Source organism: Prionailurus bengalensis, chromosome D2 (assembly GCF_016509475.1).
Source record: "Prionailurus bengalensis isolate Pbe53 chromosome D2, Fcat_Pben_1.1_paternal_pri, whole genome shotgun sequence".
Taxonomy (NCBI): Eukaryota; Metazoa; Chordata; class Mammalia; order Carnivora; family Felidae; genus Prionailurus; species Prionailurus bengalensis.
Window position 1 is genome coordinate 8,054,020 of NC_057351.1, and position 112,870 is coordinate 8,166,889.

The window sequence follows — 112,870 nt, forward strand, 5'->3', positions numbered from 1 at the left end:
AAATTTTTTTTAACATTTATTTATTTTTGAGACAGAGCATGAATGGGGGAGGGTCAGAGAGAGGGAGACACAGAATCTGAAACAGGCTCCAGGCTCTGAGCTTTCAGCACAGAGCCTGACGCGGGGCTCGAACCCACGGACCGTGAGATCATGACCTGAGCCGAAGTCGGCCGCTTAACCAACTGAGCCACCCAGGCGCCCCAAGAAACTTTAAATGATATGTGTAGTTTGCATCATGTTTCTATCGGAAAGTGCTGGCTTAGAGACAAGAGGTTATTATGGCCTAAGAAATCTGGTTATTCGTAGGAAAAAACTTGAATAATTCTGCATTTATAAGGTTGAGAAGAGAGATTGCGTGAAAGATACCAGACTGTGCACTAATGGGTAGATTTAAGGAGAAATTGGAGGCAGAAAAAGGAATATCAGTAGCAGTTTTTTACTGTGTCAGTATGTGCAGCAATCTATAACTAATGGTGGCATTATTCCAACTTAGTACAAAAACAAAGCAAGATTGACTTTCCCTATGAGCTTGCTCTCTTATGAAATTTACCATATAATAATATTAAGAAAAATGTCCTTTGCAGCATACTGTAATACGCTTTTAAAGCAAAGAGATCCAGCAGAATTTACAGCCAGGCTGGTAGAGTAACAAGGTAAGATGCCTGATGCGAAGTAAATATTCAATAAATAATCAAGAGTTCACTCTTTTTATGGATAACAATAATATTAGTTTTCCTGGGTAACTAAGCAATGTTCTCTGGACTTCCAGATTCATCCATCCATTCATTAATTCACTCGCCCGGAGACTATGTTTGATGCTGGTGGTGATGAGGGGAGGGATGAAATCAAGATCCTGTGATGCTAAAAGCCATCAACCCATTCTCAGGGGTGCTGGGGAGATTTGAAGGTGATTCGACAGCAGTTTAAAGCAATAAAAAGCTAACTCAGAAAAGAAATAGGACCATGTATCAAAACAACCAACGTTACGCTTACTGCACATTCCATTCGTTCACCTCCACAAACTGATGAGACTGTATCTCAAACTAGAGTCAGCTTGAATTTTTTGGCCAAGTGCTGTGTGTGTGTGTGTGTGTGTGTGTGTGTTTAAAAAAGCACCTCCGCTGGGACATACCTCCTACAAGAATTCAAGTACAAAATGACCTGTAGAGAATACCATACATAAGTTCTGCACATTAAGTAAGCAGCTAGCTGGGCAGGTAAACCTACTTGGAGGATCAGATGCTATAAATCTCCTCCTATTAGATGGCATGGCCCCTCCTCTCCATCCTCACAAAGCTTTGACCTTTGCCACGAACACAGTCCTGATCCTGCCTCTCTGGGGACGGGGATGTCATCCCAGACCTGCGCTTTTGGTAATAATGTCTCTTTAAATGGAAGCGGTCTTTCCTTTGCGCATTTTAGATTTTATTTGCCTTTTCTCTCTTCTGTATCTTTACTGTCACCACGCGGTGTGTGAAGGTGGGTGTAGTCTAGTGGAGGTGACATGGAGATTCACGGACAGCAGCATTTACGACAACCTGCTTTAGTCTCACAGACGATCTCAGAAACAGCATTGTATCTTACAGATGTTATGAGCATGGCCCACTTTGCTTTCTGGGTGAAGAAATAAAATTGCTACACGTAATTTAAAGTGCCTTTCCTAAAGCCAAAGTGTACTAATCAATCACACTGTGTGTGTGTGTGCAGCTTTATTGAGCCTTATTTGAATTTTAAGATGTATAATGAATTAGATAAATTATCCAGTGAGCAAGCAATAAATTCTGTGTTCCTGTTCATGAAAAGTCTTTTGGAAAAGAAATTTAAGTTTTTTTTGTTTTGTTTTGTTTTGTTTGGTTTGAGAGAGAGAGAGAGAGAGAGAGAGAGAGAGAGAGAGCAATCGGGGTAGGGGCAGAGAGAGGGGAGAAAGAGAATCCCAAGCAGGTTCCACACTGTCAGTGCAGAGCCCTACGTGGGGCTCAGATTCACAAACCATGAGATCATGACCTGAGCTGAAACCAAAATTCAGAGGCTTAATCAACTGAGCCACCCAGGTGCCCCATGCATAGTTTTTTATTCCTGGGCAAAAGTTTCAAATCATTTATTTTTCCAAAATTCTCATTAGCTTCTATTTTGTATCTTGTTAGTTACAACCTAATATTTTTAACCTCCAGTTGTTTTCAGGGGAAAACTATACCCCTTTGATACAAATTTATGTATTATGAAAAACCAGCCTTGGGGGAGAAACAAGCAAACAAACAAACAAACAAAAGATGTGACGTAATAGAAAATGTATTTTGAATGAGAACATCGGATGGAAAATAATAATTATTTTCACAAATAGACACCAAGATTCCAGGACCTATGTTCTATGCTCAACAGCATATTTTTAGCTATCTGGATATTTGAACCAGCAGCCATCATTTAAAAAATTGCTCATGGGGCACCTGGATGGCTCAGTTGGTTAAGCGTCCGACTTTGGCTCAGGTCATGATCTCGTGGTTCGTGGATTCGAGCCCCGTGTTGGGCTCTGTGCCGACAGTTCAGAGCCTGGAGCCTGCTTTGGATTCTGGGCTCCCTCTCTCTCTGCCCCTCCTCCACTTGTGCTCTGTCTTTTTCTGTCTCTCTCTATATATATCTCTCTCAAAAAATAAACATTACTTTTTTAATATATAAATAAACGTTAAAGTAATTTTTTTTTAATTTGCTCAGACTGCGATATGATCTTTGGATCAAGATATCAGAAATACCACAGAGCTTCAGAAAGGTTGCCCTCAATCTACATTTTGCCCAAGATCACGTTCCAGTTCTAATAGCATCTAAAATTATGGACAAAAAAAAAAAAAAAGGCAGGGAAAATTTGAGCTTCTAGAGAGTAGGCACTATTATTTTGTATTTGTGCTGGGCTACAACCTGTAAAGGCCTGAGACGTTTAACTCCATCCATGCTATTTCCACATGGAGCCATGACCATGAATCAACATTAACAGTATGAACATTGTGCTTCCTAGGACTCTCCCGAGTCCACTAAAGTTCTGTTAGAAGCGCTTTTCTCAAGTCAGAAGCCCTGAGCGTTTCCCAGCAAGCCCGCACACCTCTGCCATTGGGCCATCAAGAACCGGGAGGCAGGGGAGGGGGGGGAGGGGGGTGTCCTTCCTCAAAGGCGGGAGGAGGTTGAAGGGTCCATAATCCTTCCACCTCTTCCAATAAACTGAGTGCTATCTTTGAATTTACACTCGTGTGGTTGGCATGAAATTTCCCATTCCAGTGGAGAAGATCTTAGGGTTTGGATACACACAAATAATATCTTTGTTTCTGAGATAATTGGAGAATGAGTCCAAACTAAGAACTGAAATTACCGGATTGTGCCAGGGAGGAGGTAGCTTTCTTCCTGCTTCTTGTCCCCGAGAGATTCGGTGGCTGCTAGGGTCCTACAGGCGTACAGAAGACAGAGTGGGACAGAAAATTGATGCACATGGCCTCCACTATTGTTCCAGGTGGGGTGTAGAGCTAAATTCCCTTCCTTCTCCTCTGGCGTCTGCTTCTACTTTTTTTATTTATAATTTTATAAAATTTTATTTGTGTATTTAGAGAGAGAGAGTGGACGGGGGAGGGGCAGAGAGAGAGAGGGAGAGAGAGAGAATCCCAAGCAGGCTCTGCAATGTCAGTGCAAGCCCAGTATGGGGCTCGAACTCACGAACCAGAAGATCACGACCTGAGCGGAAGCCAAGAGTCAGACGCTCAACAGACTGAGCCACCGAGGTGCGCTTCCCCTTTGTTTCAAGTAAAGGGGCGTGGTCTGTGGTTCAGCACCCACGATGGTCAGTTTCCTCTGGCACAGTGCTAGTACTGGGTTCCGCCCGGGGTCCAGGGCCTGGAGTCTGGATGGTCTCACTGCCACAACTTAGCCACAATCAATCGCATCCCTCCACGCTGCATGGTTGACATCAGTGCTTTTACACACATGGCTTCCCGTGACCCCGACAGAAACACTATGGCATTGGAAAGGTAGGCCTTGTTATGCCTGGTTTTGGCCATTAGGATGATCAGTACATCCTACTTCCCCATCTCATGCAAGACTTTGAAACTGTTGCCGAACCCTCCCTGCCGTGGCAGACACTCAGTGGAAACATGAAGGATTCAGTCAAACTGGTTATTTGGCATCGTGCAGACCACTATTTCCCAATCTACAAGCGAATCATGACATTTGGGGCGTGGGGAAGACGCCCTGGGTGGTGCCTTAGTGCAGGGTTTCCTCATTTCCATGGGCTTCCGGTCTCTCCTCTCTCCAGCTTCTAACTGTCACTGCAACTACATCTCATTCTTCAGCCTGATGTCACATGCAGAAGTCCGGAGGTTCCTAATCGGCACGGAGTCTTCGGGAGCAGGGGAAGCTTCCTTAAGTAGGTAAGATCAAGACGAATCACAACCGGGAGGTGGGTCGGGAATGGTTCTCAGATGTAAGGGTGCTACTGGCAGTTGGCCGGCCTTCCTGGTCCCCCTCTGTCACCTGTTGGCTCTGTGACCTTAGACAGATCTAAAATCTCTCTCTAAGCCTTGGTTTCCTTCACTGTTAAGGTGAGGATGATTGAACCTACTTCATGGAGTTTCTTTGAGATTTAAATAACATACATGAGGCATGTAGAGCTATTCTCCACACGAGCTCAGCACTGAGTAGACATTAGCTCCCGCTAGGTTTAAAAACCTTTAAAAATACATAACGTTTGCAGGTGGAAGATTGTCTTCAACCGGACAGCAAATGTATGGAAAGCTATTAACTTCAGAAGGAAGCTCTCAATTTCTAGAAGTCAGTCATTAATTTGTTCCAGTAAAAGCTCTCTGATGTTCCTTTCTGGCTCATGCTCAGATTAGGAAAAATAGTGAAAGGGCTTACACACACTTACTGCACGGTAGGTCACTTAATCCTTCCTGTAACCCTGTGAGGGACGTTACGTCATTATCTTCATTTTGCCCACAAGGAAACCAAGAGAGAAAGCTGTTAAATCAGTTGCCCAAGGTCAGAAATCTTGTCCGTTGTGAGGCTGGATCCCAATCTCGGACCATGGGCTGCAGCTCGTATAGGACGAGCCCTCTGCACCGCAGCGAGGTCGGGCTGCCTTGGAAGAAATGCTTTGAAGCCGTGCCAAGGAAGAGATAACACATTTCAACTCGCTACCTTCCCCTCTGGGTGTCCCCAAGGCAAATAATCCCTTCCCTGGAAACTGACAGTCAGGTTCTCTGCTCATTGCTCTTGTCTGTCTTCTGGGAAGCCGGTTGGGGTAGAGAATAGGGGCACTTTCCACTTGGCTGTGGCTTAGACACCTGTCCTTGGTGTCTTCAGGTATCCGGCAACTGGAAGGTGAGCAGAGACTGAATGACATAATTGAAAAACTTTGAGTAAAAGAAAACCAAGAAATAAGCCTCCATACTAAATTAAATTTCCTTCAAGAACTGGACCGGGTCATAGCAGTGTCCATGTGAGCAATGGATTCACATGCTCAGAGGTAGCTTACTGTGTTGGCTCCCTCCCATGCTTTCTCGGTGTTTCTAGGACGCTCGTCTTTCGGTTTTCACCAGGGCATTGTTTTCATCCCTTCATCAACGTTGATGTATAAGATTAATCTGTGATTATTAAATGTCTTATGTCAGGCATTCCCACGATGTGGCTGTTTTTCACAACAACCTGTTTGCTCTGTGGAACTTTAAATGCTGGTAGCTTCTTTAATTTGGAAAATGAAGCGAATCCTGAAGTGTGGATGAATATTGTAAGTCGTGCGAGGTTCCGAAAGACATCACATAAGGCTGATGCGTGGGTTGTGAGATTAGCAAAGGTCTTGTGATAGCAGAAAAATCTTAGAGAAGGAAACAGATGGAAAAAAAAAAAACCATAGGTGATTTTAACATTTCTCTGAGTCAAGCTAGGCTGATGTTTTCTTCTGACTGAATAAATAATACTCTCTAGTCACGTAAAGCAAACTCATGTTTGTAGGCAACCTCCTCTCTTGAAATTACATTTTTAAAACATTAAGAATTTATATTTTAAGCCATTTGGATAATAGATATGAAAGCCTTCTAGTAGACTGTGGTTTTATTATCTTTAAACCAAGAGGGGTCTGGAGAATCGGCTTGAGAACATAGTTTTGTCAGAAGAATGAGGAGGGCACCTGTTGGGATGAGCACTGGTGTTGTAAGGAAACCAATTTGACAATACATTTCATATTAAAAAAAAAAAAGAAGAATGGGTCGGTACTAAATAATATCTCCACCCAACCACTCACCCCCAGATTTGCCAATAGTAGACCTTTTCTAATAGTCTGCTTATTCGTTATCAAGACTTTACATAGTAAATTAACCCTACAGTTACCCGGGGCTACAGATTTCAGATCACTCACTCCAATAAACACACACCAGATTCTTTGTTCTAGTTTCTTCTGATGACCTCTGGAGAAGATGTTGAGCTAATACCTGTATTTTCACCGGACAGAGCGAGATCATCACCTATAATGGCTACCCCAGTGAAGAGTATGAAGTCACCACTCAAGACGGGTACATCCTCAGCATCAATAGAATCCCCCACGGGCGAAGAGATGATAGAAGCACAGGTATGAGATGTGTCTCTCTTGCAAAGGAGGACAGCAAATGACTAACATTGACTGCTGGCTTTCCTTTAACGGAATGGCTGGTTTGTCAAAACTGGATGAGTCTTGAAATAGTCAACAGGGAGCCTCATTCTTTTTCCCATTCTCTGAAGCCAGGCAAGAAGCTAAAAATACAAAGGGCAAGACTGATCTTGTTGAAGGCGGCCGACTTGGCTTGTGGGCAGGGGTGTAAATGCAAAGGCAAAGCGTGCATTTCGCTGGTTCATTACTGATCTCTCATGCGGAAAATTGTTACATCCCAGGAAAGCAGATTTCCTGGCTGCTGGAAAGAGGTTTGCTGGGCTGTGTGAGGTTGACTGGGTTGCGTGAAGTCTCTCCTGCCCCTGCAAAGATCAACAGGCCTTTCTCTGTAGGCTACAGGGGGGAAAAATCAAGTTAAATGATCGTGACATATCTGCAACTTTTTTTCCAGGAAGGAAAACTGGAACATTCACCTATGTTTTGATTTGAGGGACAGAAGTTTTGTGGAATGAAAGAACATGGTGTTAGGAAGGTCTGAATTCTGCAATAAAGAGCCAGCCGTGCAAAAGCAGAGGAATTATTCTTTAAATAGGGACACATAACTGCAGATCTTGGGATGAGAAAGAGGGAAGACTGAGCAAAGTATCTGGGGAGGCTCCAGGGCAAGGCCGTTTACTCAGATTGCTGCACGGGCTCTCCTGCCAGTCACATTCAGGGGCAACTAACATCACCCTGTTTAACTTCCTCTGCCTCTAACAAAGAAAGGTGTAATTCTAGGGTTTTGGAATGAAAACTGGGAGTGGGGCTAGGTAGGGTTACCAGATAAAATAGGACACACCCTGTGAAAGGTGAGTTTCAGATCAATGACAGATCGGTTTCTCATACAAGTTCCACTTTAGGATGTACTTATACAAAACGTTTTTTTTATCATTCATCTGAAATTCACATTAACACGGCATCCTGCGTCTTCTATTAATCTTCATTTCCTTTCAATACCAGCCCAAGTTGGGGGGGGGGGGGGGACGGGGGGGAGATGGCCAGGAAGCATAAAAGGAGAGGATTTCTCCAGGAAAGGTTTTACTTAAGGAGGGAGGATTTGGGGAAGATTTGGAATTAAGAGCCATCTATTAAGTGTATTATTCTGAAAGCTTTACATTAATTTAGATCAGATAAAGCTCTCAGCATCCGTATGAGGCCAGTACTATTCATGGTTATCATTTTACAGATGATAAGGCAAAGCAGGTTCTCGAGGTCACACAAATAGCAAGTGATGGAATCAGAATTCAAATCCAGCCTGGCTCCAGAGAGCATGTGCTCTTACCCATTGAATGATGGTGCCTTTTTGGAACCTTCCACCCTGAAGATCTTCTCCCTCAGGAATTCGGTTGTTGTCAGAGGGGTGTTGAGCTGGTTGTATTGTATTTGGGTTTTCAAATGCTCTCCAGTAGGCAGAGGCGGGGGGTTTGGCTAGAAGCTTGGCAAGGAGCCAGATGCTTCCCCCTCCTCCCCCGAAGAGGCACAGAACACCATCAAGCATGATCATTTTCACGTCTCCGCCAGCCAGACCCAGGAGATACGCAAAAGTGAGTTCATGGAGCAGTGAGCACCGTTACAAGCACCCACTTGGTTGTGAAACAGAACCGGGCTTGAGTCCTGGCTCTGCACCCCGTTAATTGGGTGGCCCCTTGGGAAAGTCACCTAAGTACCTTCTAAAGCTGCGTCTCCTCCTCTGGAAAATGAGGATCCTTAAAATAGTAGCTATTTTATGGAGTTGTTGTGAGAATTTAACAAGCTCATCCGTGGCCATCTGTCAACATACCACTAGGTGCAATGCATGTGCTCAAGAAACTTACACCATGTTAACCAAACGCTCTATATGAAAGGGAAAGGCGAATGCTGATTAGGTTTTTGCTTTTTTCTGGGCATGTGTGTGTTTCTGTCATGTTCCTGAGATGGTCTACGTATCAGAAGTTATTCTCTCTCTCCTCTCTCTCTCTTCCTGCCTCCTTCCAGGTCCCCGGCCAGTTGTGTACCTGCAACACGCTTTGTTTGCAGACAATGCCTCTTGGCTTGAGAATTATGCCAATGGCAGCCTTGGATTCCTCCTAGCAGATGCAGGTTACGATGTCTGGATGGGAAACAGTCGGGGGAACACTTGGTCAAGAAGACACAAGACGCTCTCAGTGACTGAAGAAAAATTCTGGGCCTTTAGGTAAACGGTATCTAAGAAAAATCATGAAGAGACTTTGGGACCATTGCTTTGAATATAATAGTGTGGGTGATATTAATAATAATCTGTCACATTGGGAGTCACGTGGTTCCGTGTAGCTTCTACTAACATCTCAAAGCAGAGAAATAGCAAGGTGTTTGGTTTCCACTGATTCTCCCACAAGCAAGTTACATCAGTTTCCCAGGATCATTTTAACATCCAGTTCTGTCCAATACTGTACATTATAAGCATGTCTCGAGGGGCAGCTCAGGACATTTCTAGGACTGGTGCACACACTCATTCAACCAATGTTTGCGGAGTGTCTCTGCATAGTTCGGGGCCCTGAGCGCTCAACGGTAAGCAAAGTACTGGCCCTCGAGAAGCTTATGTGCATTCCGACGCTATGAATACAGGTCTTTCCCTTCAGACGGTCACTCAGTTTTGCAGAGATGATGTGTACCAGTACCCGATTTTATTTACAGAAACTCTGGTTGAGACGGTATTAAATACCATTTTCAGGACAGACCCAATAGGAGGTCTTTAAAACCTTGCCAATGGACAATGGAGAACAATGGTCTAATACGCTGCCTGCTTCTTTTAGGGAAAGTGTTCTCTGCGGGCATCAGAGGACAGGTTGATGCCTGCAAGAGACTTCCCAAGGCTAACCTCCCTGCTGGTTTGCAAGCCAGCTGCCAGAACAGAAAGTGCATTCCTAGCACACGAATGAAATGGTCAGCACCCACTGGCAGGGGAAGAATACAGGAAGGAGAGAGTAAATTTGGGGCAGGGGCAAACATCAGGATAATATTTTGTGTCCGTGGCCCTTGGTCGGGAAGGTGGAGCTTGTTTACTACAAGACGACCTTTAGCAGCCTTGCTACATCCCTGGCATTATATTGCTTTCCCAGATGAGGAACCTGAAGCTCAGAGCATTTAAGTAATTCATCAAAAGTTACTCAGCCAGAGTCGTGATTTGCAACCACTTCTGTTTCCAAAGCTGGGCATGAATCTTGCAAGCGCCCTGGGGATGTTTGAAGTAGAGGCAGAAAAACCAGATGGAAAAGGGAAGGGGATGAAGGGGAGAAAGGGCTGACCGTCAGACAGCACACACAAGTCTTGAAATCAGCCCCGTTAAAAGTAACGCATAGAAATGCAGCCAACAAGGCTCCAACAGCCTGCACGTGACTGGATAAATAATGAAATGCAAGGCAAGTGAGTGAACGGCACAGAATTCTGTGTATAAAAACTAAGTGAGCAGGTGCTCTGCGTCTTAAACTTAGGAGCGAGTGTTTATAAGCCCCTGTTTTATTTTGCAGTTTTGATGAAATGGCCAAATACGATCTTCCAGGAATAATAGACTTCATTGTAAATAAAACTGGTCAGGAGAAGCTGTATTTCATTGGACACTCCCTTGGCACGACAATAGGTATGTTTACAAATGTCCGTGTTTTACAAGGTCGGAGCCTTGTGAGAGTTCGCCTTTAAACTGGAACAGAGTAACTGTCATTTATCATGCCTTTAATTCTCTGTCCTGTGCTGGACGTGTTAACCTAGTGCCCTAAGTGGTTGTGAATTTGCCCTTAATTTTCTGTCCTGTGCTGGACGTGAAATCCTAGTGCCCTATGTGGTTGTGAACTTGAATTTCAGAGACTGTGTGTAGGACAAATCTTTCCTCCATGTCTGGTCCCAATAGCACATTTGTAACCGTGATATAATTTCCATGTGCCCCAAATCTAAAGAAGTATTTCCAAAGAGTTAAGCGTCTAGGTCCCCTCTGAGCTGAAAAAGTAAAGCCTGATGCCTTGAAATAACCCTGAAGAATGATAAATATGTATCAATCATACCTGCCTCACAACCCATATGGGATTTTTAAAAAATAGTAAAAGGGTGAGGTTCTATCTCTATATGAACAAACTGAAAACATACGATCACTTTTTTTTTAGTTGAAACACAAAAGCATACGTCAACTGGGCCCATTTAGCATGTGACTTAATGTTTATGGCATCGCAATTAAATGTAAGCACTATGTAGAAAAATTTTGAAAAGCCCAAGATCCTACTCTCTGAAAATGTACTTCTTAATGATTTACTACATCTTTTAGAAAGAAATAAAAAATCCAGTTCCAAGTAAAAATTTAGAGGAAGCCATACTATTAATAATGCCAATTTGTTAGCGATCTTCCATTAATGTTTTCCATTTTCAGAGATTACGTGGAATGCAATATTTTAGCTGGGGTGAAACTATGCAAAAAAGTAATAATAATCTTATAGTCTCCTTATCACCATTACCATCAACAGCAGATGTATATTTATTGGTGCTTTATATTGATGCGTTTGGAACAGCCAGTGAGCATCCCAGGACGTATTCTAAAAGGACATAAAAAATTTTAATGAGACAAAAACAAAACAAAACAAACAAACAAAAAACCTGCCAGTAACTGGCAAATAATTGCACTATCCTAGCGCACACTTAGCGAGCATTGACTATGTTTAGGGTCTTGTGATGAGGACCCTTGGTCAGGGTGTCTTAGCAGAAAGAGCACAGATTCGAAGCAGGTCAGTCTGACAGCCCCCAGTGGGGTGTAGGACATGTGGAAGGACCGGAAGGAGAAGGAATGACTCGAGTGGGGTCTAGAAAAGTGGGCAGGACGTAGGGATGCTCTTCCGTCTGACCCGCAAAGAAAACAAAGGATCCCATCAGCAGGGCTCTGCATTGCATTTAGGGCATGCTCTTTTCCAGGGAGCACTTGCAGCAGAGCAATTTTTGGCCTGTGAGAAGGGCCCGTCCCTGGCAAGGTGTTTAGCAACCCAGGCTCCAGCTCAAGACTAGTGAGTGTGAGCGTGGAAAAACTCCTCTCCGCACATCTCCAAAGATCTGGGGAGAAGTATCCCCCTACCGGCATTCCCGTTTCAGTCTTTGTAGCAGCTGCTCAGCCCATCAATACAAAGTCAGTTCTTTTTTTGGCCAAGATGGTTTCAGTGTTTCAATAAGAATTTCAGGGGAAAAAATTCTCTGCTACGGCTGTGTCCCCATGCGTTTGCGACACGCGTGCGTGCGCACACACACACACACACACACACACTGACAGGGTCCCGGGAGGACTAGAAACAGGTGCTATAGTGTTGCAGGAAAATCAGAGCAGGTGGAGACTGCTGGTCTCCCAGGACCACAGTGGACCGAGGGAAAGCAGGGAAGATTCTGGAGGCTGGTAAGCATCCAGTTAAGCACTGGGAGTAGTGAAATCTGGTTGCACTGTGAGAAAGACAAATTGTGGAATAACTGAATGATACTACATAAAGAACTGATTGTTCCACCTTCCATGAACCAATTATTTGCTCCTGGAAGCTCTGTGACTCATCCTGGCATCTCAGAGCTGGTGGTAAATTGACAGCATTGCCCGCACTTAGCCCATGCGTGTGAGCGAAGACGCCCCCGGCCCCTCGGCAGGGGCGGCTCCAACAGCTTATCCCCTCGCTCTCCCCGACCAAGGTGCATTATTCAGGATCCGAGAAAAATGGACACTTGACAGCAGAGGGACTGAAGGCAGATTATCTTTGCAGAACATCTCAGAAGTTTCCCAATTCATCCGCAAGACTGTTGCAATAGAAAGACAACCCGTCAAAGCAGAGTCCTACTTTTGTTAGTACAGACATTGCCTCGGTATTTCTAATTTTTACAAGATTGTCTTGTCTCCTGTTCTCTTAGGGTTTGTAGCCTTTTGCACCATGCCTGAACTGGCACAAAGAATCAAAATGAATTTTGCCTTGGGTCCTGTGGTCTCATTCAAATATCCCACGGGCATTTTTACCAGTTTTTTTCTACTTCCAAATTCCGTAATCAAGGTAGGCTCGTTTTCACCGAAATGTATCTGAGGATCCCATCTCGGATCGTGTGTTACATAAGCCTGAATAATACGCCCTTTCTCATAGGGGAGGTTTGTTAAGATGCCCAAACCCAAATGTCCTACAGCCCGATTATTCATTCAGACATTTATTGGTTATTTTCCAAGGGCTGAAAAAACAGTTTGGTGCCCAATGTGGATTTGGGACTTTATCCATCCAAAGATTTTTTTTTTCTGTTTGCTTTTCGATTCTCTAAAAAGTTCACACCACAAAAAGCATCACGTTTCGCCAAAATTGGGGTGTCGGCTAAAATGGATTTGGGCCAAAATGAAGTCAAGGAGACCAATTCAGGTTTCATAGTAATTTTTATATAAAATCAAGCCCTGGTTTAGGGCGAAGTGGTGGGAATGGAAAAAAAAACAATTGTGAACTAATACAAGGAAGAATCTCCATAGTCCCTAATGACTGGTTTCATAGTGGTTTTATTGTGTTGTTTACTGTAAGCTCAAGTGATGTAAGTTCCCTTTTGTGTGGTTGACAGGTCTGTTGCAAAGGGTGTTGACCTCAGTTCAGTTTGGGACGTTTTCTACATTTGGGCAGAGTTGAGCAGACAGTCTTCCCTCGAGGGAGATGGATTCATGAGTCGTTTCTTTTCCCGGATGACTTGGTCTCCTTGGCAAAAACAGCAAATACAAACACAAACAGATCTCCCGAGAATCCTCATTCCTGGGGATGGAGGGGAACATCAAGGAGTCTGCAAATGGTTCTTGAAAGGATACTTCTTTCTTCTTTTCACAGCGTTTTTTTGGTACCAAAGGTTTCTTTTTAGAAGATAAGATGGGCAAGGCACCTTCTACCAAAATCTGCAACAATAAGATATTATGGGTGATATGTAGTGAAATTATGTCCTTATGGGCTGGAGCCAACAAGAAAAATATGAACATGGTATGTATGATGATCAGGGGACCATTGGATGCTCTAAGAAATTCCAGCTTTTCTTTGGCTCTCGTTGATGTATCTGTTACATGGCAAAGGTTGATACGATATTCTAAAGCATAAGGGCAAAGATTGGCTAAGCATAGATGAGGTATTCAATGGACCACGACTGTGAAGACGGGGAAAAGAATAGGCAGTGTCATCCTTCCATCCCTGGTCACACACAGGAAAACGATGATGTCCCACCATGAGTAGAGGGTTCACCTGTTTACTCTCAACCACCATTACTATCGTCCATTTCATTTTACAACCACTCCTGGGCCCTAAATAATAATAATAATAATAATCCCAGAAGAGAAAAGAAGTACATCCAAGCATTGAATTTATCTCCTGTGTGCCTTCATTCGCTGGGTGCTGTTGGCCCCGGATAAAACTCCTCACTTCACTTGGAAAGCACAAGACACAATGGGATGGAGGTCGAATCCCTTTCCCACAGAAAAGGAACAGTCCTGTTTCATCAACTCTTTGTTTCCTGGTAGGAGAATTCAAGGAGGAGGAGAAGGAGGAGTTTACATTTGCGGACTGATGTGGTTGAATTCCATATGGCGGCCAGTGAGGCTAGTTCTCAAATAGCTGGTCTCTGCCAGCCCGCTCTACCCCTATTCAAGAGGCTAAGTTGTGCCCAACGGAAATACAATGGGAACCATTGTTCAAACCCTGCTTATTCAAAAGTAGATGTATTTTTTAACTTTTTTAAGTGTTTATTTTTGAGAGAGAGAGCGCAAGTGGGGGAGGGACAGAGAGAGAGAGAGAGGGAGACAGAGCATCCAAAGCAGGCTCCAGACTCCAAGGGGTCAGCACAGGGTCCGAGGTGGGGCTCAAACTCGGGAACTGTGAGATCATGACCTGAGCCAAAGTCGGGCGCTTAACCGACTGAGCCACCCAGGCGCCCCAAAAGTAAATATTTCTGATAGTTCCCTTGATCGCTTTCATTATACGGTATTCTAGGACATAGGATTACAATTACTATTGTAGCTCTATAATTTTCATCTCTCTGTTGTTTTGCAAAGGCCAAAGTACAGCACCTAGGGAAGCGACTGTTTTTTGCTTTTCTTTTGCGATACTTTATTTTTATCCTCACAAAAGGCTGGCACGTAGGATTGTTTAGTACGTTCACTTACTAGGTGAAAATACAGGAACTCGGAAATGTGAAATGACTTGCCCGAAGTCACAAAGCTCCTAATGAACAAAGTTACTTCCTGAAATCCAGGTTTTTTCGGCCTCGTGATCTGTGACCCCTGCACACGCACACAGCACCTTCCTAAAGCACACTGCCCCGTGATGACCATTGTTGCTTCTCCTACTTTAAAACCAGCCAATTAACCCACGGCTTCCAAGCTGATGGCAGTTTGCTCCCAAGCAACCCGGGGTTTACTCACATTCAAGCGCCTGGCATGATTTATTTATCTTACCCGCTTGGTCATTTCCAAAACCGCAGCTTTCATTTGCTAATTCTTAGCACCATTGCTCTCGGCTTCTGGACGGTGTAGTTTATTTCATTGGGTGAGTTTTGCTGTACCGTGTTTTATTTCCCTTCAGAGTCGAATGGACGTGTATATGTCACACGCTCCCACTGGATCATCAATACAGAACATCCTGCATATAAAACAGGTAGCGTCTTTTTCGTGGAAAACTATTCCAAGCTTATTTCACTACATCCGAAAGGACAAGGCTAGCCGGTCTACCCTAAGAAGCTTCAAAGCCGGTGTCTGCTTTGTCCTTGACACTGTCTTTGGTTTGATTTCCCCAGGTTTTAAAAAAAAATTTTTTTTCAATGTTTATTTTTGAGAGGGAGCGAGAGACAAAGTGTGAGCGGGGGAGGGGCAGAGAGAGAGGGAGACACAGAATCCGAAGCAGGCTCCAGGCTCCGAGTTGTCATCACAGAGCCTGACGCGGGGCCCCAACCCACAAACCGTGAGATCGTGACCTGAGCCGAAGTCGGATGCTTAACCGACTGAGCCACCCACGTGCCCCTGAGTCCCCCGATTTTAAAGGACAGGGCAAGGTATGGTGGAGAGCAAGTAGGTGACGTAAGTGAACTCTATCTTAGATCGGAGCTTGTAAAATAGACCCTGAGCTGAAGCGAGAGGTAGCCAGGGAAAGCTTGAGGAGACCGAACCTTCCCCCAGAGATTTGACTGCCCCCCTGAGGGGTGTAGATTTTCCATGAGTTCTTCCTTCAAACCAAGGGAGATCCTTGGTTCCCTTTCTGTTGACCTTGTGCTTGTAGTAGTGAAAATGTATTTATATCCTTCTGGTGCTCCAGGAGCCTTTTTTTTCTAACCAGTGCCTAGTGGTTTCCCAAGACTTGCTGTTAACAGTTGTGGCTCTTACTCGAATTACTTTTCCAAAACACATTTATTTCAGCTTTACCGATCAGATGAATTCAGGGCGTATGACTGGGGAAGCGAAGCTGAGAACATGCATCATTACAATCAGGTGAGCTGCTCGGAACTGCCCCAGAAGCCAGCTTTTGAGAAATTATAATAAATTATCAGAGGGGCGCCCGGGGGGCTCAGTCGGTTAAACCTCCGACTTCAGCTCAGGTCATGATCTTGCGGTTGGTGAGTTGGAGCCCCGCGTTGGGCTCGCTGCTGTCAGCACAGAGCCACTTTGGATCCTCTGCCCCCTCTCTCTCTACCCCTCCTCTGCTCACGCTCTGTCTCTCCCTCTCTCTGCCCCTCCCCTGTTCATGCGCACAGGTACACTCACACATTCTCTCTCTCTCTCAAAAAGAAATAAACACTAAAAAAAAAGAAAGAAATTATCAGAGAGTGAAAAGAATCTTACCTGGCCATTGGTGGCATTCTCGTTGATAGAGCTTTTTAAGAAACGTCTCATTTAAATATGCATTCATCGCAGAAAGTCTAGAAATAAAAAAAGCATATCTTAAGGAATTCAAATAATTTGTAATCCCTCCACCCAGAGAACACTAGACGTGTCAATATTTTACTGCATTTTTTCCGATCTTCTCACTACCGCTGCTTCTAGACCTATTTTTTAAAGTTTTATTTATTTAAGTCATCTCTGCAGCACACATGGGGCTCGAACTCATGACCCCAAGATCAAAAGTCGGGTGCTATTCCAACTGAGCCACCCAGGCACTCCCCCTGACACAATTTTTAATCTTACTTTTTCATTTACAGTAACGGCAAGATCTAGTCAATGTTACTGAGGTGTTTTCTTTAACATAATTTTGTTGACTGTATATTAATGGCAATTGTTTTATAAAAATCTATGAAAATGTACAGAGTAGATGAATACCCAGTTCCTGATACCAACAGGAAAAAAATAGGATCCCACAAGAACATTGAAGGAATATTATCTACCCATGAAGACTTGAGCCTTTGGTATCTTTTTTCCCTCTGACTTTTCACACTACGATTTGTACACCCGCTTAACCCTCCGTACTTGGGATTAATCCTCTTGGCATCATTTCTTTCGCTAAATTAAATGTTTCCAATGTTTTCCCAGACTGATATATAGTTAAGGCTATTTCTTAGACCAGTCAGTTTCTCACTAATGGATTGAATTGTTAGAGAAATTATTCTACCAGACCTTAAGACGACTAAGAGAGGTATGTATGTTTTTACTGTTTTTTAAGCTTGATTAAGGCGTGATTTACATTCAATAAGATTCGCTGATTTTCCAATTCAGTGAGTTTTGACAAATACATTCATTCATGTAACCATGCCACAAGCAAGATACCAAACATTTCTGCTACCCCGGAAGTTTTCCCCTGCCCCTCAGACCATGTATAGTCACAGATGCATATATTTGCAAATTCTTAGAATCGGGCCAGGAAAAAAAAAAAAACCCCACCAACAAATGTTAAAGAGATTACCTTCACAGAGGAGAAGAAAGGTAGAATGAAGGGGAAAAATGTGAAGGAATAAAGGAGGCTCCCATTTGGGATTTTACATATTTCCACTTCCATTATTTTTAATGAGCATGTTATATTTATATATTGTTTCTGTTTGTAAGAGAATGAAACAAAAATCTCACGCACTCCCTTAAGACCATTGTTAGTCACAGTTCTTTCTTTTTCAGCTTTATTGAGGCAAAATTAACAAATAAAATTGTAAGATTGAAGGGTGCAACGTGCTGACTTAAGTATGGGAGAGCGTCAACGTCCTTAGAATTTCTCAGCGGTTCGATAGATGGTCCTACCTTAGTTCAGGCCAATCCTGTTTTATGTGTGTCTGATTTTAGGCCATTTGAAATCAATTTTTATTATATTCTGGTCTCAACACTTTGCCCTCTTAAATTCCCAGCGCAGTCTCTGTGTGCACTGTGTTTGATAGAGAACAAGAGAATTAGCCCGTGTGAGCTCTGTGAGGGCAGAGATTCCCTTCTGTTTTGTTCACCGGTGTTTTCTCACCTGGCAAGATATTGGGCATGTCCTGGGCCCTTAACACTTATTGGCTACATACATGAAATTTCTTTTTTTTTTTTTAATTTTTTTTTTAAATTAAAAAAAAATTTTAATGTTTATTTTTGAGAGGTGGGGGAGGGACAGAGAGAGAGAGAGAGACTCAGAAGCAGACTCCAGGTTCTGAGTTGTCATCACATAACCCGACGTGGGGCTCGAACCCACGAACCGCGAGATCATGACCTGAGCCGAAGTCGGACGCTTAACCGACTGAGCCACCCAGGCGCCCCATAAATGAAATTTCTTAACGCCCCTCTTATCCACCTTAAAATGTCTCTGTCCCCTTGATTCTCTTCTTCCCTCCTCTCTCCCAAAATGGAGGCCCTCTTCTTTCCCGAGTCTGAGGGCTTGTGCCCTTGACCCCATCTCTCCCCACCTCCTCTTCCTCCTGGCTCCTTCTGTCGTCTTCAGTGAACTGCTATTCCTTTTGGAAAATGAACAAACAACCTTCTGTCAACCTACCGATTCTATCGCTCACTAATCCGTCCCTCTGTTTGTAACCAACATTTTTTAATATTTAAAAAGGCTGAGTTTTTCCACTTCCTCCCCTCTTCCACTCGCTCCTGAACCCCGGGATATGTAGTTTGGGCCTTCATCTTTCTATACGGCTACTTTATGTAAAGTGGCCTGTGGCTTTTCATTACCAAATCCAATGGCCCGTTCTTGCCTTCAGGTTACATGGTCTGTCAGTCACGACAGCCTCCTTGCCATTCACTGCCCCAACGTAGACTTCAATAACGTAGTGCTCTTGCGTTTTTCCTCCCCTTTTTAAAAATTAATTTATTTTGACAGACTCCACACTATCAGCAAAGGGCCTGATGCGGGGCTCGAACCCACAAACCACGAGATCATGACCTGAGCCGAAGTCGGCTTCTTAACCCACTGAGCCACCCAGGCGCCCCTTCCTTCCTTTTTTGATTGTTGTCCTCCATCTACACTGGCTACTTGCCATTCCCCGCACTCGCAAACTGTCAACCTCTTCCAAGATTCTTCATACCCCTCTTCCTTTCTCCCTTGGAGAATCTAATCATCCCCGTGGCTTCCATTATCCCTTTCTCTGGACCATCCCTACTGCCTGTCTAGATGGTTTCAGGACCTACCGCCAGCCTATTCCTTCTTCAAGGTCATCCCATACGATGCCCATGCAGTCATCTTAAGACAGAGCTCTGAGAAGTGACCCTGCCTCACTTCCCCCGACTTCTGAAAGATGTCAAGATACCTTAGCCTGGAGTCTGGACCTTGACTGTCTGTCTCCTACCTCATCCACTCACGTATTTTCTTCCTGGGGTTCCCGGGACAGTTTACCATCCTTACCGTGGAGTACGCACTCTTGCCACTTGCTAGAAAGCCCTCCCGCCTTCAACCCTATCTGTCAAAATCCAACGCTCCCTCAAATGTCATTTCAAATGACTCATTTTTCTGTGAAACTCCCAGTCAGAAGTCATTTCTTCTTTACCTTCCCTGCCATTTTTTGGCTTTTGACATACCCTACTTTGTAGGCAAATGCTTATGTACCTATCTTGCCTTGTTCCTTCCCACTCCTTGAAGACAGGGTCCACTGCAGGTAATATTTCTACTTCCCAGAGCCTGAAAGAACTATGATTGTAGCAAATGCTCACTGAGCAGCCTGTCTGCTTATCTGAACCCAGTGGTGGCCATGAGGAGCTTTCTGTCACGAATGCTCTTTCTGTCTCTTCCAGAGCCGCCCCCCACTCTATGACTTGACCACCATGAGAGTGCCTACTGCTATGTGGGTTGGGGGCAATGACGTCCTTGTAACGCCCCAGGATGTGGCCAGGATACTCCCCCAGATCAGGAATCTCCGTTACTTCGACCTGCTGCCCGATTGGAACCACTTTGATTTCATCTGGGGCCTCGACGCTCCTCAGCGTGTGTATAGGAAAATCATAGACTTGATGAAGTCATACTCCTGATGCGTGCACTTCTGGGCTCAAAGTTGCGTGCAAGCCCGTGAGAGGCTCTGGAAAAGAGACTAATCAGCAGGAAAGTCTTCTCCAGGCTCGTTCGCCTCATTGCTGTTGCCGAGATGCTCCCTTAGCTGGCATCCAAGCAAGAATTATTTCAACCGTCCTGTTCTTTCTCTAAGAAATGCGCACACCCTCCAAATCCCTTCCCCTCCATCAAGGGTAGGCCCGATTTTCCATCTCTGCTAACTGTACACTTGGGAGAGTGGTTCAAAGAGGACTTTTTCTTTCTTAAAGTAAAATTTCCCAGAAGGAAAATCTCTGTAAAGGCAGCCACTTGGGAATGTACTTGGGGTGACATAGGGCCATACGTTAGGGCCATACTCATTATGGCCATCTGTAAACAAGCCACGAGATAAGGCCCAGCCCACATCAAGCATGAAAGGAAACAGCGGACTAGGAAAACTAACAAAATTTAAGTATTCCGGGAGCGCATTTTACCGTTCCAAGCAAAGAATGAAAAGAGAGGGAGACAAAACTGGGAATGAGCAGGTAAAATAAGCTGAATTCCTGATTACTCTTAAGTTAGAACACATGAGAAATAATTCTCTCTTCTTTTGCTCTAAAGAGAAGCTAAACCGATCACTACCGGTGACTTCGTTGTCAACGTGGACTTTACACTATTGTCTGCTAACAAGAGACATTTAAAGCATCTTCCGGAAAACCTATTTGAGAAGCCCCAAAGGAGGCACAGGAATATTCTAAGTCTTGCTCTCCTTCGTTCTCTAAATGATGCCAGACATTAATTCTAGGTTTAAGTACAGAGTTCCAAGAGTAGCGTGAAGTTCAGTTGCAAAAGTTCCAGACCTTCTATGATAATGTCGTTAACATAAAACTGTTTACGATCCTCAAGGAATCCTAAATAAATAATACACATGCATACCTCCCACAGTTTATTTAAACTTAAAATGGGTAAATGTAGATTAGGTTACTGATATTTGCACGTAGGATCAGGGTTTTGGGGATGTCAAATGCCACATCATCATTCTTCAATAAATAATACATAATTCATGATTTTTTTTTAATTTTTTTTTCAACGTTTATTTATTTTTGGGACAGAGAGAGACAGAGCATGAACGGGGGTGGGGCAGAGAGAGAGGGAGACACAGAATCGGAAACAGGCTCCAGGCTCTGAGCCATCAGCCCAGAGCCTGACGCGGGGCTCGAACTCACAGACCGCGAGATCGTGACCTGGCTGAAGTCGGACACTTAACCGACTGCGCCACCCAGGTGCCCCCATAATTCATGATTTTTAACCTCAGTTTTAGTGTTTTTAAAAGGAATGACAATTTTAAAACACTTGGGAAGCAATTTTATTTTATTTTAGAGTTTTTTAATGTTTGTTTATTTTTGAGAGACAGAGAGAGAGAGAGAGACAGAGTGTGAGTGGGGGAGGGGAAGAGAGAGGGAGACACAGAATCCGAAGGAGGCTGTAGGCTCTGAGCTATCAGCACAGAGCCCCACGTGGGGCTTGAACTCGTGATCCATGCGATCATAACCTGAGCTGAAGTCAGACACTTAACTGAGCCACCTAGGCACCCCACTTGGGAACCCCAACGTTAAATGCAAATCCTTCCATATTTGTATGATTTTTATTTCCCAAGAGTAGACTATTGAATTTTTATCAGTTGCTAGTGACTTTTATTGAGGTCTTCCAAAGAGTAAAATGTAATCTTCATGCAAACAATACAGTCTTTTGAAGTCACATTTAACCAAATTAATCAAAATGCATTAAACAATTAAACTGTTATAACAAACAGAACAGGCATAAGTAAGTCTGAGAACAAATCTCTAACTCTCAGCAAGCATACAGTTCAACTGGAAAGAGTGGAAAGATGCTATAACAAATCAGCCTACTAGTTATGAGCATTTAGGAGTCATTGGATGTTAGTTCAGGCATCTACGGGAGAAAAGAAGGCATCAGTTGATATAGTAATCTAGTTAAGCAGAGGTTAATTAAGTGAGTTCCTGTATGGGATTTATCTTATTTGGTTGTTGCTATAATGCTGTGTAACAAATAATCGTGAATAGCTGTGCACATTTTTTTTTTTTTTTTTGAGACAGAGAGAGACAGAGCATGATCAGGGGTGGGGCAGAGAGGGAGACACAGAATCCGAAGCAGGCTCCAGGCTCTGAGCTGTCAGCACAGAGCCCGACGCGGGGCTTGAACCATGAACCGTGAGATCATGACCTCAGCCGAAGTCGGACGCTTAACCGACTGAGCCACCCAGGTGCCCCAACAGTGAACATTTATTTTCCGTGCTCACAGTCGTGTGGCCTGGTTGGGTTTTGAGCTGCGATCACTTGGGCTTGGCTCAACTCTGTGGGTTGGATCCTGGTCTGCTCCACAGGCCAGTTCATTCTGGAACTAGCAGCTAAGAACACGGGATCGTGTTCTTCACCTGATAGGTCCCAAGAGCACAAGGGGACCACCACCATCACACCAACACGGTTCAACCTCCACCTGCTGCCCGTCTGCTAACATACCTTTGGCAGCTGCAGATCACACGGCCAAGGCCGACCCCAGCAGGTGGGGTGGTCTGCTTCACCTACAAGGAGAGGCTGCAAATCACATGACAAAGAAAGTGCACACATAATGCAATTATGCAGGGGTGCAGAATTGGGACAGAATCCATTCTACCACATGCAGGCACAAAACTCAAAAGGTGAAAATAAGGAATGCAATACAAAGTAAGTCTCTCCCCTCGCCCCAGCTCCTGGTCGCACGGTCTCACCTTCAAAGACAACCGTCTCTCAGTGGTGGTTTTGACTACCTTCTATGGACCATACATCCCTATCCAAGTAGATCTGTAGATACTCATTTGTTTTTTTCACCTAAATGTACCACATGCTTCCCCATTTTGCTTTGATCGCTTAATATATGTTGGAACATTATTATAGACAACTTGAAAATCCATTACCAACAGACATGAAGACGGAGTAGGATCTTTTGCAATTACCCACATTGCTCCAAAAAATATTGTACAGAAATCATTTCGAGTGTTGATACAAATACCCCTTTATACCTACAGGAAATGTCTTTGAACCATAATTGCTCGTTCAAAGACCACGTAGAATTTTAATGTTGGATGAAAATATTTTTAACTTTGCTGAGTGATCTAAATGGTTTTATTTATTTATTTATTTATTTAAGAGAGAGAGAGCAAGGATGCAAGCTGGGAAGGGGCAGAGAGAGAGAGAGAATCCCAAGCAGGCTCGATGTTCAGCTTGGAGCCCGCTTTGGGGCTCAATCCCACAACCTGGAATCATGACCCGAGCCCAAGTCAAGAATTGGACACTCAACCAATTGGACACCCCCCAGGTGCTCCCTGCCGAGTGGTGGACAAACCCCACTGCCCGGCAGTCTTCCGTCAGAAACACACAACCATCTTAGAAACTGAGCAGATTGATAAACACAGTAATAACATGTCTGTTGACGTTCAAACCATACTAGTGACCACTGATAATAACAACTTTTGTGTAACATTAATCATTAGGTGTCCTAGCAGAAGGGGTCAGAGTTTGCTGCTCTTTTTAAATCAGGCCACAATGTCCACGAGGCCATGTGTCCTGTAGGAGTTGAAGAATGGAATGTTCCTGCTGTGTCCTTCCCCAAATGACAGAGAAGTGATCATTACTCTAGAGAATGCCAGGCAAATGCCTGGTAGTCCTTTAAGACATTCACCCTCTGGCCTTGGCCATGTGTAGTCAACAAGGAAGAACCTTTGGCTTCAGTGTATGTTGCAATCTGTTTTGGGTTTCTATCTGAAGGTCGTAAATATGTCTCTATCGATGTAACACCACCAGAAAGAGAACTCCCTTCATTCACGCTTGGAATCGTTAGACATGTATTACTCCTAGATTAAACTCTCAATAATTTTGCACTCTGATTTTCCAAGAAATCCCCCAACGCCATCATTTCTCATATTCCTCCTATCCCTCTTCCTCCAGTAGAGAAGCTCCCGGACCACGGCTATTATGTCTTAATATATTCTCAGCCCGCACAGAGCTCGTGCCCAGACATAATTTGTTAGAATATAAAATTGAAGGGACGCCTGGGTGGCTGAGTCGGTTAAGCGTCCGACTTCAGCTCAGGTCACGATCTCGCGGTCCATGAGTTCGAGCCCTGCATCGGGCTCTGGGCTGATGGCTCAGAGACTGGAGCCTGCTTCTGATTCTGTGTCTCCCTCTCTCTCTGCCCCTCCCCCGTTCATGCTCTGTCTCTCTCTGTCTCAAAAATAAACATAAAAATAAACGTTAAAAAAAATAAAATTGTTGAGGAACAAAATTAGCTATTAAATACAGTCCTCGTAGTAAAAAGCGTCTTGGCGTAGCAGAAAGAATGACTTGAGCAGCAGAAAAGCTACTATGTTCAACAACTGTTCCAAACACAGTGTCTCAAAGCAGACAGACTATGAAAGTTCAGAGAGAGGATAGTGGATTTTCTTTTCCAAGCTGATTGCTTTAGTCTTTTATTTATGTTGAAAGGCACCTATGCATGGGGCCATCTGCCCGTCTCTGTGCACAATGAGACAGACTGGGCAAAAAGTAAAGAAAGTTGTTACCCTACTTGATATTTCAGTCAAATTCAATGACAGCTTTTAGCATATGGCAAGGTCTGAACCTTCAAAGCCCAGTTGAGATTCCTCTAAAGTCTGGACGTTTCTCTTATCTTTTTAGTCACGTGGGTTTTCAGGGCGATGGGAAGGGTAGGGATTTGGGAGACAGACTTGCAATTTCTCCGTCAAAGTGTCTTGCCTTTGCTGGGCTTGTGCTAGACATTCCTACGCCTCTATTGCATCAGAGATCCAGGAAGTTCTCTGGGGCAACCTCTTCCTGTAATCCCACCCATGGCTACAGGGTAAGTGAGTCCTTGGGCCCATAATAAAATACATGGATAAAACCACCCTCGCTGCAACATAAATGAGTTGTATGCCTCTACCAATCAGTTCCCTTTTATAATCAGAGGGAGGCTGCGTTGTTCAGCAAGCAGTGCCCCCTTTACAGGATTGGGGCTTGGTTTTTTGGGGTTTTTTTTGTTTTTTTTTTTTTTTTTAGTGTTTTAATAGTTCATGAACTGACAAATGGAAGCACAGAGATTGAACTGGGGATGGAAGCAGAGGCTAGGCGAGGTAGCATCTAAATGTTAAAGACTCTCATCCTAAGAGCCATGGCAAGCCACCTAACGGTTCTACCTGAAGGACACTCAGTCCCTGTGTTTTGAAAAGATCACTTGAGCTTCTGGGTAAAGAATGGGTTAGAAGGGACCAACAAAAGATTCCGGGCAAATCCATACATCTGACCAAGTCTCCTGATGCAGGCTGTGCTTGGGTATGGTGTTCTCCAAAGCGGTGATTCCTGGATAATCTGGAGCCATTCTGCCCCCAAACTAACATTCATCAATCTGATGTATATGTCTCGATGGGGGACAGTGATCACCACGAAAGCCATGCAGTAGTGGGGAAAATATCTACCGTATAATGCTATGTGAAGAGAAGAAAAGTAAAAATGGTACAATTCTATGATGTTAAATGTATACACGTATTAATAAATAAATATATATATAAATATTTATAAATATATATATACTTATATATATATATTTATATTTATTAAACCTAAATATATATGTCTCATATATATATTTATTAAACCTAAAAATGAGACAATACAATGTCAGGGTAGAACCTTGATGAGTGACTTATTCTTTTTAATTTTTTATGTTGTAATGATATAATCGTTACAACTGAAAATCTGCTAAGAGGGTATAACTTGTGTTAAGTGTTCTCACCGTAATCAAAATTATCAAGCTCTATATTCGCAATGTGTGCACATTTTCTGTTATGTGTGTTATATTTCAAAAAAAAGGTTTTTTTACTTTTTTAGTATTTTTTTAATGTGAAATTTATTGTCACATTGGCTTCCATACAACAGCCAGTGCTCATCCCAACAGGTGCCCTCCTTAATGCCCGTCACCCACCCTCCCCTCCTTCCAACCCCCCATCAACTCTCAGTTTGTTCTCAGCCTTTAAGAGTCTCATATGGTTTGCCTCCCTCCCTCTCTAACCTTTTTTTTTCCTTCCCCTCCCCCCTGGTCTTCTGTTAAATTTCTCAGGCTCCACATAAGAGTGAAACCATATGGTATCTGTCTTTCTCTGTATGGCTTATTTCACTTAGCATCACACTCTCCAGTTCCATCCACGTTGCTACAAAGGGCCATATTTCATTCTTTCTCATTGCCACGTAGTATTCCATTGTGTATATAAACCACAATTTTTTTTTATCGACTCATCAGTTGATGGACATTTAAGCTCTTTCCATAATTTGGCTATTGTTGAAAGTGCTGTTATAAACATAGGGGTCCATGTGCCCCTATGCATCAGCACTGCTGTATCCCTTGGGTAAATTCCTAGCAGTGCTATTGCAGGGTCATAGGGTAGATCTATTTTTAATTTTTTGAGGAACCTCCATACTGTTTTCCAGAGTGGCTGCACCAATTTGCATTCCCACCAACAGTATAAGAGGGTTCTCGTTTCTCCACATCCTCTCCAGCATCTATAGTCTTCTGTTTTGTTCATTTTAGCCACTCCAACCAGCATGAGGTGGTATCTCAGTGTGTTTTTGATTTGTATTTTCCTATTGAGGAGCGACGTTGAGCATCTTTTCACATGCCTGTTGGCCATCCGGATGTCTTCTTTAGAAGTGTCTATTCATGTTTGCTGCCCATTTCTTCACTGGATTATTTGCCTATCGGGTGTGGAGTTTGATGAGTTCTTTATAGATTTTGGATACTAGCCCTTTGTTTACTATGTCATTTGCAAATATCTTTTCCCATTCTGCAGGTTGCCTAAAACGTATTTTTTAAAAACCCTAAGCTTTTCGGCTTTAAATCGACAAGCTAAAAAGTACAGAAGTATGCCTCACGCTTTTAATATTTTTATATAAATACTTTTTATACCTTAGCACTGCATACGGTAGCAAATATATTGACTATTGTAGTTCTGAGTAACAGTTTATTTTTTGCTAAGAGTTTTACATCAACTATCTCATTTAAAACTTACAAGCTTGTGGGATAGTACCATGGTCATAATCGTTTTATAGGTGAGAAAATTGAGGCACAGAGCCATGAAAGCCAAATTTTCCTCAAATTGCGTAAGTGAAAGAGTCATGATTTTAATCCAGGGAGTCTGACGGCACATATCTGTATAAATGTTCAAATCGCATATAAAAAATTTTAATGCTTATTATTCTTTTGAGAGAGAGAGAGGGGGGGGGGGGGGAAGGGGCAGAGAGAGACAGGGACAGAATCCGAAGCAGGCTCCAGGCTCTGAGCCATCAGCACAGAGCCCCACGTGGGGCTCAAACTCACGAACCTTGAGATCACAACCTGAGCCGAAGTCAGATGCTTAACCGACTGAGCCACCCAGGTGCCCCCGAAGTGGTATATAAATGACAATGGGACCCCATGGAGAAAACCACGTTTGTATTGCCCTAGACCAAAATTACTTGAAAAATTAAGGCAGAAGAGGAGAAAATGTTTTGGGTTTCTTGTTTGTTTGTTTGTTTGTTTGTTTTGGCGGGCGGTGGATTGCTGTGTTTTTTGCGAACCCTAGCCACCAAATTGAGATGAAAAGATAGAACTACCATATGATCCAGCAAACCTACTTTGGAGTCTATATTCAAGGGAATGGAAATTACTCTCTAAAAAAGATATTCCCCTGCGTGTTTGTGGCCTCATTATTCACAGGAGCCGAGACACAAACAACCCAAGTGTCCATTCACAGATGAAGGGATTAACAAAATGTGGTGCGCGCGCACACACACACACACACACACCGGAGTAATATTCAGCCATAAAGAAAGAAGGAAATCCTGCCATTTGCAACAACACGGATGGACCTTGAGAGCATCATGCTAAGTGAAATAAGTCACACAGAGAAAGACAAATATTTCATGATCCCAATTATTTGTGGGACCTACGAACATCAAGCTCATAGAAACAGAGTAGAGTGGTGGTTTCTGGGGAGGGGTCTGAGGTGGGGGGCAGGAGATGTTGTCAAAGGGTATGCACTTGTAACTAAGATGAGTAGATTCTGGGGATTATGACAGCATGGTGACCATAGGTCACGATACCGTATTGTGTACTTAAAAGTTGTTGTGAGAGCTTTAATGTTCTCACCATAACAACAAAATAGCCATTATGTGAGATTAAGGATGTGTTAACCAACCTTATTTGCGGTAAGCATTTCACAATATGCAAGTGTATCAAATCATCACGTTGTATATCTTAAACTTACACAATGTTATATGTCAGTTATATCTCCATAAAGCTGGATGAAAAATTCAGATCAGTGGGAGATTGCCAATCAGGTCAATCATAACACATATGTCATTCCTTTGTCTGAAATACCAGGGTCACTTCTAAGTAAGCACAGAATCTAGCAATCCACTAGCGTATAGACCTTGTAATGTAAAGTTATCGAAAATTCGACAATGTTTCTCCTTTTCTTTGTCTTACCCTTACGTTTACGCAAAGCAAGAAACTCATAACCCCCTAACAGGCTCACTAGGGTGCCATAGTTTCTCAAGCCTAAATATCGCGTTAATGTTTTGTGTAGAACAAGGTAAATAATAACATTAATTTCTAATACAAATCCATGTCAAATGTAAAGCCTTTGGTGAATTTCTTTCAGGAAGTACAATTAGTTTCAGAGAGGTGAAACCAGACTAAAATAATGGCTTTGCCCAAACACCACCATTTATTTGAGGGGGGGGGGGCAGAGGATCTGAAGTGGCTCTGCACTGACAGCAGAGAGCCCAAGGTGGGGCTCTAGCTCACAAACCATGAGATCATGAACTGAGCCAAAGTCGGACGCTTAACCGACGGAGCCACCCAGGTGCCCCAAATCATTTTTTATTATGCTTCTGCGTTATCCCTTTAGTCTATCTCCCTAATGCACTTTAAGTGGCTTGAGAATAGATTCTGTGCCTTTCTAACCTTTTAATCTTTTAAAATCTTTATTTTGCAATAATATAGACTGATGTGAAATTGCAAAAACAGTACAGAAAGTTCCCACGTACTCTTCACTCAGCTTCCCCCAAAGGAGGTATCTTACATAACTCTACTGCACTCTCAAGACCATGAAATTGACCTTGGTACAGTCCACAGAGCTTATTCAGACCTCACAAGGTTTCCAGGCACTCCTGTGTGCGTGTGCGTGCGTGCGTGCGTTGCACGCCATGAAATGTTATCACCTGTGTAGATTGTGTAACCAGCACTACAATCAGCATCTAGAACTGTCCATCGTCACAGAAATTTCCTTCATACTTTCTCTGTATACATAAATACCACTCTTAGTGCTCCCCAACCTTCCTTGAACCTAACCACTGACGACCAGGAATCAGTTCCTTCATCTCTGTGACTTTGTGTGAATGGAATCTGCAGCACGTGACCTTTTAATCCTGGCTTATTTCACTCACTTGAGATCCATCCATACTGTGAACTGTTAACATGTATGAAATTTGTTCCCTTTTGTTGCCAAGTAGCACCCATGATACGGGCCCACCAGTTTATTTAACCATTTACCCACCGAAGGACATCTGGGTTGTTTCCAAGTTCAGGCTTTTACCTGTTTTGTTTTGTTTTTTAATTTTTTTTTCAAAGTTTATTTATTTTTGAGACAGAGAGGGACAGAGCATGAACTGGGGAGGAGCGGAGAGAGAGGGAGACACAGAATCCGAAACAGGCTCCAGGCTCTGAGCTGTCAGCACAGAGCCCGACGCGGGGCTCAAACTCACGGACCGTGAGATCATGACCTGAGCCGAAGTCGGACGCCCAACCGACCAAGCCACCCAGGCGCCCCGGGCTTTTACCTTTTAACTTGTCAGGGCTTAGCAAGGTGACTTGAAGGAAGAAAACGCTCAAGATGGAGTCATTAATTTGAATTAATTGCTAGTCCTACCCAAAGCTGGATCCCATGCTGACACCTGCTGTATACGTTGCCCTAAGGAGAAGTGTCAGTTTCTCTGCGTTTCCATTGACTTGACTGCAGAGTCCTTCACGCCTGTCTTAATCTGATATTTAGAGATCGCAAAACATTGATGTGGTTCTCATTACATTTTAGAGTTCGGATGGGATGTCAGGAATGCTCTGGAGGTGTAGTGAAAACAGATCGCTGGTGTTCACACCTTGACGGTTACGAAACACTCCCCCAGCCAGCGTCGGGGTGCGAGGGGACTTCGGTCTCCTCAAAATCTCCATCAGCATCATCCCGTCTCCCACAGAGCCAAGCCAAATGAAAAGAAGAATGACAATACTACCTAGCAGTCATTAAAAATCTGTGCGAAGCATAAATAAAATAAAAACACCGGTGGTTTTTTTTTTCAGCAACTTGCACCTTTGCCATTTCAAAAAAAGTGTTTTATTCAAACATAGGTGGCACAGCGATCCATTCGTGTCAGCTGCACAACACAATGGTGGGACAGCCCTTAGACAAGGGTCTAGACAACCCTAGACAACCCGCGCTCACAAGCGTAGCCCCCATCTGTCTCCTCGCGACGCTATCGCAATACTGTTGACCCGATTCCCTGTGCTGCGTCTTTTGTTCTCGTGACTTATTCATCCTACTCCTGGAAGCCTGTGTCTCCTGCTCCCCTTCACCCATTTTCCCAACTTCCCACCCCCCTCCCCACGGCAAACTGTCAGCTTGCTCTCTGTATTCGTGGGCCCGTGGCTGGGTCCGTTGGCTCGTTTTTGGTTGGTTTGCTTTGGTTTTTCTTTGTCATTTTAATCTGTGCAGATGGCTTTCCTAACCAAACCTCAGTCCACTGGGCTGAGAAAGCTAACTTATTTGGGACACGATGGGTCTTCATAAGCTTCATCAAAGTAAGCACTTTTAAGTGCTCGCGTGGACAGCCCATAAAGTAAAGTTGGACTCAGAGAAGATTCGCGTCACTTCTGCACAAGGGTGACTTACAAATTCATGAAGCGTTCCATATTTGTTCGATGTTCCCATTGCTAATTTGTATTCTCCCTGAATGAAAGAAGACGTCTCTCCCGATTTCCTGGCCCACCCTCTGTCCATGTAGAGAACACACCGTGAATGAAGCAGAAAGTAAATTGTTTTGTTTTGTTTTTTAAAGATTTTTATTTCTTTTATTTGGAAAAAAAAATTAATATTCTTACCTTTTTTTTTTAAAGTTTATTTATTTATTTTGAATGGGAGAAGGGAGGGAAGGGAGAGGGAGACAGAGCGTTACTCCCCGTGTGGAGCCTGATGCAGGGCTCGAACTCACAACTGTGAGATCATGACTTGAGCCAAAACCAAGAGCCGGCCACTTAACTGACTGAGTCACCCAGGCGCTCCCTGAAGATTTTTATTTTTAAGTAATTTCTACACCCAGTGTGGGGCTTGAATTTATAATCTTGAGAGCAAGAGCGATGTGCTCTACCAACCGAGGCAGCCAGATGCCCAGAAAGTGGAAAGAAATTCACTAGGGAGACTGTAGTAGGATGAATCATGGTCCCCAAACATGTCCTTGGCCTAATCCCAGAAACCTGTGAATGTGTTTGTTACCTTCTAAGCAGAAGAGACTTGGTCCATGTCATTATGTTAGGACACCGGGTTACCTGGGTGGGCCCGATGTAATCACAAAGGTTCCTATAAGAAGAAAGCAAGTGGGGCTCCTGGATGGGTCAGTCAGTTAAGCCTCTCACTCTTGATTTCAGCTCAGGTCCTGATCCCAGGGTGGTGGGATTGAGCCCCACATTGGGCTCCCAGCTGAGCATGAAGCCCGCTTGGGATTCCCTCTCTCCCTCTCTCTGCCCCTCTCTCCACTCTCTTTCTCTCAAAAAGAAGGAGGAGGAGGAGGGGAAGGAGAGGAAGAGGGAGAGAAGAAAAGGCAGCAGCAAGAAGGTCAAAGTCAGACAGAGTACCTTGGAACGACCAGAAGCGGTGCGAGGTTCTCAGAGTCAGGAAATGCAAGGGAAGCAGATTGTCCCCTGAAGTCTTCAGAAAGAGTGCAGCTATCAACACCTTGGTCCTAGCTTTAGCTTTCTGACCCTCAGAACTGCAAGAGAACCAACTTATGTAATTTTATGTCCTTTTTTAATGGTCATTTATTTTTGAGAGAGAGAGACAGAGCACAAGCAGGGGAGGGCACAGAGAGGGAGAGGGAGACACAGAATCCGAAGCAGGCTCCAGGCTCCGAGATGTCCGCACAGAGCCAGATGCGGGCCTCGAACCCACGAACCGCGAGATCATGACCTGGGCCAGAGTCGGACGCTTAACCCACTGAGCCACCCAGGTGCCCCCAAACTTATGTAATTTTAAACCACGAAATTTGTGGTTCTCGGTTACAGTGGCAATAGGAAACTAACATAGAGACGGACTCTCCCATCCTGTGGTTCAATACGACTTAACACCATTATTTATTTAGTAGCCTGTGCAGCAGCTAAAATCATCCATAGTCCCAGTGGAGGATGGCCTACCTTTGGGGAAACAGGGACCTCCACTGGGTCACCAGGGAGAAGGGTAGCCTTAGATTAAAGCAACTGCGGAAGAATTTACGCATGAGGCAGCGAAGCTGGTTGCGGAGATGATGGCTGATTATAGGGGAGGCGCATGTGGTCAGTGCCCTGCCTCCTCCCCTCCTTCAGTATCTGAGCTGAGGCGACAGCATTCCTGAATTAGCCCTCCTTCAGCAAATGCATCCTGCCCTGAGGTAGGTCATCCTATGATTCTTTCTGTTCCTAAATTGCCCTGCCTTTCTCTGGTTTCAAGTAGGTTTGGGAATCGTCTCTTAAATTAAAAGAAAAAGGTTAATTTTGTTTGTGTTCAACCGCAAAAGTAAAATATACTCATCCTAGGTATCTTAGAGAACAGAGACACTAACAAAGAAAATAATAAATAACCAAAATTCTCACCACCCAGAGAAAAACTACTTGGTTAATATTTTGATAGATTTCTTTCTGGTCTTCTTTCTATTCATGTCTGTTTATCACTTAAAAATATTCCGTAAAGATTATTTAGTCGCCTTCATCCTCCCCTTTGAAACTTATTATGGACACGTTAATACGCTGCTATAATGTATATGTAACGACTGGAGAGTATTGTTCTCAGGATGAACTAGAATTTATGTAACCATTTCCCTCACACGGTACTTACGCCGTTTTTGCTCGCCAGGGATGGCCCCTAGAAATAAATTTCCGAACTAAGAATATTTAGTTTTGGAACTAATTGCAAGACTGAATGAGTAAAAGAGAGGGTAATAAGTGGTGACTATCTGGGGGCAAAGAATGAGGAGAACCTTTTCACTTCATGTTACGCGTGTTGAATAAGAGACCATGCTTACCTTCCCCTTGATTTTCTTACTGGAGAAAGAAAAAGGAAGAAAGAGATGTTCTAGAAATGGAGCAATTCCTTAAAAAAAAAAACAAGGGAGACTATTTTTCCCTAGAATATCTAGATGAGCTTATAGACACGTCTCGTGTCGTGTTTTCCCATCACAGAAAGATACGGCGCATGGACAGTTCTCACTGCGGCAAATGGGGAAGTTCTTTTCAAAATCTTCGCCTTTATTAGAAAAGTCTTGTGGGAGGCACCCAGTTGATTTAATCAACGCAATCAGATCAGATCGTATAGCCTTAAAGTGAATTTCTGCTTCAGCTGCCTGTACAGGTTGTTAGACGGAAAACTCCCAGATTTCCTCCTTGCCAAGCGTTGTCGCGGCCAAGCCGGTGGTGAGCAGAGCCTCAGAGCCGGGGCCGGGCGGGTCCGCCTAAACCTGACCTTGCAAACGGGAGCCGCTTAAAAGAGCGCGGTCTGTTGTCAGGATCGCCGGCTTCCAACTCCTCAGATATTTTAACTGAAACGTGAAATAGCACATTTCCCAGTAGTCAGATTTATTGTCAGTCTTCTCCGCCTCAAGCCTACAAATGGTATTCATCCTACAAGAATGGCAACAATAAATACCAACGACATATTAAGTGGCTTCTAGATGCCAGGCACCATGCTGTGCCCTTCGCCCATGATGGTGTTTCCTAGGCTGTACAGCAATCTTGCAAGGAAGGTGTCATTATTCATTTATAGGTAAGAAAAGGGAAAATCAGAAGACCATCCAAGGGCCCGTAGTTGGCGGGAGCAGAGCCGGGATTTGAACCCAGGTCTATCACATTCCACCATTCTCCGTGTCTCTGATAGGTGGGAGTCCGCACTAGGTGAGCCTGTGGCTTGAGTGTTCAGTTGGGATTTCCAGGCTCCACAGCTGAACCTGCACATCCCCGTGCTTACCCCTTAGTGGCCCTGGGAGAAAATTTTGAAGCAACTCGGGGATACCTCGAGTCTTTCAGGATCCCCAATTTTTCCGTCCTTTGCTGGGTATATTACAGGTTTGAAAAAGCAGGAACAAAAATTATTTTGTCTTTATTTTTAAGGACATTTAAGAACTTATTTATAAAGATTCTGGATTTTTTGGGTTTTGTTGTTGTTCGTTTTGATCTATTTGGTGTTTATTGATGTGATTCAGGAGTCTGCGTATTCCCTGTTGGAAAGATAGACTAGGCTTATAACAGACAACCAAATAAACCCTTGGGGAGAATCTTCTAGAATGGAGAGATGTCAACATTAATGACAAGGCCAGGTAGGCTGCTACATCCTGGAAATGGAGAGAATCCCCAAGCAAGAATAAAGAGGAAGGAGAGGCAACTTTTGGACGCAGGGACACTTCCTATTTAGTCCCTTTATAGGGCAACAGGGGATGGTGCTAGGGTGTCCCCTGAAGGCCTGCAGTGTGCCAGGAGGGACCTGGCTCTAGCCTGTTTCCTCTCCCCTCCACCTGTCACCTTTCGTTCCATGTGCGCCTTGCCCGCCTTAGCCCTTATCACGCTGAAGCTGGTCTTAACCATGTGGGCACGCTGTCTCCCTCTTCTGAGCTGATCTGCCGGGACTTTGTCAGCCTCGATATGTTGTATTCCCATAAAGGTGATCACTTTATTTAAAAAATGTTTTTAATGTTTCATTTTCTTTTTGGGAGAGAGACAGAGTGCGAGCAGGGGAGGGGCAGAGAGAGAGGGAGACCCAGAATCCCAAGCAGGCTCCAGGCTCCGAGCCGTCGGCACAGAATCACACGTAATCACAAATGTGTATGTTGTATATCAACTGAGTTATTTCAATGAGTAGAATTATCCAAAAAACAGACTTTTAAAACATGTTATTTTTTCATCCATTTTGACAGGGACAGAGAGAGCAGGGGAGGGGCAGAGAGAATCCCAAGCAGGTTCCGCACTGTCGGCATGGAGCCTGCCGTGGGGCTCGAACTCTCAAACCTTGAAATCATGACCTGATCTGAAATCGAGAATTGGGCTCTTAACCCACTGAGCCACCCAGGTGCCCCCCAAAAATGGACTCAACCATAGAGAATACACTGATGGTCACCAGAGGGGAGGTGGGAGGTGGGAGGTGGGAGGTGGGAGGTGGGAGGTGGGGTGTGTAAGACAGATGATGGAGGTGCACAGGCCTTATGAAAAACAGAGCAATTTCTCATAATTAGGGGAGAAAGGATGTTTGGGGACAAAGGCACTGATTTAGATAGCTCCTGAATTACTTATCTGCCTTCTTGAGTGATTTAATCCCACGTCTGATTGCTACTGGGTTTATTTACCTGTATAGATGTACTCACAAGTCTTAGGTAGTTTTAAGTTCAACATTTACACTTCTTCATCTGCTGATTTCTTTTTAATTTCTTTTTAAGTTTAGTTACTTGTTTTGAGAGAGCGAGAGGGAGAGAGAGAAAGAGAGAGACAGAGGTGCGGGAGGAGGCAGAAAGAGAGGGAGAGAGAGAATCCCAAGCAGACTCTGCACTGTCAGCACAGAGCCCAGTTTGGGACTTGAACCCACCAACCGTGAGATCGTCACCTGAGCCAACATCAAGAGTCAGACGCTCAACCTACTGAGCCACCCAGGCGCCCCTTGCCTGCTGATTTATTACAGACGTGAAAATCCTAAGACCCTCCTTTTTTCGGATGTCATTCTCAAAGTGCCAGACCACCTGCTCCAGTATCCACACACTCTGGATGTGGCTTCAGAGGGAGTCGTGAGTCAGTACTCAGATCAGGGCTATCGGATGCCCTAATTTTCTCGGTAGATGATGTACATGGGAAGAAATAGGCCTTTTTTGCCCACCATCCCGTCTTTAGCCAGATTTCATGTCACCTGGATGACAGATTGACTGTGTATAGATGTCACCAAGTCCCTAGGATTAACAGGGACCTCAGACATGTTCTGGTTTCTACCCTTCACTTTGTTTTGCCAAAATGCTCTCCACCAGGGACCTGGGTCTAGCTAGCTCTCGGATTTTTTTTTTTTTTTTTTTAAATTTTTTTTTTCAACGTTTATTTATTTTTGGGACAGAGAGAGACAGAGCATGAACGGGAGAGGGGCAGAGAGAGAGGGAGACACAGAATCGGAAACAGGCTGCAGGCTCTGAGCCATCAGCCCAGAGCCTGACGTGGGGCTCGAACTCACGGACCGCGAGATCGTGACCTGGCTGAAGTCGGACGCTTAACCGACTGCGCCACCCAGGCGCCCCTCGGATTTTTTTTTTAAATAATTCTTCCACCACAGGTATCTTCCTTTATGAATTGGCAGGCATATATTCAATTTTTGTCAGTTCACTTCGAATTTTTCTTCCTTCTTTGACACACTCCGCAGGAAACCAACTTGATGATAGATAGGACGGATGGGGAATGCTAACATCTAAGGACTTGAAGACAACTGTTGGTTGTTGTTGCTTTCTAACTGCTCAGTGTGCTTGAGAAAATGATTTGGCTATCGCTGGAGCAATTTTGGAAGTTCAAGCCTTTCACCGCTCTGCTCAGACCTCTTTTATCTCTGGGATTGAGTGGCCCCGGACGCTAAACATCTTGATAAACGTCAAAAGGTCCGTTTGTCAGAATATTTTGCAAAATGCCTCCGTGGGTGGCATTAGGTGACTCACGGCACTTTCTTGGCATCGTGCGGACCAAATCCATGTGATCTCATTCTCTAGGCTTAGCTATATTTGTTTGTTAGACGCAACGCAGACTTATGATACTTAATTAATGTTTCAATCCATTTTGAGATGAAAGAAAACTAAACCCACACAAACTATCATTAGCAGCCATAGAAAATGAGCAACCTGCATACTTGTTTCTTTCAACCCCCTTGGTTTTCCCTTATGATATTTTGAAACCTCAAAGAGATCGTGGTTATTATGAGTCATCTTTTTACTACATCTCTTGATGCTGGTGGATACAGGGAAATCTTTAACCCTAAAAGCCCCGGTCCTACTTTATCCTCGGGGTGAAATTCCCTTCAGGGCAAAGAGCCATTCCGGAGCTTCTGTTCCCGCGGGCAGGATGTCTGTGAGCATCGCATGCAGCGGTCCCCAAACCTAGCTCGTCCTCACAACCATCCGGTTCACCTGATAAAAATACAAATCCCCGGGTCCCAAACCTGGACATGCTGCTTCCGTCAGTCCGGGGTGGAAACCCACATCAGCATCACCGCTCAGATGAGCCTCTGTCTGGTTTTCGTAAGGGGGTAAAGTCAGCTTTGAAAACTTGCACCCCACCTGGTCTGCTCACAGCCAGTGCTTTGAAAAGCACACACAATTGGTATATGCGTTTGTCATTCAAAGGAACAAACAATGTCATCGGTGAGAATAAAATATTCCAGTTGTGGAGTGAAGACAGGGAGCATCTCGTAGGATGTCAGTGTGAGGGGCGCCTGGGTGGCTCAGCTGCTTAAGTGTCCGACTTCGGCTCAGGTCATCATCTCACGGCTGGTGGGTTCGAGCCCCACATTGGGCTCTGGGCTGACAGCTCAGAGCCCAGAGCCTACTTCGGATTCTGTGTCTCCCTCTCTCTCCCTGCCCCTCCCCGGCTCACGCTCTGCCTCTCTCTCCTTCAAAAAAAACATTAAAAAAAAAAAGTAAAGAAAAAAAGAATGACAGTGTGAAAAGTCACATCATTCTCACCTGGAAAACAGCCAGCTCCTACGCATCACTACTTTGGGAGGATTTATCAACAGATACGAAAAGCCAGCAATTGTAAATACTGATTTTAAAACATGTTCATGTACCTTTCCCAAGTAGGATTTTTTTTTTCTCAGACCTATAGTCATATGCCGTAATGGCTCTAAGACAAGATTTCACAACCTCGGCATCAATGACATCTTGAATGGGGAAATCCTTTGCAGGGGTGCGGTATGTGAGGGGTGGGGGGGACGGCCTTGTGCCATGTTTATTTAGCGGCATCTCTGACCTCTACCACTAGATGCCAGTAGTATCTCCCCTTGCAGTGACAACCGAAAATGTCTCCAGACATTGCCAAAAGTGGAAACAGAATTGCTCTCAGTTGAGAAGCTTTGCTCTAGGAAAACCCCGTAAGTTCTCTGAGGCTTCGGAAGCTTATAATAGAAGATGATAAAGTAAAGGTCACATGCAGAGCAGTGGAATCCGACAGAAAAGACTACAGGGTAAGTTATACTTGTAAAATGAAATAACTGCTTATTTTTAAAAAAAAATCCAAATTCGACACCCACCCATATAGAACAATGAATGTCAAATGGTCTGCGGTTCTAGATGAAAAACATGGGGCAAATATTGAGAAACATATATAGAATGTATTTATATAACTTTGGGGTAAAGAATATTTGTCTTGGAAAAAATCAGAAAACCTAGAAGCCCAAAATGAAAACCTCAAGAGACTTAACTCCAGAGGATGTTAATGCATCTGTAAAATGAGGTAAGAACTAAAGAGGGGCGCCTGGGTGGCGCAGTCGGTTAAGCGTCTGACTTCAGCCAGGTCACGATCTCGCGGTCCGGGAGTTCGAGCCCCGCGTCGGGCTCTGGGCGGATGGCTCGGAGCCTGGAGCCTCTTTCCGATTCTGTGTCTCCCTCTCTCTCTGCCCCTCCCCCGTTCATGCTCTGTCTCTCTCTGTCCCAAAAATAAATAAACGTTGAAAAAAAATTAAAAAAAAAAAAAGAACTAAAGAAAGGCACCATAAGCAACATTTTAAAAGGGGGAAAAGAGAAAGTATTTGTAGCACGTATAACCAACTAAAGATCAATGCTCAATAAAAATAAAAAGCCTAGAAAATCATTTTTAAAAAGTCAGAGAAAATAGGCTAATAATTTGAAAGGACAATTCGTAAAGGAAAATCAGTTAGCCAAAGCACATGAAAATTTCCCAGGTCCATTGTAACTCAGGAAAATGCAAACAAAAATCACAATATCATCTTGATTTCATCAGACTGGAAAAATTAAAAAGACTTATGAAATGGGTCACCTGGGTGGCTTAGTCAGTTAAGCATCTGACTCTTGATTTCGGCTCAAGTGATGATCTCATGGTTTGTGGGTTCAAGCCCCATGTTGGGCTCTACACCGGCAATGCAGATCCCGCTAGGGATTCTCTCTCTATTCCTCTCTCTCTCTGTCTCAAAACAATAAAAAAACAAATTTAGGAAATGCAGAATTGATAAATGCAGATGTGAAATCAAAAATCATGGTCCTGCCTTATCATGAGAACTTACATTGGGTCTATCTCTTGGACACAATTTAGCAGAAGCTATGACAATGTACAAACTGCATAAACTTTGATCTAGTATTCCCCGTCTTCGGTCTGTCCTACAAAAATACTCTCGTATGTGCACACAGCATGCAGATACGATGATACTCACGATGGTATTGTTTGTGATAAACACTGCAGACAGACGAGAGCCAGCCATCAGCATAGAATGATTGCTGCCTTTTCATATCCTGATCCCCACTGTGTGACTTTTTGCAGTAGTGAAATCGAACGAGGTAGATTTAAAATATTGAAATAAAAAGGCCTTTTCTAGGGCAGACATTTTCAAGGCTATATAGAAACATGGAAACATACACGTATTTCTACAGATAAATGCATTTTTTCATGTAAATAAAGCTGCATGTGTTTGTGTGTATGTATAATTATGCGTATGGAAACATATAAAAAGTATGTCGGAGGTGACATGTGGACCGATCAATGGGGATTATCTTCAGGAAGAAAAGTAGGATGAACATCTTATTCTGTGTGCTTCATAGTGTTTGAGGTTTTACTGCAAATACGTATTCTGCATAACATATAATTTTTGAATGCAAGTCAGGAAGTTGAGCTCATTGATTTCAGAAGTCTGTGATTTCAGCTCTAACAAATTGTGGCTTAATTAATCCCGGGTTGGAAATAAATCTGAGAACTTAAGCCACCAAGTTTGTGTCCGTATCACAGGATCCTTCCAGAAGAAAGAGTAACTGGGAGAGAGCTTACTGCTCCTTAAGCAGGTGATGCGCTTAGCCCATTGTATATGTTTTCCCATTTATCGTCGTGGCGCTGTATTTTCACCAAGGTGCTGAGACGACGAAGGTCACCGGGCCAGGAAGGGACAGAGTCAGGAGGAGTCAGGCTTGGACCAGCCTTCAGTGCATGTGACTGTGGCTCTCCACACTGGATGATTCCTAGTTTTACTGGTTGATAGACAAACTGGTTTATTTTTTTAAATGTTTATTTATTTCTGAGAGAGAGAGATGGAGCATGAGCAGGGGAGGGGCAGAGAGAGAGGGAGACACAGAATCCGAGAATCCGAAACGGGCTCCAGGCTCCGAGGCATCAGCACAGAGCCCGAAGCAGAGCTCGAACTCACGGACTGTGAGATCATGACCTGAGCCGAAGTCGGACGCTCAACCAGCTGAGCCACCCAGGCGACCCCAAACCGATATATCTTATCAAGGTCAAGTCAGACAGCAGGAGGCCATGGTGCAGAAGCCTGCCGAGCATCACCACCACCACGATCTGCATGACATAAAATTGCTGCGATGGGCTCGGTGCTCACTCTGAGCCAAGCATTGCCTTCTTATCTCACACAGAAGTCGAGGAAGGAGGTGCCATTACTGTTCACGTGTCACAAGGGAGGCCACCGAGGCTCAGCAAAGGGAAGAAAGTGGCAGAGAGGCAGACGTTCCACAAGCAGGGGGGACCCCAGCCTCCACCCCCCCAGCACAAAACTCAACCCGTAGACAATTGCCCGCAAACAACAACAGCTCCGGGAGGGTTCTGGGGTCCACGTAAGGAACCTCAGTAACAAATAACCGGAGGACAACCACACGCGAGAATAAAGGAAGATATCTTGGCTTTGCCCGCATCGCCCCAGCCCCGAAGCCGGCATTGCCCAGGGTGAAGGCGGAGCCCCCCCCCCCCCCCCCCCCCCCCCCAGCTAGAGAGAGTCCCCCTGCCTGAGAAAGAAAGAAGGAGCTAAGTGGTGAGCTTCCCCGGCCTTTCAGGACACCACGTGAAAGAACCTGCTTTGGTTTCACCCCACCCAGGCGGCAGAGCTGAGACACTGAGAGACAGGTGGGAACAAAGAAGAGAGCAGGGGCCACCCATACGGCCACGCAGCAGAAGCCATCCCCATTCCCGGGCACCTGCTCTGCAGACAGACCTGACAACTGTCCCCACGAGAGACACCAGCGGCCAGCACAGAGCCCTGCAGATTTCACCAGCTTTTCCTCCGTGGGTATTCACATCCCCTGACGCAAGCCTCCGGAGTGCCTGGTCCCCTCCACCCCCCGCCTCGGCTGCAACGGCAGCCAGCCCGGACCCTGCAGCTGCATGAGAGCAAGACACCAGATTAGACCCCCCCGGCTGACCCCCTACTGCCACGCACACACTCAGGGCTAGTCTCTCAGCCGTCCTCTTGCACACCACCCGCCAGACGCCGGTCACTGACCTCCGCTGCTATGCACGTGCCCCACGGGACACAGTGCAGTCAGCGGAGAACACATGACTGCCCGCAGCAGCCAGCGTGCCCAAAGTTGAGCCTGGTCCTTGCTGCCTGCCCTACCCCCCACTGCTACCCGTGCGTCTGCCGTCGGCCCCTGCCGCTGGCCCCCGCGGCCAAGTGCGCGAAGAGCACCAGCCCCAGCCATCACTGTTGCCTACGCTGATCCCCAGCCCCTGGACCTACTGAGGACCCCAAGTGCCCTTGCAACCCCTGCACACCCTCACAGCGCTCAACCAAGGACCACACAGTTATCGATGCCATGGACCTCAGCAGCCTGAGCCAAAAGGACATCACTCCCTCCCAGACTCAGTGCTGACACATACCTCCCACACTGGCACCCTGTGCCTCGTGGTCTGGTATCACAGCATGTTCCCCCCACAGGGGAAAGTTTCCCTCACCAACAGCAGTTCACAAAGTCTGAATGAGGTGACAGCTTCTTCAATGAACAGACACCTGTCCAAGGGTACGGCAATCATGAAGAATGAGAGAAACATGACTCCACCAAAGGAATATGGCGCCCCTCCAATAACTGGCCCCAACGAATTGGGGATCCAGGAACTGCCTGACAAAGAATTCAAAACTGCTTCTTGTAAAGATACCCAGAGGGCAAAAAGTGAACACACAAGTAGCAATTTAATGGTATCAGGAGCTCAATGGGAAGTTCAACAGGTAGAAAACATAACAAAGAACCAAACGGAAATTTGGGTGCTAAAGAACACGATGGCTGTACTGAATAATCCAACAAAGAATTCGAACAAAACTTGAACAACCGAAAGAAAAAAAAGGTGAGCTTGAAAACGGATGAATTGAAATTATCCGCTCAGAGGAGCAAAAGCTAAAAAAATAAAAAATAAATAAATACAAAAGAAAGAAGAAAGCCTATAGGACCTTATAAGACACATGAATAGAAACAGCATATTCATCACTGGAATCCAGAAAGGAGAAGAAGGGGAGGAGCAGAATGCTTATTTAAAGAAACCCTGGTGGGGGCGCCTGGGTGGCTCAGTCGGTTAAGCAGCCGACTTCGGCTCAGGTCATGATCTCGCGGTCTGTGAGTTCAAGCCCCGCGTCGGGTTCTGTGCTGACAGCTCAGAGCCTGGAGCCTGTTTCAGATTCTGTGTCTCCCTCTCTCTGACCCTCCCCCGTTCATGCTCTGTCTCTCTCTGTCTCTCAAAAGTAAATAAACATTAAAAAAATTTTTTTTAAAGAAATCCTGGTGGAGGGGCAACTGGGTGGCTTGGTCGGTTAAACATCCAACTCTTTATCTCAGCTCATGGTTTATGAGTTTGAGCCCCACATCAGGCTTTGTGCTGACAGCACAGAGCCTGCTTGGGATTCTGTCTCTCCCTCTCTCTGCCCCTCCCCTGTTTGCTGTCTCTCTGTCTCTCTCTCTCAAAATAAATAAACTTTAAAGAAATCCTGATGGAAAATTTCCCACATCTGGGGAGAGAGTTGCATGACCAGGTTCATGAAGCTCTTAGGTCACTCCAAAGTTTCAATTCAGAACGATCTTCCCCAAGATACATTATAATAAACCTGCCTAAAATCTAAGGCAATTTTTAAAGCAGTGAGAGGAAAACAATGATCTGATGTAAGGGAGCTCCCACAAAGCCATCAGTGGATGTCTTGGCAGAGGTCTTACAGACCGGGAGAGAGCTGGACGAGACATTCAATGCGCCGATGATACTGCAGACCATGAATGCTTGACCCACAAAGTCGTCCTTCAGAAAGGAAGGCAAGATAAATACTTTCCCGGACAAACAAAAGCTTAGGGAAATTTTTTTAGAGCTTGTATATTTGGTTTTAGAAATTAACCCACTGTTTACCCAGCCACCACGATATTGTGCAATTGGTATTTTAAAACTCTGTCGTTTTCCTTGTGTCTCACATAAACCTAAATATATTCGGTTGTCTTGTTTAGCAATCATGTTTTAAATATTTTTCCCAAACTCTAAAAAAAAGTAATGTTTATTTATTTGTTTTGAGAGAGAGAGAGGCAGCGAGAGAGGGACAGACAGACCCCTAAACAGGCCCCACACTGTCAGCGCAGAGCCCGACTTGGCGCTCCAACTCACAAACCATGAGATCGTGACCTGAGCCGAAATCAAGAGTTGGTGCTTAACCAACTGTGCCACCCAGGTGCCTTGCAAACTCTAAATTTTTTAATTTAACTACAACTTATTTTAGATTTTAATAACTTTATTCTAACTTAAAATAATTTCTATTTTCTTAAAAAAAAAAAAAAAGGAGCCAACCTATGCTGATTACTATAGCTGAGAGGTATTGGTTGATTTCAAAATGAGAAACATATTTTCGGGCATGTCTGACCCACCGGGAGAGTAGATAAGCCAAAAGGCCATTTGCCTGAAGGCCTGGAGTGTCCTTGAAGATAACTCTTGGTGAGAGAGGAAGAGATCAGGCCTGAGTTCAAGGCCTGAGTTCGAAGTTCCGGATGTTTGATCACAGAGAGATTCTGATCAGAGCCCAGACTCAGACTTCAGATAGATCCCACGGCCCAGCCTCCACCGGACTCAGGGCTTCAGCTTGTAAAACCTGAAGGAACTGTTGTAACAAGACTCAGTTCAACTGAGTGGAACTGTGGAACACAGCTCTAAGTTGAAAGCCCTTTAACCCACAACTCAAACAGAAAAGAGGATTTCTCTTTCAGTTTGAGGGTTGTTGTTTTTTTCATCTTCCCTTTTTTTTTTTTTTTTTACTCTTGTGTTCCTGTGTGTTTTCTGTTTTTTTGGGGTTTCTCCTGTTTTGTATAACTGTTTCCATTTTTACAGTTTTTACACACACGACATCTTCAGGGAAGCCTACATGTCGATTCCTTTTACTGAATGAGACCCATTGCTTTTATGTAATTTTGATATTTAATTGATTTGCACGTAGTGTACGTTGGGAGAGACCCATTTTCTTAGTTTCAAGATGGCAGAGTGTTGCAGATGCTCTGTCTTTATGCACTGACACAATAAAAACCCATTTAAAGGATGAAAGGAGGATAGAAACCCTTGAAGATAGATCTCTGGGGATAAATAGTTCCAAGTGGGAGGTCACGTTGGAACAGCTGGACCCCCATGTCTCTTTCTAATGCTTCTGATGCTTTCCATGCTTAAGAGTTGCTCATGGGGTCAAAATTCTGGAATGGGGAAGAACTGAACTTATATCACATTTGTTCAAAATGTAGCTGTTTCAGCTGGGTTTAGAATGTCATTTACCTGCTTCCAAAATGACAGTTATAGGCTCCTAAAAGTCACCCGAGAATTTGGTAGCCAAATTGAACTGTATTTTCTCTGCCTGGCTCACACCCACGGAGGACACAGTGAAAAAAGGCTGAAAACAAAACTACCCCAAACATAGGATTCATTCTGAAGAGACATCAATTCTTTTATTAATAAATCTGTGTGATATTCACAAGTTAATTAATCTAGTGTGGGAGTTGATCTTACCCGAATATATTGGAGCAAATGGGAGTGGATTTCCCAACTTATAATGAAATCACAGAACAATTTTGAATCTCAAATCCGGGAGAGAATGTTTTAAAGAGACCAGTTACCAATTACCAGCGACTGATGTCATTTCTTCGGATGGTGGTGAGGCTTTGTCCCTGAATGGGCAAGAGGACTCTGAAATATGGCACTTTTTTTTTTTCTTTTTCCCATGCATCAGGAACACTCACCAATAAATTAAAACGCCTGAATGTCAGTTCTGGTGTTACCACAACCCACCTAGGTAACGTTGGCCAATCATCTAATGCCTTCGCATTTCTAAAAACAAAAGATTTGCCTTTTTTTCTAGCTATGTGACATCGAGAAGTCCCAAGAGGGCAGCGATGGGAGAGCCAGAGTCTGGCTCTGCAGAACTGGAGAGTGAGTGCAGAGGGTACTGGAGACACGGGGATCCTCAGAGCTAGGCGGCTGTCCCTGCTGTCCTGAACTAGGTCAAAGGGCCCCTCCTTAGCGAGCATCTGATCGGCCTGGTGGGAAGGTTGAGGTGGGTCTGAATAAGAGCCTCCGGCTTCCCCCACAGCACCTGTGCAGCCGGCCCAGCTTGGGTGAGGCCCAGACTGTGGGTGGTACTTTCTCACAGACCCATCAGTCCTGTTCTGGCTTGGGCTCCTTGGCCAGCCACATTCCAGAAGGCTGTAAGTTAGGCTGCTTCTCTGCTCCACTCTAAGGAGCTATTGTAGGGGTAAAGAAATATATGACTTTAAATAAGGTGTTTTTTCTGATATGCGAACACATTCTTTCTCAAAACGACAGCACATCTATCCTCCTGGCCCGTCCAAATAATAGTAAGTTAAGGAGGGGTTTGCGTGACCACACAGCACAACAAACTGGGACATTTAGCTCGTGCAAATAACTAGGCTGCAAATCATTCTAGTTATTGCAGACGATTTAATTACCAGGTATCCGTCTGATTAATCTCTCGGCAATTAGCCAGTGGTTACGACCCCACACGAAACTTTTCTCACGTGTCTATTTAATGGAGCCACATTAAAAAAGGCTCTAAACGTGGAAGATGCATTTTCCTCCAACCAATGATCTCACTCGTCACTAAAAAAGAGGGAATGTCCTGTAATTTTCTGACATGTTAAATAGAACTCCTTATAAGCTACATTGATCTTCAATAAAAGGACTGATCATTGAAACCCTAGAAGGTGGCTATCGAAACGTGTAATACGTTCTGCCGACTGGATTCCACCCTTGGAAGAGAGATTGAAAACTAGGGGAGAAAAGGGGGGGCAGCTGGGTGGCTCAGTCACTTAAGCGTCCAACTTTGGCTGGGGTCATGATCTCGCGGTTCGTGGGTTCGAGCCCCATGTCAGGCTCTGTGCTGACAGCTCAGAGCCTGGAGCCTGCTTCAGATTCTGTCTCTGTCTCTCTCTGCCCCTTCCCCCACCCCTCTCTCTCTCAAAAATAAAGAAACATTAACAAAAAAAACTAGGAATAAAAGAAAAATGATCTTCCCTATGGTTCTTATTTCCTGATGATGAAGAACAGGGGTTTTATGGGCCGTATCACGTGCACATAATTCCAGGTTGCATCAAAGAAAGTTCCCCACACCTAGAAGGTGAGGATTGGTGAGTTTGAGCCGTGTGAGCGGTAGGAGGGGCCTGGTGGCATTGGGACATCCTCGGCCACGTTGCCAGTCCACTTGGTGTTCTTTCCTTCCTGTCAACCAAGCTTGTTGAATCTGTCTCAGAATTGGGGGGAAGCGTCCTAGACGGGACACTCAGCAAACAGTGTTTAAACCTCCAGATCCTTCTGACATTAGAACCGGTTGTTCCATCGCCGGGAAAACACACACATGCAGATGTTGGATCATGTCAAAACTCTTGTCAAGAGTGTGGATTGTCTCACACAGGACCGAGATGTGGCTTCTGATTGTGGTGGCATATTTGTTCCAAAGAAATGTGAATTCGGGAGGTATGCCGACTAAAGCAGCGGACCCAGAAGCATTCATGAATATTGTAAGTTGGGATTTTCCACGCTTGGGGGGAAATGACGTGGCTCCCACGTTAACTTTCGCACTGCGTATTATCTGCATTATATATTATATTTATGTGTGGTCGTGACTTTTGCTGGCAGAGCGTACTCATGGACCAGTACACGGTACTGGGAAGAAAGCCAGTGAGTGAGTAAGCCTGCATTCTCCTTGAACAAATTCAGTGAATTTGGGCGAGTGGCTTAATCCTTTTGCTTCGAGCACAACTTAACTCTTTCCTGGATTCTTAGGCTCATTCTAGGAGCAGAGAAACCACTGTGGCATCTCGTGTGGATCAGAAGGGTCTCGCTTCTCACTCCTTACTGTCAGGACACCTGCTCCTCGTCACATCCTGTGCCCGTTCTGGTGTATTCTCCTTACCCGCTTTTGGATCGGTCACTCGGTTGGCTGGCAATAAGAGGTCCCGGAGGAAATCTAGAAAGGGGTAGAACTCATGAACAGCGTGACGACTTTTTAAGCATCCCAGAGAAGTTTTCAGCTCACTTTCGAGCTCTTAGTGGAGCTCAGCAGCGCCCTTCATCAAGTTGTGCGTATCCCGTCGCAGATACTGTCATGAAAAAGGCAGAGGGGCCGTGTCCTCCTCACTGCCCCCCTGCAGTAGGTAGGATCATCCCCGTATTTCAAATCAAGAAACAGAATAAAGAGGCTATGAGGAGCATCCGTTGGGCCACACCACTGGCAGGTAGCATAGCTTCAACTTCAGTCCAGGCCTGCCCGAACACAAGCCTCATCGCTCTAACCACTGCACAGTGAACCCTCCCAGGTGAGGAGAGGCTCCCTCCTCCCTCCTGGCCCGGCGAAGGTCCCACACACATTCCTCTGAGTAATTAGAGGGAATCTCTCTAGCCATAGACAGAGCCGGTCTCCCTGGCCTCACCCACTGGGTGTGCCCAGCGCCGGGCGCCCTTGGGACCTTAGGAGCCCTAATACTAAAATCCATTGAACCGACTCTGCCGTTGAGAGTTCATGCATGGAGAGGCAAAGGAAAGTAGGAAATTCATATGATTACTGGTTTCGATTCAAAGAAATGAAATATAAGCGGTTCGGAGTCTGAACGGATTTGATTCCGTATACTGATTTACACGGGTATAGTCTGTCCTATGTTTTGGTAGACAGCTGGCTTCATGCGTGTGGTTTTCTAGCTGGTGTTAACTGAGCACCTATTAGGCCCTTGATATGTGCTAATCACTAGGTTACAGAGATCTAAGGATACCAAAAGACCCTAGTTCATGGAGCTATACCGTCCAGCAGGGAAAATAGACACTCAATTGCTAATGACAAGAGCAGTGAAATCAAAGAAGAAAACATAAAATAGGGGGACCCAATCCAGAGAATTCAGGAATATTTTTCTTAAAAAAGGTCTCTTAACCTCACATCTGCAAAATGAATAGTAGTTACTTGAGAGGGTGGGCGTGATGTTTAGTTACAGTAGTCGCTAATGTGCATTAAACACCTACTATGTGCCAGGTAATCTAGTGAGTGTTATATGTGCATTATCTCTTCACATTCCTTGCAAGAACCCCATGGAGTATAAACCATGGGCATACCTCATTTATAGGTTTATAAATTGAGGAACAAGGACAAGTTAACTAATTTTCCCAAGATCGTACAGCTAGTTTGTGTATCAGTGTTCAAACCAGGATTAAAAGTCAAGCAGTGGGACCTCAGGGACTTTCTCTCCACTACTAGGCTTTTCCTCAGGTACTATGCTGGGCATTTCAGTCCTGGCTTTCTCCTCTATCGGTCCTTTTAACGCAGCAGCTGATAGAAATAATTCCCTCCTCTGGGTAATGACAGTGGGTAGGAATAGTGAAGATACGGAGCAGATTTCTGAAGCCTCGTATTTCACAAAGACCTTTTACATGTGATAACTGTGTAGAGTAGGGGTCCTTAAACAGGGGTCCATACACAGGCAACAAGAAATCAGGAACTCCTGAAAGTATACACAAAAACGTGTTTGTGTGTCCATGTGTGTATTCCTTTTTATAGTTCTCCTCGAATTCACCGAGGGATCCTTGACCTAAAAATGTTAAGAACTGCTGTTCTTGAGTCTGTGGTTTTTATTGTATTGTATTTATTGTATTTATTGTATTTATTGTATTGTATTTTAAAAAGCATGAGCAGGGGAGGGGCAGAGAGAGAGGGAGAGAGAATCTTAAGCAGTCTCACACCCAGAGCAGAGCCCGACCGAGGTCTCAATCCCGTGACCCTGGGGTCATGACCTGAGCTGAAACCAAGAGTTAGATGCCCAACTGGATGAGCCACCTAGGTGTCCCGAGTCTGTGGTTTTTAGATCTGAAAAGAACCTTAGGAAATTCCATGGTCTAAGGGTTCTCATAAGCTCTCCTGGGACAGATGTCTGCATTGACTGCATTAGAATTACCTGATCCCTAACCTGAAGTGGGCCCAGATAGCTGTACATTTAAGTGCCCCAGATAATTCTGATGTCCACTCAGGCTTTGGAATCAGTATTCTGGTCCAGTGGTTCTTAAACATTAGGGTGAATCAGAATTTCCGAAGGAGCTCGTTAAACCACAAATCCCTCCCAGTTCCCAATTCAATAGTTGTGGAGGGAAACGGATCACTTGTAACTCTAACAAGTTCCCAAGTGATGCTGATGCTTTGGGTCCAGGGCCCACACTTTGAGAACCATTGCTCTGGTCCGTTCTCCACATTAAAGGCAAAGAAAGCTGGTGGTAGTGTTGGTGGCTAGTTTTTCTAAGGTAACATGCTTAACTAGGGAACAGAAGGGAGGTCTTGTCCACATCTTCCAGGTCAAGGAATCTACTAACTACTTTTGAACTATTGAGAGTATAGCCATACAGAACTGAACTCAAAAGACACTGTGCTTTTTCCTTAGAGTGAAATCATCCAACATCAAGGCTATCCCTGGGAAGAGTATGAAGTCGTGACAGAAGATGGGTATATCCTTTCTGTTAACAGAATTCCTCAAGGCCTAACGAAACTTAAGAAGACAGGTATGGTTCACCCCATGCCCCTCCAATATGGCAGCCTTCCCTACAGTAATGACTTCCTTGTGATTTGGGTGTGTAGAGGGGAGTCTGTGTTCTTGTTCCAGACTGGAGCCCATTGTTCGGGTCAAAAGATAGCTTCACTACCCCCCATAATCTCCATCACAACCACTCCATTAATCCAAATATCTCCAATTATCTCAAAGAAACATAGTGGTTGCCTAAAAAACAAAAACAAAAACAAAACAAAAAAACCTTCCAGGAAGGTCCATTTCTTGACCCCTTCTAGCATATAACCCATCCCCAAACTCCTTTTATATAAACGTTCTAGAATATTCACTGACAGTCTTTTGACCAGACCACACCAGGCCCTGCTCATGAAGAATGCAAATTTCAAAATGGCATCTCACACCCACCCCTGCACACTCTATCCCCCATCCGAACAGCACTTTAAGTATTTGAGATATTGCCCAACTTCTCACCAAAAATTTTTAAAAATCAGGCAACACGTGTACATTTAAAATTTGTTAGACCTTTCTACAATTCATATAATCCCATTCTTTGTATATGGGATTTTCAGCTCATGCTGGTTTTTAAAAAATTCGCGTTCCTTACCAATGAAAGTGTGCCCACCCTCTGCCTCCATTTGGCTCTGTTCCTTTGAATACTCTAGCTCTACGTGTATAACAGCAACTACATTATTTGTGATGAGTACAGATAATATAATTTCATATTGTGTTCTTTCTAAACGCCAGGTACAAGGCTACGTGTTTTATTTGCATTCGTCTCATTTAACTTTCACAATACTTCTAAGAAACTGCCACTCACAGAGGTTAAGTAACTTGTCCAGAAAGCCTGTGCTAGCACTTGCTAGAATGTTGCAAAACCCACACTCAAATCAAGATCTGTCTGCCGCTCTAGCCCACGTTCTTAACTAGAACCAGGGAAGGCTGGGTGAATGCTATTGCCTTTGGTGTGAACAGGCTTTAGGGTTCCGTTTTATTGCAACTTACACTTGTGCGGCTTTTTGAAAACCACCTTGTTTTAAGCCAGCTGCACAACCCTGCCTGATATATCTTCAGCATGCCCCAACCTCGGTGCCTTTGAACTTAACCGTGCTCCCTCTGGACCGCTAATTCATCAGATAGCTACACAGTCTGCCCGGGCCTTCATTTAGGTCCTCTCAATCATCTTCTTTCCCTAACCACCCTTTTCAAAATAGCAGCCCTTTGCCACCTAGCAGGCTCTCGCCGCTTTATCATGCTTCCTTTTCCCTATAGCACCTGTCACCTGGTGGGATAGATATTTACTTATTCACGATCTGTCTCCCCCAACCAGAATGTAAACTCATCGGGAACTGGGACTTTATTCTGTTGAAGGCCACACAGCCAGTGCCTAAAAGAGTGCCACACACGTTCTAGATGCCAATAAACATACGTGGACTGAGTGAATGGATTTTAATGAATTTTATACAAATAAACAAGTAGCCGGGAGTTGCAGAAAGAACTTCTCACCAAGCCCCGCTAATCCTAGGACGTAAACCAGGCACAGCTCTTCTGAGCGATCGAGTGACTGTGGCAGTTCCTAAGCTCACGAATCACCTGCAGCCCCCATTCATGAATGGAATTTGTTTCCTCACATCCTGTTTACTTAGACTGTTCACTCGTCACATGCGAGTTTGGAGTTCAGTGCATCCACCTGCCTTTTGGGTCCAGTTGATGCAGAATACTCCCCTCTCGTGGCCAGTGTTGTTTCTGCAGCTTCTATTGGCCTCTACGAGGAGAAAATCCCCTAGGAGGCTAGGTGGTACCCTGATCGCCTTCACTAAAAATGTTCTTTTCTCTCATCACAGCACATTTCTCAAAAGGTAGGAAATTGAATGATTGATGTTATTACCTACTGCATATCCCATATTACAATTATGTCAGTTATACCGAAGTCCTTTATATTTGCTTTTATCCCTGGTCAGTAATCTAATCCAGGGTCGTATGCCACAGTTAGTTGTCATGTTTTGTGGGGGTTTTTTTTGGGGGGGGGGGGTTCTCCTTTATAAACTGAACCAATTTCTCAGGTTTTGTCTCTTTGCCTTTGACATTTTTTAAAAGCGTTTTGGACAGTTATTACAGAACGCTCTCCAATTTGTTTTGTCTGGCGTTTCTTCATGATGGGATGCAGGTTATACATTTTGGCGGGAATGCCACAGAAGCAGAGGTGTGCCCTCAATGTGTCATATTTTGGAGCACATGATAACGGCTTGTCCCGATACTGGTGATATTCGCTTTATTAAAAAATATTCTTCTTTTCTCCCCAGCTTTATGGATGCATAATTGACAACATTGTATATATTTAAAGTGCACAGTGTGATGGTTTGCTCTGATACATTATGCACTGATCGCCACAAGCAGGTTAATTAGCAAGCACATCCATCACCCCCAAGAGTTACCATTTTATTTTACTTATGTTTTTTTTGTAGTGAGAATGCTTAAGATCTATTCTGTTAGCAAATGCAATATTATTAGCTTGATATTACCTATTATTGATAATATTATTGATATTACCTATTACCTATTGATAATATTATTGACATTACCTATTATTACCTTCATATTAATATTACTATTAATATTATAGCCACCCTGCTATACATTAGCTACCCAGGAATTGCTCATTTTATAGATGAAGACTTGTACCCTTTAACCAATATTAGCCCATTTCCCCCACCCCTCAGTCCCTGGTAACCACTGTTGTATTCTTTGTTTCTAGGAGTTCAACTCTTTTTTTTTTTCAGATGCCACATATATGTGAGATTATACAGTATGTCTTTCCCTGCCTGACTTATTTTGCTTAGCATAATGTCCTCTAGTTTCATCCATGTTTGTCACAAATGGCTAAATTACACACACACACACACACAGACACCACATCTTTATGCATTCCTCAGTCAACAGATACTTAGGTTGTTTCCAATCTTTTAATGCTGCAATGGACATGAAAATGTAGATATCTCTTTGAGATTGCACTGGTTTTATTTCCTTTGAACATATGCCCAGAAGTGTAGTTGCTGGTTTATCTGGTAGTTCTATTTCTAATCTGTTGAGGAACCTCCATATTGTTTTCCCTAATGGCGGTAGCAATTTATGTTACCACCCAAGTGTGCAAGGGTTCCCTTTTCCCCAATATTCTCAACGTCCTGGTTGCTCCTTCTTTTCTATAACAGCCTTTCGAACAGTTGTGAGGTGATAGCTCATGGTGGTTTTGATTTGCATTTCCCGGACGATGAGTGATGCTGAGCACCTTTTCATGTGCTTGTTGAACATTCGTATGTCGCCTTTGGCAAAATGCCCTTTCAGGTCGTTTGCCCATTTTTCAATCAGATGGGCTTTTTTTGCTGTTGAGCAGTACGAGTTCTTTTTATTCGGGAATATTAACTGCTTATCAGATACATGGTTTGCAAATATTAGCTCCCATTCTGTGAGTTGTCTTTTCACTATGAGGGCGTTTCCTTTGCTCTGCAGCGGATTTTTAGCTTGACTCGGTCGCACTTGTTGATTTTTGGTTTTGTTGCTTGTGATTTTGGTGTCTTATCCAAAAACATCAGCGCCAAGGCTAATGTCAAGGAGATTTTCCCCTATGTTTAGTTCTAGGCATTTTATGGTTTCAGGCTTCACGTTTAAGTCTTAATACATTTTGAGTTAATGTTTGTGAATGGCATAAATGACTGGTCCTGTTCCCTTTAGCGATATTAGCTTTCTAACAATTTTGTTAAGGTAGAGTCTGTCGGGTTTTCTACTCTGAATCCAACATTTTCCCCTTTGTAACTAACAAATAATTTTTGAGGAGATACTTTCAGATAATGTAAATATACTATATCTCGCTGAACTTTTACCCACTGATTTTAGCATCCCCTGATGATTTTATAAGGCCATCAATCTTTCCATATTTATTGATATTTTACTGTAAGTAAGAGCTTTTCTTTCCCTCTCTAATTATTTGTTTATTCTTTTATTGATGGGTATCAATATAGTCTTAGGCATTCTTAATGTATTCACTGGGATATGACTTATTGCTGTCCTTATTTATTTTGAGTCTCAAAGGTTCCCATATTTGAGAAGTGGGAACTTCTTCAAGCTGGCTAATGAATCCTTTTGACATGAAGGGCCCATAATCATTAAACCATTACATATATGGTATATGCGAAACATACATCTATATATAATTTTATAATAATAAATTATATATACATTTAAAAGTAGATGATAGATAATTATATTTGTCATTACACAATTATCTTAATCATGATACTATACTGCCTCCAGGACACTTCCAATGTCCTCTGTGGTGCCCAGACACATCTAGTGATAGTAAAAACTACACAAAGACCACAACGGACGCTGAACTTTATTGATCTCTTCTCTATGCTTGGCATGGCCCCATCTGCCCCTTGTGCACTATTTTACTTAATCATAACAAAAATCCTGCTCTTCTGATGAGGAAATCAAGAAGCAGAGAGGTTGAGTGACCAACCAACACAATCCATCTGGCAAGCAGCTAAATCAAAATTTGAACACAGGTCCTTTGGCCTTGAAAGCCCTTACACCCTAGAGGGTAACAAGAAAGGTGGAGAACATTTCACGTGGCTGAAATTTTCTCCCGTGTAGGTTCCAAGCCTGTGGTGTTCCTGCAGCACGGCCTGCTTGGAGACGCCAGCAACTGGATTTCCAACCTTCCCAACAACAGCCTGGGCTTCATTCTGGCCGATGCTGGTTTTGACGTGTGGCTGGGGAACAGCCGGGGAAACACCTGGTCTCGGAGACACAAGACCCTCTCCATTGACCAAGATGAGTTCTGGGCTTTCAGGTACACGACAGTGTTGAGAGTGGAGGCGGACATGGATGTCTTTGGGAGAACTGGATAAAGAATATGGCTTCTAGCATTTGGATAATTTACCTTGGTTGGCTCATCAATATCCTACCGTGATGTCCCTCAATTGTTTTAGTTTCACTAGGGGTTCTTTGTGGGGAGGAGTGGGGAAGATCGGGTTTGCCAAGTAGAAGGTGGGTCTGGCTAAAAGTGGTGGTTGTTGTCAGGTGGTTGAGACTGGGAGGAGAGAAGATGTAGGTCCATTTCCTTGTAGATGCACATCCTGGGGCTAACTCCCCCCTGAGTAATGACAAGGACTGATACCCAGAAAGTGATGAGATCAGGCAACATTAAAGACATAAGGGAAACTCGGGGTGCCTGGGTGGCTCAGTCCGTTAAGTATCCAACTCTTTGTTTCAGTTCAGGTCATGATCTCACAGTTTGTGAGTTCGAGCCCTGCACTGGGTTCTGTGCTGACAGCACGGAGCCTGCTTGGGATTCTTTCCTTCTCTCTATGCTTCTCCCCACTCATGCTCTCTCACTCTCTCGCTCTCTCTCAAAGAAAAAAAAAAAGATATGAGGGAAATCATGAAGTCTTAGGGACCATCAATTTAACTAATACATATCTCACACTCTTACGAAAGGTTTTTAACGTTTTTATTTAAAGTACCTATTGGCATTCAACCTGCTCTTTATCCATGTGATCAGAGAAGGGCCCCGCAGCATTTTCAATCCTTTCCATACAAATGAATGTGCACGGCCCTGTGCTGTTCTACTAACTGTGTAACAGGACGCCTCCACTGGGAGGTAAGTCATGTGCTCAGTAAACATCCACGGAAGATGATTACTGCTCTGCGATCACATCTGGAGAAAACAGCAGTGTGCAAATAGCTGGTGGCCCCAGAGGCCCCCATGTGTCCCGGGTGTGAAACAAGTCCATTCTGAGGGTTGTGAGGGGCACAGTAAGTAACAAGCCGGTGGGGATGACGCCTCGGGGGCTTGTTTGTAAACCCCAGGGCTGCTTTTGTCGTTTCTGATTATAATTTTTCATGTAACTTTGTCTTTTCCCCCCTTATAGTTATGATGAGATGGCTAGGTTTGACCTTCCTGCAGTCATAAACTTTATTTTGCAGAAAACCGGCCAGGAAAAGATCTATTATGTCGGCTATTCACAGGGCACTACCATGGGTAGGTTCGAAGGAAAGCAGGTTTGTACAGTCAGAAATGCGGGCATGCGGTGCGCGTGGCTCTGCCTGGGATCCGTCATCCGACACGCGTCTCAAAACTGACCCCATCCTCTTCCCACTCCGAGGGCCGTGGGAAACCAGGGGTTGAGCTGAGAGAAGCTTGTGGTGTGGTAGAAAGAGAGAGGGCTTTCGAGGCGGACAGATGTGGAATTAGATCCCATCTGGCTCTGGGGCCTCGTAGCTGAATGTCCTTGAGCCACTTATCCAGCCCCTCGGGTCTCGGTTTCCTCATCTGTAAGATGGTGATAATCACTCCTTCTTAGCAGAGTTAGAGGTAGTTTGGACTATTCAATGGTAATGTATACAAGGTCTGGGAAGGCAGGGATTTCGTCTCAGAGCCGTTTCTGGCCCAGAGCGTACCTGCAATTCAATACACAGCAAGCATTGTTGTCCCGCTGCGGACAGCAGTGATGGGGGATTTTATCCAGGTCTTTTTCCTTTCCTTCGAAGGACAACGCCTGGAATTTTGTGCTGTTGTCCTTTTGCATCCGCTGCACTTGCGAGAGACTGTAACGCACGGCCCCTGCGGGATACAGGTCATCTACCGGGGAGACGGGAGTGCAGTCTGCGGCCTCCCGCCTCGTCTCAGACCGAAACCAGTAGGAAAAGTGTGTTTGGCTTAGATCAGGACAAGGGGAGAGCAGGAGGGGCCCGGCGCAGGCCGTGAGGGGAAGGCTGTCCCGGGAGGGCTGAGAGAGTTCACCCCGAGCCGAACCCGAAGGTGACGGCCAGGGTATGGGGCTCTGAAAAGGCAGGTAAGCGCACCTCCTGGAATTCGGGGCAGGCGTTCAGTGGGCTTCTTTTTATTTGGTGCTCTCTGGCCAATGAAGAGTCTGACTTCCACGTTTTCTCCTCTGGATTTTTCAACAACATTAACCGGTGGCGGTGACGCTCCCGTCTCCCCACACACTTCTCAGAAAGAAAGTTGGGGTGTTAGTGCCTGCCCTTGCTCTAATGTCCAGAGGCCCTTGAGATTTTCTCTTCTCTACACGCAAATTGTCCAGCGTGACATTAAGACCAAGGTGCTACTGATGAGGCCAAAGGCTATTTCGAGAAGAAAAAGGGGGCCAAAAAAGCACAGGACTCTTCCGGTGGTCAACCGTGGAGCTGTTCCTACAGAAAACTTGTACTTGATTTGCAGAAAGAGAAGTATCACTGGGGGAGGTTAGCGGGAGTTCTCAAACTTGACATTCAAGGGAGTTCAGAGAGGGTCGCAGTGAAGCTGGACTACAGTTTAATGGCGTTCCGGCTCCGTCCTGCGATAGGACCTACAGCTGGGAGGGCAAACGCTACGAGTGAGTTACTCTTGAACCTGCCTTGGCCTGTGGCTGGCAAACCTAATCACAGGGAGGGAAAAGTTGAGAAGGAAGTGCTCTTCGTGAATACTCACCTTCTGGGGACGGGAGGAAGTCACGTGATACTGGTTTCCATCTGCCCTGCCCCCTACCGCTCAAGCTGCAAATACCTGAGTGCACAGAGTATTTCAAACTCAATGACCTTGCCCTGGCTTTAAAAGGCCCCTTTTCCTCCCCAAGGCTCCACAGAGATCTCCCCTACACGGTGGTAATTTGGACTGTTTCATAGATAGCAAAACCGAGGCACGGACTGGCTAGCCAGGGTCCCAGACCTAGTCTACGACAAAAATAAGAGTTGAAACCCAGTTCACGAGACAACTTAGATTACATTACAGTTTGGGCTCCAGAAAAGGTAGGAGTCAAGGAGACCAGCGTAAACCCTGCTCTCCCAACACCCATTATATTACGGAACATGCTCGTTACCAATAAACAAGGTGATTTCTCTAACGCTCAACCTCTTTCACCGTAAAGCAGAGATTTGCCTCAATACCTCCCTCGCAAGAGTCAGAATTAAATGAAGGAAAAGCTACAAAAGTCCCCTGAAAAGTGTCTAGCACACAGTTCCTTCCCTCTACATATATATGTTCTCAGAGTCCGTACTATTGGACTCAATAGGTCCATTCGGTAATGTAATGAGAACCTACTAGTTGGAAAGTGTTTGCAAGATGTCTTAGGGGACACAGAGGTGTTTTGGCGGCTGGTGTTTCCCCCTTTTAAGGAGCTTGTATTTCCCTGGGACGGTTAAGACACCATCGCACGGAGTTCCTGAAATAACTTGACCAGAGTGAAATCAGTATTTTACGGGTTTTAGGAGATTCAATATCCACACTGACGTATCTCTTCTTTTGTAGGTTTTATTGCTTTTTCCACCATGCCAGAACTGGCTCAGAAAATCAAAATGTATTTTGCTTTAGCACCCATAGCCACTGTCAAACACGCCAAAAGTCCTGGCACCAAATTTTTGCTGCTGCCGGATATGATGATCAAGGTATGTGAGTCCTCAGAGACCTTCCTGTCTGTGTAGAAGGGTCTCCAACCCGATTTGCCACGACACACAGAATATAAAATCGACACAATGATCTTTCGACTTTATGACGGCGCAAAAGCATTCACTAGAAACCATACTTTGAATTCTGAATGTTGATCTCTTCCTGGGCTAGTGACATTTGGTACGATCCTTTCTCGGCAGCCACAGCTCCTGGGCAACCACAGGGTCACGAGGGTCAACGAATGATACACTTACCACCCTTCTGTCCCCACACAGCCACTGTTTGTCACTTTCGGTGCAGTACCCAATAAATTACACTTTATTATAAAATAGGTGTTGGGGCGCCTGGGTGGCTCAGTCAGTTAAGCGTACGACTCTTGATTTCCACTCAGGTCTTGACCTCACGGTTCATGGGTTTGAGCCACACATAGGGCTCCATGTGGACAGTGTGGAGCCTGCTTGGGATTCTCTCTCTCTCTCTCTCTCTCTCTCTCTCACTCTCTGCCCCTTCCCTGCTTGTGCTGTCTCTCTCTCTCTCTCAAAATAAATACATAAATATTTTTAAATCTCTTTTAAAATAAATAGATAAATAAAATAGACTTTGTGTTAGGTGACTTTGCCCAACCGTAGGCTAATGTAGGTGTTCTGATCATGTTTAAGGTCTGCTAGGCTGAGCTATGATGTCAGTAGGTTAAGTGTATTAAGTGCGTTGTTGACTTTGAGTATTTTCAGCTTATGATGGGGTATTATTGGGGACATAACTCCATTGTAAGCTGAGGAAGATCTGTATGCTTTTAAATTAGACTCACTTCTTTTGAACTCTAATGTGATAACTACTACCCCATTTCATATTTTTACAGGGGCTGTTTGGCAAAAAAGAATTTCTGTACCAGACCAGATTCTTCAGACAGTTTGTTATTTACCTGTGTGGTCAGATGATTATTGATCAGATTTGTAGCAACGTCATGTTACTTCTGGGAGGATTTAACGCCAACAATATGAACATGGTAAGTGGGAGCCTAATAAATCCTGTTTCCACTAGGAGTGATCGGTCTCAGTCCCTGTAAGTGAGCTACTACAGGGCAGGCTTAGAGAAATGACATACACGAACTAATTCGGTTTTCTTCAAATCATACTAACACGCAGAAAATACTTCACCATGGGCTGAGTCAAGGTTGAGGTAAGGGCATTGCTAGATACTAACTTCGTAGATTATGGATGGAACAGGTGTGAGAGCAGCTCTACTGCGGTGAGTTAACTGCCAGACATCACACACCTCTTCTTTCTCTGTAGGTCCTTCCAGTTTGTAGTTTAAGGGGACGTCTCGGAATCTCCGTTCAGCTTAGGCATAGCCACCGTTGGTGGGGTCGCTGGCGGGCTTCCTCAGAAAGCACCATCTGAGTTGGAGACTAGTGTGCAGAATGATTTGGAGTGAGACCCTTGGGATGGCACCCAGGGCAGGGAAGGAAGCAGGATTCAGTAGACTGAAAGCGTCAAGTCGCTATGGGGTCTCGGTGGGAACCTCGGTTGATGTGAATATCAGATGACCCTTCCAAGCTGTCCCAAGTCAGAGTGAAGGGGTTGGTCTTTATAATCCCGCTTCAACCCATCACTTACTACAGATGTCACCGGGGCAGATGTTGGGCAGGACAGCTCTCTGCAACTGGGACCCCCCCCTCCCCCAACTCCAAGGAAGTCCAACAGTGTGCGAGCCACACTCCCAGCAGCCGGGGGCATACGTCTTTCACTCCTAAAGATTTTTTTCCCTTTTTTATTAATAATATGATTAATAGCTACCATTTATTATATGCCAGACTAAGTGATTCCCTATAACAACCCTATGAGACAGGTATTATCAATACGTCCATTTATAGACTAGTATCCTGAGACTTAATGCATTAAATACCTAAAGAATTAATTAATCAAATATATAATGCATTAAAGAACTCCCAAATTGAATGACAGAGGTGGGATTTGAATACAGACCCGGTTCTAGAGCCCTCATGCTTAATGATCTTAGTCAAGCTTTTAGAAGAAGTCAGATGTCTAAAGAGAAGCTGTTCTCAGATGAAAAAATACAGGTGCCTGAGAATACACTTAGTGGCATTTTTAAAATTTATGTGCATGTGTATATGTCTGTTTCGTAGATAATTGTTGCTAAACTAACGATGTTCCCATGTCTTACTCTGACCCCCTGGAGATGTGGTCTTGTCAAGGTGCACATCTCGTGAGTTTTCCCATGCCCCACAAACCACCCGTGCTTTGTTACAGAGCCGAGCAAACGTGTATGTGGCGCATACGCCCGCCGGGACGTCTGTGCAAAATATCCTACACTGGAGCCAGGTAGGAATGTCGCCTTGGCTGAGGGTCTTTGTGCGTCTTGTCTGAAGTAGTCAAAAGATGTCCTTTTGACTGCGCAAGTGTTATTTCACATGTATTCCAACAGGAAACGTGATCCTGTCAATGTTGTTTCCACTGTGGATTTAATCTAGAGCAGTGAATCTTTTCAGGAGATGGGAGGGAAGATGGGAGGGAGATGGCTCAAGGAATCTTGGGTGGACCTTAAGAACGTGACTTCAGGGACGCCAGCGTGGTTCAGTCGGTTAAGCATCCGACTTCAGCGCAGGTCGTGAGCTGTGAGTTCGAGCCTGCTTCAGATTCTGTCTCCCTCTCTCTGCCCCTCCCCTGCTCAAGCTGTCTCTCCCTCTCTCTCTCTCAAAAATAAATCAACACTAAAAAAATTTTTTTTGAAGAATGTGACTTCAGATGGTCCAAGAGAGACCTTTCTCTGTCCCTGGACATGTCCCAGATGAGGCCGGAGATCACGTTTCCATTCTCTTTTTCGGCTCCTCCAGCAGCACGGTCAAGTGGTGACAAAAATGTGAAGGCAGGACCTAAATGCCCCAAGAAGTTTTCACAGGAGTCCTTTGTGCTGCTGACTTCATCGACAGTCACAGACGGGAGGGTCCCGATCACCAGTCACATGAACTGTCTCTGGGGGCCGCGGGTGGATCTTGGATTGCTCAGAACTGATTCTCGGACCGTGTGGATGCTGATTAGCCTTTCACACGTGGAGAAGCACCACACCTAATATTGCTCGTTAGAGACGTACTGCAGAGTCTACGTAGACTGGCTGTCGGAGGAAGGACGGAGATAAAGACAGAAAGCTAGAGCGTGGTTAACCTTAGATTCTCATCTACTGCAACTACCACTTCGTGGAACACGTAAACAAATAAAACTACGACTTTGTTGAACAAAAAATCCCAGAGGGATCCTACTGCAAGCAGAAAGTTTTAAGAATATGATGAGGGCCTTTAAAAGCCATAAATATGGGTCCTGTTTCTCCAAGGATTTAGAGCCTAGTCAGATTGTTCTTCTAAGGTCATTGCTGTGTGTGTGTGTGTGTGTGTGTGTGTGTACAGGGCGGGGGCGGTAGCGGGGTGGGAGAGAGACTTTATTATCAAAAGCAAAGAAGAATTCTGACCTGGATTGTACCTCGGTGGCCTTCTCCGAGCACCACCCCACCGCGAGCGCCAGGGGGCGCTCTCCCGCCGCAGCCGGCTGGTCCTGCGGGACAGCCGACTGCACACGGGCTGCTATGGGCAGGCACTTCCTGCAGTTGTAGGACAACGTGGCAAGTGCTTTCCGGGTACGTTTTTCTCCCCGAAAGGGCCTCACTCTTGCCTTTACGCCTTCCCGGAAAACATCCTCGCCCCGAATGGAAGAGCAGCCTCAGCCTTGGTTCTCCAGTTCCCTCCCGACTACAGACGGTGGTAGCAGATGCGTCTGGTGCGTTTGAAGGCCATGTCCGTTTGTCTCCTTTTAGGCAGTGAACTCTGGGGAACTCCGGGCGTTTGACTGGGGGAGCGAGACCAAAAATCTGGAGAAAGGCAATCAGGTAAGAAAATCAAATGCATCCTGTTTTGGCAATAAACGAGAGGGAAGTGATCGTGGCAGGGTTTCTGTTTTGTTTGGTTTGGTTTGGTTTGGTTTTTGGTTTTCGTCAAGGCGGGAATAAAATATGAGAATTTGACCAGCAGCTAACAATCCGGGCTTGACTCCATTTGAAAAGAGAAGTTCAGGGGCACCTGGGTGGCTCGGTCAGTGAAGCATCAGACTCTTGATCTCAGCTCAAGTCTTGGTCTCAGGGCCATGAGTGAACTCAAGCCCAGCGTTGTGCACCACTGGGTGTGAAGTCTACTTTAAAAAAAAAAAGAAACTAGAGAAGTTCACAGCTTAGCCAAGAGGCCTCCTGCTTTCATGATGGAGTAGCAGAACTTTCTAGATGAGGCTGCCTCCAGGAAGAAGGCTCTTGGGCTTCTAAGGAGCAAGGACAGGGTAGATTTAGTGAAGGGAAGAGTGTCGTCTGTGGTGGTCGGTACAAGGATCTTTTTAGGATGAAAAAATAAAAATAAAAAACAAAACCATGAGTGAAGATGGCAGGGGTCAGGCTGCTTCATGGCCCACGAAAGAGCACTCAATGCCCATGGGCCCTTCTCTTGCATGACCCTCTGTGTGGTCCTGGGCGAGCTGCTTTTGATTCCACAGACCCCCATGTCTCCGTCTTTAAAAGTTAGTGGACTCGATAACCCTTAAGAGTCCTGCTGGTCACGCTTTTAATGAATCTGTAATTTGCAAGTGAAAAACACGGAAGGTTATTGCATTACCTAAGAAAATGCACAGTCGATGCTACAGGATAAAATTAACCGTTGTGGAAAGTCCGAAGGGACTAGGATACTCTTCTGAGCATGAAATCCCCACTGAAGATTATTGGTTGGCTTCTGTGTGAGTGCAAACAAATACTGACCATGCAAACATAGAGCGAGAGGGAGCCCGATAGAGGCCAGCCTCTGAGGGTCTAGATGTAAAAAGCCGAGAAATGGGACAGACAGGGAGTGCCCTGACCAGCATATTCTCCATCAGAGCCATCAGCTACCTTTTATTAGGTCCTTCTTCACTGTTTCCTAAAACACGCCTTTGGAGAAAGCAGTCTAGCTTCAAGATAGTTTTATCAACATAAATGTTTTACATTCTAGAGAAAGCAGCGTGTGCAACATAGGCCCTGGAAATGGTCAGGGAAAGGAAAAGAAGACACGCGTGCCAAAAAGGTGTCGTAGAATCACAGCACCTTGGAGTTCGAGCCGAATTCAGTTCAGTGTTCTCACACGTAAAAGAGAAAAATGCATTAATGGCACCATAGAATGCTCCGACCTTTTGTGTCGAAGTTAGGCTATAGAAGGTAGTTCCGATCACTCAATTCCTCTGTGTGTGTGTGAGTGCGGGGAGATCCCTCACCACCAACAAGCAGTTCTCCGGGCACCAGCTGGGGTCCTACAATTTAACTTCATTCAGGCACTACCTGGAGACAGCACCAGATCAAGGGCTCGATTTGCTGAGCGTGCCCTCCAGCGAGATGGCAATCTCAAGCCCAGGTTGTTCCTGTGCTTCTGACCGACTAGCCATAAAGTGAAGATCTAACAACCCTCCCCTTGGGTTCTGTTAATTTGCCGGATTGGCTAGCAGAAACCAGACAGACGTTTAACTTACTAGATCACCCATTTATTGCAAAAGACAGTGACCCAGGAATAGCCAGATGGAAAAGCTGTATAGGGCAAGGTTGTGGGCAAGGGGCAAAGAGCCTCCAGCTCTCTCCTAGCATGCCACTTTCCCAAATCCCCACGTGTTCACCAGCTAGGAAGGTCCCCAACCATGTAGGATGTTTATAGAGGGTTCTTTACATAGGCAGGATTGATTCAATTATCGGCCACTGGCGATGGAACTCGTCTCCAGCCCCTCTCCCCTCCCTGGAGGTCTGGGGGCAGGACTGAAAGTTCCAGCCCTCACGTGCTTGTGTCCAATGGGGGGCCAGCCCCCATCTTTGGGCGAAGTCCAAAAGTCAGCTCATTAACTTCACAAAAGACACTTTGTTGGCTCTCATCACCTGGTAAACTCCAAGGGTTTTAGGAGCTCTGTGCCAGAAATGGGGATGGAAACCAAATATATATTTCTTATTCTAAATCACAGTCTCAGGCCAGAACTGTCAATTCTTAGAAAGCCCCAGAGAGTCAACCAGGACTGCCTGGGTTGACACCTTGGCTCCACAGTGGATTTCCTGAGAAGAAATGAGCCTCAACTTCACTGTGGAGAGTTCTAGGTGCTTGATCAACCTCAGGGCTCGGACAGCCAGTATGATCTGGAAGCACGTCTTGACAAAGGAAAAGTATCAGTTAGGAATCCTGGATACTTTTCTTCGGGTGATAGAAGACCGGAACCGGGCTCTAATTGTTACCTCGCTTGGTTCAGACTACCTGCGTTCCAGTGCCATTGACTTCCCCAGGTTTTGAGCTTGGGTCTGCCTCAAGGGCTTTCTGTTATTCCAGAAAGTCTCTGTGAAGATTCCAAGGACTTCTCAGTGAGGCTCCAATCTCTTGCCTTTCTCTATAGAATTGTATATATATATATATACATATTATGTGTATATTATATATATGTATATATACACATATGTATGTATGTATGTCCGTATGTATGTACATGTGTGTACACATACATGTATGTAAATACATATGTGTAGGCACATATATGTACGTGTGTATATACATGTATGTATGTATGTACACATATACGTGTATGTGTACATACATACATACATGTATATACATATTATGTGTATATTATATATACACACACATACATTATGTGCATATTATATATACACATACATATATATACATACATATATTATACATATATAATATATAATATATAATATATAATATATAATATAATATATGTTTATATTAAAATATATTATATTTAAATTTATATATAATATATTGAAAATAATAATAATAAATATATATATATATATATATATATATATATATAAAATTTCCCTCTAGCCTTGTGGAATTTCTGAAATCATCCTTTAAAAGGACAGGAACATTATCTTCCAAAGATAATGTGTGTGTTAAGTATTTATTAATAGGAAGAAAAGTAATGGAAAATTAATGCTTAAAGTGGAAGCCAACTTACATGGTTTCTCCCTTAACCTCCTAAGTTATTACAGGTGTCATCCCCATTTCCCAGATGAAGAAACTGAGGCCCAGCAAGGTTAACCAACTGTGCCTTCAAGCAGGGGCTGAACAGAAATTCTTGATGAATTTCTGCTTGGCTGCAGGTGCCCGAGCACCTTTCTTCACAACACATGGCATATTTTTTTTTTCAAAAGCTTATTTATTTATTTATTTATTTTGAGAGAGAGAGGGAGAGCGTGCGGGAGGGGCAGAGAGAGAGGGAGAAAGAGAATCCCAAGCGGGCCCCTGAGCCATCAGCCCAGAACCCAACTCTGGACTCAGTCTCAGGAACCATGAGATCATGACCTGAGTCGAAATCAAGAGTCAGACGCTCAACCGACTGAGCCCCCCAGGCACCCCACACATGGCATATTTTTATCGTTTATTTGAAATATAAATTGTGAGCTTGAAAACCCAAACATTACCTACGTTCCTTTTTTCTAGCCAACTCCTGTAAGGTACAAAGTTAGAGACATGACGGTCCCCACGGCGATGTGGACGGGGGGTCAGGACTGGCTTTCAAACCCAGAGGATGTGAAGACACTGCTGGCCGAGGTGACCAATCTCATCTACCATAAGAACATTCCTGAATGGGCACATGTGGACTTCATCTGGGGTTTGGACGCTCCTCACCGTGTGTACAATGAAATCATACACCTGATGAAGCAGGAAGAAACCAGCTTTTCCCAGGGAGTGTGTGGCATCCGATTGTGAAACCGTGGACACTGACAAGTCTCAGAAAAGCCTCGGGGAAGAGGGAACCCTTAAATGGAGGATTTTAAGGATTTCCAGAATTGAAAACCCACCATATGAGTAGGGGGGTGGAGAAGGGAGGACAGAGATATAGTACATATTCCTTGAGATTTCCTGTATTTGACACTAAAACTGACATTTAAATTTTTATCAGCTAATTAAAATATTGATTGGGTGAACATAGGTTTCATGTGTCATATTCTACCATCCTGAAGGGTAAATTTTACCTGACCGCTAGAGGTTATCTAGGATTCTCTATGTCATTCAGAGAGAGGCCCTTAAAATGTTAATTTTCTTCTATAAGCCATCTATTTGGACCAGTCAAGTCAAATGACAGATCGGGACAGAGACAGAGGTCTTGAATCTCTGGACTGTTGTGACCTTGACAAAATAAGCTGGACATTTTCACCTTATTGCTGTAGAGACATAATACTACTCCAGGAAGCTGAGCTGAAGAAGGAAAGAAAGAAAGAAAGAAAGAAAGAAAGAAAGAAAGAAAGAAAGAAGAAAGAGAAAGAAAAGGGAGGGAATGAAGGAGAGAAGGAAGGAAGGAAGGAAAGGAAGAGGAGGGGAGGGAGGGAAGGAGGGAGGGAGGGAGGGAGGGAGGGGACAATATGGATGAAATACATTTTAAGCCCCATTAGAAAGGGCCAGGGTTTTATAGTTAAGTCTCAGAGGAAATAATTTTGTGAGGAATTTAATGAGTTTTCCGTAAGCACGTCACGCACTCCATGAAGCACGTATATGTATTTCAGTACCTAGCATCTAGCCCAGGTCGTTGGAGAGTTCATTGACTGACGCTAGAAGACCTAATGTCCACAAATGTCTGCCCCGGTTTTCTGCCTTCAAAAACGAAAAACTAGGAAGAAAGTATTAGAATGTCATGAGCATAGAGACAACAAACTGTCGCATATTTTATTCTTTGATCTTGATAACTGCCCAGAGTCAGTCACGAATAGAAGAAAATGCTCAATTTTCACATCGTCTCAAAGATGACAGTTACGGTCACACATGAGTGATAGCGTAATTTTGCAAACCAAATTGAAGGTACACAGGTGCATGTGGAAGGTACACTGGTGTGTGAAGTTCATTTGTTGATTCCGTCCCCCAGAGCCACCTGCTAACTCGATTCGGTGCCATGTATCTAAAATAATTTCAGAGACACGTAGGGGCTTCTGAATCTGTATCTACACACTACTATTTCCTTCACAAAACATACACCTTAAGGCTCTGTACATAGCTCAATAAATATTCCGGATTTGATTTTCATTAGCCCTTTGTTCTGTTCAAGGATGGTAAATCTTTTCTTCTTAGACTGTTCATTTGTGACCTCATATAGCGTGTGATACGTCTACACTTTAGTCCATGTCTAAAGATATTAATGATTCAGTCCTGCTTGGCGAAATTTGATCATTTTTAAATGTGTTTATTTCTACTCTGTGTCATTGACACAGAGGACTTGAGAAATGTATTTTGATATTCACTATCTCCCTTCTGGAAGTATAATGCAGATACCATCTTTTCCTGTTGCTCTATTTATTGTAAAGAAATCCTTTGTCCCACGTTAACAGTAATATTTTGAATTTTAACAGTGAAAATAAACAGAAAGAACAACCTTAGTAGCTGCCTGGCATTCACGAGAGAATCATAAAGGTATTTTTGAAGGAACATCTATTCTCTTAAATGTTTATTTATTTCTGAGCCAGAGAGAGACAGAGCATGAGCGGGGGAGGGGCAGAGAGAGAGGGAGACACAGAATCGGAAGCAGGCTCCGGGCTCCGAGCTGTCAGCCCAGAGCTCGACGCGGGGCTCGAACTCACGGACCGTGAGATCGTGACCTGAGCCCAAGTCGGACGCTCAACCGACTGAGCCACCCAGGTGCCCCATGAGGAAACATCTTGATAGTTGCCTGATTTTGTTCATAATTAAGACGGATTTTACTTATAAGCCGAGAGCAAAATGTCTAGAGGTATTCTAAACTGGCTCTCAGGAAAGAAAACGAAAAAGCCTGGCTTGTAGGATTTCCCAACATGACTGTGGCCTAAATACCCCCACCCCTGACGACTGATAGATGCTTTTATTGAAGTTGTTTCACCAAATGAATATTTACATATGAAGCTCTCCCCCCACCCCCCACCGACACATCATTCTATACAAATATATCTACTTCGAATCTTCCTCCTACCACTCAAAGGACGGAGAGAAACAGTCGTTTTTTGGGTATGATATAGACAGGACCACCTCTTGGTCACAGTGGCACACCTGAGAAGAGAGGACCGAGCCAGCAACTGCGATTCTCTTCTTCAGGACCAACCGGGGTGGAAATGTCACCTTTGTGTTGGCCAAAGGGAAACTCCCACGACTTCAGTGTTTCTCCTAGAAAGATTATGACCGTGGTGAACTCCACTGGGAGAAAAAAAAAAAAAATCATCAGTACAAAGCTCTTCCACAAATGTCACCATGGCAACCGCCATTAGGGTTACCCATGGTAACCGTAAAATTGCAGCATCCAGGTTGAGCGGTCCACAGACCGATTGATTGTCCAAAATGGAGAGAGAACACGGCGCTTTAGTTTCTTTCTACTTCTCCACGTGAGGCCTCTAGGATTACGATGCTTTCCTTAGCATTGACTCAATCTGGGAAAACTTCAATCTCCGTGCAATGTCCAGCGAAGTCTCACCACGCTGAGGAGAAAAAGAAATTACGGTCCTTTGTCTCCAATGGAGTCCAAGGTCGATGCAAAAGGCCTAGTAAACAGTCTAGACCAACTGACTTACAGGCCCGGCAAGGGCTCTGAAGGTCATTTGGTTCTAACAGGAATAGGACAACGTAATTCCTTAGTGAGGACAATTAGCTTTGCTGTCAACAACATCGGAGGCAATTAATTCACTTCAGCACACAGCCCAAGTTAGGAGATGCTGTTGCTGGAAGGACATCGGACCACAGCCCACAGATTCTTACCCGATTCTTGATCATGGGGTCTGCATGAGCTTCAAGGAGCAGAGGGATGAGATTCTGGTTTTTCATTTCACAGGCGTAATGTAACGCGGTGCAGCCGTACTGAAACCGAAAGACCAACAGGGAGTTCATCGTGGGCTCCAGGGACCCGGCAGGCGGCTCCTTGGGCAAGCACTTGTCACATCCTAGAGCGTCCCCCCAAGCAGACCGGTCTGCAAATCATCCACGCACACCCACTTTTCTTGTATTTCAAAAGCCTTCCCTGCCTCCATGTGTATACGGTTAACGTCCTATAAGCCATTAATATCTTCCTTTCTCATTTTCTGTTCCAAACTTAACACAACCTGCAAGAAGTTAACGCTTGATTGTCTCAAGGTTTCTTGGTGGGATTCTACTATATGTCTGGGCAATCACCGCCTCGATCATTGTACCATCTTTTCTCCTCAAGGGTCCCCACACGGGCTTTTTTGCAAATATCATCCCCCGTGGTTGTTGATCAAAATCCCCACAACCTGAAGACGGTGCTCATGTCACTACAGCCCAGCTCCAGGATCGGTGCAGTTGGGTCTATGTAGAAACCTCTCATGCTTGGTTTGCTGTGGCTTATATTCTGCATTCTGAAATAGCGGATCTACTCTGCTGGTACTAACTTAAAACACCAACTACAAGTGAAAAGAGATGGATAGCTACGGTGTTTGTACCCCAGATATTGCCTTTCAAAAAGCAGCCCAACAACCGTGGTTTGGGTATGTGACGAATTAATGCCAGACCTTATCAACTCTTCCAAGAGCATAACGGATAATGCGGCAATTGCTGATTTTTCTTAAGTGATAACATCATGCACCAAACAGCTGGCTTTGAACTTTTCCATGTGAAATAAAGTGAGTGTAATTACCTAGAAATACAATGCACCGCATTACTTAGAGTTGGAAAGACTATCTGAATATTCAGATAGTCTTAGAAAAATGGTGGTGCATGTGTGTGTGTGTGTGTGTGTGTGTGTGTGGAATGTAACAGTCCAGCTAGAGATACATATCGAGAAGCAGAAAAATATCCTAGAGAAATTTTGATCACAGGCAAAGTTTCAAACCTTTTGAATTTCAATGAAAGGACCAAGAAAAACCTTCAGCGAACCATTCACCCAATCTTTAATAACATCTTAATACATTTTGAAGTTTTCTAAGGAATGACAGAGCACCATAGTCGTCTATCCAAATTAACCCAAAAATTCTATTTTCTTTTTTTTTTCATGTTTATTTATTTACTTTGAGAGAGGCAGAGATAATCCCAAGTAGGCTCTGCACTGACAGCGACAGTGACACGGGGCTCAATCCTATGAACCGTGAGATCATGACCTGAGTCAAAATCAAGAGTCAGACGCCCAACAAACTGAACCACCCAGGTATCCCCCAAAATTCTATTTTAAATAAAATGAAAAACATACACTTCAGTAACTTATTCTCCTGTGTTCTTTCTCTCTCAATCTCTCACACACACGTGCACACACACGTAGAGCTACCTCCGTTTAAACATATGATGATACCAATATAATCAAAACTAAAATGATGTAAATAATTAATAGAAACAGGGATGGGCACATTTTCTCTCTCATGGAACAGTGGTAACACACACACACCCACAGAGATGCACACGCCATAAAACAAATCAAGGATCACAGAATATTGGTTCGTGTCTACTCAAATTGCAACTTGCCTCCTTTTTAAATAAACAATTGGGAATCCAAAATTTCATCCAGTCAATATAAGAAAATAATACGTCACACAAATAAACATCGGGCCCATTTATGATCATTTAAGGGAGGAAGAGGGGCAAGGGTGAAAGGTGAGAACAAAACCTTATATTTAGTTAGAGACAGGAAGAAGTTCACTGCTGCTTGCTTATCATGCCCTCCGCGCCACTTGGGCTCTTTGACTTTGATCCTTATCCATGGAGTTTACAGGTGGGGACTCGCTTAAGGGTGGGTTGGGAGCTTGGCCACCGCAGCTGTTGTTCGTTGAGCACTTATTGTGTGCCAGGCACTCTGCTGAGCACCCTACATGAGTCTGCCTCGCAAGGTAGGTTCGTGGCTACCCTCACATTACAGGTGAGAAATTGAGAGTCCAATACGTGTATGACTTGTGAAAACGCCCACAGCAAACCATGAGAAGCTGGGGGCTGCCTGGGCGGCTCAGTCGGTTGAGCTTTTGACTTCGTTAGGCTCACGTCATGATCTCACAGTCTGCGGGTTCGAGCCCCACGTCGGGCTCTGTGCTGACAGCTCGGAGCCTGGAGCCTGCTTCGGATTCTGTGTCTCCCTCTCTCTCTGCCCCTTTCCCACTCGTCTCCCTCTCTCTCTCTCTCTCAAAATAAAAACATTTTAAAAAGTTCTAAAACTGTCCTCCAGTCCTTAAAGATCCCTGTGAGTTTAGTGGCAGCATCTAACCAACCCCCAGCTCGCCTGACTAGCAGTGAAAACCGAAAGAAAGAAAAATGAAACGTAAAGAAAGACGAGGAACATGTAGACGTGTCTAGGAAAACAAAGCGAGTGACTCTGTAGGTGACAAATACTCTGCCCGCAAATACCATTCTGAATATTGTTTCAAGGTGACTAAACGCATGAACTTACGCAGTCCGTGGCGTTCACGTCGATGCCAGCGTCGAGCAGCATTCGAACGAGAGCCTCGTTCTGCTTGGTCTTTGACACCTGTTACAAACAACACGTCAAGAGGAGGTTCATTGACAAGCATTTTCTCCATCGTGTGCCTGGACTATTCTATGCCACAGGGTTTATTTTAATCCCAACACCTCTGTGCGTCTATGCATCTTTCTTAAAATCTCCCCACCTCCTCACCCCATCCAGTACCAATCAGGTTCTCAGACTGTGGTCCTGAATCAGCAGCGTGGGCACCTGGGAACTTAGAAATGCAAATTCAGGGGCCCCACGCCAGACCTGCCAAATCCTACTGAGGTTGGGGCCCAGGGACCGGTCTTTCCCTTCTTGGCTCAGAACCCACAGGCACTGTCCCATTGCTCTGAGGACAAAAGCAAACTTCCCAGCCTGTCCTGCAAGGCCCAATTTGTTTTGGCCTCTGGTCCCTGCCGGCTCACCCCGCCCTGAATGTTCCTTCCGCCTAGAAGCCTGTCCTCTCTTCTTCTATTTTCAAAAAACAATTTTTTAATTTTATTTTAGAGAGAGAGAGACAGAGAATCTAAGTGGGGAGAGGGGCAGAAGGGGAGAGAGAGAATCCCAAACAGGTTCCAAGCAGAGCCCAACATGAGGCTGGGGCTCGATCCCACAACCCTGGGATCATGACCTGAGCCAGAATCAAGAGTCGGACGCTTAACCAACTAAGCCACCCAAGAGCCCTGTTTTAAATTTTTTTTTTAATTTTATTTTTAAATCCATTTTTAGTATCCCAGCCCGAGCCCCTCTTCCTCCAGGAGGCTTTCCCTGACCTACCCGGCAAGGTGAAATCTCTCTCTGGGCTCTCGTGGCACTGATCACCTCCCCGTATTACCTACTTCAGAGTAATTTTGCAGGCGTTTCTGCCGTATTGTATTACTGATGCGTTCTTCACTGCCCTCCAACGAACTCTTGCACGGACAGGACTCCATCTGTTTGGTTCATCTCTGCATCCCTCACACCCAGTGCCTGCACGTAGTAGGGCCCCCGCAAGAGTGTGGCAGAAGGTCGAACAAAGAAACGAAATGAACCAGACCCCTCAGAAATCCCCTTTTCCTACCCAGTTCCCCGAGACCCTGACCACAGGACAGTTTGGGCGTCACCCCAACATCCCATTGCTAGGGGAGCACGGCAGTCCGGGCTGTCCCGGAGGTCAGCCCTTAGCCATACAGGATGCCCCACCCACTTTTCTTCCCTGGTTATACTTCCCTCCTCTGTCAACATCTACACTGCCTTTCTCTGCAGTGACACGGTCCTTCCTGGTCCCTTCCTCTGAAATTTCCTCCCCGGTCGCTTATGCCGTACATATCTCAACTGCACAGATTCAAGCCCCATGAATAAGTAGGAAAATGTGCATTAAGAGGCGGTCATTCATTCCAATTGGTATTTTTGCCAGGGCCTCCGGCTTTTAAACATCTGACCGTCTTAGACAGCAGCGTTGTGAGTCAACAAATTCTGAACGAGTCTTTCTAATCCCCCTTGTGATCCTTTTGAAAATAAACGGAAGATCTCTCACCGGCCCTGAAACTCCAACTGCCATGTACTAAACACACAAGTAATTTTTCGAGAACTTTTCCGGGGTATAAACAGAGTATGTGTTTATCAGTGACTTACAGTTTTCTTTTTCCCATAAATCGAAGCATCAAAATCAACACTATCATATCTAATTCTGTAACACTTAAATACCCAAGGAGGTAACAATGACACTTCCAACTGGCAGATTTTGTCCCGGAGCCCATGTTAGCAAAGACAACTAACTAACATCCATGGTCTATTAGCTGCAAGGAGAAGGGAGCTTGGTCATTTAACGAGTAAGTGACACATGTGTTGAGTCATCTCTCAAAGGTGGAACCAGCCACTAGGGAACCAGATGGAAAATAGGGAATGAGTCAGCACAGAGCTGGTGTTCTTTGGGGGGTGAAAAGAGGGAGGCACCTGGGTGGCTCAGTCAGTTGAGCGTCCGACTTCGGCTCAGGTCACGATCTCACGGTTCGTGGGTTCGAGCCCCACGTCGGGCTCTGTGCCGACAGCAGGAAGCCTGCTTGGAATTCTCTCTCTCCCTCTCTCTGCCCTTCCCTGCTCTCACTCTCGCTCTCTCTCTCCCCCTCTCAAAGTAAATAAATGAACATTAAAAAAAAAAGAAAGAAAGAAAGAAAGAAAGAAAGAAAGTATATTTTTAGATGCAAACCGAGAGTTCATTTTTGTTACTATTTCTTTATACATGACCGGCCCAGCAAAACTTGATGATTCATGCTGCTGATCTCCACGTTTGCCCTTTGGTCACACGCACGGTGTACTCACCATGAGGAAATACCCAATAAGCATAACAGGCATTAAGAGGATAATGAGTAGGTAATCAAAGAAGGTGAATTTCTTCTTCACAGCATAATGCAAGCAGTTTCTCTGTTTCTGAAAATTAAGAAAAGGATTCCTCATTAATATTTGTCTCAAATTTCATATTTTCAGATTACTGCATCAAAAAGTTTCGTTTCTGGGGCGCCTGACGGGCTCGGTCGGTAGAGCGCGTGACTTCTGATGTCGGGGTTATGAGTCTGAGCCCCACATTGGGCAGTGGAACTTAATTAACCTTTAGAATATGTGCATTTTTCCATGCCTTTTAAAAATGGTAAACATAGGCCTCTAACGGCTTCATGACTTTCTACTGAATGGAGCTATTCTAGTTTATTTAACCAAACCCTATCTGTTGGACATTTCAAGTTTTTAGCTTTCTGTTTTTATAAATTATGCTGCCAGAACATCTCCATTCATAAGGCTTTGTCAACATTTCTAAATTTGTCTTTAGCCAAAGTTTCTCAAAGTGTAATTGCTAACATGAAAGGTGTGAATGCTTTTTGTATTGTGCTAAACTGTGCTCGGGTACAATAACGATTTAAACTTCCTTCCTGAGGCACCCGGGTGGCTCAGTCGGTTGGGCGTCCGACTTCGGCTCAGGTCCTGATCTCTCAGTCTGTGAATTCCAGCCCCACGTCGGGCTCTGTGCCGACGGCTCGGAGCCTGGAGCCTGCTTCGGATTCTGTGTCTCCCTCTCTTTCTGCCCCTCCCCCATTCGTTCCCTCTCTCTCTCTTTCTCTCTCAAAAATAAACATTAAAAAAATTTTAAACTTTCTTCCCGATCAACCCTTGATTTTCTTTTTTAATCCTGCTCAGTCTGACAAGCCAAAAAAAGAGCGTATTTATGGTTTAATTTAATGTGCTCTCCAGAGAATTGATGGTCTCTATTAGGTGCATGCGTGTGAATTACCCACAGAGCTTTTTGTTTTATTTTCAGGCCTTTGTTTATAGGACGTCTGAAAATGACTCCTGAACATAAATTTAAGACACGAAAAGGCACCGGTTAAGTTATTAACGTGCAAAGATTAGTGTTTGGGAAAGATTAAATATTTAAAAACCATTAACCAGAGGATCCCTGCAGGCTGGCTGAGGTTCTCCGCCTTCTCGGCCCCATCCCTGTGCTGTCCGACATCACCCTCCCCCAGCTTCCAAATGAGCACGTCCCCCCGACAGAGGATGTGAACCCACGGACATCTGCCTTCGCCACTCCCACTCACCACAAGCCCACACACCTGGCCCTCCAGCTGTGTGCAAGGGAGACGGCGTCACGGTCCACGAAGCTGCATCGCTGTCACATTCGGTGCAGGCATGCCTTGCTTTTAAGCCCAACCAAGCAAAAAATAGGAAGTACCAGCAAGAAGGCCCGGTAGCGATCCATTTGCTGATAATACGCGATTGCTCCAGAGGAGCTGGTGTTGATACTGACTCGGAAGGGGGTAAGCGGGGCCCCGACAGGCTGTGTTTTCCTCACTCCGTGTATGTGAGTGGAAACAGAGCGTTCGTAAGTATTACAAATAATGACTTTTTATATTTACTGAGTGTACTTTAAATGCTGTCTTTACTCGGATGCAGACACTGGCCGTTCCAAGGTGCTCCGAAAGAGATGTTCGCAGCAATACACTTGTGTTCCGCTCGTCCTTGATTCTTGAGGGTTCCGTCAGCTAACACTGCATCTTTAAGTACAATCTTTCTGCCTCTCTGTGTGGCTTCAAGGAGCCTCTGGTTCGTGACCTTGTTTGTCCTTGGCAAATACCTACCTGGCCTTCTTCAATCCTATGAGCGAACAGTAGGATCTCCCGGAGAACATTGACCCAGTAGGTAAAAACCTCATGAAATAGCACCACCAGGTCAGCATTTCTTTTCCAGGAAATCTTTCCTATTCCTTCTGGAACCATGAGGAGGAGGAGCAGGGAGAGGGAAGCAGGAAGGCAGGGAAAAGCATGAGGAGGAAGAGGAAAGGAAAGAGAGAGCTCTAACTAGTCAAATGAATGAATGAAGGAATGAATGAACCTTTCTTTTCAGAAGTACAAGGACATAATTAACCATAATTATCAACCTGCTGATTGAACTATGATTTATTTTGGCTCTTTAGCCTGATAGAATAGTATGTGTTAGTCCCTTTAAAGTAAAGAAAAAAAAAATTGGTATCAGGAGCTACAAGCAACGAGAAAATGGCACATCCTCGACTGCTAGGAGGAGAAAAGATTACCACAGTCAATTGCTGTCTCCACTCATGTGTAATGGCCTACCTGGTTTTTGAGGTTCACGTCAGCATTTCTTTTCAAGAGGAAGGAAACGATTCTCAGGTGCCCCCGGCGGCAAGCACAGATCAGGGGGGTGTCTCCATTAAAGCCATCTTGCACATTGATACGGTTTCGGTCCTCTCTCACCCAGCGCCACACTTGTCCAAAGTCGTTCTGATAGGCCGCCTGGCAGATGGGCTAAGAGGGGAAAACCACAAGCAGGTCCTGAAATACCGGCATAATGAAGCCCCCCGGGAGAGAGAAATCACCACCCGATAATTTAAAACTCAAGTCTTTCCCAATCGTGAGACAGTAAAACCTTGGCTTGCGAGTAACCTGTTCCGTGAGGGTTCCACGAGACGAGCAAGAATTTCTGACAACTTTTCACTTGATAAAAGGGCGATGTCTTGCAACGCGAGTCGTACATGACACCGAATGTCACGTGATCACAACTGAGCCGATGGTTCTTGAAGTTCACTTTGAGAGACAACCGCTTTGGATTACAAGCATGTTTCTGGAACGAATTGTGCTCGCAAAGCAAGGTTTTACTGTGTATCGCTTTGTACATGAGATTTTTGGTCTCCATTATGCCGAGCCTTAAATCCAGAACAAGCCCAAGTCCACGAGGAACCTCTCAACGATTTCCTGAATTGCTTGGCACACGGATGCGTTCACGGAATGAGTGAACAAGTGGAAGCAATATTGCAGATTTAACTCGGCGGGGAAGAGTGTGCTCACGGATGGATGACGCCTGTCAGAGAGGCAGGATTTCACCGAATATAGAGTAGGTGCATCGGAGGAATTTAGGGCAGCACTAGATGATCAAACAAAGACATATGGCGCCCTGTGCTCCAGGAAACCAGCCCAGTGGAAAAGACCCATTTTAGACAAATAATACGTAAATAACAAATGACATCATTGATTGGATCCGATGCTTTTTATTTAGAAAGTGTCCTAAGGGGCTTTGCAAAGCATCATGGGAGCTTGACAGCAAGACCTAAGCTGACCTCCTCCCCTTGCCCACTTTCCCCCACCTCCTTCTGGACCTGTCTTCTGTTTTCAATGCTTCATGTTTGGTTTCTTCCATCTGGGCCCCGCCCTTACTGCTTCCTCTGCACAAAACACCTTTCCCCCTCTCTGCTCACCTGGCCGCCTCTGGCCCATCCCTCGTGTCGTCACTTAAGTTTTACTTTACCCGGTCTTTGCTGACTCCAGCCCTGTGTCACAGCAACTGACGTAACTGTCCACTCTTGTCTTAATTCTGTATAATCGCGCGCTGCAGGCCAGCACGAATCGGGAGGGGTTGAGGCAGCATGGAGTGCGGGAAGGCACTGGCTGCCAGCTTCGTGCGGATAGAGGCTATACTGTTCCACGTAATGTTTGAATTTATTCCATTCATACCCCCAGTATGTAACACAGCACTGGCACATGGTAGGCAAATACTAAATATTCTCAGACTGATTTTAATTAGAGAGTGTGAGAAAAAAAAAGGCACTTAGAATCACACCTGGCATGCTCAACTTATGGAAATTATTATTACTGCTTATTCAGTCGTTCTGTAATTTGGCGACAAGGTCAGACCTCTGCTGTGTCCCAGTCACAGTTGCCGGGGACAGGTGTACAAAATACTCTCAACCATGCAAAATGTACTTACCGGTTGGGAATATAGCGTGAGCACACACACACACACACACACACACACACGTTCAACAATGCGAAAACAATGTTAAAGAAGCATAGATTGGAGTAATGAGCACCAGTAAGAAAGCTGAGTGGTACGTTTGCTAAGCAATTCATGTTTCTAACATAGCCAAATATCATAATCAGTGAGCTTTTAAAAGTAAGATTTTTTTTAATGTTTATTTATTTTTGAGGGAGAGCACGTGCACGCAAGCAGAGGAGGGGCAGAGAGAGAGAGGGAGACCGAACCCCAAGAGGCTTTGCACTGTGAGCGCAGAGCCCCGATGCAGGGCTCAAACTCGCCAACTATGAGATCATGACCTGGGCCGAAATCAAGAGCTGGATGCTCAACCAACTGAGCCACCCAGGCACCTCAAAAGTAAGATACTTTAACAAAATTTTTTTGACATTTATTTATTAAAAAAATTTTTTTTAACGTTTATTTATTTTTGAGAGAAAGAGACAGAGCATGAGTGAGAGAGGGGCAGAGAGAAAGGGAGACACGGAACTGGAAGCAGGCTCCGGGCTCCGAGCTGTCAGCACAGAGCCTGACGCGGGGCTCGAACTCACGGACCGCGAGATCATGACCTGAGCCGAAGTCGGACGCTCAACCGACTGAGCCACCCAGGCGCCCCAATAGTAATATACTTTTAAACCCAAGGCCCCACTCACGAAAGAAACATCCCAGAGGCAAGTCGGCTCAATAGCAGATAAGAGGCAAAGTTCTGTGCCCCCAAAAGAATTGGGCATGGTACAGGGGTCCAAAATGCAGTAGAAATGCCCAACCACACAACCCCCCTTCCACTACCCTGAGGTCATCCCGTGCCTAGGCCTCGTCACCAGCTGGGCTCAGCAGCGTCTCCGGGTTCTGTGGGGTGACGTGCAAACGACCAGAGCGTTCGAAAGGACGCGTTTGCTGTCAGCAGACTGGGTTATAGTCCTGACGGTGCAACTAGCCGCCTGGCGACCGTGGACAAATCTCTCCCCCTCGTGCATCTTGGTGTCCTCAGTCACGAGACGAAAGAATGAGGCGAACGTCCATTTCGTCATCACACCCTGTGACCGCCACCCTCCAGGCTCTCCCCAGCCAACGCATCTGCCCCATCCACTGCGAGGTGGTGGGGAAGTCCTTTCGAAGCGCAAATACTACCCCACGACGTTCAGCCCTTATCTTAACAGTGGCGCCCAGCCACTGAGATCTCAACAACGAACAAAACAGAACGAAGCACAACAGGCGATGCTGAGTCGCCAACTCTTAATTTTGCCAAGTAAGTCCGTGAGAAGCAACATCATCATTTAGTAAAATAAAAGGCGTTTTAGCATAAATGTAAGAGCAAAACTACTTTAACAAAATATACAAGGACACAGTCACAGAAGAGGGGAAAAAAAGCCATCTTTTATATGAGACAGATTTCGCTGTATGGAAAACCCTGCTTCTTCGTCTGCTTCTCTTCTTCTAATTTCACCGTAAATCGGTGCAAATTTGCCCCAGATTACGACTCATCCTTTATAGGACTAGCATTTGGTAACCGACAGACCACCACTGAACTTGAAAGCAGGTGGCTATAGAGTTAATTTCTTTCTTCTTAAGATTTTAAATTACAACATTAAAAATCCTGGCACATTTCATGCACTCATCTGGCTTCCCAACTTCTCTTAAAACATTTAAAGCTTTGACAACGCTGGGCCCACATTCCCATAGGACACCAAATAAAGCCCCCCTTGCGTGGGCTCCGCAAAATCTTCACTGAGAGTCCTCATCAGAAAGGAGGAAGGGACAAGTAGACAGTTTACCTTCAAGAGACACCCGGTACGGCTGAGTTCTTCCTTAATCCCATTCAAGCGACTGTCCTTAAAACACCACCCCGATCTTATCTCTTAATCTTTCCTCAGTTTCCTATGTCCCAGGCACAGAGCTCCTGTATTTGAAAAGTAAAGTGCCATCCTGGTTCAGCTGGACCCCCAAGTGGCTGGTGGAGGGAACCACAGGAAGGGTTGGGCGCTGTTGTAAACTCCCAGACTCCACCAGGGGGCAGCTCAGGGTCACGAAAGCACCGACGGGGACCCAAGGGAAGTCCGATACAAAAGCTAGGGCCCAGAAAGAGTAAGAGGCTGTCCTTGTGCCTTGAGGGAAGAGTTATCGTGAATTCTGTTGGCCTCTGAAGTTTCTGGAACTTGGGGGATTCTGGGGGAGGAGGAAACCGGTGGAGACCTTGGGAGATCGTCATGATCCTTCCATCCCCTGGTGCCCTTCTGCCCATCCTCACTGGCAAAGCACTAGTTCAGATCTTCGCTGTTCTCACCAAGACTGTTGCAAAACCGGTGGCTAACTGACCTTGCTTCCTCCTGTCTCCCCCTTCCAGCCCCCAGTCCGACCGCCAAAACGGCAGCTTCCTGTCACTTCCCTCCCGAAACGTTTGGTCACTTGATGACCCGCTGGGTTAGGATGCTGTCCTCGAGCGGACACACGATTCTTCGGATCTCCCAAATCCTGTCTTTCCAACTTCATCTCTTACCACCGCCTTCTCTGTACCCTTGATCTAAGGGAAGAAAGGCACGAGTATTACTAACAGCTATCTCCCCAGCTAGACTGTAAGCTCCGTGAAAGCAGGTACTGTGTCTGTACTAGAACATTCTATCCCCGGCATCCAGCATATGCCTGGCACACAGTAGGCATCCAATGTCTATTTGGTGAACCAGTAAGGGAGTGAATGAGTCGTAATGTGATCTCGCCTTTATTGAGTCCTTCAGCCAGTTCCTTTAACCCTCACACAACCCTCCGAGCAAAACCGTATGCCCCTTTTGTATTGGTGAGACTGAGGGAAGTTGCCTTCCGTGCCCATGGTTACACAGCTCATAACTAGCAGTGCCAGCAATGAAATCAAGGGGAATGACTACAGAATACATCCATTCTTCCGGCTCTAATTACTTCAGGCAGTTTGAAAAACAGCCTTCAGAATGTCTTTTGGCTGCCAGACTGTGCATTTGAGATTATTTTGTGTTCCACTTGCACCCCAATTAGGCTACAGTCTACACTCTCAGGAGGCTGGTCTGTCCCCTTTCTGCCCTGATCAGCTGGTGTCCAAGCCTTCCTGGTTATGTATCCAGATTCTTCTCCAAACTGACCTAGATTTAGCAATATCTGCCAAGAGGTAGAGGAGTGATGGTCAGAGAGGTTGCAGGAGAAACCAGAAAAAGATTTGGTCCAGATGCAAAGAAGAAAAAGTTCCAAAATGGACGTAAGGGTATGAAGTGTAAGGAGAGACTCTGGATTTGATCATGAATAAGTATCCAAAGATCAATGTTCATAGAGTGATGGGGCAGGAGGCAGAACACGGGGGCCTGAGCACATGGTCTACAAGGAATCAGAGGGTGTGACTGGAGAGGAATTGTCATCACTTTGGCAGTAAAAGCCAAGACAGAGCTCCTGGAGCACAGAGGGAGGCAGCAGGGTCTCGTCCTCATTCCGCGCATCTGTAGGCAAAGTGCTATCGCATGGTCAAAAACACGGGCTCTGGAAAGAAACTCTCTGGGTTCCAATCTCCACACTGCCACATAAGCGTACTGTTAGCTGGACAACTTACTTAGCCTCTTTGTGCTTTGTTCCCCTCTAGATTTAATAACCACATCTTCTTGGGGCACTTGGGTGGCTCAGTTGGTTAAGCATCCAACTCTCGATTTCGGCTCGGGTCACGATCTCATGGTCTGTGGGATCGAGCCCCACATCAGGCTCTGTGCTGACAGCGTGGAGCCTCCCTTGGGATTCTCTGACTTCCTGTCTCTTTCTGCCCCCACCCCCCGCTTATGTGCACTCTTGCTCTCTCTCTCAAAATAAATAAATAGACGCTTTAAAAAATAATGATAACCAAATCTTCTTTATCAGGTCACAGGAACGTGATTGCATAGATGAAACACTGAGCTCAGATCAGACTCATAATAACAAGCCCTCGATTAAGGTAAAGTACTCTTGTAATTATTTAAAACATGAGGAGCCAGGGAAGACGGGCAGAGGTGGTCATGAAAGGGAATGAACAGCAGTGGAAGCACTGGCCTTAAACAGGATGACAATCCGGGCTCTGAGCAAAGCACGGGAGGCAGCTCAGGTGGTTGGGATAGAAAGAACGTTTTAGGTCGGTCAAACTTTTCGCCCAAAAGCCTGAAGTTTTGATCTCCATGCTTTATGCCAATACGTATCTATCGTAAATAAACAGGCATAGACAGATAACTCAACAAGCCACCATTACGTTTAGCTAGATGAGCAGGTTAGTAACATAGGAGACAAGACTGAGACAAGGATAGAAGAGGTTCTGGAACCTGGTGGGGAAGATGTGGGACAGCCATCATGAAACGCGCTGCATGAGAGGAACAAAAAACATGAAATTGCTTGAAGCGTCAGGTTATGTAGAAACGCGTTAGACTACCAGACAGGTTTGCAGTTCTCCTGAGCACATCTGTCGTCAGGGAGGGGTGGGGAAAGTGACAGGGGCAAAGAACGAAGGTTAGGAAACAGGTCTGTCAGGCAAGGGCTTGGGAGGAGCAGCTCACCCTGGGATACAGACTGAATGGACGACACATGGAAACCAGGTGGAGCCTGATGGACTTGGAAACAGAGACAAGCAGATAGAAACACGAAGGAGGATGAGAGCAGAGTCAGCACGTGTGATCTAGTGGGAAATGGGACCAGTTACGGAGTTGGGATAGGAGGCAGAGTCACCGAATCCTACCCGTTGCAGACTGGGCTTCGTCCCTAGAAGTCACGAGCAGTCATGTTGGGTGGTCGATTTGGAGCAGAGGCAGAGGTCCGGAGAAGAGAGGGAACGCTTGGGGGTGTGGAGGTCACTGCAGATGACCCCAGGGAACAGAAAGAAAGGGGAAATTGCGCTCCGGAGTCAAGGGAGGTAAGGGTGGGTCCTTGGAGGAGGGTGGGCAAAAGTGAGAAAGTAGAGAAAAGGGCACAAGCAAAGACTTCAAGCCATTGTCATACAACAATAATGGTGAACAAGAAAGAAACTGATCGAAGGAGAGACGGTCACAAGACTTCAGTGGACATGCAGGGGAAGGTGGAAAGGAGGAGACGGAAGGGAAGGAAGAGAAGGGTATGTACCAAGAGTGTGTGTGAGTTCACATCCACTGACTTGTGGGGATGGCGTCCCCTGGAGTTGGGCTCCGTGCAACCTGGAACACTGAGGCACAGCGTGAAGGGAGCACGCTAGTGAACGGACTCTTCTCTCCCATCTCATCCTTCCCAGCTAGTTCAGGAACATTCCACGTCCATTTCTGTATTCCGTCTGCACTTGGTTGTGAGTGTACGGCTGGCTCTCTTCCAGGATAAATCATGTCTCAGCCCACACATCACCTCTTCAGACAGGCTTCCCTGACCACTGGCCATCCGTCCCCCAGCCCAGGTATGGTCTATCACATCACCTTGTTTTAATTTGCGTCTATTTAATTTGCGTGATTTTTTAAAATTTGCGTCCATTATTACGGAGATTGAGCTTAATGTTCCCCATTTCCTAAGAGAGTGAGGTGGCCATGATTTTTGCCGTGTTCAAAGCCCCTCAATTGTTCTTCCCCCTATTCTGGCCTCTCTTTCAGTCCAACGGCCTCGCTCCCACCTTAGCTACCTGCTTGCCACCGTTGTGACTTCCCAGTTGCACTATGGGTCCCTCAAAGCCCACTTCATGGCTCACGTCCAAGGAACCTCCTTGATCTGTCCTACCGAGAGCATGAACCACACAGCGCCTCACCCTGCTCACTGGCCTTTTTCCTGCGTGTTAAGTCCGGTCCCTCTAACCAGACTGTAGCCTTGATGTGAGAACCAGTGGTTCTCAACCCTGACTAAGCATTAGGGCCCTTAAAAAAAATTTTTTTAACGTTTATTTATTTTTGAGACAGAGAGAGACAGAGCATGAACGGGGGGGAGGGTCAGAGAGAGGGAGACACAGAATCGGAAACAGGCTCCAGGCTCCAAGCCATCAGCCCGGAGCCCGACACGGGGCTCGAACTCACGGACTGCGAGATCATGACCTGAGCCGAAGTCGGACGCTTAACCGACTGAGCCACCCAGGCGCCCCTAGGGCCCTTTTAAAGTACAAGTCCGGGTCCTGTCACTAGCCAACCGAATTAGAATCCAGGGAAGAGGATACGGCGAGTAAGGCGGGGGTATTAGTGTTATTTTAAAAAGTTCCCTGGGTGTTTCTAAGGCATAGAGAGGGTTGGGAACCACTGCAGAGGTGAAAGAAGAGAGCCCCATAATAAAGGTAACCCTTAATGAAACACTGCAACTCTTACACTGATGTTCGTTAAGGAGCATCAGAAACTCAGGAAACTTGACACGTCAGGGACCACTTTTCGTGCACTTTCGTCTCGCCATGAGCCTGGTTTTAAAAATACCCCAAGGGCACCTGGGTGGCTCAGGGGGTTCAGTGTCCAACTCTTTTTTTTTTTTTTTTAATTTTTTTTTTTCAACGTTTATTTATTTTTGGGACAGAGAGAGACAGAGCATGAACGGGGGAGGGGCAGAGAGAGAGGGAGACACAGAATCGGAAACAGGCTCCAGGCTCTGAGCCATCAGCCCAGAGCCTGACGCGGGGCTCGAACTCCCGGACCGCGAGATCGTGACCTGGCTGAAGTCGGACGCTTAACCGACTGCGCCACCCAGGCGCCCCTGGTGTCCAACTCTTGATTTCTGCTCAGGTCATGACGTCAGGAGATCGAGCCCTGCGTTGGGCTCGGAGTTGGGTGTGGAGCCTGCTTAAGATTCTCTCTCTCCCTCTGCTCCTCCCCAGCTCATGCTTTCTCTCTCTAGTTCAAACTAACTAACTAGATAGATAGGTAGATAGATAGATAGATAGATAGATAATAAAAAGACTCCCAAACTTGGTGCTAGAACCCCGCCCCTACCCACTTTGTATCTCACTCTCCTAGGGCCTAAAATTTAAGGAGTGTCTCTGGGGAGCTCATGACACGTTCAGCAGGTAAATGATCCGCTAAAATATTCTATGTGTATCATTTACAGAATCATGTTGGACACCAATCCCAGTGGCGGAGACATCACAGCTGGGAAATACTTGGTGTTATTTTAACCACGTAGCAATACCTGAGCCGCGTGCACCATTACCAGTGTCTCTAAGAGCCACACGTGCCCCCCGCCCCACTTTCACCGTGGTGAAAATTCTCCTACAGGGTAATGGAACTTCGCTGGTTCCCAGTGTAGGGAAAGAGCTCGTGGAACTCTGCCTGCTCTCCGGAGGACTGGGTCAGTTGTTGATTAACCATCTCCGCGCTGAAGCTCCACACCATGTGAGAGGTTTCATAACAATTTCTAAGAAGGATTTGTGCTCTTTGAAGCAAAATGATTCATGTAAGGAGCCTGGGCACACTGATGAAATATCTTCTTGGGAAACAAAAGAAGATGGGGGCGCCTGGGTGAATTAAGCATCTGACTTCCGCTCAGGTCACGATCCCGCGGTTCGTGAGTTCAAGTCCCACTTCTGGGAACACGAGCCCCACTTCGGGTAAAACATGAGTCCCATTATTTTGGGGTGAGCCCTGCTTCTCTCTCTCTCTCTCTCTCTCTCTCTCTCTCTCTCGCTCCCTCACAGGATTTTCTCTCTCTCTCTCTCTCTGCCCCTCACTCACTTGTACTCCCCCCACCAAAAAAAGAAAAAAATGGGATGCCTAGGTGGCTCAGTCTGTTGAGCATCTGGCCCTTGATATAGGCTCAGGTTGTGATCTCGCAGTTGTGGGATCGAGCCCCACGTTGGGCTCTGCACTGAGCATGGAGTCTGCTCGGAATTCTCTCTCTCCCTCTCTCTCCATCCCTCCCCTGCTGGAGTGCTCTCTCTGTCTCTGTCTCTCCCAAAAATAAATTAATTTTAAAAAAGAGACAGAAAACAAGACAGTTTTTTTTCCTTTTCAGATTAACTAATCTTAGGGTACAGTATTGAAGGGTCCATCTATTTGTACAATTAATCTCAAGCCTTTCTTTCTGATGGCTCATTTTGTCACATGCTGGAATTTGGAAATTTCTTAATAAATTCTGTCTGGAAGGCAAGTAAAAAAAGCATAGGGTTGGTTTTTTTATTTTTAAGGTTGACTTAGGCCCATTTAGCTTTTATGTAACATGAAGGAAAGTTCCAGAAGTGGTTGAATTGTAAAGAAGAGTAGCAATGAGGAGAAATGGAGGCAGAGCATAGTTATCTGTTTTGTATTCTTTCTCCAACAAGGTCTCCTTGAGAGTATGTTGTCTTTACTGCTGGAAGACTAAAGGGGCCCCACTGCTGGGCATCAGACCGGAGAAGCTCTGAGGCCAGTGATGACAAGAAGGAGAGAGCAAGAAAGCCTTTTCTCCCAACGAGGAGGAGAAAAGGTGACTTCTCACTGCCGGGATCGAGCAGATCAGAAGCCCAGATACCTTCCTGCCACCTCAGACCACCCAAGAGGTGAGTGCCGAGCCCAGAGGAAGCAGGAACGTCACCCTTACAGCCTCCTGGGCGCTGGGACCTTCTGTCAAACAATGGCCACCCGAGGGTAAGGAGGACCATGCTGGAGTTACTGGCAGTAATATACAAATATACTGCAGCACATACAACTACGGAGGCATTATGCTACGCACCCGAAACTAATATAATGTTACGTCAATTATTCCTCAATAGATGTATACATATATGCAGCGTAGGCGCCCCAAAATACACCCCTGGCATAACGATTATTCTGAGCTGAAGGCAACAGAGAAGAAGCAGATACAAGGAAAGTTCTCTGCCTTCCTCCCAGTTACTTAAAAGCATGATATAATTTTGTGAAGGGGTTCCCCCTCCCCTCTCTGCCAAGGACAAAAGTTACCCTTGCCAGCCCAGAGAAGGCACCAAAGGAAGAGACATAATAACATTTACTCAGCAGCCCTTGCCTTCCATTAGCTCCCCCATATATCTGCCTTCCACAGTTTGCCACCCGAAGAAATCAAAGTCCTTCTGCTGTGTCTGATAGCTCCTCTGAAAATATGTGGTCCTTTTGTCGAGACGGTGTAAGCGTCCCAGTTCTGATCACCCCTTTGAGTTACTCATCACTGGGTGCTCCCGTGTGTGCTTTGATTAAGAGACACTTATCATGATGAGCACTGAATGAGGTATAGAATTACTGAGTCACTATATTGTACACCTGAAACTAATATGACACTGGGTGGTAACTACATTGGAATTTAAATGTTTTTAAAAAGCATAGGACCGGGGAATGAATGGCGAAAACTGGTCGGCTTTCGTCCTGTCCTCATTCGGTGGTTTGCATTCTTTACACCTTAGGAAACGCAGAAGGAAACTGGCACAAGGCCAAAGCGACTGGCAGAAGGCGACTGGCACCTACATGACAGATGAGGACACGGTGTCTACACATTTGAGGAATTACTTCAGGGCTTCTCACCCTCTCTAAAATCAGAGGTGGGAGAGTCTCACAGAGAGACTGCCTCAGAACACCAGAGGATAAGACTAAGTTAGGTTGTTGTCTTTTCCATTCGCCTGTAATTCCCACGTGCAACTACAGTTCCAGCTTCCGGAAAACAAGCGACGCCTTCTTCTCATCTAAAAGCACCCACTTCTAGGGGCGCCTGGGTGGCTCAGTAGGTTGAGCGTCGTCCAACTTCCGCTCAGGTCATGATCTCACGGTCCATGGGTTCGAACCCTGCATCGGGCTCTGCGCTGACAGCTCAGAGCCTGGAGCCTGCTTCGGATTCGGTGTCTCCCTCTCTCTCTACCCCTCCGCCCTCTTTGTTTCTCTCTCTCTCAAAAATAAATACACATTAAAAAATATTTCCAAGGACCCACTTCTCTTCAGGCTCTCTGACCCACGACTCTGGGGCATCATCGCTCAGTCAACTGAAAATGCAAAGTGTCTAAAGCCAGCAGTCAAACCAGAGTCCCCTCAGCAGAGCTCAGTAAGAGCACCCTCACACCAGATGAGTACCTCCCAGGGTCGAGGCTGCTGGCGAGTAAGGAGAAAGCAGAATACACACCTCTTTTCCGGAAACAGCATCCTTGGCACAGCGACACTATGGAAGATCTAACACTTACTCCTCATAGGAACCTGCTACTCGAGCCAGTTTTACCACTGCCTTTACTATCCTCAGTGGTGGCTACGTTTACCTTAAAAACAAACCACAAAAACCAAGTCGGTATCAATGGGGAATCCTGCAAATTGAGAAACTCTTTGCCAAAAGGGTGGGCAACTCTCTTCTCTGAAAATGGTGAACCTCCCAGGTGCTCATATGTTTCATACTGCTGTTACTAGAGTTAGTGAACAAGTGTGCGCAGTCAGACGGAAGGGCCTAGAATCTACGTCCACTTGTGATATGGAGTCGCACGGCCATCACGTCTATTTCAACACTACCTTAGACTATCTTGGATTCGATACTAATTATGAGCTTTGAATAATTACCTATGAGCGTCTAGGCATGTCAGGAATTTTTAGAGGTGCGTGTGTATGTGTGTGTTTGCACATGGGGTGTCGGATTTGTCTTTAAATATCATAGTACATTCCAAGTTGCTTTGTCCTCCATATATCTGAAAAGCGAAATATTTATTCCACTTCTGGGGATATTCTCATTGACCCTGAAGGGGCCCAGGGTAAGTCTCCCCAGAGTATGCCACTTTGGCACGTGAAGTCTTGTTTTGAGCTAGAGGCAGTCAAGATCCAGTAGACTCAAGAGAAACAATATATGTAGTGTTCCCATACATACAAAATCAAATTTGATTTTCTCCTGTTAATCTGTCTCATGCCAATTTAGTTCTTAGACCAACCAGAAGAAATTTTGTAGAGGGAAAACTTTTCCCCCAACAATGCTTATAAATAATTCTTCGTATCTTGCCTTGACTCAACTACTTGCCAGATCAACACCCGATAAACAAACAATATGCACCGCACAGGAAGAGACTTTTTTTTAAGGTACTTGGTCTCAGGACCCTGATTACAACCTGGCTGCTTAAAGTGTGGTCCAGGGACCAACAATACAAGCGTCAAGGAATTGAAATGCATAATCTTCACCCCCACCCAAACCTACAGAACCACAATCTGCATTGAAACCAGAGCTTGGGTGATCGGTCCTCACATTAAAATTTGAAAAGCACTAGCCTAGAGCAGTGTTTCTCCCAAGGGAGGTAAATTGCTCCTCTCCCTGAGAATCACTGGGTTGCCCCCCTAAAAAGTAAGTTTCTCCATTCTACCACAGTGAGTGACGCAATTTCTCAAACTTTAGATTGCTTAAATCTAAAGCTTAAACTAATCAACGAGTACATTTACTATAAAGACACACACACACACACACACACACACACACACACACGGCATTGGAAAAAGTTGCAAACGCAGAGAAACGGCCTTTAGTAGAACCACCAGAGAAGGTTCTGTTGAGCATTTGTAATGAAATGCAGAACAACTGGTTAATTGTGTTCGAGAGGAAAGGGAGTAAATTGTGAATAATGACATCATTACTCTAGTTCATACATTACGTGTACTCCTTTGAAACATTATTTAAAAATTTATTTGATTCTAATAGGTTACTTTCAATACAGGGGAAAGAAAGCGTTTTTGTATCCATCAGATACGGAAAGAAAAAACTCAAAGTGCCAAAAAATATACATTCTGCATTTGTCCCTCTCTTATACAGGGATAATCTTTACTTATAATCGCTGGTAGTGATTTTCTTTTCAAATACCAAGTTGAAAAATGTCAGACCTTCCAGAAAGGTCACATACCTCAGAGTATAGGATTCCCATGCTGGCCCTCCACAGATTTGTGTCAGTCACCCCTACAGCTTCTTGAATCTTCCGGAGGTATTTCTGATTAACATAAAATCCGTCCCGGCCCAGAGAAAGGTCTCTAGAAGTCAAGGCTGGTGGCAAGTCCTTTCTTCCCACACTCGTGAACGTTCTTCTGGCAATTCAGTCAGCCGCACACCTTCTAGAGAACCCAGCCCAGGGAAACACAGGCATTGGTTTACAGCGTAATGACCCCAGTGTGGCTCATCTGACGTTACAACCCTGGGGAACCGGTTTCTGAGTCATATTTGCTCTTCCAGTACTGACTTGTGGGAAGACGGGAGCAAAGTCAAGAGTGAAAGGGAAGTTCTCACCCCAACAGGAAGGACTCAGGGCTCAACATGGGGTACTGTGGGAAAAAAGTAGGATACTGTGTTTAAGACATTAACTGAAATCTGGTTTTCAGTGGCTATTGAGAAAGGCTAGGGATGGCCAAACTCACTTGTTAGAACACATATGTCTGCCACGGGCTTGACTTTGATGAAAAATAATCTTCAAGAACTGTCACCATGGATTCTTTGCGATCTTTCAGCACAGATAAGGTTAATTTTTTTTCTTTGATGCTCCTGATTAATATAAACAAATTAAAATAATAAGTCAAGTGACAGATGAAGGTCAATTTTTAAGCCGTATTATTTTACATACGTGAATGTGTTCACTTCCTTTTTTTTTTAATTTTTTTATATTTCTTTATTTTTGAGAGACAGAGTGAGACAAAGTGAGACAAAGTGAGACTGGGGGAGGGGCAGAGAGAGAGGGAGACACAGGATTGGAAACAGGCTCCAGGCTCTGAGCTGTCAGCACAGAGCCCGACGCGGGGCTCGAACCCATAGACTGTGAGATCATGACCCACAGACTGTGAGATCATGACCTGAGCCGAACTCGGACGCTCAACCGACTGAGCCACCCAGGAGCCCCGAATGTGTTCACTTTCAAAGGCATCTTTGAGTAAAGCTTGAGCAACTCAAATTGAAAAAACTAACCTCTTTGAAGAATCAGTTCCATTTATATCCTAGTTAATTAAATTATCTCTAAATGTTTAAACTACACTTAGAGTATTACTCTCTATATTTTTAATGTTTATTTATTTTTGAGAGACAGAGCATGAGTGGGGGAGGGGCAGAGAGAGAGGGAGACACAGAATCTGAAGCAGGCTCCAGGCTCTGAGCTGTCAGCACAGAGCCTGATGCGGGGCTCGAACCCACAGACTGTGAGATCATGACCTGAGCTGAAGTCAGACGCTCAACCGACTGAGCCACCCAGGCGGCCCAGTATCACTATATTTAATTTTCTTTTGTAAACACTTCAGTTCTGAACCTAACAATTAATACTTTCCCAGCTAAGTGGTCTTATAAATGTAATAAACTTACTGTCATAATAAGTATTAAGTTGTCTTAAATAGTCTAATACTGTTTATATATTCAGCCAAATATTTTATAATATTCAATTTTAAAATTGTCTATTTTAAATGAGTCTAAAGTCACTTGGCTTATTACATATTTTATTTTATTTTTTAAGTTTATTTATTGTGAGAGAGAGCGAGAGAGACACAGAGATAGAGAGAGAGAGAGAGAAAGAGAGAGAGAATGAGTGAGGGAAGGGTAGAGAGAGAGTTTCTCTCTCTTTGAGAGAGAAACGCAAGTAGGCTCCATGTTGTCAGCACAGAGCCTCTACATGGGGTTCTATCTCATGAACCGTGAGATCACGACCAGAGCCAAAATCAAGACTCGGATGCTCAAACAACTGAGCCACCCAGGCCCCCTATGCTGTTACGTATCTTAAATGGAATCACCAGGCGACTTGGCCAAACGTTCTAATACGCCGAATCTCTTTAACATTACACATTTTGTATACTAAATATCATACCAAATACTCACACACTATCTCTGAACACAATCAGAGCAAAGCGTGAAAATTTCCCAGAATTAGAACATTCACACACACCTATGGGAGAACTAGTTTCAACCATCCCGAGCAAACTGTTGGGATTCTTCCAATCATTGAAGTTTCTTCAGTGGCCAAGAACAGGGGCCGGGACCCAAGGCCTGGGCCTACATATATTCAGGGAACTTCTTCCTACACCCCTGATGGACATGATGAGCTACTTTTATACGTGTTATTACAAGAATTACATCCTTTGCCTTGGACTTGGCATTAGGACCAATCTCCTGGGAGTTTAAGAATTAGCTAATTCTTTGGGCTCCTGGCTGGCTCAGTCCATAGAGCATGTGACTCTTAATCTGGAGACTGGAAATTCCATCCCCACATTGGGTGTAGGGGTTGCTTTAAAAAAATGTTTTTCTTAAACACAAAAGAATTAACTAATTTTTCTGTTGAAGGTGGAAGTGTGCAATAACCACTAAAATTGCGGCTGACTTCCCTTTTGGCTTGGTTCGATTTTGCATTTTTTAAACGTCTTAAGACCTTTTCGGTGTCTTTCCTTTTGATGTAAGCATTAATGTTATTTCCACTGGGTACTTCATGCTCTTACGCAAATCTCCTGCAACCCCTTTTAGCTTCTTTTGTAACCTCTTTTAACTAAGTGGTGTGGACAGACCTCTTCACTCTCACTACCTCTCTGCTAAGATTGCTTCCTTCTCCACGCTTCTTCCTCTCTGATTGACCTCGAGAGGCTTCTTTAAATTTTTTTTTTTCAACGTTTATTTATTTTTGGGACAGAGAGAGACAGAGCATGAACGGGGGAGGGGCAGAGAGAGAGGGAGACACAGAATTGGAAGCAGGCTCCAGGCTCTGAGCCATCAGCCCAGAGCCTGACGCGGGGCTCGAACTCACGGACCGCGAGATCGTGACCTGGCTGAAGTCGGACGCTTAACCGACTGCGCCACCCAGGCGCCCCTCGAGAGGCTTCTTTAATTTCCTGTCAGGACCCAAACCCATCTGATGGGATTCCGCATGTCTCTCCAGACTGCATCTCCAAGGAGAGCAGAATACACCACCCTAAAACACGCCTGTTTGGCATGAGGATTGTTTTGACTTGGTGGTTTCTGAAAGCCTGCAGACACACAGGAGAATCTCTGAAAACAGAGCGGAATCTACCTTTCTGTAAAGGACACCTACCCTTAGCAAAGAAATCTCTATTTTTAAGGTGTCTCCCTCTGGAAGAGTAGACTGACTCTAAATCTCGTTTGGAGATTAATTCTCCAATTAATGGAGAAGACAATGGCTTAAATCTAGAGAACAAATGACGCTGTTTACTGTGTTTTTACCGGTAGCATCCCATAACTTTCCCCACGCTCAAACATCTTCTTTTTTCTTTAGCTGGAGATGGTGTTTAAGGCATTGGTTTGGGCCACTTCAAAGGATTTTACTCAGTTTTCCTGGGTCTCCCATATGGACACATGAGGGACGCATGTTACTGAACTTCAGTTTGTTTTCTTCTTCTTAATGCCTCTTTCGTTATGCAGGGTTCTCAGCCACAGAGCCTCGAAGGGAAGAGGAATGATTCTTTTTCCTCCCCTACAGTCTGGTTTTAAAGGCACACAACTATTATAATTATGTAAGAGCAACTGCTTCCCTGTAGGGTTGCCTCTTAAAAACCAGCCAATAAAAAAGCAATCGACTCATTGCCATTGGTAAGGACACTCTAGGCCAATGAGTCTCGACCAGCGATGACTTGGCCCCCAGGTAGGACTGCCAGATTTAGCAAATAAAAATACAGGATGTTTAGGGGCGCCTGGGTGACTCAGTTGGTTAAGTGGCCAACTTAAGCTCAGATCATGATCTCACAGTTGGTGAGTTTGAGCCCCACGTCGGGCAGCTCGGAGCCTGGAGCCCGCTTCGGATTCTGGGTCTCCCTCTCTCTCTGCCCCTCCCCTGCTCTCTCTCTCTCTTTCTCTCAAAAATAAATAAACATTAAAAATTTTTTTTTCAATCCAGGATGTTTAGTTAAATTTGAATTTTAGATAAATTTCTGAAATACCGCAAGGGGCATGCTTATACTCAACAATTGTATTGTCTAACTGAAAATTAAAGGTATTTGACAATGTCTGGAGATATTTTTGGTTATCACCACCAGGAGTGGGGGCAAGCTACTGGCATCTAGAAGGCAGAAGGCCAGGAATGCTGTTACACAAATTCCGGTGCTCGGAACGGCACGTCACAGCCAAGAATTACCCTGTTCAAAACAGTGCAAGGGTAGAGAGAACCTCACCGAGGCCAATGGGAGAATTTAATGTGAAAGAAGGGGACTTGATGAGTTACAGTGTGGGAATGGAACATGGTTGCAGAGAGGGGAAGAAATCTTTTTCCTTCTACCCTTCTAGGTTCTTGGCTGGGGTTCTCTAACATAAGATAGGTTACCAAGAGAAAAATGAAGAGAAGTTTGTTATATCTCATATCTGTATAGAAGAAGCCCGGGGATGTGGAAGTCAAAGAGGTGTTTAGCATTTAGGTTACATACCAACTTAGGCTGACGGAAAAGAGGATCTGGGGAAGGGATGGAAGGAAAGGGGGAAGCGAGTTACGGACAGGTGACCAGGGAAGGTGCTGCAAACAAGGGATGTTCAGTAAGGTTTGTTGGGCAGATTTAAGTCAGTGTCTTCTCTACAGCTAAGAGGTAAGAGTGCCCTACAAATTGAAATTTCCTTTATAGATGTAAATTTCCTTCATAAAAGGAAAACTTGTGCTCTGTTTTTCAAGCTTTTCTTGCACCTATTGGTTCTCAAAAAGCCATTAGCTCAGAATAACCCATGTGCCAAAGAGGCATATTTTAGGGTGATAGATTCTGGTACTCCTCATGTTGAAACACTGTCATAATGGATAACTTTATGCATGATGGATACATTTTTCAATTAAAAAAAAATTTTTTTTAAGTAGGCTCCATGCCCCAGATGGAACCCAACACAGGGCTTGAACTCACAACCCCTACACCCTGAGATCAAGACCTGAGCTTAGACCAAGAAAGTGGATTTGAGGCAGACAAGAGAGAAAACAGCAAGATGAGATGAGTTAGGAGGCCACTGCATTAGGTCAGCAGAGAGATACTAGGACCTAAGGCAGGAGAGCAGCAGTGGGGGTGGAGAGAAGAGGAGGAAATCCGAAGGAGGTAGAAATAACGGGCTTTTTGTTGAAAATGCATCGGGAGGCTGTGTTGAAATAAATGTCTATGTCCAAGATGCTCAGAATGCCACATCAGCAAACCAAAACCGAAACAACTTTCTTATTCTTATAAATGATCCATCTGACCAGAAAGGCGGTATTTGCACCCAGTCAATCCCCAACTGCCAAGAATCGGTGCTGATACGTAGTTCTGAGTAAGGTCAGTTACGCAACCCTGGCCAATTAGTTCACACCAAATACGTTTTCCTTATTCCCTGACTGACCTGCTAGCCTTAGAAGGAAATACCTGACCTCCTAGCCACGGATGCCCTGTTTCCGTGTTGTGCTGCTTCTAACGCTCTCTAGAACTCACTTCTGTGCAATCATCATCTCTTCGGGAGAGTGTCCCGGCACCGTGGGGCACTAACTCCCTCAAGCCACGGCTTCTTCTCCCTTGAATAAAGGACATCACATGAAATTGTTTTATTGTCGTCATTTGACAACTGTTGTCTCCTGGTACCAAATACACGTCTGCATATGTTGCTGTGGGACGCTCACACTGGCTCTCCGTGAGCTATGTTTCTCTTTTCCCCGTTGGCCTCCTGTTAGATTTCCCCCATAAGGAGCACTGAGGGAGGACAGTAAGACTAAGGAGGCAGAAAAAGAGCTGCCCTTTCCTATGCGTTTGCTGATCCCATTAGCATAAACCCAGCCATAGCCCTTGATCTTGGAAACGGCCATTGGTCTGGCTTTTTCCCTGCCTTCCCTAAACCAGCCTAATCACACCCTTTAGAGGTACCAATACCAACCATCTCCCGCCTCCAGCTCAACCAGGTGTCACTCCTCCCCTGAGCTCTTGTGGTAGCCGCAAGCAGATAGTAACCCCTTCTCAATGGCTGGGCCCCAAGAATTTCAGGGTCCTTCCCACAAGCTCCTAAATGCTGGTAACCCCAACCTCTGTTCTCTGTTCCCCCAGTCCAAGAGATGGTAGCCCCTCCTGGGGCTCTCTGTCACCCCATTGTTCTCCTTTGGCCTTTTCAGACTTGCAATACCCACCGAACGGATTCCTTGTATTAAATTCTTTTGGTTAAAATAACTAGTATGGTTTTCCTTACTGGGGTCTGACTGATAGAGTACTCTAGAGATGTGCAGAAGCTACAAATAGCAGGAATTCTCAAGCTGATAGAAGGGACACGGGGAATCCCAGATCAAGGACCGCACGCATGTGTCCCGCTTGGCGCCTTTCGCCGAAATGCGAAATACTGGAAGGGAAATAAGATGAGGGAAGGACTGGAGAGACACGGTCGGTTCCAGTTTGCACAAGTTGTGTTTCAGCACAAGTTGTGTTTAGCACGTCTAAGTGCAGATACACAATAGGAAGTTTGTTATGTGGTTGCAGAAGCTTACAGTCAGAGTTGAGGCAGAGATTTGCCAAGAATTATCAGCAAATAGACCCGTAGTTCCCAAAGTAAGAAATGAGGGAGGTTAGATACCTTATTAGAGTCTTTCCGCTCATACACAACCTGTATAAATTCCTTGATTGGATAGGGTCATTCTCCTTAAATAACACAACAGCTTTTTCTTGTCATTTTAGCACGTTTAAATGCTAACAATGGCTATCTAATCAAATAAGTACTTTTGCTAATCAGAATGTTTGCGTTTCCGAGTTTTATACGTCAGAGCTCAGCCATCTCCTCCCATAATTCTCTTGCTTGTGACACCTTTTAATATTATTTGTTCGCTTAAAATGAAGCCCAGGATTCTGAGGCCAAATTGCAATAATAATCATTGTTTTGTACCAATGTAGGCTTTTTTACTCGAAGACTTAAAAAATCTTGTCAAATTTGAAATCACTTTTGAATTTTCCAGTAATTAAGAAACTGATGGTAATGGAAAAAGGAAATGGGGTCAGCCAACCCTTAAAATAAAAACATACATTGGCATCGTAAGTTTAAATGTAAAACAGGTCACTTAGTTCTTTAGCACTTAGGCAACCCTTAATTCTCCGTGTGTTCTATTTCTGTGTCATCCTGTCATGTACTCACAGAATTAGTAATTATCATGTGCTTTCATGGAAATGCAAAGAGTTGGGCGCCCGGATGGCTCAGTCGGTTAAGCATCAGACTCTTAAACTTGGCTCAGGTCATGATCTCACGGTTGGTAAGATTGAGCCCTATGTTGGGCTCCATTGTACTGACTGCAAGAAGCCTGCTTGGGATTCTCCCTCTTCCTCTCTGTCTCTGACCCTCCCCCACTTGTGTTCTCTCTCTCTCTCTCTCTCTCTCTCTCTCTCTCTCTCCTCTCTCTCCCCCTCTTCCCCTCTCTCCCTCTCCCTCTCTCCCAATGAATAAGTAAACTTAAAAAAACTGCAAAGAGTAATCTCATGCTCCTGGTCCCACAATCACTGGGATGCTATGATTTGTGTTGCTTAATTTTTTAAATAACTTCACGTATCTGAGACAAGAGCTTATTTTTATTTCTTGGTAAAAACAGAAAACCACTGACAAATGCTGTTACGGTGGATGACTGTTTCAGGATATAACCAACTACTTCTGCAAGCTGTCCACTCTTCCTCCAATGACTCAGGAATGTGTTGGATGAATTAAATTATAAGGCTCTTACAATTTTGCGGTAAAACCAGTTTCACAGTATGAGACAAGCTATACTCTTCAGGGTGTGGGTTTACTGCTCTGCCCCAGGACAGTGGATGTTGCCTACTTTATTTACACTTAGAACTACAATTTTCTCTCACTCCTGGTGCTTTGTGGGGCTTGAAAAAGAGGTGATTCATATCAACATTCTTGTGGGGCCTTAACGTTCGTTGCGTTACATTCCCTTCTGAGGTTATGAAATGCAGTCTCAAGTTTTTATGGGGTTTCATTGGTTTTGTTCCACTTTATAATAAAGTGTTGCATTTGGATTTCGTTGTTTTGTTTCTTAAATTAAGCTATCATTAAGGTCATGGCTGTCAGACTTCGGTGGGCCAGATTCTGATCCTTCCTCTTTAGAAATTGACCTATTTGGGGCACCTGGGTGGCTCAATCGGTTAAGTATCCGACTTCTGTTAAGGTCATGATCTCATGGTTCATGAGTTCGAGCCCCGCGTGGGACTCTGTGCTGACAGCTCAGATCCTGGAGCCTGCTTTGGATTCTGTGTCTCCCTCTCTCTCTGTCCTTCAAACTCAGGATCCTGATCCTGAGATCAAGAGTCACATGCTCTTCCAACTGAGCCAGTCAGATATCCCGCCCCCCACATCCTTATTTTTTAAGTCAAACTGTAAGTGGGTTGAACCTACTTTCCAACGCTTTGAAGACATCCAAGATCGCTCACATACTGGGTTTTCCCCCTTCCTTGGGACATATCAGAAGCCTTGGTTTCTTTTTTTTTTTTTTTTTTTATCTTTCCGGTCTTTTTTGATCTTCTTGGACAGGAGGCATTCATCTGGTTCCAAAGGCAGTTTTGGACCTGTATATAAATGCATTTGAGTATGAGATTCTAAAAATTCTTCACATAAAATTAATGAAGCTGGATAATGAATACTATTCCTGACCTTAATGCCTCTACTCTCTCAACAGCAATACTCATTTCTCGATAGGCCATTTTGGGGCCAGAACTGCCTGCTCATTTCTATTCTAGGCAGAAAACCTAAAAAAGACCTTATGGTAAATAACCCATGAAATAGGAATGGATTCATGCATGCGTCTGAATTGCTGGGGCCAAGGTTTGGACCTACTAAATTTCCTACACTAGATTTTTCTTCCTTGGCCATCAACATTTGTTTGTTTCTCTTATTTTAACTAATGTGTGCTCAGTGGGGATGATATCACTCCCCGCTCCAAGCAAAATTACTTCTTGGAGAGAGAAAGAAAAACTGATAATTTTCATAACTATAGCCCAGACATAAATATAGTACATAAATGGATATACAGTGTATCTGTGATACTAAAATTTCACAGAGGAGGGTCAATTACAGAAGGACGTCTACAGAGTTTCCTTAAAAAGAAACATGAAGGAGAGTTTGAGAAACACTGCTTCGACTGATTTCGATCTTAATTTTCGAGTTTGTAAAATAAACAACTTCTGAGGTTGGAAAATAAAGAAGAAACTGATTTCCGAGCATCCTGCTGCACAACCAATCCATGCACGTAGCATCACCAAGCGCGCAGATGTCACTCACTGCTCCGGGGAGTAGTCTGAGCCCTTTACGTGTATTAACTCCTCTAAGATGGTCAACAGTCCTTGACCACATTAAACCCAACAATGATTTAACAGGTGGGGGATTGAACAGATGTGTCTCTGAGGCACAGAGACATTAAGTAACGCACCAGGGTCACACAACTAATAAACGGCAATAAGAGGGTCAAAACCCGCGACACGTAGTTTCAGAATCTGTCACTTTAGCCATTATCGTCTATGGCCTCTCTTTCGGTACACAGCCTTCACCTCGTCCAACGGGTGTGTGTGCACCTAATTAATTAACTTGCAAAAAGTGATTTTTGTGTGCGTGCAATTATTCACATCCTACCTTTGCCCTGGGACAGTACCTAATGACACTCTTTCCTGTCACAAAATGGCCTTCAATGTCGTGTCTCGTGATGACATTCACGTTTCCTTGGTATTGATGCTAACCGCTCTCATCAATTTAGCACTTAACATGGCCAACCCCTCTCTGCCAGGAGCTTCACGGATATCGTCTAGTTCAATGGTCAAAGTACTTCCTCAAGATGATAACACAAAAATACTAGCTGGATGTATTGAGTGCTTACTATTCCCTGGACACATCTCAGGGACCACATCCCCATTAGTGTTCTTTTGCAATAACCGCTGAGGCTGACACTGCTACTGTCCCCGTTTGTACTGATGAGAACACTAAGACTCTGAGAAGCAAAATTGTCTGCTCCAAATCAGCAGGTGGCAAGTGGCAGGACGCAGCCGAAGGCCTTCGGCCGAACTATTGGACACTCCTGCTACCTCCAAGACACCGTAATGAACTTGGTCTTAATGCACTTTAGTCCGTAGAGGCAGGTGGACTTCCTGCTGCCATGATGGCGTCTTGATTCCCAGAGCTTGGCTCATTTTTGGCTCCCCAGACACCACTAGACCTCTAATACTTCAGATTGCTGATTGCGGGCTTGTATTTCCTGACCTTCTTCCAAGTTCAACTTGCCCTGTTGCCTGACGACACGGGCATTATTAACTCTGACAAACACATGGCGCAGAAGATAAATCCATCATTCTTACAATGTTCCCCGCTCGGAGAGGCTCGTCTTGACACCTGCCCAGAGGCACATGGCATCATCTGCAGCATTCTTTGCAGGTGGGCCAAACAGGAAGGCCAAATTAGCCAAGAGCTAGCGTCAGGTTTCCTGTGCGATTTTTTTTTTAATTTTTTTTTTTTCCAACGTTTATTTATTTTTGGGACAGAGAGAGACAGAGCTTGAACGGGGGAGGGGCAGAGAGAGAGGGAGACACAGAATCGGAAACAGGCTCCAGGCTCTGAGCCATCAGCCCAGAGCCCGACGCGGGGCTCGAACTCACAGACCGCGAGATCGTGACCTGGCTGAAGTCGGACGCTTAACCGACTGCGCCACCCAGGCGCCCCTCCTGTGCGATTTTAAGAGGAAAAATATTAAGCATGTAGGAGCCAATTTTTTTTTTGTATTTTGTGTTTAAAAATATTAAGTAGGAAGAAAAGTAACAAAGTGTTCACATTTATTGTGGCTATTTTATATCTCCAAGGAGATGATGATAAAAAAATGCTATTTTCCAACTGTCATCCTCCATGTTTCAATGCGTGTCTTTGAAATTGTAAAAAAAAGAGAGAAATATGCAAAACCATTCCCCGAGGGGGAAAAAATAAACTTTCCTGAAGGAAATTGATGGTGTGGCCAAGTTAGTGAGCTGAGCTCCCCGTGAGTTTTTGAACCTAGTTTGAACCAAATAGTGACACTCAGTTGGCAATTCTGACCCTTAGGGGACTATATTCAGGACTTTGGGAGTGATTCAGGAAGAAACAAAGTAAGGGAGAAGGAAAGAACAATCTGACAAAGAAAGATGTGACTTAGCTGGTGCTAAGAAATATGAGCCCTTCCTATACATACATTCAGCCCATAAATTCAGCATGGGGGCCAAGGGCAGGCAGACCCAAGATAAGCCCCTCGGGCGTGAAGGTCATTTTGAGTTAAATGCAATCAAAACCCAGCAAATTCAGAAAAAAGCTCTTTACCTCCCCACTGGACTGCCAAAAAGAATTCAGATAAAGGACTTGCTCCAGTAAGAGAGCGATCACTACCGGTAACTATGTTATGATATGAGGAGCAGAGAGGGAGGAGCCTAGCAAGGGCTGTGTGATCAAAGTCCTCTGTCCTACTGTTTCTGAAGGACCCAGTATACATTCGTTTACAAACATTTGCTCTTTATCTTCCCGTGAAGTGCATTCCTTCCTTTAGAGTCCCAGACCCCTCGCCCCTTCTCCTCAGTTCAAACTCACACATACACCTGACTGCCTTTGGAATTCCCACGTCTACGTGGATTCCACACACACACAAAATTAAATTTGGTTTTCTCCTGTTAGTCTGTCTCATATCAATGGCAACTGGCTTCTTAGTCCAGCCAGAAGGGTCTTGAAGGGCAGAGAGAATTCTTCCTCCTCAGCATCGGTTAAGCACACAAAGAAGCTTGATGATCCAAGGTGGAACATTCCATACATTTTCAGGTGTTTGATGTCCCGCAAGGTTTAACCCCAGAACAGATGGAAGGTAAGACGTGACGGCCACTCTGGAAAGTTTTTTGGAAATATGTACTGCAGTTCTACACATGAATATCCTAGGACCAGAAAATTCGTTTTAGAAACTTAAAATTTTTTTAATGTTTATTTATTTTTGAGAGACAGAGACAGAGTGTGAGTGGGGCAGAGAAAGAGGGAGACACAGAATCTGAAGCAGGCTCCAGGCTCCGAGCTGTCAGCAAAGAGCCTGATGCGGGGCTTGAACTCACGAACCATGAGATCATGACCTGAGCGGAAGTCAGACACTTAACCGACTGAGCCGCCCAGGCACCCCCAGAAAATTCTATTCTTAGTATACACTCAACCCAAATGGAAATACCAAAGACATCAAAAAATGTTCAAGTGGCATTATTTGTCATAGACAAAGTTGGACTCCACCCAAATTCCATCAACTGTGGAAGCGATCAATAACTTTTGTTATGGCAATATACGGAATACTATATAACAGTACAAATGAACAGACCATTGTCACATGCAAACATATGGGTGAATCCCACAAACGTAACGTCGAGCAAAGAACCCAGACACAAAAGAGCACGTACATACAATTCCATTTTTTATGAAGTTCAAAAAAGCAAACTAATACAAGATATTAGAATCAGAGTAGTGGTTATCTTAGGCGAAGGGATGGAAATGGTCATTGGGAGGCACTTGAGAGAGTTTCTGGGTACTGCTAATGTTCTATTTCTTGACCTGGGGTAGGAATTCCCAGGTATCTTAACTTTAGGATAATTAATTGAGCTTATGATTTGCACATGTCCCTACATGTATGCTACTCTTAAGCATCACACACACACACACACACACACACACACAATCAAGGCTTCTACCCGAAGAATAGACTTACACCTCCAACAAATACGATTTTCTAGGATCCTCTCTCCCCCAGTGCTGCCTCCCCACTCCCACCAGCCCACCATCCTCTTAGAGAATCCTCCCACCTCCAGTCCTGCCCTCCCCTTGTTGCCCCAGTGGTGCTGACTGAGTCACACTTGTGGTTGTGGTAGGCCTTGGACACCTGTAGCACCTACCCCAGCATCACCCATGGCCAAATAAGAAGCCATCTTGTTTGTGAAACATGATAGGAGAAACTGGAATCTGGCCACATCCCTCTTCTTTTCCTAGAAGGATCCTGCTGTGCCCTGACAAAGCACCCAAAACAGTCAGGGGGAAAGCAGAAGTATCATTACTAGAGTGCCATCTGGTGTATTTTTGGCCAAGTGGCTCAAACATCTCTGCTACGAGTCATGGAATTTAGAGCCTTTCCCTGAAGAACATTATAGACCTCTGTCTTTGGACTTAACCTTTGACAAAGTCCTAAGAATTCCTGTCATATATCAATTGGAGAAATCTAGAATAACTACTGATGTAGTGGACATTTGTCTTTTTTTTCCTGTTATCCTGAACAAGCTATGTTTGGAGACTTTCCCACTACGGAAACTATAGGAAAATAAATATTGGATTTCCCGGACTCCCTTTACATCAGGCATCACATGACCTAGGGGCCACCAGTTAGAAGCACCTGTCACATGAACTTAGAATCGGAAGATCAGAAGAGAAAAGCCAGAGACTGCCATTTCCGTTCTAGTGACCGTCCTCCATTTCTAAAGACAGCAAAGGAACAATTTCAGCAGCAGCGAGGTGTAAGGACTAAAGGTTTGAAATTTCACTCTACTTACAGGCTAATAGGCTCACCTGCCAGTTTCATGGATGCTGGTAGAAGATGCTAAGCCCTTCGGTCAGAGACACAGGGCTCTATTACTCAAAGCACATCAAGCATCATGAACATTCGTACATATAGCAGGTGCCGTTGGCCCTAATTCTCATGGGAGCAAAGCAGATGGGCCAGACAGATGCCTGAACACAGAGGGGAACACACTGGATCTTTTATAATGGGCAGTAAGCATGTCTAACCTTTGTTCTGTAGGGAAATACTGTCTTTACCTTCCAAGGAGAGATATATATATCTATATAGATATCTATATAGATATCTATATAGATATATATACATATATATGTATAGATATATATATAGATAGATAGATATAGATATCTATATATATAGATATATATAGATAGATAGATATAGATATCTATATATATAGATATATATATAGATATATAGATATATATACATATATATGTATATGTATATATATGTATATGTATATACATATATAGATATATAGATATATACATATATACATACATACATACATATATATAGATATATCTATACATATATGTATAGATATATATAGATATCTATACATGTATATGTATATATATATGTATATGTATATAGATATATACATATATATATACATATATATGTATAGATAGATATAGATATCTATATATATATAGATATATATATAACAGTTTTACTGTTACTGTATAGATATATACAGATATATCTATACATATATATGTATAGATATATAGATATATAAATATATATACATATATGTATATATGTATATGTATATAGATATATAGATATATAGATATATACATACATATATACATATATGTATATATATAGATATCTATATGTATATAGATATATATATAACAGTTTTACTGTTTTTTACTGTTTACTGTTTACTGGTTTTACCGTTATACAGTAAATATATAACAGTATACATATAACAATATATATAACAGTAAAACCCGTTAACAGTAAATAGTAAAAAACAGTAAAACTGTTTTATATATATATAATATATATAAATTATATATATGACATTATATATTTTTTTCATATATTCATATTCATATATATTATATATATTTCATATATTTCATATATATATGACAATTATATATATATATATGACAGTAAAACCATATGTATATATATGATTTTACTATTAAAATGTTGGTCTATTTCCATCCAGTTATTTTTTTCCTTCCATAGGTTTTTGTGTGTTTCATTTAGATAGTTACAATTAAATTGGATATGCGGTCAAATTGGATATATGTAGTTACAATCAAATATGTATACCAACATACATTGGTATTTTGCTATATATACTCTAGGTAACTGCCGAACCTTTATTTGGAGCAGGCTATGTAGTATTCTATAGCAGATATAACTGCACAGATTTTTATATTCTCTTATGGATGTTTGGTCTGTTTCTTTTAGCACTAGGAAGAATATATTTGGCTGTAAATTACATTCTATATTTGAGAAGATGTCTGTAAGGTAGATCCAGCCATCTGATTTCTGGGAAACTAGAGATACAAAAATCTTTGAAGGTTGTCATTCATTTCACTGAATTACCTTCCCAGTCATGTTTGTGACAATTCATCCTCTGTGCATGCTGTCAATATGGAAGTGACCATTTTACCACACCCTCACCAGCATCTTTGTTAATTCAATATAATGAAAAACAGCACCTCTTTAAAATACGCACATTCTGTCCTGGATGGATAGTCTGCAACAAAGGCAACCAGGGCCTCTGTTTGTAAGACACGAAGAAAAGCAAGGCACCAATGGAGAAATGTCTCCTAACCCGAGGTTCCATGACCAGGGTTGATGAAATCGGAAGTGTTAATTGCAGTGACTCAACTGAACAATGGTACCCGTGGTGCCTTTACCAGACCAGTTTTGCATCATTGTTTCCAGCATTGGCTCTCGCTGCATTGTCTACACACCTGATTCTTGGACCCGTGTGGAGTTAGTCAGCTCTGGCCAATATTTTCTGCTTGGTTTCTTTCACTCACACCTGCACATTCTGACTGATACACTAAAGACGTGGTGACTTCATTGGAAAATGCCTGTGCGTATCCATTTCTTGCCCTTTATTTTTGTTGGTTCACTTAGTCTCTTAGATGTTGGGTAAACCATCTGCCATCTCATCCACTAAAGGCAGATAGAAGATATCTCCTAGTCCAGTCTTAAAGAAAAACGAAGCAGGGGCGCCTGGGTGGCGCAGTCGGTTAAGCGTCCGACTTCAGCCAGGTCACGATCTCACGGTCCGTGAGTTCGAGCCCCGCGTCAGGCTCTGGGCTGATGGCTCAGAGCCTGGAGCCTGTTTCCGATTCTGTGTCTCCCTCTCTCTCTTCCCCTCCCCCGTTCATGCTCTGTCTCTCTCTGTCCCAAAAATAAATAAACGTTGAAAAAAAAAAAGAAAAAAAAAAAAAGAAAAAAAAAAAAAAAAGAAAAACGAAGTGGGCTCTGTATCACCCACAGCTCCTGGAGCTGAGGTTAAATCCCCAGATAACACACTTCTTTTTTTTTAGTGGTTATTTATTTAGTTTTGAGAGATAGAGAGTGAGAAGGGGAGGGACAAAGCAGGAGAGAGAGAGAATCCCGAGCAGGCTCAGCACTGTCGGCACAGAACCTGTTGCGGGGCTCAACTCACGACCTGAGCTGAAATCAAGCTTAATTTACCGAGCTACCCAGGAATCCTCCCCTCCCCCACCAGATAATACACTTTCTGAAGGTTTTGGATCCCTGGCCTGCAAGTTGCTAGGACCCGGGAGATTTTGTCTTAATCTAGGATATAATGAAGCTCGGCTTCATGAGGACCACTGATGAATTTATACATTTGTTGACCGTGTACTCCCCACAGAGCTTCCGAGGATAGAGTGTCATGGGAGCAAAGCACACGTGGCGATGACGAAATGTAAAGTTAGACTTACGTGTCCTGAGTGACGTTAAGTGAACACCTGGCTGGTTCCTTCTAGACCGACATGGTCCTTCATGTGCCCTTGAACTCCATGATGTCCGAGAAAAGAACATGGGAGTTTCTGCGGGGCAGTGACCAGCCCTCCAGGATTAGGATGACAGACGTCACTGAAAAGTATCGACACGAGCTTAATCAGGGGCATGCGGCTGGCTCGGTCAGTGGAGCGTGCAACTCCCGATCTTGGGGTCATGAGTTCAAGCCCCATGTTGGGTGTAGAGATTACCTAAAGAATTAAAACTTCAAAAAATTAAAAACTGAAAAAGACAAGCTTTGTAACAGTATTTCAAATGATAACAATGTTATTTAATCTTGGCTGAGTGTTTACCATATGCCAGGAACCATACATTAAATGCAGTGTCTTAGTTAAACATCCCACAAACCTTAAAGTAGATATTATTATCATTTGAGGCTCAGAGAAGTTCGGTAGTTTATCTTCAAGAGCTTGCAAGTGATTGATCCAGGACTCTCATGGCATCTGCCTCAGTGCTAGGTATTTAGAAGTCACCTGGTGGCAATCTGTCGAGCAGACACAGTTGGAGGGGAGAATTATATTGTAAGAATACATGCAAAGTTGTGGGGAAATGTTCACTGTCCACGAAGAGAAAAGAAAAGAGGGTTAAGTAGGAGCATGTACACTCTAATTTAGGAGCATGTATACTCTACATGGGGAGAAAAGGAGAAGGGACTTCTCCTTACAATGGGGAGAAGGGTCTTCTTTACTTAGTCTAATGATTCAAATGCTAATCTCGTCGAGAAACACCCTTTACAGACACATCCAGAAATAATATTTCACCAGCTCTGGACATCCCTCCACCTGGTCAACTTGACACATAAAATTAACCGTTACAAATGGTGTCCGACGTCCTAAAGCCTGGGTTGAGAGGGGAAGAAAGTTCGGATCATCATAAAGACAGCGCTACGGGAAGCAGGTGAAATAGCAGCTTTTTAAAAGCCAAATCTCAAGGTCTCCTCCTAGATTTACTCTGCCAAACACCCACCGGAAGTTCTTAGTTTAAACCAGAGCATCCGAGGCACAAACCCCATCCCCTCATCCCAAGACTCCCTGCAGGGCCTCAGCTTTTTATAAAACCTCAGAGCAATCAGGTAGCCTCCTAAAGCAAAGGCTTGACCCCCAGCCCAGCCTCTCTGGCAGCAACCAAAAATCTCTATCCTTCTAGGACAGATTTTTTTTTTTTTTTTTTTGCAATGAACAGGAAGACAGGAATGAGAAAGGAGGAGAGAAAAAAAGAACGAGTTGGAGATAAAGCCAAAGTTTTACCGGGTTAAAGCCCAGATGCTTTCCTCCAGGTCCACGTCTCTGCAAATCACCCTGAACAGGGTGGTGACTCCCCCTTTCAAACTGGCTTTTCACGCCTGCGTGTTAGTGAGACAGGAGACGTATTTCTTTCGTAACTTTCCAATTTGTGTTATCATACAAGCCATAGATGTTCTTTGCTGAAAGCCTGAAAAAATAACACAGTTGGAAAAAAATGACAAAGAAAGAGAGGAAATTTAAATCACACATAAAACCATTCCCCATCATCCAAGCTCTTCTGGAATTTAAATCATTCTCTAGGCACTGGCATAAAGCAACAACTTCCTTAGCCTCGGTCAATATAGATTTTAATCAGGCTAAATCAGAGCTTAATGAAACATCTGCTGAAAGATGCGTTTTGTCTCCTGAGTCTAGTCTGCATTGTAGAAACCTCTTTTTGGCTCTCACATCAGGCCTGAAAGAGGAACCAGGGCTTCCAAGTCGAGATCACCATTTTCTAGGAAAGGAAGCTTGGATATTTGCACGCTAAATGGCCCGTAAGTGTGTAGACAGGACTCTCTCTCCCTCTCTACTCCTCCCCCAACACACATAGCTTTGTATCTCTGTGTGGCCAATGAACTTGCAGGACACACAGCTCAGGGACGCCTCTCCAGCTGACTCTGCCCATCTGACTGACCTGCTAATCAGAAATTCTCTTTTACTGTGAGCAGTAACGGTGACCATTCACAGAGGGCCCACAGGGTTAGGGTTAGAAGCTACGACGGACTGCCCATCTATTTCTTGCCTTCCGTTGACGTAACTGGTCTGCGGGTGGCATCTCAGTCCTGCCCCCAACACTCACCAGTTCCCTGCAACCCGGTGCGTGTGCGCATGCGCGCCCTCCTCTTCCGGAAAACACGCTCCCCCTCCTGCCGCCCAGGGCCCGTGGAGGCTCGGTCTTCCGCCCTCAGGCCTTTTTCATTCACTGCCTTTGAGGCCCTCAACCATTTTCCGGATTTCACTTACCTCTACTCAGTGCATGACCCCAGAAATCTACACCTCAAGGTTAATTTCTTGAGCTTGCCAGGTCAGTGTTTCCACGCGGTTCTTCTGCTGTTGTCTCCAGCGCAAAAGCATCTTACTGCAGCCCACATTATCGCTTGACTCGAAAACCTCCATACATCCCTTCCTATGCTAGACGTGCTGCTACGTGCTTCAGAGAGGTGGTTTCATTTCATCTTTGTAAGGGCTCTACCTTATCTACCGGTCAAGAAACAGGCTCGGAGGAATTGATCAGCTTAGAAGTGCAATGCATCCGACTGAAAGTACCCACTCTTCGTGATCAACGACTCTGCCACCCAATGTCCACTTTCACGAGTTCAGTTACACCCTTTCTACTGTGTAATCCCATTTGTTTCTTTTTTTTTTTTAATTTTTTTAACGTTTATTTATTTTTGAGACAGAGAGAGACAGAGCATGAATGGGGGAGGGTCAGAGAGAGAGGGAGACACAGAATCTGAAGCAGGCCCCGGGCTCTGAGCTGTCAGCACAGAGCCCGACACGGGGCTCGAACTCACAGACTGTGAGATCATGACCCGAGCTGAAGTCGGACGCTCAACCGACTGAGCCACCCAGGAGCCCCAATCCCATTTGTTTCCACGTGGCATCTGAGCTCCCCCCCTTTAACGCTAACGTTTATGGTTCTGTGGTTTGCAGGTCTGAAGTCTTCTCCCCCTTCCTTTCTGTGTCCCGTTTCTAGAAACACAAGCCTTCATCCTTTGGCCTCACCATGGCCTTCCTTTCACAGGGTTGTTAAGAAAACCCACTGGCATAATGCCTGGGAAAGGACATACAATCAATAAAGGTAAAGTCTAATCGCACTGGCTGGTGGTGAGCCAATCGCGTTTCCTGACTGAAAGGGAACAGACACACACAGTCTTCAGTGACCTTGACACGTCACCCCCACCTTGAAGATTTCCCTTTCCTCTTCTGTGAAGTAAGGAGGTCGGACGAAATGATACCTGTGGTTCCTTCTGATTCTAAAACTTGAAGATTCTGCTTCTTCAGAACAGATGCTATTTTCCACCTCAAGGAATGAGAGATTTTTCTGATTCAAAAAAGCCATTACATCAGACAAAGGCGATATCAATAACCTTTTAGAATTTCCCTCCTCCCTCTTTGGAGGAGGAAGTGTTTCCGTGTGTTTATTTGTGCCTCTGAAAGCATAGTGATATACTATGACAGAGTGACCTGTGATGGCAAAGTTTGACATTTAATCAGAGAAATTGAATAAATTATTGTGTACAATGATATATTCCTGATTATTTTGTCCCTTGGAGTGCAAAGAATCCTGTAGTTTCTTTTTTTTTTTTTTAAGTTTGTTCATTTATTTTGAGAGCGAGAGTGAGAGCAGGGGTGGGGCAGAGAGACAGGGAGAGAGAGGGAATCCCAAGCAGGCTTTGCAATGTCAGCAAAAACTATGATGTGAGGCTCAATCCCACGAAACATGAGATCATGACCTGAGCCAAAATCAAGAGTAAGACACTTAACCGACTGAGCCATCCAGGCGCCCCTGGAATCCTGTAGTTTCTAAGAGACCCGTATGAAGCTATGTGGTTTCATTTATGACTTATTGTGTACTTATTTTCAAAAAGCAAACAAGTTCTATGGACTGAACTGAGTCCCCCCCAGATTTCACATATTGATAGTCTAACCTCCAATGTGACTGTATTTGGAGACAGGACTTCCAGGAGGTAATTGAAGCTAAATAAGGTCATAAGGTTGGGATCCTAATCCTACAGAATCCTTATCCTAATCCTAAAGGATCCTTACAAGAAGAGGGAGAGACAGATCCCCCCCTGCCCCTCGTGGGAGGACACAGCAAGAAGGTGAGCACAGACAGGCCAGGAGGAGAGCTCTCAAGAGGAAATGAATCAGCCAGCCCCCTGACCGTGACTTCCAGGCTCCAGAGCTGTGAGAAAAAATTTCTGTTGTTTAAAGCCACCCAGTCTGTGGTATTTTGTTATGGCAGCCTAAGCAGGCTAAGACAGAAGTGTTATCTACAGTATAAGCCTGAGTTTTAAGCCCAGCAGCACATGCCTAAATATATATTTATAGATCTGCTATTTTTACTATTTATCCTTGGAAAAGGTCATGTCTTTGCTTATGTAGCCATAAATTTAAGAATAGTATTTTAAAACAGTATTATTCGCTACCAAAAAAACGTCAGTGGGCACTTTTTCCCCCCTATAAACAGAAGATAGAGTCTTTCTCTGCTGACCGAAGAAATTTTAAATTTAAATAACCAATATAATGCCAACTTGTGTCTTTTGTGCTTTCTCTTTCAGGAGGATGCCACTCAACCCTGCCGAGTAGCTGTTAAATAATAGAGCCTACCACGGAAGGATTTCTATTGCATGGAAGCAGTCCCAGGAGGGATGTGACTGTTAGAGGCTATGTTTTGGCAGTGAGAATCGATGTTATTCTACTGTTTTCCCCCTTCCCTTCACCTTTCTACCTTCCACACACATCCTGCAAAAAAAGGTCTTTAGAAAAAAAAGTCTAACAGGGGCGCCCGGGTGGCTCAGTCAGTTAAGCGTCCATCTTTGGCTCAGGTCATGATCTAGTGGTTTGTGAGTTCGAGCCCCGGGTTGGGCTCCGTGCTGACAGCTCAGAGCCTGGAGCCTGCTTCCAATTCTGTCTCCCTCTCTCTCTGCCCCTCCCCTGCTCACACTCTGTCTGTCTCTCTCTCAAAAATAAACTGACAAAAATTTAAAAAAAAAAAAAGGAAAAGAAATAAAAAAGAAAAAAGTCTAACCGCACCCAAACACTACTAATATTTTTGTAAGTAAGCTCTGTGTCCAGTGTGGGGGTCGAACTCACAACCCCGAGATCAAGAGTCATGTGCTGTACTGACTGAGCCAGCCAGGGGCTCCTATTAATATTATTTGTTTCACATTTAGCAATGTCTTACGTACCTAAAGCCAAGGGAATTTACATGTTCACCAAATGTCTGCCTGGGTGTTGACATGTTTGAAAGTAGTAAGTCTTCCATCCACAAAGCGCAGGACGGTTTTCAAAATGCTAGCATACTTGTCAGCTTCAGGACTTAAACCTTAAGAGCTGTCTGAAGCTGTCTGAAAACTGGGCTCCGAAAAATAAGTGGCAGGAAGGCAGGGTTCCAGGAACGCCAAGCCTCGTCGAGTGTACTGGCTACGGGAACGTAACAGACACAAAATTCCCCGAGCCTAGAGTAGCTAACAGGAAGAGAGCACCAAAATAAATCTCACAAATGGAAAAAGTCAAATGTGCCTGCCGTTTCTGTTTTTGGAGCTCTTACTTCCTGCATTCAGTGACACAGACTAGTTGCCATAGTTATGGTGCAATTCCTCAAACGAAGAATAGGTCATTTAAAACTTACTAGCTTTGTAATAGCATAGACTGGTGGTTTGCAAACTTTTTTGGCCTCAGGACTCCTTGACCCTCTTAAAATGATCTTAAAAACTGTTGAGGACTCTGGAGAGCTTTTGTTGATGCGACTTCTATCTGTCCATTTTTGCTACATTAGAAAATAAAATTGAAGAAATTTTAAGTATTTTATCACTTTATCAAAAAATAATATACTGGTCTCACGTTAAACTAAACATCTCCGGGCGCCTGGGTGGTTCAGTCGG

General features: G+C 44.5%; 3 protein-coding genes and 1 non-coding gene across 6 annotated transcripts; 3 read left to right on the forward strand and 1 right to left on the reverse strand.

Annotated features, from left to right (window-relative positions):
- The first annotated feature begins 230 nt into the window (after positions 1-230).
- LIPN (lipase family member N) lies at positions 231-20,958 on the forward strand. Of its 2 annotated transcripts, XM_043598021.1 has the most exons (11): positions 231-1,373; positions 4,326-4,403; positions 5,646-5,761; positions 6,481-6,598; positions 8,630-8,828; positions 10,141-10,250; positions 12,530-12,666; positions 13,465-13,611; positions 15,202-15,273; positions 16,029-16,100; positions 19,794-20,958. In XM_043598021.1, exons 3-11 carry the CDS (start codon positions 5,657-5,659, stop codon positions 20,025-20,027), a joined length of 1,194 nt encoding a protein of 397 aa, XP_043453956.1. In that variant the 5' UTR covers positions 231-1,373; positions 4,326-4,403; positions 5,646-5,656; the 3' UTR covers positions 20,028-20,958. The 2 variants fall into 2 exon arrangements, with proteins under 2 accessions (XP_043453956.1, XP_043453955.1); XM_043598020.1 differs by lacking the exon at positions 231-1,373 and having other exon boundaries at positions 3,732-4,403.
- Positions 20,959-30,977: 10,019 nt separating this feature from the next.
- LOC122493613 lies at positions 30,978-31,080 on the forward strand. The gene has a single exon (XR_006299970.1). It is a non-coding gene; the product is annotated as a U6 spliceosomal RNA (small nuclear RNA).
- A 15,963-nt stretch (positions 31,081-47,043) lies between these two features.
- LIPM (lipase family member M) lies at positions 47,044-66,855 on the forward strand. 2 transcript variants are annotated; one of them, XM_043598019.1, is made up of 9 exons: positions 47,044-47,390; positions 50,286-50,403; positions 55,056-55,254; positions 56,336-56,445; positions 58,711-58,847; positions 59,708-59,854; positions 61,119-61,190; positions 62,674-62,745; positions 66,368-66,855. In XM_043598019.1, the coding sequence occupies exons 1-9, from the start codon at positions 47,244-47,246 to the stop codon at positions 66,635-66,637; spliced, it is 1,272 nt and encodes a 423-aa protein (XP_043453954.1). In that variant the 5' UTR covers positions 47,044-47,243; the 3' UTR covers positions 66,638-66,855. The 2 variants fall into 2 exon arrangements, with proteins under 2 accessions (XP_043453954.1, XP_043453953.1); XM_043598018.1 differs by lacking the exon at positions 62,674-62,745 and having other exon boundaries at positions 47,049-47,390.
- Positions 66,856-67,560: 705 nt separating this feature from the next.
- Positions 67,561-107,169, reverse strand: ANKRD22 (ankyrin repeat domain 22). Its single transcript, XM_043598026.1, has 8 exons — positions 106,896-107,169; positions 98,754-98,923; positions 90,337-90,541; positions 76,919-77,110; positions 74,619-74,726; positions 72,261-72,338; positions 69,638-69,736; positions 67,561-69,360 (listed from the first exon to the last, which is right to left on the reverse strand). Exons 3-8 carry the CDS (start codon positions 90,355-90,357, stop codon positions 69,283-69,285), a joined length of 576 nt encoding a protein of 191 aa, XP_043453961.1. The 5' UTR covers positions 90,358-90,541; positions 98,754-98,923; positions 106,896-107,169; the 3' UTR covers positions 67,561-69,282.
- Between the last annotated feature and the right edge of the window lie 5,701 nt (positions 107,170-112,870).

Coding starts and splice junctions, on each gene's coding strand:
- LIPM (XM_043598019.1), top strand. CDS start 47,244: ATGTCAAAACTCTTGTCAAGAGTGTGGATTGTCTCACACAGGACCGAG. Junction 55,255..56,335: donor GATGAGTTCTGGGCTTTCAG/GTACACGACAGT, acceptor CCCCCCTTATAG/TTATGATGAGATGGCTAGGT. Junction 56,446..58,710: donor TTCACAGGGCACTACCATGG/GTAGGTTCGAAG, acceptor CTTCTTTTGTAG/GTTTTATTGCTTTTTCCACC.
- LIPN (XM_043598021.1), top strand. CDS start 5,657: ATGTGGCTGTTTTTCACAACAACCTGTTTGCTCTGTGGAACTTTAAAT. Junction 10,251..12,529: donor CTCCCTTGGCACGACAATAG/GTATGTTTACAA, acceptor CTGTTCTCTTAG/GGTTTGTAGCCTTTTGCACC. Junction 13,612..15,201: donor ACAAGAAAAATATGAACATG/GTATGTATGATG, acceptor ATTTCCCTTCAG/AGTCGAATGGACGTGTATAT.
- ANKRD22 (XM_043598026.1), bottom strand. CDS start 90,357: ATGGGAATCCTATACTCTGAG. Junction 69,737..72,260: donor ACGTGAACGCCACGGACTGC/GTAAGTTCATGC, acceptor TTTCGGTTTCAG/TACGGCTGCACCGCGTTACA. Junction 69,361..69,637: donor ACCCCATGATCAAGAATCGG/GTAAGAATCTGT, acceptor TTTTCTCCTCAG/CGTGGTGAGACTTCGCTGGA.